Raw genomic sequence first — 144,179 nt, 5'->3', positions numbered from 1 at the left:
TGGACTTTATTTTTGTGTATGGTGTTAGGAGGTGTTCTAATTTCATTCTTTTACCTGTAGCTGTCCAGTTTTCCCAGCACCACTTATTGAAGAGGCTGTCTTATTTCCATTGTATATCCTTGCCTCCTTTGTCATAGATTAGTTGACCGTAGTTTATCTCTGGGCTTTCTGTCCTGTTCCGTTGATCTATATTTCTGTTTTTGTGCCAGTACCATACTGCCTTGATCACTGTAGCCTTGTAGTATAACCTGAAGTCAGGAAGCCTTATTCCACCAACTCCATCTTTCTTTCTCAGGATTGCTTTGGCTATTCAGGGTCTTTTGCGTTTCCATACAAATCGTAAAATTTCTTGTTCTAGTTCTGTGAAAAATGTCATTGGTAATTTGATTGGGATTGCATTGAATCTGTAAATTGCTTTCGGTAATATAGTCATTTTCACAATGTTGAATCTTCCAATCCAAGAACATGGTATGTCCCTCCATCTGTTTATGTCGTCTTTGATTTCTTTCATTAGTGTCTTATAGTTTTCTGAGTACAGGTCTTTTAGCTTCTTGGTTAGGTTTATTCCTAGGTATTTTATTCTTTTTGTTGCGATGGTGAATGGGATTGTTTCCTTCATTTCTCTTTCTGATCTTTCATTGTTAGTGTATAGAAATGCAAGAGATTTCTGGGTGTTAATTTTGTATCCTGCAACTTTACCAAATTCATTGATTAGCTCAAGTAGTTTTCTGGTGGCATCTTTAGGATTTTCTGTGTATACTATCATGTCATCTGCGAACAGTGACAGTTTTACTTCTTTTCCAATTTGGATTCCTTTGATTTCTTTTCCTTCTCTGATTGCTGTGGCAAGGACTTCCAAAACTGTGTTGAATAATAGTGGCGAGAGTGGACATCCTTGTCTTGTTCCTGATCTTAGAGGGAATGCTTGCAGGTTTTCACCATTGAGAATGATGTTTGCTGTGGGTTTGTCATATATGGCCTTTATTATGTTGAGGTGGTTTCCCTCTATGCCCACCTTCTGGAGAGTTTTTGTCATAAATGGGTGTTGAATTTTGTCAAAATCTTTTTCTGCATCTATTGAGATGATCGTGCGGTTTTTATCCTTCAATTTGTTAATATGGTGTATCACATTGATTGATTTGTGTATATTGAAGAATCCTGGCCTTCCAGGGATAAACCCCACTTGATCATGGTGTATGATCCTTTTAATGTGTTGTTGGATTCTGTTGGCTAGTATTTTGTTGAGGATTTTTGTATCTAAATTCATCAGTGATATTGGTCTGTAGTTTTCTTTTTTTGAAGTATCTTTGTCTGATTTTGGTATCAGGGTGATGGTGGCTTCATAAAATGAGTTTGGGAGTGTTCCTTCCTCTGCAATTGTTTGGAAGAGTTTGAGAAGAATGGGTGTTAGGTCTACTCTAAATGTTGATAAAATTCACCTGTGAATCCATCTGGTCCTGGACTTTTGTTTGTTGGGAAATTTTTAATCACAGTTTCAATTTCATTACTTGTGATTGGTCTGTTCATATTTTCTGTCTTCCTGATTCAGTCTTGGAAGATTATACCTTTCTAAGAATCCATCCATTTCATCCAGGTTGTCCAACTTATTAGCATATAGTTGCTTGTAGTAATCTCTTATGGTGCTTTTTATTTCTGTGGTGTCTGTTGTAACTTCTCCTGTTTCATTTCTAATTTTTATGATTTGAGTCCTCTCCCTCTTTTTCTTGATGAGTCTTGCTAGAGGTTTATCAATTTTTTTTATTCTTCTCAAAGAACCAGTTTTTAGTTTTATTGACTTTTGCTATTGTTTTATTTGTCTCTATTCCATTTATTTCTGCTCTGATCTTTATGATTTCACTCAGTCTACTAACTTTGGGTTTTGTTTGCTCTTCTTTCTCTGGTTTCTTTAGGAGTAAGGTTAGATTGTTTATTTGGGATTTTTCTTGTTTCTTAAGGAAGGATTGTATTGCTATAAACTTCCCTCTTAGAACCATCTTTGTTGCATCCCATAGGTTTTGGATCGTTCTGTTTTCATTGTCATTTGTCTCTAGGTATTTTTTGATTTCCTCTTTGATTTCTTCAGTAATCTGTTGGTTATTTAGTAGCGTATTGTTTAGCTGCCATGTGTTTGTATTTTTTACAGTTTTTTTTCCCTGTAATTGATTTCTAATCTCATAGCATTGTGGTCAGAAAAGATGCTTGATATGAATTCAATTTTCTTGAATTTACGAAGGCTTGATTTATAACCCAAAATATGATCCATCCTGGAGAATGTTCCATGTGCACTTGAGAAGAATGTGTAATCTGCTGTTTTTGGATGTAATGTCCTATAGATATCAGTTAAATCAAGCTGACTTATTGTGTCATTTAAAGCTTGTGTTTCCTTATTAATTTTCTGTATGGAGGATTTGTTTATTGTTGTAAGTGGGGTGTTAAAATCCCCCACTATGATTATGTTGCTGTCGATTTCCTTTTTCATAGTTGTTAGCATTTGCCTTATGTATTGAGGTGCTCCTATATTGGGTGCATATATATTTATTATTATTATCTCTTCTTCTTGGATTGATCCCTCGATCTTCATGTAGTGTCCTTTCTTGCCTCTTGTAACATTTTTTATTTTAAAGTCTATTTTATCTGATATGAGTATCACTACTCCAGCTTTCTTTTGATTTTCATTTGCATCAGATATCTTTTTCCACCCCCTCACTTTCCATCTGTATGTGTGCCTAGGTCTGAAGTGTGTCTCCTTTAGACAGCATATATATGGGTCTTGTTTTTGTATCCATTCAGCCAGTCTGTGTCTTTTGTTGGTGCATTTGGTCCATTTACATTCAAGGTAATTACTGATATGTATGTTCCTATTAACATTTTCTTAATTGTTTTGTTGTTGTTTCTGTAGGTGCTTTTCTTTTCTTATATTTCCCTCTTAGAGATATTCCTTTAGCGTTTGTCATAGGGCTGGTCTGGTGGTGCTGAATTCTCTTAGTTGTTGCTTGTCTTTAAGGTTTTGATTTCTCCATCGAATCTGAATGAGATCCTTGCTGGGTAGAGGATTCTTGGTTGTAGGTTCTTCCCTATCATCGCTTTAAATATATCGTGCCACTCCCTTCAGGCTTGAAGAGTTTCTGCTGAGAAATCAGCTGTTACCCTGATGGGAGTTCCCATGTCTGTTATTTGTTGTTTTTTCCTTGTTGCTTTTAATAACTTTTCTCTGTCTTTAATTTTTGTCAGTTAGACTACTATATGTCTTAGCATGTTTCTCCTTGGGTTTATCCTGCCTGGGACTCTGCACTTCCTGGACTTGGGTACCTATTTCCTTTCCCATGTTAGGGAAATTTTCAACTATAATCTCTTCCAATATTTTGTTGGGTCCTTTCTCTCTCTCTTCTCCTTCTGGGACCCCTATAATGCGAATATTGGTGTATTTATCATTGTCCCAGAGGTCTCTTAGGCTGTCTTCAGTTCTTTTCATCCTTTTTTCCTTATTCTTTTCCACATCAGTGATTATCACCATTCTGTCTTCCAGGTCACTTATTCGCCCTTCTGCCTCAACTAATCTGCTATTGGTTCCTTCTAGTGTATTTTTCATTTCCATTACTGTGTTTCATATCTCTGTTTGTTTGCTCTTTAATTCTTCTAGGTCTTTGGTAAACTCTTCTTGCAACTTTTCGATCTTTGCATCCAGTCTTTTTTCAAAGTCCTGGATCACCTTCACCATCATTATTCTGAATTCTTTTTCTGGAAGGGTGCCTATCTCCTCTTCATTTAGTTGTTTTTCTGGGTTTTTATCCTGTCCCTTCATCTGGTACAAAGTCTTTTGCCTTTTCATTTTCTCTGTCTTTCTGTGGCTGTGGTTTTCAGTTCCACAAGATGAAATACTGCTGATACTGCTTGATTCTGCTTTCTGCCCTCTTTGACGGAAGCTATCTAGGAGGCTCCTGGGTGCTTCCTGATGGGAGGGACTGATGGTGGGTTGGGCTGAGTGGGCGGAGCTCAGTAAACTTTTATCTGATTTGGTGGTTGGAGCTCAGTGACACATTAATCTGCTTGTCTCCCAATGGGTGGGGCAGTGTTCCCACCCAGTGGTCCTTTGGCCTGAGGCGACCCAGCACTGGAGCTTACAGGCTTTTTGGTAGAGCTAATGATGGACTCTGGGAGGGCTCATGCCAATGAGCACTTTTCAGAACCCCTGTTGCCAGTGCCCCTGTCTCCTCAGTGAACCACAGCTGCCCCCCACCTCTGCAGGCAGCCCTCCAACACCAGCAGTTAGGTCTGGTTCCGTCTCCTATGTGGTCACTGCTCCTACCCCCTGGGTCCTGGTGAGCACATTTTTTGTGTGCCCTCCAAGAGTGGAGTCTCCATTTCCCCCAGTCCTGTGGAGGTCCTGCAATCAAATCCCACTGGCTTTCAAACTCTGATTATCTGAGGACTCCTTCTCCTGTTTCTGGACCCCCAGGTTAGGAAGCCTGACATGGGGCTCAGAACCCTCTGGACTTCTGCGGTATAACTGTTCTCCAGCTTGTGAGTCACCCACCCAGCATTTATGGGATTTGATTTTAACGCGATTTCACCCCTCCTACCATCTCATCGCAGCTTCTCCTTTGTCTCTGGATGTGGGGTGGGTTTTTTTGGTGAGTTTCAGTGTCTTTCTGTTGATGGTTGTTTAGCAGTTATTTGTAATTCCAGTGCTCTTGCAAGAGGGAGTGAGTGCACGTCCTCCTACTCTGCCATCTTGATTCTTCTCTCAGACGTCATTCACATAGCTCCTTAGCCAGTTTCCAGAGGTTATCAGCATAGCAGGCAGCTGCTTCTCAAATTCAGCTCTGCTCCCCTCTTCCTGGATGAGTCTACGGTGTATCAACTCAGCCCGCCAGCACGCACTCCTGACGCTCTTGAGTTATGGCCAAAGCCTCTGAGGAATGAAGCAGGTGGGGCTGCCTTCTCAGGCTACTTGCAGAACTAGTCTGAGATGCTCTCTCTCTTTCTCTTCTCAGCTAAGAACACCTTAGCACTGGAAAGGTGATGGATGGGACGCCTCTGTTGCCTTTAATTTTTTATCTCACTATTAGTTTTACATTTGTCTTACCTGTTCTGTGTTTCTTTATTCCTCCTTTCCTGTGTTCTTTTGGAATAATCAAGTATTTTTAGCCACTTCCTTATATCTTTTCTATTAGCCTTGTTTTAATAAATTTTTTGTGTTATTATTTTGTAATTGAAAATCTAGAATTAAAATCTATGCTTTAACTTATTCAATTATTTCCTAACATTATTTTTGCCATATGCAGAACAGTGCAAGTATCTTACAATTGTTTAAATATTTTTACCTTCTTTGGATCTCTGTGTTAATGTTGTCAGGTGTTTATTTCTACAGCTTATAAATCCAATTGATACAGTTATTATTTTTTGTTTAAACAGCCAATATTCTTTCATCTTTATTCACAAGTTTGCTTTTACCAGTGTTCATTTCCTCCTGAATTTTACTTTAATGTTCAGCTGTTGGACTATGATGTGTCTAAGTATGGTTTTCATCATGTTTCTTCTGTGTGGATTTAACATTGATACATTTGATCATTATTGAAAAATAATCAACCATTAGGTATTTAGTTTTGTTTTTCTTTTGGTCTAGTTCTCAGCCTCCAATTGTACATATGTGAGACCATTTATCCATACCTATCCATTTCTTATACTCTCTTGTATCTTTTATTTTTATTTTATTTCTCCTTTTGGTGAATTCAAATTGTATATTTTCTGTTGATTTGTCTTTCATGTTACTAAATTTGTTTAAAATTGTGTCCAGGATTCTATTCAAGCCACCCAATGATTTCTTAATTTTATATGTTTTATTATTTAGTTCTAGAGTGTTCATTTGGTCCGTTTTTTATAGATTCCAACTTCTCATTAAACTCTATTTTTTATCTATTTTCAATGTTTGTTTCCATATTTTAACAAATTTACATTAACTATTTTAACATCATTGCCTGCTAATTTCTAAGTCAGCTGTGGATTGGCTTCTATTATTTGTGTTTTACTTAGGTATATGTTATGTTTTCCTACATCTTTGCATTTACTGTAATTATTTAGTCTATTGAAACATAAGTGGACCTTATGTTTCAATAGACTGTAGTGAAGAAAATCAATGTTATTTCTTCACAGATATGGTTTTTCTTATTTGTTCATTAGACAGACCAGATGATGGACTGATTAATTCAATAGAGTAGTGCATTTTGTTGTGTCCAGGTTGGATTTCAGTTTTCTTCTTTGAATTTTTTTTTCTTTTTCTTTTTCTCAGAACTTTTATTGCGATACAGTTAACAGACAATAAACAGCATATATTTAGAGTGTACAATTTGGTATCCCAATCTTCCAATTCATCCCCCCCAACCCTCCCTGCTATCCCCACTTGGTGTCCATGTGTTTGTTCTCTACATCTGTGTCTCTATTTCTGCCTTGCATTTCCTCTTTCATAGTTGTTAGCATTTGCCTTATATACTGAGGTGCTCCTATATTGGGTGCATATATATTTATAATTGTTATCTCCTTTTCTTGGATGGATCCCTTGATCTTTATGTAATGTCCTTTCTTGCCGCTTGTAACATTTTTTATTTTAAAGTCTATTTTATCTGATATGAGTATTGCTACTCCAGCTTTCTTTTGATTTTCATTTGCATCAGATATCTTTTTCCATCCCCTCACTTTCCATCTGTATGTGTGCCTAGGTCTGAAGTTTGTCTCCTGTAGAGAGCATATATATGGGTCTTGTTTTTGTATCCATTCAGCCAGTCTGTGTCTTTTGGTTGGGGCACTTAGTCCATTTACATTCAAGGTAATTACTGATATGTATGTTCCTATTACCATTTTCTTAATTGTTTTGTTTTTGTTTTTGTAGGTCCTTTTCTTCTCTTATGTTTCCCACTTAGAGAAGTTCCTTTAGCATTTGTCGTAGGGCTGGTCTGGTGGTGCTGAATTCTCTTAGCTGTTGCTTGTCTGTAAAGCTTTTGATTTCTGTGTCGAATCTGAATGAGATCCTTGCTGGGTAGAGGATTCTTGGTTGTAGGTTCTTCCCTTTCATCACTTGAAATATATCATGCCTCTCCCTTCTGGCTTGCAGGGTTTCTGCTGAGAAATCAGCTGTTACCCTGATGGGAGTTCCCTTGTCTGTTATTTGTCATTTTTTCCTTGTTGCTTTTAATAAACATTTCTCTGTCTTTAATTTTTGTCAGTTTGACTACTATATGTCTTGGCGTGTTTCTCCTTGGGTTTATCCTGCCTGGGACTCTCTGCACTTCCTGGACTTGGGCAGCTATTTCCTTTCCTGTGTTAGGGAAGTTTTCAACTATAATCTCTTCCAATATTTTCTCGGGTCCTTTCTCTCTCTCTCTTAACCTTCTGGGACCCCTATAATGCGAATGTTTGTGTGTTTAACATTGTCCCAGACGTCTCTTAGGCTGTCTTTAGTTCTTTTCATTCTTTTTTCTTTATTCTTTTCCACATCAGTGATTATCACCATTCTGTCTTCCAGGTCACTTATTCGCCCTTCTGCCTCAACTAATCTGCTATTGGTTCCTTCTAGTGTATTTTTCATTTCAGTTATTGTGTTTCATATCCCTGTTTGTTTGTTCTTTAATTCTTCTAGGTCTTTGGTAAACTTTTCGATCTTTGCATCCAGTCTTTTTTCAAAGTCCTGGATCATCTTCGCCATCATTATTCTGAATTCTTTTTCTGGAAGGGCGCCTATCTCCTCTTCATTTAGTTGTTTTTCTGGGTTTTTATCCTGTCCCTTCATCTGGTACAAAGTCTTTTGCCTTTTCATTTTCTCTGTCTTTCTGTGGCTGTGCTTTTCAATTCCACAAGACAAAATACCGCTGATACCGCTTGATACTGCTCTCTGCCCTCTTGTCTGGATTTCAGTTTTAATTAGTTTCAGGCCACGTCTTGTTTCAAATATCTTGACATTGAGTCTCTTTATTGAGACTGTTTTTCCTAAGCACTATGAACCTATAGATGATTTAATCTGCATTTTCAGTCTATTCTGAATGTTCACATTAGTCTCAGCATCCATCAAATATTCCATGAAAAAAAACTGGTGTGCATTTGGGGTTCCTCTAACTTCAGTCCATTATGTCAGTCCACATGGCCTTCAAAACTTTGTCACTCTCTTTAGTGATCATCTGCCTGTGGCAAGCCTGTTCCTGGTTCAAGAGGTTCTCTGAAAAAAAATCAATTTCCAGTGATTCAGTCTACTAAGAAAGAACATTTTTCTACCTAGAATTATAGTATTTCTTGTCCTCTTGGTTATTGAGACCTCACATATCTTTTAAAAATATCTTTTTCAACTATGTTAACTTGTCTAGTTGTTGCAACAACATTGATAACTTGCCTCCACCTATATCATTCTATAATAGCAGGGAAAGTTCTAGTGTCAGTTTATTTTTATGCCAAAATCTCCCTTAAAACATTATGACTCAGAGACTGTCTCTGTCTGTCTTTGTCTCTCTTTCTGCTTGTCTTTGTGTGTGTGCATATTTCAAAGGTTTGTGGTACCAAGTAATAATTATGTTTTTGTTTTCTGTTAAAATAAAAAAAAAATTCTCCACCAATACAAAATATGCAATATTTTCAATGAATTTGGAAACATTTAAACCAGATATTAATTCATTTTTATTTTAAGTGTTAAATACAATTTTCTTAAAATAATCTAACTTTTTGCAATTCAAGGTAGGCAATTTCTGTACAATTTCAATAATTTCCAGAAAAAATATTTTTATAATTTTTTTTCACAGAGATAAACCTTAAGTTAAAAGCATAATTTTATATGATTAGGTATGTAACAATATTCAAATAAGGAAGTAATACAAGTGTGATATTTATTTTATATATTTGGCATCATGTTTAATATTCAACCATAACAAGTACTATGTGTAATAATATAACACAATTCATCCACTAGGTATATGATTTTTATTAGCTGTATCTAAATATTATTTGAAAAGTGAACTATTTGTGCAACAAATTTTTGTGATTTGTGTCCCACAGTTTGAGTGGGAGAGCAGAAGTTTACAGTTGATTAATGATACATAAAGAGGACCCAAAGAAATAATCCTTCTCAATACAAATTTGCTTCTATATGCCACTTTTATTTTTAAAATGCTTTCTTCTGTTTACCATTTACTAAGTAATTACAAAAGCTAGTATATGAATTCCACTTTACTTATCTGAAAATACCATCTGGGCAAGAAAATAAAGGAAGACTCTCTCCAAATATTCTTTATCTCACCCACTGTCAAATCTTCATCTCTCCTTTTCCCTAAGAAGATCCAACATCCTACTATAAGAACCACAGTTAGCATCACCTTCTTTGTCATTGTTCTGGCCGTACAGGTGAGTAAATGAGGTCAGACAACTTCTATGGGCACTAGAGACAGCCTGGGGGTGGATGAGACTACTGACGACATGCCCTTGCTCCGTAATGACTCCTCTGTGAATGACAGTGTGATTCTCAAGGCTGGCCTGGAGCAGAGTGCCAGCAGGGTGATGACCACATTGAATCACTGGCAGCACTGACAGTAGGAGATGTCATTCCATCACTTTGGGGCCTGCTTTGGGCTACACCACTCAGTTTGTCTTTGGTGGTTTCTCCCTTCTGCTCGACAATAATCCTTACCCACTCAAACTCCCCTGCCTTTATTCTATCTGTAAAGTGACTAGTTATCAAATACCTCATTATGAACACAGTGATGTGTGCTCAGACTCAATCTACTCCAAATGACCACTGACCAAGGCATGGAAATACTCTAATCAGAAATCACCTGCATCAGAATGGAATTTAGTATTTATAATCCACTGTAAATTTTTAAAAGTGAATTAAAAAGTAACCATAAGTAACGTATGAAGTAAATTTTATTAGAAAAATTAGAATATTAACATATTACAGTTGGGCAAGAATTTATTAATACTTTCCAGATTATACACATGCTTGAGTTTTAAGCATCTATCAAAGAAACCATCTTCTAATTTTTGTCACTTTTGTCATAAAACGTATGTTATTGTGCATTTTTGATTGGAATGTTTTAGCTATTTATGTCATTTAAATATGGATTTCAAAGTATTTAAACATTATAAAATTATCACACAACAACAATATGGGCCTCCCTGTAAAAATGTTAACTCAACAAATTATACCCCATCTTCCCTTTCTCCCCAAAATTATTTGAATTCTGATTTTACAATGACGATAACATGGAAACAGAATACATGAGTATGTCATAAAAAAAGTAAGAAAAGCTGACTTGAATGGATTGAGAAGTTGAATTATGGTGACAATTAGTAAATTATTGTGTTTCTCCTCTCTTGATATAGTTGGATATAGATTAAAAGGTAAGGTATTCAAATCACTACTTAGAAAGTGTGATTTAACTCTAAGATTTTTAGATATGATTCAAATTTGGGATTTGCACATCCTTGATCCTCTTTGCTGGAGAGTATTCAAAAACTATTTATACTCTGATTCAGTAGGTCAGGATCTCAGAATTTGTCACCTCCATCCTCACAGCAAAAAAGCTGAACAAACTAAAAATCACTAACTCTTTTTAGATCTGTCAGAGAACTGAGGTTACAGGAAAAACTGCTTCCTGCAAGAATGGAGAGACAGACAAAGAAGCACAAACCACTAAAGCAGAAGCCTGGAAGCAGAAAATGCCACAAGAGATGAATACAATGGAAAGAACAGGATGCCTCATGTCTTAGTTAAGAAGTCTCTAGGGAAACCCAAAGATGGCAGGAGAGACACAAACAAGGGAATTTTAGTGCAGTAAGCCCAGTTTAAGTAATAGGTCGGCAAACACAAAACCTTACACTAGAGGTCTACTTACTTCAGTTCCTTTAATCCAATTATCATGCCTAGCTGTCAACAAAAAAATGACAAAGCATATTAAAAGACAAAAACCACAACTAAAGAGACATATCTATCCTCACTAGCAAACCCAGATATGGCAGAGATTTTGAAATTGTCAGACCAGGAATTTTTTTTAATTTTTTAAAAAATAGCGGGGGGTGGGGGGTGTGGTGGGATGAATTGGGAGATTGGGATTGCCATATATACATATTTACTAATTAGAAAAAAATGTCAAATGGTACACTTTAAATATATGCAGTTTATTGTAAAAAAAATTATGATTAACATGCCAAGGGCTCTAATGGAAAATTGAAAAACACACAAGAGGAGTTGGGGAAAGTAAGCAAGAAGATAGAAACTGTAAGAAAGAATTAAAAAGAATTCTAGAAATAAGAAACACTATAATAGAAAATGAAGAATGCCTTTGATGGATTCAGTAATTGAACGGATACGGCCAAGGAAAGAATCAGTGAGCTTGAAAATATATAGATAGAAACTTCCAAAACTGAAATGCAAATAGAAAGTAATTTAAAAGATGGAACAGAATACCCAAGAACTGTGAAATAATTACAAAAGATGTAACATATACATAACGCAAATAAAATAAGAAGAAAGGAGTGGAAGAAATACTTGAAATAAAAATGGCTGAGAATTATCCAAAATTAATGACAGATGCCAAACCACACATCCAAGAAACTCAGAGACCACAAATAGGATAAATAAATTTAAAAATTTACACCCAGCCATATTGTATATAAACTGCAGAAAACCAAATAAAAAGAGAAAATATTGAAAGAATCCAGAGGAAAAAAAATACCTCATATATAAAAGATCAAATGTAAGAATTAAACTTACTTTAATCTACATCCAAGAAAGAGAGTGAAATGAAATATTTAGAGTGGTAAAAGATAAAACTACCAATCTAGAATTATGTATCTAATTAAGTTATTCCTTAAGAAAAACAAAAATTGAAGGAATTTGCTGTTAATAGACCTGCCTTCTAAGAAATATTAAAAGAGTCCTTCGGAGAGAATGAATACAAGGTAGGCTGGGAAATCAGATTTCCTTAAAGGAAAAACATAAAGTCTTTTATTTTTCTATTCTTACATTTATCTAACTGATAACTGTGTGTTCAAAATAATAATAACATCTTTTTTAAAAAATCACAAATGAGTGTTTGGTTTTGTCTAATTTTCTTTGCATCTATTAAGATAATCACATAGTTTTTCTCTTTTATTTTATTAATAGGAAATATTACATTGATTGATTTTCATGTTCAATGTACCTTGCATTACTAAGAAAATACCACCTAGCTGTGGTATTTCCATTTTAAATACTGCTGGATTCAGCAGCATTACTGGTATTATGTTGAAATTTTTTGCGAATCATAAGGTATTTCCATCTGTAGTTTCTTTTCTTGTGATGTGTTTATCTTTGATATGAGGATAATGTTGGCTTCATAAATAAGTTGAGTCCTTTTACATTTTTTGGAAACTTTTTAAAAGATTAATGTTAATTCTTTAATCATTTGGTAAAATTCACCAGTGAAGCCAACTGGTGGTTTATAGCGTCATTCATATCTTCTGATTAAACAGAGATTTCATTACATGCTGGAAATCAGCTCTTGTTGAGGGGCTCTGTGTACCTGCTGGGTCCACCTTGCATTCTCAGGGATGTAGTTTACAATTCTGCTTTCCCTTGCACTTCCTCCTTGCACAGAACCTCAAGGGCAGCCAGAAGTGATAGCTTAGGGCTTGCTTAGACTCAGAATGTGCAAAGCCCACTGAATAAGTGTGGCCTTGTAGATCCCCAGGAATATCTTATAGCTTTTCAATACTCCTGTGGACATCTCATTCTCCACTGTTACCTTTTCAGATTTTTTTCCAGCTCATTGTTTTCCCCAATTGTTATCACTCACACAGGCAGCTGCAATATTAATTAGTCCCTGCTGTTTTCTTCCAACAAACACCCCCGAGAAAGGCTGTCCCCACAGGGTGAGCATTAACAGGTCAAATAAAGATGAAGTTTGTGAGTGTGATTTTCCAGGGAAATACTAGAGTGGTCTAATAATGACAGTTATATGAAAATTGCATTTTTCAGGAGTTGCAGTCACTTTCTGCCACTTCCGGGAGCTACTAGGTTGCTTGTCTTCACTGTGACAGTGGGTGACTGGTTTGTAAGGGTTTCATTGAGGTTAAGAGAGAGAAGTTTATTTTGCTTGGATTTCTTTAAGCTTCTTGGATGTTTATATTAATGTCTTTCATCATATTTGGGAAATTTTCAGCCATCATTTCTTCTAACATTCTCTCTGCCCCTTTCCCTCTCTCTTTTCCTTCTGGGACTCCCACAACGTGTGTGTGTGGATCTGTTTGATGTCCCAAGCCTCCTTAGGCACTGGTCACTTTTCTTTAATCTTTTTCTCTTTCTGTTCTCCAAACTCAATTTCCATTGTCCTATTGTCAAGTTCACTAATTCTTTCTCATTTCTGCTCAAATCTGCTTTGAATCCCTGTAGGGAATTTTTCCTTTCAGTTATTGTACTTCTCAGTTCCAGAATTTATTTTTCAGGTTGTCTGTCTCTATTGATATTTCTACTGTATTCATACATTGTTTTCTTGACTTTCTTCATATTTTCTTTAGTTCTTTGCATCTTTAAGACAGTTGTTTTACAGTCTTTGTCTGGTATGTCTGTCATCAGGTCATTTTCAGAGGTTATTTTCCGTTGATATTTTTGGTCTCCTTTGAATGGTCTCTTTTCATGTTTCTTTGTCTGACTTTGATTTTTTGTTCAAAACTAGACATTTGAATATAACAGTGTAGCAACTGGAAATCAGATTCTTCCTCTTTCCCAGGGGTTGCTGTCTTTTTGTTATTGGTTTTGTTCATTGTTTTTGTTTTTCAAATTTGTTTAGGCTGTCTATATGCCAAGGATCAACCTGCCATGTAAACTTAAGATCTTCTCAGGTTTTTTTCTAAGCTGTGTCTTTCCCTGGATAGACGTGATTACTTTCTAATTTTCCTCATATATGCAATGGCTTTGGAATGTCCTGGTTTTTAATGTCTGGCTCCCAAAAAAGAAAATTTATGGGAGAAAATAAAGGTTACTGGCCCTTTAACTCCCCTGGAAGTCACTTTAGCTAGAGTGGGAGGGGCTTTCAAAAATGCAGGGAGATGTGACAACAAGGGCTGCCCACCTCTTTCTTTGCACTCCCCTGATCAGAGGCAGCAATCAGTGATCAGAGCACACATCCATGCTCTTTGGAGGGAAAGGTCCTAATTTGCCCACCGTGGGTGGGGGATGGGAATGGGTAGGGTGGAGGATGAGTAGCTGCTACTGTGTTAAGAGCTAAAATTGACCAGATTAACCACAATTTTCTGTTTACATCTTCCCCTGGAGTTTGCAAGCCTTCAAAAGACTCCAGAGTTCTAAAGTAGTTACATCATACAGATTCTGCCAGTGTAATCGCTGGCTAGTTGGAAAGTCTGACCCCTGCTGCTTCCTACTCTGCCAGCATCCCTAAATCCTCTGTGATGGGTACTCGTACTGTTGAAAAACTAAAAGACAGGGTTGGGTACCTCAAAATGAAAAGAGAGATTTTAGTAAAGCTCTCTTCTGGTTCTTATCAATATTCTTATAGAAGTTTACCTATGTATGGATTAAATAATCATAATTTTGAAAATACTCTAAAGCTATTTTATTCTTTCGAAAATGCCTATGTATTTAAAGTATTCTGACCCATCTGTTTGGCAAATTTTGTGATATATGTTAGTAATTATTGTGAGTGTTTCAGAATCATTTATTAATAAAATATGGCATTTCCCTGGCAAGAAAAATCCCATTAGTGCTTTGCTATAAAAGCCCCTTAAGTGGAGTTCTAAGTACTTTACCAGCTTCCTATCTTTTTTTTTTTTGAATGACAGCCTGAATCATTAAAAACAGTCAGCACTAAAATGATTTACTTTCATCTAAATAGAGATTACTTAATTTAATTAAATATGCTTTATGCTTTGCAATTGCCACAAAGTGATTCCTGCAAACTTCTAACTCATTATTTAATGTACCCACATCCTCAGTGGAATACTAAGAGGATACAGATTTTAGACCTTTTAGCTCCACTTTGTAAACATCTTTAAAAATTCAAGAACTCTCTGAAAATTTTGTGTTGGCCTGTGAAACTTACATAGTTCCTGATCATTTTTTACTGAAGTTACTATACTTTCTTTTGTCCTTCTGTAATTCTGATTTGCTTTTTTGTGCATGAATTTACATCATGAAGGCTAAGGATTCCTCTCACAGACTTTGAGAATTGCATTTTTGATTTTTCATGGCTTTATTTAACTCATCCTGATTCCTTTTCATCGCTGTACACAGGAAAACTTTCCTGTTTCAAGCTTACATTTTCCAAGTTTGAATTTTAAAATGTATCAGTTTTGCAATTTAAAAGAAAACTTGCTGTTTTCAAACTATGAGTGTACCTCATCTCACTGAATTTCTTATATTACAGAAACACTTTGGCATTCTTGAAAATTTTTTTTCCTTGAGGCTAAACATAAGTTCCTCTCAGTAGCTTCTTGCTGACTTTTAGATTACTGCAATATGAAATCAAGGCAGGCATAAGCATAGCTGATAGAAGCCAAAGGGATACTAGTACTAACCAGTATGTGCAGATTTCAAGAACTCTGAAGTCACCCTGCCTGAGTTTGAAAACCAATTTTACTCTCTTAGTGGAATAGTTAAAGGAAGTCACATGTCCTCTGAGTCTCAATTTCTTCTTCTGTAAAATGGAAATTATAATAGTTCCTGTGCAAGCAGGTTATTGTGAAGAATAAGGGGTAAATATATGTAAATTATTCAGCACAGTATCTGCCAAGTAATAAGCACTCAATAAATGAGAACTTTTATCAGCTACATTTTATCTAGCATCACATTTATCCTGAACTTCTATATTTTATGTACATTATATCCTACTATCAAAATACCCCTGCAGAGGGGTTACTATGTATTCACTTTACACTTGAAGAACCAGGCAGTTAAATGCATTGCTCAAAGCCATAGAAGAGATGCCTGGTAGGACCAGATGTCAACGCAGGTCTAAGTCAGACAATCTCGCCTTTCCCACTCGGATGTCCTCCACCCAGACTAGAGAAACCAGAAAAACAAATCAAAACACGAAAGTTAAAATCTTGCTTTATGCACTCCAAATATGTAGAAAACCTGAAGTGTGACGTCTTTTCTAGGTGGGAAGGGAAAGCTGATTGAAAACCAAAGTGAAGTTGGAAATAGTTCATACTCATCTGAATGAAGAATTTTGGAGGTATTTGTTGATCACCCTCGGCTCAAGCCCTTCTCCACTACTTCTTAAGTCTGCTTGAAGTTCGGATGCAGAGCCACCCAGGGAGACCCAGAGTGGATCACACAATCTGCGAGGACAAGGTCTAGATAGACTCAGTGAGAGTGGGGCCCCGAGGTCGAGCCCTTCACCACCTGCAAAGCTACACCCACAGGCTGGGGAACTGTCCACCTGCTGAGGGCCAGGAGCCTCAGCCTCCACCTCTGGGTCATAGGTTGGGGATGATGCACTTTCTGCCTACCTTAGAGACAAGGTCAGATGGCTGACAATCTCTAAACCTCTCGGTAGACCACTTAGAGCTATAACTGCATAGAGAAAGTCTGCTGGACTTCCTTATTTCCTTTTCCCTCCTCCTCACTCTCAGTTGTTACACGAGTTTCTACTTTCCTCAGCAAACTGAAACCATCAGAAGAGACTTTCCACACACTTTACCCACCACATCTACCCACTTCAATAGAATCTCATTCATGCATGTGCTTCCGAGACTGAGTCCAAGAACAAACACTCCACGCTCCTTAATCTGAAGCCAGTCCCTCAAGTTGTACATAGATATCACTGCTTCAAAGCTTGGCAATGAAAGAGGTCAATGAACTGATTTCATCAGATGATGCTTCCTTAACTGAGAGGAAGACAGATAACCAGACTGGGAGAGAGGGAGAGAGGGCGGGGGAGAGAAAGAGAGAGAGAGAGACAACCAGTAAGGAAAGAGATGGCCTGAGTCCTACTGACTCCCCAGTCCTACCTGCAGGGGATTATGAAGTGTTACATAAACCTCTTGTGGCAATTGTGTCTGGGTAAAAGCAAAAGATAAAGTTTCTAGCCTTCAACCTCTCTATTACCAAATCAGGAATTAAATTCATGTTTCATTTCCTCATAAATATTTCACTTGTAAGGGGGAGAAAACCAGATACGTGTAGCTTTATCATCCGGGGGAACTCTAAAAAGCAGTTTTGTTAAGAAAGTTCCTCTTCTGTTTCATAATTCTAACACAGATTTAATTTTCCTACCAACATTTCTCATCACGTTTTTTTCTAAGGATATTTTTATTTGTCTACCCATCTCTTCAACTGTTTCATCATCCACTTGAGAGCAATATAGCATGGCATGGGCACTCATAAGTGGTTTATAGAGGAATAAAGGTAGGTAGGTAGGTAGATGGAGGATGGATGGATGGATGGATGGATAGGTAGATAGATAAATGATAGATAGATGGATAGTAGATGATAGATAGACAGACAGATAGAGATATACATTTAGATGGAGATGTAGATATATATCTTCTGATAGGAATATGATGGCAGCTGAGTTCTGAATTTTTCCTTGCCCTCTCCTGGAAAATTTTAGAAAAATAAATTGGTCAAAAATGGAGACTTCAGATCTTTGAGAAAACACACAAACTCCAAATTTTATTTGTGTCAACTATGTGAGACCAGCAGAAACTGTGGGAGAGGTTTTCAGTATACGCTGTCGTGGGGAAGTTCAGGGGGACTGTAGCTGTGCCAGATACCAGAAGCCAGGGATAAATGTTCACTCCTAGAAGGGAACCCCACTTAAACAGGAAGTGGTTTCTGAGTGAAACAGAAAAAGAGGGCATAGAAAGTACTCAACAGAAAGCCAAAGGAGACAGATCTCAGGGAACAATACTTTCTAAGAAGAATTCAACAACAGAACTCCAGAAATTCTCTCCTTTTTATTCTAGAGCATCACATCTTTACTGTCTACTGAGCACAGGGTAACTAACAAAGACAGAAGAAAAATATCCAAAGTAACTTCTAGGTGAAAAAAGAGCAACAATCTAAATCTTAAAACTTCTAGGAAACAATAAGGGTGATAAAACTGCATCAAAATAGATGGAGATACAAATAGGAAAATATCTTTTCAAAGAAAAATCCATACCTAAAAAAGGTATATCAATATATAAGAAAGAAGGAAAATATAATACTGAAATAATTAAAACATTAGAAAAGTAAAATCTAGAAAAAGATGGGTAGCACAATAGAAAAACGCACAAGGTTTGGAAATGAAAATTTCATAGTGAAGAAGTTCTTATTATCAATGCCACTCATAATAAGAGATAAGCAAATTTAAAATCGCACTGAGATGCCACTTCCCTCTTGTCAGAATAGCAAAAATTCCAAAACCTTGATAATATAATTTGTTTTTTTTAATCACGTTAACAGAAAATATACACTCATACAGTCCTAATGGGAACACAAATTGCTAACCCCTCAGGAGGTGAGTTGACAGTATATATTAAGACCAACAAAATTGTATTTTATGCTTTGTTCTAGGAATCCAGTGTCTTGGAATTTGTCTTACAGATATATCACTCACTCACACACACACACACACACACACACACACACACAGAGTTAGTTATTCATACCTAAATATCAAATATATATGTTACTATTGTAGCATTATTTTTCATAGGAAAAGATCATAAACAAGGTAGTATGAATCATAAGAGAAAATTTGTTCAATTTAAATGAATTAAAATACAAAACAGTTGCTCTTCAAAATACACTGTTAAGAAATTGAAAAACACTGAAAATTGCCACAGACTAGCAAAAAAATTGTTTTAAAAACATACATCTGAGAAAAGACTTGTATCTAAAATCAATAAAGAACAACTGCAGCAGTTACAACCCAGGAAAAACTTAGGCAAGAGATTTGAGCAGATATTTCACAAAATAAAATGAGCATATAGGAAATATGAAAATAACCATTATGTGCAAACCAACACCACCACCATGGCTACTGCTCCACATCCATGGCAATGGGTAAAGTGAAAAGGGCAAACAACACCAGGTGCTGGAGAGGAAGTAGAGTAACTGGATCTCTCCTAGGCATGCACGATGGTTCAGTCACTTTTTAAAACACCTAAAAGTGGTCACAAAGAATCAGAGGGAATCCTTGATTGATGAAAATATTCTATACATTGCTTATGTTTTACCCTTTAAATTTTTTTAATTGAGGTATGATTGACAGACAAAAGCTGTACAAATTTAATGTAAACATCCTGATGAGTTTGGAGATAATTACATGCCTGTGAAAATGTCACCATATACTATGCTCCAAACTTGACCATCATCTCTAAAAGTTTCCTTCTCCCTCTCTTTTTTTGATGAGAACATTTAACATAAACATCGAATCACTGTGTTGTACACCGGAAGCTAATATATTGTTACATGTCAATTACATCTCCTTTAAAGAAGCCTAAAAACACACACAAAAAAACATAGGAATTTGACTCTATTGAAATAAAATTATTTCTTCTCCTTCAGAACTCTTTAAAAAAAACAAACATTTAACATAAGCTATACCTTCTTACAAAATTTTTAAGTATACAGGTATACAGTATTGTCATCTCTATGCACTATGCTATACAGGTCTTTAGAACTTATTCATCACACATCAGTGAAACTATTCAGCCTTTCTTTGACCAACATCTTCCTGATACCCGCACCCACCATGCCTAGTAAACACCATCCTACATTCTGCTTCTATGAGCTTGACTATTTCAGATTCCTGATATAAGTGGGATCATGTAGTATTTGTTCTTTTGTGTCTGGCTTCTTTCACTTAGCATAACGTCTTCCAAATTCAAACATATTGTAGTAAATGGCAGGATTTTATTAGTTTTTAAGGCTGAATAATTGTCTGCTGTATGTCTATACCACCTTTTCTTTATCCATTCATCTGTTGATGGACATTTAGGTTGTTTCCATGTCTAGGCTACTGTAAATAATGCTGCAATGATATATCTTGAAGATCCTGACTTCAATTTTGGAGGATATAGACCCACGAGTGGGATTGCTGGATCCTCTTGTAGTTTTATTTTTAATTTTTTGAGAAATCTCTATACTATTCTCCATAATGATTGTACCAATTTATATTTCCACCAACAGTGCACAAGGATCCCTTTTCTCCACATCCTCACCAATATTGTTATCTTTTGTTTTTTTGATAATAGCCATTCTAGGTATAAGGTGATGTCTCACTGTGGTTTTGATTTACATTTTCCTGATGATTAGTGATGTTGAGGACTTTTCCATATACCTTTAGTCACTTGTGTGTCTTTTCAGGAGAAATGTCTGTTCAAATGATTTGTCCATTATTTAATCTGGTTGTTTTGGATCTTTGATATTGAATTATAGGAATTCCTCATATATTTTGGATATTCACACTTTTTTAGATATATGATTTGCAAAGATTTTTCTCCATTTCTTAGGCTGCCTTTTAATTTTGTTGATTGTTTCCTTTACTGTGCAGAAGCTTGTTCATTTGAAGTAATCCCATTTGTCTGTATTTGCTTTTGTTGTCTAATAATTCATTGCCAGGTTGTGACAGACCTTTGCATCACAACCTTTTCCTCTTTTACCTGGACCTTTTCTGTTTTGGAATATGCTGTGCTCTTCCTGCAGACAAAGAAGAGAAAAAGGCATTGGCCTTAGAAGCCACATACCAAAGGTGGCAGAGCTTCCACGCATCTGAATTTCACAATGCCTGTTTGGAACAGCTCTTCTCCTGCTCTTTTTCTTCTCCCAGCCCTGGGCTTGGTACTACTCCACAGCATTATCTGAGCAAGAAATAAGCTTATGCTCTGCTGCGTGATATATTTGGGAGCCAGTTTTGTTTTTTGTTTGTTTTCAGGGTGGTAACTCTCATGAGTAGTGTATTTTCTATCCATGATGCACTGTATATACGAGTCTTTTGATATTAACTCTCACTTAGTACATCATAATATGCACCCACATTTATATACCCCTCCTCAGTTCTGAAAACCCAGATTGCCTGGTATTTCTTCCCATCATAAACAATGCTGCCGGACATACCCACATGTCTACTTCCAAACCTATGAGAACACTTTGGGGTGGGAGGGGGAGGACCCATACAAATTGCTTTTGCTGGACCACATACCTCTAACTCAGAGAAGTGTATCCTGCTCTCGGGAGCAGCTTCCGAAGCCAAAATAATGTAAATCTCAGCAACAAACCGACCAACTTTTCAAATACAGGATGGATTTGTTAGCAGATAAAAAGCAGCTACCTGCCTCTCCTTGGAACAGGAATAGACATAATTCAGAATTTTTAAAAATAGGCAAAGTTAAACAAAACATACTGTTATAGGCAGTGAGGGTGGCTAAAAATGGATTTCTGAAAAAAGTGAAAGGCCATGCTTCTACTGTTTATGTACACAAGTCATGTCTTTATCAGCTGTTGTGGGCTCTCCTCATTGTTCTCTACTTAAACACTGGGGGGTTTCAGGGCTCAGTCTTCAGACTTCCTCTCTCTCTGTGCTCACCCCCAAGATGCTACCATTCACTCTCATGGTTTTAAATACCACGTATGTGCTGAAAACCCAAAGGTACACTCCAGCCCAGAACCTTCTGCTGAGTTTCCTGTGTCCAGCTCTCTACTCAATATCTCCTCTTGGTTTACAATAGGAATCTCAATATTAACGTATCCAGCGCTAAACGTTTCACATAATTCAGGCTTGAGTTCATTTCTAAAAGAAAGAAAAATTAAAACAACAGTACCTAAAACGAAATAAAAGTTTTTCTGCCTCATGAAAACACAGGCAATTGGCCTGGCACAACTGCTGCACACTGAATGTCCACTTTGTTGCCCTTCGAAGCTCCAACGGTGACCAATGCCTCATGGGCCAAGCAGTTTAATCAACTCCAGCTGCTCAACATACGTTCTAGATGTTGGAAGAAAGAAGAGATGGAGAAATGTGCAAATTCCCCTTCTGGCCTATAGGGACACTTGCCAGAAGTTTCTCATGCTTTGGAGGTCTCAGAGAAGATCCTGATGTATTATTCCATGCCAAGGTTTGGAATAACTTGAGAAAAGAATTGAAGGAGATGCAAAGTGAAGCTCAAATATAACTTTGGTGGCATAGGAAAACCTGGTTGGTCAGGTGGTCACGGACAGCAGTGGACCTCCACCCCACACCAGAGGCAGAGCCCCACAGAGGAGCCGTGCTCATTATTGCTGTGAGCATCTTATTCCAAACAGGAAGGATGGTGGGGTTGAGGCAAGCATGCACGGTTATTCCACCCAAACTTCCTGTCCCCGTCGCCCCAGGGAGACAGAGAGAGGCCAGGAGTGAGCTCTGGATAAATCTCTTCTCATAAAAGCCAGAGGGGTCTAAACGTTCATCTTTAACACACAATACTGTCCTCATCTTATGAGCCAGAATAAGGGCACGGGGTCACATTTCATTGCAAGAAACCCTAGGGAATGTGGTATTTATTCAAGGGGGGTCTTGTGCCCAGCTAAAATTCTGAGCTTCTATTCCTAAGGAAGAAGAAATCATAGTTTCTCCTGGCAGCAAGTCCAGTTTCGCTGCAGCCTGCCTTCTTCTCGGCCACCTGGACATTCTTGTGTCTCTCTCTTGTACACAGCATCTCCCCAAAAGACAGAACCCCAAGGTGCCAACCAATGACTTTGCACATTATTCAGGTTTCAGGATGTCTGAGAGACACACAATCCTCTTCATCAGGTCTGGGTGTGAGTCCCTGTGATACAGTGTCTATACAATAAGAAGCATGTAAACTGCCACCCAGACCCCATATAAAAGGGAAATAGGAAAAGGGTAACTTCAGCAAAATCTGCACTCAGAAGGCAGATGGTGGACCCCTTGTCAGTCCTAGGCTGCAGCAGCTTCAGGCCCTGCAGGCCAGGGATTATGCAAACCCCCGCCTTACAGGGGGTTCAGGTCTTTGAGCTTCAGTTTGTTCCCACTCTGCTCTCAGAGCACCATTCCTCCTCGTCTTTCTTAGCTCCTGACCGCCTTCTTTGGAAAGTTTCCCTTATCCATCATTCTCCACGGCCACTTCTGCAATGAGCTTTGGGGAGTTCACTCTTTGGGGAGACTGCGCAGACTGTATTTTACCTTTAAGGTTGTTTATCTTCTGTGGGAATGAGAGCTCCAGGAAAGCTGAAGCTGTGCCTTGTTTAGTGCTGTAACCCCAGGATGGGGAACAGTGGTGCTGCTCCTGCCGTGTGCTCAGGGAATGTTGGTAAAACAACGCGCAGCCTTGTTGCGTCCTCAATCCGTCGGAGGGAGCAAAATAGACCACTCTCGTTTATCCCCGTTGTTCTATTAATGTATGGTTTCATCATACAGCAGTCAACAGGTTCAAGGAATCTCTCTCGTTTGCTTCTGAAATGCCAGGACTCCTTTTCTTTCACCAGACAATACACGCGGTACTGCCAGTTCACCTGTGCTATCTCTTTGCTGTAAAGGTGTCAGTGTATGAAAAGATACGAGACCCTGTTTTTAGTGGCACACCAGCACCTACTACTTTAAAAGCCCTTCCTTTCTTCTTTTGCAAAGTATGCATTGAGCTCCTGCCATGTGTTAATTACCATTAAGGGCACTGAGAAGATGAAGGCAGGAAAAACACAGTCCTTTTCTTTAAGACCAGTAGAATGCAGGAAAGCTAGATATGAAAGTAGGAAAAAAAACACTTAGGACAACGTAATATCCTAAGTGCTGGGCTGAGGGATGGGCTGAGGAGTAGATTGGAGGGAAAGATAACTCTTCCAGGGAGAGTGAGGATAGGAGCAAACTTCCACAGGAAAATAATTATAAAGTAGGCAATGCTATTCTTCAGGAGCCATGCCCCCCCACCCCGACTGCAGACCCCCAGTGCTCTTTTGACCCCCAGGCTCTCAGCTGAGTGACCAAACCATTCCAGCGTCCCAGACTGTAGAACACGTGCTCTGCTGTAACTGCCCCACCCCCATTTCATCTCTTCTATCAACATGCAATGAATGTCCACTCATTTTCCTAAATTCGACTTCACACACGTAGAGCTGCCATTTCCCAAGAAATCTTACACACTAATTGTACTCAGTGTAAACAGTCATCATTAGGTCAGCAGTGACTTTTCCCAAGGGCATTCCTATTTGAGCGCATCAGCAAAGGACTGTTGACGTGGGAAAATAATTTGATGCTGGGAATGAATTGCTAAAGGGAGCCAGGAGGAATTCCTGTGGTCAGAGGGAGTTTCTCCGCACTCCTACGTTTGTTCTGAGAAGCAGCTGCTTTCTCTGCTGTCGGTGAGGTGAGGTCTGCTTCCTCACAGGGCTTGTGGGATGCCTGAGGGATGGGGACTCCTCATGGGAGGAGGCCAGGTGACGGCGTCCACTTCCGAGGAGTCTGGTAGAGATCACAGATGACCCCTTAGCCACACAGCCCCTGTGCGTGCTTGGTTTATTTTAGGATAGAGGTTTCCACGTGGAGAATGAGGATCTGAGCAAAACCAATTTCTCCCTGCTCTCCAATTGATGACACGTGGCCTCCATTATAGACACTCCTGAGTGCGTTTTCTAAATTCACACGTATTTCTGCACAGAAACTAATGGTGCATTGAGTCAGGGGTTCCGCATGTGACAGTAGCTGGTGCCAGATGTTCCAGAGGAAAGCTGAAAGCCCTCATGATGGAGCTAACCATCAAAAACTCGAGCACAGGGAGAAGTCCTAGTGACCCAAGGTGCAGATCAATCACAGGTCTTGAGCCGAAATGATCATTACTGTTGGCAAAATTTCATCACGGCAAGTGCTGTCACACATCGTTTTTCCATACAAATTAAGCTCAATGCATTATGAACAGTTGGTAACTATTAACAGTGACTACACTTCTCAACAGTCTCTAACAATTTTCTTCAACTCTTACATGTTAATAGACATGTTAATCACTGCACTAAACAAGGCATCTAATGAGATCAGTTAATGTGCCTCTCTATACGGAGAAAGGGGAACACAAAATACAATGACAAAATTACACACATTTCAAAAGGATGTGTTTTCCTAGATATCACAATAATGACAATTCTAGGATGTTCACAGAAAATGTCCAATAATCTATTTAGAATATAAAATATATATGCAAAAGTATATCTATGTTCCTTACAGTGCGACTTATAAAGTTAGATCGGAAAAGGGGTGAATCAAATAAAATAGATTCTATTCACAGGATTCACTTCTCTGTAGCTATTGAAATTAATTTTATGAAATATATTTATGAAAAAGTGCTCACAAAACTTTGTGCAGTATGATTCAGTCTGGTATCAGGATACCACTCTCTCTACACAAGCATGTGCACTCAGACTTACATGCACGTGATCCTGGAAGAATATATATCACAATATGCATGAAGGCTCTTCAGAAATGGAAGGATTATATATATTACCTTTATCTTACTTTTCTGCCTGCAAAAACATGTATTACATTTCCGTATGGAAATGTGAGTTATTTTACACACATAAAAAAAAAAAATAACCAGAACTACAGTTGTTTAAAAAAACAAAACCTCCTTCCTAAATATAGGCAGACACCCTCTTTAACAGTCCCCTTTAGAATATTTGAGACAGGTTAGAATTTTCCAAAAAGATTTTTACTAACTCTGAGAGAGAGAATAAAGGGGAAAAAGCAAAGAAAAGACAGGGAACATAAAAACAGTCAAGCTTTTAAAGTACAGGTTTCGTTTCCCACAATAACTACTTTCCAAGCTCTCAGACCATGTTTCAGTTGTCATCCTGTCTTGTTCTAGCCCCAAAGGTTTAGTACAACTCTTCAGGCAACATGCTGTTATTCTTGCACTCTCTGCTCTGGATGAAGAGCTCATCTGATTTTCAAATACACACAAAAAAGTGGTCTTCAGGTCATCCCAAACTCTCCCCTGCATCCAGTAAATACAGACCCGTTTCAGGTAATGGACAGTTTTTTCTACTTCTCCCTTTTGTACTGAGGGATGTCAGTTATCAAAAGCCCATAGAAAAGCCATTTGTAACTCACAAATGAACCTGTCACTCAAATATAACTGTGTTTTCCTATCCTCAGCCTCCCCATTACCACCAGCACCACAGGTTATGGAATGATCTACCCAAGTCCAAGTTATCTCTATATCTCTGTGGGATTCTTTGAAGGATGTTTGAGTCTGAGGTCCTAATTTTGAATCTCAAGTCTCCCATGTCTTAGCTCTGTGTTTTTGAGCAAATTGTTTAATCTTTCTAATTCTCAATTTCTTCTCAGATAACAGTCCCACTTTTACAGACATTTGCTGAAGATCAAAAGAGGTAGCAGCTGTCAATTGTTTATACTGTGTCTGGCACAGAGTAAACTCTGAGTGAAAGGAACCTGTCACAAGGCTTACAGCAGTAGTTCACAGGGCCTCTGCTCTGAAACTTTTCCAAAGACTTTTAAATTACACGTAGTGACTTGTACGCTTATTTATTAGCATGTTTAGGACTGTAGTTGAGCCATGAAATGTGTCCTTAGCCACTCTTGAGTCTGGGGAGTGGAGAGGACCATGCATTTTTTACTTTGAGCAAACAATCTAAGATGCAGAAATGCATGGCATTGGGAGACCCTCCCATCACTCACGTTCACTCCCTGTCAGTGCAGCAGACGGATTAGATCTCTGGCTACACACACAGCCAGTGGTGGGAACACATGAGAGAGCAGATCCAAGAAAACACACAGACCAGAGACCTAATCCTCTATGAGAAACTAGAAAACCTCTCCTCACCACAGACACTGTGTGGTTAAAGGGAGGAACAGCACTTTGCTGCTGTCATAGCCAGCCTAATAAGGCTTATTATCTTTTCTTTCTTTCTTTTCTTCTTGTAGGCACTTTGGAAAGCTTCCCAGGTGATGATCTATTTGTCCTTCCAAATAGCACCTCGGAGGCTGAAGAAATAAGAGGGGTGTGAGGGACAACCAAACGTTAATAGGGTGTAAATTTCTCCTTCTGTTGGATTCCTCGGTGTCTATTCAGAGGATAAAGAAAAGATCCAGCCCGTTATTCAGCTTCAGCAAACACACAAATCAAACATGTTTCTGTCTGGAGCCTGAGGGGCAGATCTGTGAGTTTGCTGCCGTGAATTCCTCTGTCTGGGAGCTTCACGTTCGCGCTTGACTAAGAGGGGGATTCATTACAGGAACAGGGATTCCTTGGCCCAGAGTTAAAGCATCATTTTTTCTCTTCCCATCGCTGCGTTCATTTTAACTCCTCTCCAGATGTTTTCTCTGTACCCTGGTGGGGGAAGGTGATGGATTTAGAGAAGCTAGAAGAGGAGAGAAAGAAATGAATTGACTGGTCCAGGAGACAGAAGATACATAATATGTAGGTCCTTGTGAGGTTCTATTTCTAGACCATGAGGAGGAGGAGGTCTGAATGGAGAAACGGTGCCAAGAGTAGAGATGCAGTGCTTCTTCCTGGTGGTGGAGGAGGTGGGGAGATGCAACTAGCTGCAAAAACATCTTTAGCTTTTTCTCAAGTACAGAGAAGAAGCGGATACTGCAGGTGGGAGAAGTATTTGAATTCCCAAGTTAAATATGCAGAGAGTTGGAAGCATTCAAGTGAAGAAGGGAGGAGAGGGAAGGAATCCCAAGATGCTGATTTATCTGTGAGCGAAGGGAAATTGGGAGACGAGGAACACATTTAATACGCGCTCAAAGCAGTATATGTTTCTTCACCAGGTTAGACACTTTCATAGATTCTATTGTTCCCCCCAGTGGTATGCTGAAGTCCTGATCCCTAGTACCAGGGAAGGTGACCTTATGGGGAGAAAGGGTCTTTGCAGATGTAGCTGAGTTAAGATGAGGTCATGGTGGAGGAGGGCGGGCCCTGGTACAATGTGATGGATGGGTGTCTGTATAAGAAGAGACACAGAAAGACACACAGGAAGAGCATCATGTGACCACAGTGGAAGAGATTAGGGTGATGCAGCACCAAGCAAACACCGAGGACCACAGGCACCAGTGGCTGGGAAGAGGCAAGAGAGCATCCCACCCAGAGCCTTAGAGGGAGCCTGGCCCTGCGGACCACTTGAGCTGGGACTTTTGGCCTCCAGAGCGGTGCTGCGATACATTTCTGTTGTTTTAAACCCTCCAGATTGAGGCATGTTGTTTCAGCAGCCCTTGGAAACTAAGACATGCACTGAAGGAAATATGAGGGAAAATAGGACAGCGTTTTTACTGTTAAAGGATCCACAACATAACTAGGAAGGTTACCTTGTAGGTGCTGGAAAAAACCCTCTACCGCTGCTGAGAGAAGAAAGAGATCGATGGTACCACACTGAGGCTGCTGGTGACTGTTTGTGCTACACTTTCTGAAAAAGGCCTTATGCTATACATATATAGTTATAATTTCAGAACCATATTATTTTGAAGTTGTAATGGACTAAAGAGAATAACCAAACTCTTGCGATATATGCCCAAATTAGAGTTAAGGTCCCGAAGAGTCACTTCATGACTGCCCCAGCCCTGCCACTTCTGCCTCTTTAATGTGCAGGTTCACAGTGATGTGTCCCAAAAGCACTTCATCGGGTCATTATAATGCTGCCATTTAATGTAAAGGCTTAAGAGCTTGCCTTTCCCCAGCCAATAAGAACAGGGATTTCCAAAGCCTGCATGGACTCACCAGTCCTCACGTTTGTTTGCTTGTGTCTCGAACCATGTTCCTAAGTCTCTACCACTAACATCCTAGTAACCACTATTTTCTTTAAGAAGCACAACCTGACACGGATGAATTTTAGTGGAAAATGATTTTTTCAGGATAGTGCCCAGTTTACAGAATGCTAAGAAAGATTTAAGACCTGGATTGTATTACAAGCAGGACCAGGCAACAAAAATCCTGTCACACAGGCCATCCAAGGAGGAGAGCGGGCCACACCCTGCAGACACCCGAGTCGCCTGGCCATCCCCCTCATCCCCTGCTCTCCTGCGGCCGCTGCCCTGGTCCTGGGGACCGTGCTCCCCGCCTCTGTCTGCCGCCCTCCCTCCTGGCCCTGAGTCTGTGACAAGGCAGCTGGTGTCTGAGCCCCGGCCTCATCTTAGTCCATGTAATTGGTTATACAAGCAGTATGTATTGTGTAAGTGAACAGCAACTTCTTAGTATCTCCAGATACTTAGATTCGCAACTTCATAAGGGTAAGAAACTGTCATGAAATAAGAACATGACTAATAGTTACTCCTTGCCAAGAGCTACTGTAAATGATCCAGCATCATCCAACGTCCTGCTTTGTAAGAGCAAGTTGGAAATGAAAACAAAGTAAAAGTTACACAATCTTTTTAATTTTGAGGTTCCTCCAATAAGATGATAAACTGCCAGAGGTAGAGAATGTTTTCCAGCTTTTCTTTATCTCTCCGTGGACACCTGAGCCTGTGCCTCTGTGCCGTCGGTGCTGGTTAAGTGTCAGTCTTCTCCTGGGAACATCCTGACTGACAGGTCGCTGTGGGAGCCGGCAGTCAGAGGGGGAGGTCGCCACCAGTGGCCCAGCAGCCTGACCGTCTCTTGTGGGTGACTCCAGCCCAATGTGTCAGTTTGTTTCATTTCTATTGTCAGGATACGGACACGTAGCCAGAAGAAAGGAGCTTTGAATTGAGGTGTACTTCTGCCTTGTCTGTCTTCCTAGATATTGAACTTCTTCAAGCACAGAGCCGTATTTTCTACTGATAAAAGTTCCGAGTGCCTCTGCTCCCTGCTGTTCGCTCAAGGGGCGGACTCTTTATATTTAAAGGGAAGAAAAATAGTCCGGTATAAATAGCTTGCAACAGGATTTAGGGATACCTTTTAATACAATGCCTTCTGTCCCCAAGCAACACATGCCAGGAACCAATTAAATGCAATGTGCAGCACTTCCTGGGTGACTGGAATTTATTCAGAAAATCATCACTGCTTATGTTATTATTCAGACCTTCCGAGTGCAGATCAATTCTGGGGTGAATTCTGTGAGGCGCCCTGCAGAGGAGGCCCCCTCTGATCCTGGTGTGTCATCGCACAGGGGACATGCCAACAGACAGCCGCCGAGAGTACTGAGAGGGGCTTACAAGCTGAAAAAATATTGGTGTGCTACGGGCATGTTTGCGGGTTGTGTCTGAGTGCAAAATGTCAAACAGAAAGCTTGACATTTAAGGAAGAGCTGAGGCCAGTCATACCCAGGACCACCTGCAAAGAGCCTTTCCCTAGTTTCTTTGGTCTTAGCAAGTGACCCCCCAAGGCCCTAGGCTCAGACTCCTGGACCTGATGGCTAGAGATGTGCCTGCCCACTTGTCAGGGGGCATTGCACCAACACATTACAGAATGAGAAATTAAAGGAAATATAGGCAAACAGTGTTTTTGTAAGGCAAACTTGTTTGTCTTTAAATTGACACATCTTTTTTTCAATTTTTTTTACACGAAACGATTACGTAATTGTGGAACAACCTGATAGATAAGCCAATAAAATGCAAAAATGTTATCAAATTTATTAATCACGGTTAACACTTAGTTCATTTCCTTCCATTATATATTAGTTATTTACATTTATATAATTATTTATTGTTAATAAATATCTATCATATCTAACTTTACATATTTGCATTATATAATATAAACACTATTTTATTATTTATTGTATACGTACATTTAATTTTATATTTTTTACACATTTGTATGTGGACATGATTATCGTGTTCTTTTTAATGTTTCAGTTTCATATGTAACTAAATAGTCTAAAAATATGACAGAATATTCATAATATTTCATAATTTGATAATTCTGCTATGAAGTGAACATTTGATAATTCGACAATTTGACAGTCCATGGGTATTCTACTTTGTTTCTAAACGTATAGTATTACATCTATAATTTTGGATGACTATCCTTATTCAAAATCTTTGCCTACATCAAGTTTAACTGAGGTTTCTTCCTAAGATGAACATTTTAAGAAAGAGAGAGAGAGGGAATCCCCTAAATCGTTCACCCCCAAATGTCTGATTTTCAAAACACAGAGAGAGCTCGTTTTATTTCCAACATTTTTGAAGTTGGATATTACCTTAAAAATTTTTATTAATCTCTCAAGCAAGAAAGTTATATTTTTGTTTTAATTTTGCTTTCATTATTAAACTGAACAATTTAAACAATTTTATTAATCATCTGTAATTCCTCTTCTCTAATGGTCGTGATATAATTATCTTTGTACTAAATTTTAGTATTTTTCTTGTCTACTGATGTGGACTCTCTCTACAACAATTTATTGTCCCTCCTCGGTTATATTTGTTGTAATTATATTTCTTATTTGCACTTTTAAAATTAGGTTTGTGATTATTTTAACATCTTCAAATTCAAATTCATAATTTTCATGTTCTTCTTTTATATTTCCTGTGGATTCAGATTTGGAAAGTGCCTTTGATTTCAAGATCAAATATATGTTCTCCTATAGTTTTATATTCATTCTCTGGTTTTTATTTTTTAATTATAAATATTTAATGTATTAGAAGTTCAGTGTTTCTTCTCAAGTGAAATCCTAATGGTCATTTTTTCATTTCTATAATATCAAATTTAACAAGGAAAATGACTCCACATTATGATTTCTGTGTAACTGTACTCAAAATTTCCATGTAATTGTATTTAAAATCCTCAAGTGACTTCCTTTAAGCCCAGCTCTACTCTTACTATCTTTTAAGTGGGATGATATTTTAAATAATGGCATCATTTTGAAATGTAAGAAAAACAGATGAAAAATATAAAATTCCTTTCCAGAAACGAGATTAAAGGTAAAGTGAGATTTAACAGGGCTGGTAAGCATCCCATATCTGTATCAGACGAGCGATGAGATCAGAGAATAAATCTGGTCGAATTGATCTGAAAGTACTACCCTATCTGGTGAGGATGTGATTTTTTAAAACCTACAAGATTAGAATAGTAAACTAGCATGAGTAATGCAACAGCTGCAAAGATTAATGCTGCTGCTGTCTCTTCAGCTAGGCTGTCTCAACTGCCGATGGCATTTACGTAGGACTGGGCTGCTTTGACGAAGAGTTTGCAATAATAACAGGTGGACCAAGTTAATCAAAATGGCCACATTTGTGATAGAAATAATCCCCTAGGGCCATTTAATTGTTTGCATTTCTGAATGTTCTGATATTGAATTTTTTTTTTCTTTGGCCATCTTAGACGATAAAACTCAATGTGAGGAAACTGGAGACAGATGCAGAAAATAGGCTGAGAACCACATGGGTCTCTGAAACCAGGACAGCTGTCTTCATCGACAACGCCTCTAACAGAACCTGAAGGTGAATCACAAGACAATGAAAGCTTATTGTCTCTTATTTGGTGTCCCATGGCTGAAATGTGCAGTGTTTGTGATGCGTATATTCGTGGAGCTTTGGGGGATAAAGAGAACCACGTATTTTCTGACATAAATATGATCTCGCATCGACACACTGGGACCTTTTTATGTATACACGTAGCTCACGCCCAGGCCCCTGGAGGGCACATACACCGTGGATTTTATTGCTGGGCCCTCTGTGCTCTTGAGGATTTACATTAGTGAGACAAATGGCTAATTGACTCCAGCCAAATGCTGTACATTTCATGATTAAAGACAAGCCTCCCAGGACTGGGCTCCATTTATTTCTCCTACAGTGAAATATGTTTGGATTTATATTTTTTCATTACTACATAAATATAAGCAGTTTATAAAACACCGGAAGAATTATCAAAGTTAAGTCTCCCATTCCAAGACTATGAAAGGAATTTTCCTGTTGTTTTTCTCTTCATAAAAGCACAAGCCACCATGCAATGATTTAATGGAAAAAATCTATTTAATTACATTACTTAAAAAGTGAAATGAACAGAATTCAGCACATCTACTCATTCATTCAGCTAGAGTGAAACCCTTGGTTTCTGAAAAGTAAAGGCTACTGGAGAAACTTGTACCACTAATTGCCCCAAGTTACTGATTATTAGTAGAGGTGGCATTGGATCATCATATCAAGGTCATTGGTTTAGTGCATTTAATTATACTATAAATGTTCCAGGTTATCAAACTATTCATTTGTCTGTTCACCCATCCCAGGAATACTCCAGCGGCCCCCTTGTGCTTGCTGCCATTTAGGGATGGGGAACTCAGTAACATGAGACACAGTATTAGACCCCTGGAGCTGACCGTGAAAGGCAGCCGCTAAAAATGGCCCCAATGACACCTGCCTAGTAGTACTCATGCTCTTACGCAATCGCCTCCTTCTTTAGTGTCGAACGGACCTCCTGACTGTCTTCTAACAGATAGAAATTGGTGAAAGTGATGGCAGTCCCAAGATTAGATTCCGAGGAGACTGTGGCTTCCACCTCTGCTTCCCTTTCCAACTCTTTCTCTCACTTGCTCTAGGAGAAAACACCTACTTTGTGGGCTGCCAGAGAAGAGTCCACATGGGAAGAAACGGAGGTTTCCAGCACAGGGTCCTTAAGGACAACAGCGCGTGAGCAGGCATGGCGGCAGGACTGCCCCGGATGAGCAAGAGGTGTCTGGGCCATGACGTCACTGCAGCCAGACGCTTTGGTGAGGCTGCTACCTGATCCCTGACTCACCGTAACTGTGACAGAACAAATGTTGCCATCCAGGTTTGCAGGCTTGGGGGTAGCTCCCTGCAGAGGGATAGATAACTTACCCTCTTACTGGCAGTGGCAGAGTCAGGTAATAAACAAACACATGAATGTATACTCGGACTTCAAGATGATCTGTCTGTATTCGGGCAACTTGACTATGATGTTCGTTGCTGGTTTTTCCTTTATATTTCTTGTGTGTAGGCATTTTTAGCCTCTTGGAAGTATGGGTATACAGTTTACATCAAATCTGGAAAAAGTTTACCCAAAATATTAAATTTGAAAAACTTGAATTTGAAAATTTAAATATGAAAATATTTAATCAAATATTTTTTCTTACCCCCCCCCCTTACTTCTTTGGGAATTTTACCCATTTATTGGGCTGCTCAAAGTTTTCCCACAGCTCATACCTGTTTTATTTTTCAGAATTTATTTTTATCTCTGTATTTCATTTTGAATAGTTTCTAAGTCTTCCCATTCACTAATCTCTCTTTGGCCAAGTCTCATCCACTTTAATTCTATTCAGGAAATTTTATATCTCATACATTGTAATTTTCACCGCCAAACATTTGATTGGGATCTTTTTCATACGTGCCATGTTGTCACTTAACTTCTTGAACATATAGAAATACAGAAATAATGACTGTTTTAATGTAACTTTCTGCCCATTCTCACATGTCCAAGAGAGCTTGGTCAGTTTTGATTGATTGATCACTTGACTGACTGAGCTTCTCGCTGTGAGTCATTTTCCTGTTTTTTTGTGTGATAGTTTTTTAATGAGTACCAGAGTTTGTGGATTTTAACTTTCATGGGCTTGATATATTTTTTATTCCTATAAATTCTTAAACTTTATTCCTGAATGCACTTCAGTTGCTTGGAAATAGTTTGCTTCTTTTGTGTCTTTAGGATGTTTTCAGGCACGACATCAGCAGTGTTCAGTCTAGCACTACTCACTCCCCGCTACTGTGCCAGCCCTTCTGTGATCTCTACAGGGATGCCCATGACATTGAGGTTTTGCAGTCGGCTTGTGGAGAGAGGCACAATTCTCAGTACTGTTACTGCTGATCCTCCTGGGTGGTTCTTTCCTTGGCCTCAGGTGGTTTCCTTGAGTGCAGGTGATGACAGGGATTCAGCTGAATACTCTGTGAAGCATACTGCAGCTTTCTCTTGTCTTGGATTCCAACCTGTCAACTCAAATGACAACATCTCCTGAGACTCTTACCTCTCTCTTTACAACTAAAGGACTCCGCAGGGCTCCTCCTGGGTACTCCTCCTTGCCCCGGGGCTTGTAAACCCTCTCAAGGCAATGGAACGAGCAACCAGAGGGCTCACTTTCCTTACTCCCCTCCTCTCAGGGATCACCATCATCTCCTGTCTGATACTCACTGTCTTCCATCCATTGTTTGGTATGTTTTTTCTGCTAGAGGTGGGAGGTAAGTCTGGTTCCTGTGACTCCATCCCTTTCAGAAGTACAAGCACAACGTGTTTATCTATTGTAATTATTCTTTTTGTTTAGATATAATTATAGATTTACACTGAGTTGTAAGAAATAATGCACAGAGGTCCTAGCACCCTTTACCTAGTTTCTCCCTATGTAGACCAATATTACAACCAGAACATAGACATCGATAAAGTCAAGGCACAGAACATTTCCATTACCTTGGGGATCCTTCATGTTGCCCCCTTGCAGCTACATCCACTTTCTTCCCACCCTTCCATCTCCTCTTTAACCCTTGACACGAATATTCTTTGTATAATTCTGTCATTTGAGGAATGTTATATAAACAGAATCACAAAGTATATAGACTTTGGGAATTTGCTTTCTCGCACAGCACGGAGATTCACCCATGTTGTTGTGTATATCAATAGTTTTTTTTTTCTTTTTATTGCTGCATAGTATTCCACAATATGGGTCATGTATCATAGCTTGTTTAATTGTTTACCTATTCAAGGATGTCTCAGTTGTTTCCATTTTGGGGATACAATGAATAAAGGTGCTGTAACATTCATGTGCAGGCTTTTGTGTGAACTGTGTTGTTAGGGCTAATGCCAGGAGCTTTGTTGTGGGGAAGTATTATAAAGAGATGTGCACAGAGTGATGGTATCATTTTACTTTCTCATCACCAATCTCTGCGTAATCCACTTCCTCACATCCATGCCAATATTTGGGGTCATCATTTTTTATTGTAGTCATTCTTATAGACGTGGAACAACATCTCACCATGGTTTTAATTTGCACTCTGTTAATGGCTAATGATATTGCTCATTTACCTTCTGTATATCCTCCTAGGTAAAGTCTCCGGTTATGTCTTTTGTCTATTTTATAATTACATTGTTACATAGAAGTTCATAGTGTATTTTTGAACTAACATTTTGTATGAGGTGCAAGATTTAGGTTGAGGCTCTCTTTGTTTGTTTGCTTGTTTTTTGTGCCCGTAGATATCCAACATCATTTATTGGAAGTGTATATTTCATCCATTGAAATACTTTTGTACTTTATAAAAAGTCAGCAGGGCATATTTATGTGGTTCTATTTCCACACTCTATTCTGTTCCATTGGTCTATGCATTTATCCCTTCATCCATACCACACAATATGATTTTAGCAGCTCTATAATAAGCCTTGAATTTAGGTGGAGTAATTCCTCCTCTTTATTCTTCTTTTTAATACTTTTAGCTTAGATTAATTTAAGGCTTTTCTTCTTTCCTAATATATGCATTTAATATCATAAATTTCCCCCTCAGCATTGTTTTAGCTGTGTCCCACAGATATTTGAGTTTCTTCAATTTTCTATATAAATTTTAAAACAATCTTGTCTATAACTACACAACATTTTGCTAGTATTTTGAAAGAAATGTGTTAAACCTGTATTTCAATTTCAGGAAAATTGTCACCTTCACCATCTGAGTTTTCCAGTCAATGAGCACAATGTGTCCCTTCAGTTATTTAGATATTTGATTTCTTTAATTAGTGTTGGATAGTATTTAGCATACAATGTCCTATGTTTTCATTAGATTTACACTTAATTGTTTCATTTCACAAACAATCATCAGTGGTATTATGTTTTAAATTTAATTCTACATGCTCATTGCTAGTGTATAAAAATGCAATTGAATTTTGAATACTTATGTACTACAATCTTGCTAAAGTCTATATTAGTTCTACTAATATTTTTATAGACTTATTGGGTTTACTCAACAAAGGTAATCATGTAATCTGAAAATAAGAAGTTTTATTTCCTCCTTTAAGATCTGTGTGCCTTTTACTTATTTTTTTCACTGATTTGCCCTGGCTAGACCTTCTGGCTAAAACAGTAGTATTTTGAATGATGGTAGTAGTAGCAGACATCTGTGTCTTCTTCCAGATCTTAAGAGAGATGAATTGAAGGTTTTATAATTAAGTATAATATAAACTATAGCTGTTGTGCAAATATGTTTATTAAATTGAAGAATTTTCCTTTTTTCTTATTTTTCTAAGGGCTTTTATCATGAATGGGTGTTTAATTATGGATATGTCTTTTTCAATACAATCAATTTTTGCTTTACATATTTTTCAGCTCTATTGTCTGGTGCATACATGTTTAGGATTACTATGCATTCTTGGTTGATTGACCTTTTCATCAATATATAACATATATCCCCATATTTTTGGTTTGATGTATTCTTTTTCCATCCTGATGTTCTAAGCATTTTTTAAAATTATTTATTTATATTTAGGAACTACTTTTAGCTATCCTTTTATGTCAGGTTTTCTGACCAAAAAAAAATATTCTCTTTATGTTCTTTCATCTGAGAATGTCTTCATTTCCCCTTCATTCATTAAGGACATTTTTACTGAATGTAGAGTTCTGGATTAATAGTTCATTTCTCCCAGTATTTGAAAAATATTATGCTGCTTTCTTTTGGTATGTATGGTTTCTAGTGAGAAATCCACTGTCATTTGATTCACTTCACCTGTAGATAAAGTGTTGTTTCTTGTTCACTGATTTCAAGATTCTTTTCTTTGTCTTTAGCTTCACACATTTGACTATAATAAACCTCAGTGTGGATTTCTTTGAGTTTGTCCTGTTTGGGTTTCACTGAGCTTCTTGAATCTATAGTTTTATGTCTTTCACTATATTTGAGAAGTTTTCTGCCATTATTTTTTAAAGTAGGTTTCAGCCCCTCCCACTTTCTCTTTTCCTGGAATTTTGATGATGTGAATGTGTGCTTTGTTATAGTCCCAGGGGTCCTCGATGTGGTGTTCTTTTTTTAGCTCATCTTCTCTCTCTTGCCCAGACTGGTTAATTTCCAATGTTCTAGCTTCAAGCTCCTCAGTTCTTTCCTATTTCCCCTTCTTCTAGACTAAATGTGTGCACCCCCTCAAAATTCTCAGGTTGAAGCCCTAACTTGTGGTTGTACTTGGAGATGGGTCTTTAAAGAAGTAATTAAAGTTACATGAGGTCATAAGGATGGGGTCCTGATCCAAAGGAATTGGTGTCCTTTTAAGAAATGACAACAGAGATCACTCTCTGCCCCCTTCTCTCTCTCCCTCTTTCTTCTCCCCATCCATGTGCTTATGCACAGAGGACAGGCCATGTGAGAACTTGGTGAGAAGACAGCTTTCTGCAAGCTAAGGTGAGAGGCCTCACCAGAAAGGAAATTAGCCAAAATCTCGATCTTGGACTTCCAACCTCCAGAACTATGAGAAATAAATTTCTGTTGTTTAAGCCCCCCAGTCTATGGTATTTTGTTTTGGCAGCCTGAGAAGACTAAGACACCCCTCATTCTGCTGTTGAAACTTCTGTTGAGTGTTTTATTTCAGTTAGTGGTACTGGACATGGCTATTGATGAAGAATAAGCGCTCACTGACAATTCACAAGTAAGGCAAACTCATCATGTAAGCATCAGCTATTACGCAGGCCTTATCTAAGACAAAAAAATCCTGGGGCCTAAGACTTGAGTTTTGAGGTCTTTGGAAATTATCTAAAATTTTTCAGTTAAAGGCATGACATAAATATGATTGATTAGACAATCATTTGAGGGACCATAATTGTTATTCAGTATTCTGTCTTAGATACCTATTATTTTAATAAGTTTCTAAACTAACTGTATGTATTAAATAGATAAGTATTTAGGGCACCTTATTTCCCTGAAACCATGGTGAGTATGGAAATTGGAGGAAAAGACTATAACACTCTTAATAGTCTTTCAGACGTTGTTACCTTTGTAGTCTTATAATAATGATTTCTGAACTATGCCCAGAAAAGGAAAAGTCTTTCATATTTAGCATGGCCCTGTGCCCAATTTTGTTTAATATCTGTCTTCTCTACTTTTAGTAGGAGCTGTTTCTTGCTCTCGTTTATGACTCTGAAGGAAACAAAGAGCATTAAATGCATTCAGTGTAAGGCTTTTCTTTGTATAGAATTTATCCTGAAAAATAACAGAGACTCAGAGGGCTTCATGATCCCCATGGGTGGTCTCAGGCTTCAGTGTGGCAGCTGGTAAGCCCAGCCCACTGCTGTGGGGCAGCAGGGGAACCACTAGAAAGAGCCAGTTACAGGGATTTATTTTCTGTCTGATTTTTACCCTAAATCAACTGGAAAAAGAAAAACTGTATAATACTTAGTCTGATAAACAGAAAAAGGAAAATGCAGGATTTAAATTATTGGTTCATAAAATAAGGCACCAGACAATTCAGTTCATTATTCAGCATGGACTGGTCATAGCCTGCTAGCAGGCAGAAGTGCTATGCATACAGATACTGAAATAACAGGACAAAACAGCTGACTGGGAAACCAGTTCCCCTGCCCCAATTATTTTCATAATAATTCTCTATCTACTGCGTTCATAGATAACCCACAAGCGGGGTGCACCGCCAACTCCAGATTTTCATTGCATTTGTTTCTATTTTTGTGGTAGATAAAGTTTTCAACCATGCTGAGATAAAAGTTTAAAGTATTATGCTGTCTCTGCATTTATAGGTTTTGTCACAATGATAATAATATTCGGTAATTAGGTATGTTGGCCATCTAATATCCAAATGAAATGCATTATACTTTGGTAAAGGACTGAACCAAGGAGTGGTAAAGATACTCTGAAATTCCTGAATCTCAAAAGCTTTTTAAATTTTGAATATATATACATATGCATTATAATATAAATATGGGAAAAATAGCACCCAAAAGAGGCCAGTTCTCAAAATCCAGAGTCTTCATGAGACACAGACTCAGAATCAGACTTCAGATTTTCAGGGCCCCATCCATCCAAAGATGTAGCCAGTACTGTGGCTTCATTTATTGATTCATTTAAAAAATATTTATTGATGCCTTACAACAAGCCAGGGACTGTTTTTGTGTTAAGGGTCAATGAATTTCAGGGCTAAATCTGCAGGAATAGCTTGCCCCTAAGGAGAACTACCAGCGATCGTCAGGCACAGGCCTCTTGGCCCTGCCGACACACTGCCCTCCCTCTTCTAGACTTTCAAATACCATTCAAGATAGGATTGCTTTTCCCTAAAGCTTTTGTCACAGAACCCATCTAAGACCCAGTTTCTTCATTAGAGAGGTCAAGAAGAGGGCTTGAAAACGTCCATCAATGGTGGTGTTGTGGGTGGTTCACCAGGAACTGAGAAGTATAAAGTGCCCAGGAAAAGCATGAATAGGGAGAAGACTAGCTGAGGAATCAACATATACATGTGAAAGCAGACAGCCATGCTGGTCTGTTACCTACTGCTAAATGATAAACCACCCCCAAAACCTATTGGCTCAAACAAGGAAGGCTTTTCCACTGGTCTTGTCTGGCTCACTTATAGGGCTCTATCAGCTGGTAGCTCAGCTGAGGATGGCATTCGACGACCACTTGTGCCTGCTGTTGGAAGTGGCTGTTGCCTGGATCTCTCTTTGTCTCTCTCTCTGCTGTTATTCAGTAGTGAAGCCAGGCTTCTCCACGTGGCAGCAGGAGCATTCCAAGAGATTAAAGACGGAGGCTGCAAGGGCTCTTGAGTCCCAGGCTCTGAAACTTCCAAAACTTAACTTCTGCCACATCCTGTTCATCAAAGAAAATCACAAGGCCTGGTCAGATCTAATGGGCAGTGACAGACCCTACTTCTTAAAGGGAGTGGTGCAGAAAAGCGTGGCCTTATTTGATCTACAATATCAGTTGAGGACTAGGTGCCCTATTATAATATATCATAATATATTTTGTGTATATTTATATATATGCAGCTTTCAAAATAAGTCCCATTGCATAAAAGGTCCCTGGAAATGCATCATTTTAAAATAGTTAAAGGAAGAAAAGTAAAGAAGGAGGGTGAAGAAAAGGATTTTTATTGTGTTGAAATAATTTAAAACTGATAGAAAATTTGCAAGGATGGTTTAAAGAGCTTCCATATGCCGTTTATTTAAATTCTCCAATTGCAAATTTTTTCTATATTTTCTTCATCACTGGGATAGCAATATATAAATTCAGGAATGTGATTAGTTGTTGCCTAGCCTGTGAGGGGAGAGAGAGAACGGGGAGTGACTGCTAATCAGTTAGGGCTTACTCCTGGGGGCACAAAAATGTGCTAGAACCAAAATATTGTTGTGGTTGCACAGCTCTGTGAGTACACGAAAAAACACGGAGTTCTACACTCAGTGAGTGAATTTTATATGTGAATTATGTCTCAATAAAGTTGTTAAAAAATACGATCTAAAAGCATTAAGTGAATGGGTTTTATTTTGAATGGTATTGCATCAAAGGTTGTGGGCCTTTCTTTGTGCCAGGGCATCGTTGAAAACGTCTCTAAAATTAAGTAATCAGAGAATCTAAACAGTTGAAATAAACGGGAGTCATCTGTGAATTCTCTGATGTGATTTGGGAATTGACAGCTTAGCCAGTGAGCCTGAGGCATCAGGTGGAGGCAATTATTCCACAGGCCCCACATACTGTTCAGGACTCGGTGGCCTTAGAGAAATTGGACAACCCACCTGCGTGCACTGGCAGTGCTGGGTAGGAAGGCACACGGGCTGGACCCCAGCCCACCTCACCCGTAGAGTTAATATCAGTGGCCAGAGGTCTGATAAGACAGTTCTGATTGGTGAATTACACAATACACCTATGGTATAATTACAAATTTATAAATACATATATAGAAAAATACAAATACTGAATATCGTCCAAAGAAGAAGAAAACTGAAACTAAATCCTGTCATAAGCAGCTGTTCCAGATTTGGTTCATCAGACCATTCATTGTACAGGAATTTTCAGAAGCATCTCGTTTTCTTTCATTTAAACTTTGCTCCCATTTTTTGGTGTGTGTGGTTGGTATTAAATTTTATATTTTAACTCATGTTTATGTGTCCTCAAGTTCAGAAAATTACTAATAAGCAATTACCTTAGCAATTAAATAATAACTGATGCCTTTTGGAATGCTTTAAATAATTTTTGAATAACTTCTCGATTGCCACTATAGCCAAAATTGGGTTTTCTGAAAAACACACATTATATTATTGTCATTGTAAGATACTGAGATAAGTTACAGTTAATTTCGATTTTTTAGTACCATGTCTATGGTTATATAAACAACGTGCATTACTGTAGAACATGTTACCATGGTTATTTCAGGTAATTCCAGGTTATTAATGCTTTTAAAATGAAAATACATTTTTTGGCAGTGGTTGAATAAAATTGTTCAAGTTGAGTAGAAAGAAATACCCTTTCTTGTTAACACAGAGTATTTCTCTTAGGGCCGCTGAAGGGAGGTGGGAGGCGGGCACGGCAGGGGGACCATTCTCTCCTTAGTCCTCTCCCACCTTTACTAAAATCGTAAGAATTGGGTAAATCTCACACATCTACAGATAAGCTGCTGTACACGAGACAGAAGCAGCAACAGATGGAAGATAAGCTCTGAAGCTTAGCATTCCCTCGGATTCTGGATATAAAAAGAGTGACAGAAAAATTAATGACTGCAAAGCTGAGAAACAGGAAGGGCTGACCAGATGCTTGTTTGTTCCGGGTTGCCGCCGTGGTTACTATTTATTTGTTTATTTTTCTCACTTTCTCCACTGATGGACACCCAGCCTGACATAAACTTGAAGAGCAGATGAGTGTTTAGGAATGGATATCCGAAATGATATTTTAAGAGTTGATTCTGGGCTGGAAAGATGTCTTTAGTGCACTCTGGATGTCCAAAGCCTGCCAGGGATAGGAGGAGGCGTGGACACGCAAAGCGCTGGCTGGACTCTGATCATTTCTGAACGCGATGGGCTTTCTCCTGACCACACGTGAGCTTTTAGCCAACGGGCGCAATGTCTCAGGCATCTGATCTTCATATTACTTGGTGACAGTTTGTAAACATCTGAAACCAGATTTCTGCCCCTCGGCCCCTCACCAAAAGCCTGGAGCAGAGAGTGTGGGTGTAAGAAGAGGAAAGACATGGACCTTGAACAGCTTTTATGTTCTGTGACTTTTTCTTTTCTTTTTTTAAATGTGTATTGTATATTGGACTATAGTTGATTCACAATGTTGTGTTAGCTTCAGGTGTACAGCAAAGTGATTCTGTTACACACATACATAGATCTATTCTTTTTCAAAATCTCTCCCCGTTTAGGTTATTACAGAATATTGAGCAGAGTTCCCTGTGCTGTACAGAAGATCCTTGTTGGTTGTCTACTAGTCTTCTTCCGCCCATGATTCTTTAGTCCTGCTTTCTTGCTCTCCTCACCATCTAATTTAAATTTCATAACACTGTATTGGGTCATATGTATTTACGTGAGCAGGAGTAGACGCCTTATGAAGCAGGTTGTGGTAGGGATTCATAAAAATAATAGAAATCAGGAAATATTACTGTCGTGACAGCACAAAAGTGAAATAAATACCACATGTACCACACAAATACACAAATGGGCACAACTGCACTACACTACCTTAGTTATCTACCTGCATCTGTAAGTGTTTATCTATAGAGAAGGTGCATGTCATTTGAGGATGTGTAAATTAATAAAAAGAATATATATATGCATAACTCAATCACTTTTCTGTACAGCAGAGATTAACACAACATTGTAAATCAACTATACTCCAATGAAACATTTTTTTAAAAAAAGGAGAAAAAATAAATTAATTCTAAAAGCTTAAAACTATCATATCCACAAATATTTACATGCATAAATTTTACTCAATTTATATAAGTACCAGGGTTTTCCAGGAAAACTTCACAATCTAACACAATAACTTGTTGAAGAACCCTAAAACTACTTCTACCTTTGTCATAATGCGGACATTGATAGAGCGTATATTTGAGCAGATATGAATAATGTGACTGCCACCCTGTAACACGTATATCTTACTGAATGTCCAGGCAAGCCTATGGGTGGATAGAGCCTTGTTTCCTTTATTTTTTTCTCCCTGTGGAGACAGGGAGGAATCCTAATGAGAAAGAAAGAAAAAATACTGGGAGAAAAAAAGACCTGGTTCAATTCAGCATGTGGACAAATTAGGGCAATTTAACTGAATTTTCTGCCTGTTTCCTCACGTGCAAATAGCTCCTGTCCAAAGACCCTCCCAGGGCTGCTGTGAAGTTCAAGGCAAGAAAAGAGCTTGTCATAACCTGTGAGCATTCCAGGAGGTAAACCGCCAAACTAAAAATAGAAAAGACAATTCAGAGTTCACCACTTTCCTTACCAAATAGACTAAAAACACTCGCACAAAACCAAATTCCATTTCACAGAAGTATTTGGACAGAATGTTTGAATTATTTATCGGAAAACCCTCTTCACAACGTACTCTCTCTCCTTCTCTTTCTTCTTTTTCTTTTTCTTGTTTTTTTTTTTTTTTTTTTTGGTTTACCTTGAACTCTTTTCTGTTTCAGACCTGTCACTTTTACAGGATACTGGACAAATTCCATCTTTGAACACGCTATTGAGTCAGCCTCTTTCAAAGAATGTTCCACGTAGTATATCAACGCAAACACAATCCCAGCTCAATTTTAACAACATGGTGCTTTCTTATAATTATAAAATATGTTCGGTGGCAGTTTCAAAATTAAATGAAAAATTGAACAAGACATCTTAGCAGCCATTGGATAATTGAAAAGGAATGTTGGCTGAATGAAAGCTAAGATGTCAAAAGAGTTTTGGTAAAAAAAAAATCTATCTTCATTTCAGGAAAAAAAAACAGAAGACTCGTAGATCTAGAAAACTAGGAAAGTTAAAGAATTACCTGGCATGGCCCTCCAGTGTAGAAGAATTTTTTTAAAAAGAGGAGCCTTTTAAAAAGGCTTCAGATTTTTAGACACTGTAACCAAAATGAAAATTAGATGCTTGATTAATTTCCTACTTGACACTGAAAAGGATACTCTTGCATTTAGTCAGAATATTGAGTAACCTTCTCTTCAAATCAAGGGAAAAACATGATATTCAGTTACATAATTGTTGCTTTATGGCTCAAGGTATTTAAATGTATTCATTACACAGCATTTTATATGAGTCCTTTTGTCCTCCGTAATATCTGCAGCGTTTTGAATGTAATACTTATATTAGTAACATGGTATTAGAGGTTGAATGTAGTCACTTGACCAGGAGTTTTGGTGAAAGAAAAACAACACTGGATTTCCATATTACCAGTAGAGTAAACCTACTGAGACTTCCTTCGATGGATACCAAAATGCTCTGATTAAGGCAATCAATTCAAATTGAAATAAAATGGCATATTCTTAGTGATCAACTTAAGATTAGAAATCAAGAGTTTAACCTCTCTCTATCTTTCCCTCTCTCTCTCTGTATTTTCATGATTCTTATTTTAACAAATATTATTTCATATATATAAAGTAAAATGAATTTTAAATATTTTCTAATCTTAAAACAATTATTATTATTAGTGACACAAAAGGATATGATATGCCAAGGTCAAATATGTTTCTATATCCCATCATCATGATAAACCAGCAAGACAGATATGATTACTTTTCACACATAAAAGGTAAGAAAACAGTCACAGAGAAGTTAACTTTCCCTGCTCACAACTTTGAAAGTGGCAAAGCCCGGGCAGTTTACAGTTTGTGTCTTTACTCAATTTCTTATGTTGTTCTACCTGTGTCATTAGTTCTCAATAATTCTAACATCTGGAACAATGTTATTAAAATGTGTTACATCCACTAAAATCTCCCATTTATGTAACAAAAATTAATTCACTTTATCATTTCAGAATTTAAAACTGAAAAAAAATTCAATATATATTCAGGGGTTTAAAAATAACAACAGTAGTTCCATTATAAGTTAACAAAAATAGTATGTTTTCTGACACCTAATTGTTTCCCCAAACAAAATATTACTGAGAAAGGGGCATTGATTTAGATTTTTCCAGATTTCTTTAATTTCTGTCTTGAAGGAATAAAACTGCGTTCTCATAGCTGTTTCTAAATTCAGTTATTGTAATATACTGCTTGGGTTAACATATATATTAAATAAAATCTTGCCCCACACAGATATGTTTTAGGAAAAAGGAGCAGTATTTTAGTTTCTTCTCCAAATAACAGTAATATGTATATATAAATAACCTAAAGTCAATAGTAGTTTCAATAAAATTTGTATACTGTACACTAACAAGAAAATGAGAGAGAAAAAAAGAATATGTTATTATTATTATGAAAATAATTTGCACATCTTTCTATCAGATTGTTCACATTACCCTAATTTGTCTGTAGCAATTCTTTATGTATGCTAGTAATGAGTCCCTTGTGGCTGGTGTATACTGAAAATATTCTCTCCCCTGTATTGGTTGCCTTTTCAATATCTTAATCTCTTTTGATAATTTTTCAGTATATCTCAGTTTATTTCTCTTCTCTTTTACAGTTAGTGCTCTTCACGTTTCTTTAAGAACTCTGCCCCAACTCCAAGGACATGATGGTGTTCTCTTACGTTTTCTGCTAAAATATTTTTTAATTTTAAATATCACATTTAAATTTGAGTTAAATTGTGTATTGTTTGAGATAGGATTCCAAACATGTTTTTTTTTTCCCATAAAAGAATACTGTTAAAAAGCAATACTCATTACCCACTGCATGAAATTAATCATAAAACTTTATGATAGGTCTTGATTTTTGGAGTTTATGTTTTCCAGATTTATTCTTCAAGATCATCCTTGCTAATATATTGCTTTTCCATCTTTGTAGTAATTTCAGTAGTATCATGTCAATTTCTTAAAAAAAATTTGCTTAAATTTTGGTTGAGACTAAAAGGAATTTATAGTTCAATTTCAGTGATATACCACTCCTGGGTATATATATCCAAGAAAACCAAAAATACTAATTCGAAAAGATACACGTACCCCAATGTTCATAGCAGCACTATTTACAATAGCCAAGACATGGAAGCAACTCAAGTGCCCATCAACAGATAAATGGATAAAGAAGATGTGGTATATATATATATATATATAGAGAGAGAGAGAGAGAGAGAGAGAGAGAGAGAGAGTATAGAGAGTATTATGCTTAGTGAAATAAGGCAGACAGAGAAAGACAAATATTGTATGATATCATTTATATGTGGAATTAAAATAATGCAAATGAATACATACAGCAAAAATGGAAACAGACATAGAAAACAAACTAGTGGTTACCAATGGGGGGGGGGAGGGGCATGTTAGGAGTATAAGATTAAGAGATACAAACTATGTATTAAATAGATAAGAAACAAGGCTATATTGTATAGCACCAGGAATCACAGCCATTATCTTCTTACAACTTTTAATGGAGTATAAACCACAAGGCTGAGTCAAAAATTATCTGCACTCCAGCTGCAGAATTTATAGAAGTTTTGATATAACTGGAGTGCGGATAATTTTGACTCACCCTCGTATAAAAATACTGAACCACTGTGAAGTACACCTAAAACTAACAAAATATTGTGAATCAACTATACTTCAATTTAAAAAATGCTTGAATTATTCTTGAGATTAAGATGAATTTTATAGATCAATTTGGGGATGTTTGACGTATTCCCAATATTGAATATTCTAATACACGAACATGCAATTGGGAAATAGTACACATCTTTCTCTAGACTCAGTCTTAGTGTTTGATATTGTTGATGCAATGCTAATGGTATCTTTTAGAAATAGGTATTTTCTAATTGTCTGTTGCTAATATATATAACATAATTGACATTTTTAGTGACCTTGTGTCCACCAGCCTTGTTAATTCTTCATATTAACTTAAAATAGTCTGTAGATTCTTTTTGATATTCTGGATAAGTAATTATGTTACTTGTAAATAATGACAGGTTTGTTTCCCTTTTCAAATTCATATAGATTTAAAAAAATTTTTTGTCTCATAACAGAAGCAAGGTACTTCAGTAAGTATCTTGTTGAATAAGAAGAAAAACAAGCACCTATTTACTTTCCTGATAACAAGAGTGGGAGAGACCACTGTTATCCAATGAGACTAATGGTTTTTTAGTGCTTATTCTTTTCCACATAACAAGCATTCTCAAATTCCTGGTTAAATAATATTTTTAAATCAAGAAATAGTATTAAATTTTTAAAAATATTTCTCTATATTTATCTAGATGAGAATATGATTTTTTTCCTGTTTTTATGTTTAATGTGGTAAAAGAAATACTAATCAATGTTATCCAATTTTAAAGACTTTTAGAATAAACCCTGAATAGTTGTGATGAATTATCTTTTATATGTATAATGGGATTTGACTTTCCAATACTTGTTAATTTTTGAGAGAAGTTGGTTTGGAGTTTTGTTTTCTTATGCAGTGCTTGTCATACTTTAGAATAAATGTTATGCAAGAGTCATAAAAAAGATATGAAAATATCATCACTCTTTTGTAGTAGTTTAGAGTAAATAAAAATTAGATCTAATTGCTCAATAATGTTATTTGGTTTTTTGAATCCATACTGAATTTTTGTAGTCATAAACCAAAAATATAGTCTTTAACAAATAAAGGCAATTAAATATAAAAATAAAATGGAAGACAATATAGTCAGTACAACAGATCTTATGTTACGTAGTGTACTTTGAGTCCAAATAATATAGAGGAAAACTTATGTATCAGGTGATCAAGTAATGTAGACTATAGGGTTGGCCATGAAAAGCAAAACAAAACGAAACACCTCAATAATAAAATAAACTCTAACTCCAAGTAAATGAAGCTAAAAGTAATAAATGCAAAATATACACTTCTATCTAAAAAATTTATTACATAAGTTAAGCCAATTTTTGGTTTATGGGGAATATGGACAAATCTTCAGAATGTATTAAAAAAAGCAGATTTAAAACAACGTATCTGAATGTTTAGGATACAATTAAACCAGCTACCACAGGAAAGTTTATGGCTTTAAATACTTCTGTCAATAAAAACATATAACTAAATAGACATGGTATAATAAAAATTAAATTGTCTGTATCCCTGGTTTCTGCACCTAGCTTCTAAAGCCAGTGGCATCTCTGGAGTGAGAAGAGTGTCTTTTATGTGTTAATGAGGTGACTGGTGGCTGGGGACCCTGCCAGCTGCAGGGCAGGAGCTGATTCGAGGGTTTGACCTTTCAGCCCCACCTCTAACCTCCAGGCAGGGGAAGGGGGCCGGAGGTTGCATTCAATCACCAATGGCCAATAATGTAATCAATAGCACCTATGTCATTAAATCTCCATAAAAGCCGCTAAACAACTGGGTTTGGAGAGCTTCTGGGCTGGTGAACATATCAAGGTCCTGCCCTATCCTGCCCTACACATCTCTTGCATTTGACTATTCCTGGATTACATTCTTTATAATGAACAGAGAACAGCAAATAATGTGCCTTCCAGAGTTCTGTGAATTTTTCTAGCAAATTATCCAGCCTGAGGAGGGGGGTTACGGGAACCTCTAGCTTTGCAGGCACCTTGGACAGAAGTGTGCATAACCTGGGAACTCATTCTTGAGACTGGCTTCTTGTGGGACTGAGCCCCAAACCTGTGCAGTCTCTCAGAAGTTAGTGTCAGATTGAATCGACTTGTAGGACACCCAGTGGGTATCCACAGAATTGGAGAATTGGTTGGTGTCAGGAAGAAAAAATGACTCTCAAAATCTAATTCTAAAACCTTCAAAAGAACACAGCAGAAATAAAAATAATGAATACAAATACAAACCAGTTAATCAGAAAACAAAGGGTACAAAATTCCAAAAGTTATTTGTTGATAATTTTTAGCTCAACAGAACGCATAAACTTTAACTCAACTAATAAAAACTTGTGGAAGCATAAATATCAAATACAAGAAATAACAAAAGGCAAATAACTACCAAATGAAGACAATTTTTGAATATCATAAGAGACTTCTTTATATAGCAATGTGCGAATAAATTGTTTAAAAACCTACATGAAGTGAATGGTTTCCTATGCAAATGTTAATTTATCCATATTGGTAAGAGAAATGGAAAGAGAAATCCAAACTGAACGATTACAAAAGAAACAGTAAAAGTAATTAAAGACAGTCACTGGGACTTAAAACAACAGCCACCACAGCAGTTCTATCACTTTTTCTATCACTCTGCTGCTAGGTGCGTGTACATGTAGCATTGTTGTATATGTTTTTGACATGTTTATTATCATTTGATGTCTTTACCCCTGGCACTATTTTTTTTATTACAAATCTACTTTGTCTAATACTAATATAGTAATCTAGGTTTCTTTGATTGGCATTTGTATGGAATATCTTTCTCCATTCTTTAATTCTTAATCTATAATTAAATGGGTATTTATTTACTTATTCATTTAAGGCAGATTTCTTACAAAAAACATATAGCTGTGTCTTGCTTTATAGAAAATCTTATTTCTTTTAATTAGTATGTTTAAATGATTTATATTTAATGTGAGTATTGGCATGTTTGGATTAAAATCTATCATGTTGCTAGGTAATATTTTCTACTAGTTCTTTTCTTCTTCCTTTCTTCTTTTATACCTCCTTTTGAATTATATAATTTTAAAAATAATTCCATTTTATCTTCACTGTGGCTTATTTCTTATACTGTTCTTAAAAAATTTTAGTGACTATATTAAGGTTCATAGTACAAATCTATAAGTAATCATGATTTGACTTCAAGTAATACTGTACTGCTTCATATATAGTGTATGAAAATTAGAATATAATTCCAGTTTCATAAACATCATGCTATTGTTTCTATACATTTTATTTTGTATAAAACCAACATGTTAGTACTATTTTTGTTGTAGAGTCATTTATTATTTAGATTGATTAAAAACAATAGAAAGTGAGTTTTATAATTACCATTGACCCTTGAACATGAGGGTTAGGGGCTCCAACCCTCCATGGAGTCAAAAACCCGCGTACAACTTTACACTTGGCCTTCCATATTCACGATTTCACATTCACGGTTGCAATCAGTTCAACCAATCACAGATTGTATAGTACTGTAGTATGTATTTATTGAAGAAAATTCCACCTGTAAGTGGACCCATGCAGTTCAATTCCATGTTGCTCAAGGGTTAACTAAAATTGTATTTTTCACCTCATTTTTATTGCAATTAATTTTGTATGCAAGATGTTAGTGTGATACAGTCCTTTGACCTGAAGAACTTCCTTTAACAATTCTTCCAGTAAAAATCCACCAGTATTAACTCTCTCTGATTTTAATGTTTTGAAGTTTTCAATTCTCCCTTCATTTCTAAAACATATCTTTGCTGGATATGGAATTCTGGTTTGAGGGATTTTTCTTTCAGCATTTAAAAATAAAATACTACATTGTTCCCTGGCTTATATAGTTTCTAATGAGAAGTCTGCTGTAATTCCTATCATTTAACTCTATATGTAATGTGTCTTTTCACTAGCTGCCTTTAAGATTCTACACATGTGTATATTGTATTTTATTTTCCTGCTTGTGTTATATGAGATTCCTGGGTGTGTGGTTTGGTGTCTTTCATTTTGATAAAGAAAGTTTCTCAGAAATTATTTCTTCAGATGTTTCTTTTGTTGCATTCTATTTTCCCCTTCTAGGATTTCTGTTTTGCATCATTCCACACATCTTCTATGCTCTTCTCTATTTTTAATTTTTAGCTTATTTTTTCTTTGTCTTTTAAATTACACAATTTCAATCACTTTACCTCTTAGTTACTAATTATTTGCTAAGCTTATCAAGTTTAATACTAAGCAAATCAATGCTTTTTTTTAATGTGTGTTGCTGTGTTCTATTAAGTCATTTATTATAGTTTGCATCTCTGTTTTTGTTGCAAATTAGTATCTGTTCATGTTTTCCTTCTTTTCCACTAGAGTAGGGGCTGGCAAACCACAGCCTGTCTTCATAAATAAAGCTTTATCAGAACACAGCCGTGTTCACTTATGTACATACTGTTTATGGCTGCTTTTGAGCTACAATGGCAAAGCTGAATAATTTCCATATGCTGTATGGTCCTCAAAACATAAAATATTTACTGCCCCTTGGAGATAAATGTTGCCAACCCTTGCACTAGATAAAATTGCCACACACCTGAGTAAGACCATTTTGGACCAATTAGCCCCTAGCCGAGCTGCCTTCTGTAACTTCCGGCCTACAATTGCCATGCAGCATTATTACTTAAATAAAGTTACATTGATTCAGTTATGTAGCAAAATCTGACTGATATACCTGTGAGTAATTTAAGATCATCAAAAGCAGGAAAGTCAAACATTTGTAATGCAATACGAAGTAAAAAAATTATGAAATATAAAAAATTTAAACCGATTATAATCAAGGCTGTAGCTCTAATTACCAGTTTCTGCAAATATAAAAGAGAAAAAAAGTAAAAGCTTTGGCTTGTTTAATAAGTAAAGTCCTGTTAGAAAAATAAAGAGATAATTAACTCATATGGATAAAAGCAACCTAAGAGAAATATCATCCAAACTCAATGAGTAAACTTACTTGGATCCTGATTCAAATGAAACAACTATAAAATTACATTTTGAGACAATTGGATAGTTTTATTTGGTAGATTCTGATAAAAGACAATTTAAATTTGGTAGCTATGATAACAATTTTGAGTTTTTAAACAATCTTACCTATTAGAGATATATGCTATGGTACTCAAAAATGCAATTACATAATTTATAAATTTCTTTACAGTATTCTAGGAAAAAGGAATTTAGAGAGTAATTTAAAAAAAGAAAAGCAAAATATTGATAAATTTGAATTTCAGTATTGGATACATATAAATTAATTACATAGCCTCTTTATTTTTATATATGATTAACAATTTCCAAAAAATTTAAAAAATTTACATATATATATGTACACACATGCATAATTCTTACATATACATATACATGAAACAATGGGAAAAAATGAAAAAACATATGAAAGAAAACTTTTCCTTTGTAACATTTAATTTAGTATCCATCTGCATAATACTACACACTGCACAATAGAAATCTACTACATGAGTAAGCACTTCCTGAGGGAACGGTAACAGCACATGTCTTTTCAGAAAATTATCTAAATGCATAATTAGATCATCAGTGATGAGCTAAGTTAGAAAGGTCTCCCAAACGGATCACGCTCAAGAAAAACAAATGTTAGTGGTCCTGGTCATGTGTGATAAAAAGGACATTACTGAAATGACCAGTAAACAGGACAACATGTCATGAAGGCACATAAAACTAATATTTTAAGGCTGTAATGCAGCATTTGGCAAATGCAGATGATGTACTGAGATATGAGTAGTATACTGCAGGTAGTATACTGTAAGACATGCTTCATTATTTCACACGAATAAATTCTAAAAGAAGTGGTTTCCTTTCTAAATTACATCATGTTTTGTTCACTTATATTTGCTTCTTGAAGTTGAGTGTGGTTTATCTGTTTCATAAGATTAAGCATGAGTGAGTCACCAAAATTTTCTCAACCCAGTAATGTTCAATGGAATTGTATAAGGATAGAAATATCTCTCTCCCTGCCTTCTTAGAAACTATGACTATGTTTATTTGTTTACTCCATAGTTCTTGTTTGAACGTGGGTTATCACGTATTTAAATAATCAAGAAAGGCTAGATTGTTTGCATTTCAAGGCCCTGAATCAGCCTTAAGTCTAATGGCAGTCACGCAGACCTTGGCTAAGGCAAAAAGGAGAGCATGGGTTTGCCTGGGCTGAGTGGACTGCAGGTTTTTCTGAGGATGAAAGTCTTGAACAGCTTTTATCAGAATTCAGAGAGATACAGGTGAAGAAAGATAATTTTTAGGTCATTTCGTTGTAAGTCATGAATTGCAATTTTGTTTTGTCCCTCCTTTGTAGAGCAGCAATAAACATTTAAGTTGCTGTTTAATTCTTTTATTGTGTATACAACTGTTGTGTGTCTACTGATTTTCTTTTGAATGTGCTACTGTTTTGTTGCAGGTTACAAGGTATCTCAGCTTTATTCAGGTTACAAGAAGTCCCTCCTAGATTCTGAGGACAGGTTATGGTTGGTCTATGTTCGCAGCGTTCTTCTGAGTTCCCATTTGGTTTTGCATCTTCATCCACCTTTTAATGAGAACTGAGGAGAGGCTATTTTAGGGGTTGCTGCTTTCCAAACACCATTTTTAAGTGTATTAACTTGTTCTTCTCTAACCTAAATTTTTCTTACTATTTAAACCATAATCACAAAAATCACAGCTCAGAGTCCTTTGGCAAACATTGTTTATTAATTTTCTAGTTACAGAACAAAAATATTAAAGCTACATTAAACAGAGTTTGATCATTTTCTCAAAGCAACTAAAATAAATCTCATGGAGGTCTGGCTGACTGTATTTTGGAGATATCCCCTTTATAAATCACTGAGATTTGTAATACTTACTCAAACCCATCACTTGACCTTTCTGCTATGTATAACATGACAACAAAAATGATTCTCCAAAGAGAAGAATTTTCTCACTAAATGCTGCTTCCTATAACAGTATTTGATTTTTTCAAATCAGTGAACTCTCACTTCAGCAAGTGATTAATGCTTGAAAATAGTAAAAATGACCTTTTCAGCCCTCCATTAATTTCCATGCAAAGGACAAAAGTGTTTTATCGTAAACCAATCCCAGAATATAACCACTATTAAAAAATACTAACAAATAGACAATAATTCAGAGGTTTTGATTTTAAGTACCCTGTGTGGAACAGATTAAGAGAATATTGTCTATGTATTCCAGAAGAAAACCAATGAAGCCGACCGTACAATGAGCAATGATGTTCTCTCACATCTGCCAGCAAAACCAATCCACTTAAGCTATTGTAGACTGGTGTGCTTCCATTCACTATTCTATATGGGTGCCTTAAAACAACAAATCGTGTGTACATTGCATACACCTGGTGATATATTTGTGAAGTGACAGTTCTCAGAACCAAAGTCCTTTCTAAATCACCATGTCAATTCCCAACACTTTAGATCTTGGGTCAAGCAGAAAGAAGAACATTTTTAACACTCTGCATGCTGTATTTTCTGTGTATCTATACTCACTTTACATTCCCCAAATTATGTTTCAGTCAATCTGAGCAAATGTTATAACTTTAGAACATCTAAATTGAGCCTTGTTGATATTCTTGAATTCTTTATTTTTCAAATGTTAAGATTTTTTTTTCTGAAAATTAAGAATGAAAGCATCAATGGTTTGTCAACTGCTTTTCATATAATTCGACTACTGATAATATATATACAATCTTGGCCTTATTTTCACTTAAATATTTGAAATTATTTATGGGAGAAATTGCCATCACTGAGTGATATTTTTGTAACTTTGGAGGGAGGTATGAGAATTGTATTTATAACCCAAATCATGATTCACGAGGAAGAGTCATTATTCTATCTTTGGGAACCAAAAATACATAAATCAGGGACATTTATAATTACTGTTTTAGTTCCCCAGGGCCAGATGGGAAGATGAGAAATGAAGTATATAGTATTCAGCCTTAAAGAGTTTTATTCGGTAGTACTTTCGTTCCTTAGGACTCCCTAGTATCTAAAGCAAATAAATAGTTTTCCAGCAACCCCAATAAGGCAAATAAGGGCAAATTAAAACTAGCAAAATGTTTTGTTTATAATTTCAACAAATATTTCTTGAGTGCTTCTCTATTCTCAGCACAATTCTCAAATAATAGACTAATGTGTAATGTAATTAATAGGTTTCTGTAGCAACTCTTTCGCTTGCTGTATGATTTTGGTTCAGTCCCTTAACCTAAGCCTCAGTTTACCAGACAAACGTAATACAGTTTTCACAAGAAGTGTGTTTGTGTGCGTGTGTGTGTGTGTGTGTGTGAAGAGAGAGCCCAAAATATAACAGGTGTATAAATCTATGCTAAAGATATAAGTGTATCTTGGTCCCAATCCTATTACAAACTTTATGTTAGCGTTTTCTAATCACCTGATGTGTTGTATCAAATTGGATTTAACAGCATTGTTCTCATATTTACCTACTGCACATTCTGACATGATGGAACTATTACTTTTAAAGATATTACTATTAATTCATTATTTATTAGTATTATATTCATATCTAAGCATATTTATATCTATTAATCTTTTTATATATCCTGTCTCTTACATATGTATCACATGTCTAATTTCACCAATCCAAACATTAATTAGCATTTCATTTACTAAAATAGTTACTAGTATTTATATTTTGGACTTGTTAACTATATCTGCCCATTCTGTTAATATTCAAATATATAAAACATAACACACACCCTCCATTAGGACAACACTTCTTCCTGTCACAGTAATTCTATGCAACATAAAGAAAGCATTAAGTAAGTTCAAATGTATGAAATAATCATTGCTGTGGGATTTTTTTCAGTGAATTGGGGAGAGTCCCAATAGTTGCCAATCAAATAAAAGCTGAGAGCATTAAAAGTAGGTAACATTTTGAATAGCTACTTGGATTAAGAAAACTTTGTAACTAAGAAAAATATCCAACACTAAATAAATACCCAAGACTTCTCCTGGAAGATAATCTCATTCTTTTTCAAAAACACTTGAACAAAATAAACTAAATTTATAAGAAAAAATGTTGACCAAACCGCTATTTTGAATATGATCATTACTATTCTTAGGAGCTACATGTCATTACCTAAATTATGATAGGAAGTCACTTCATATGCGATACCTAATTAATTCATTAGTGAAAATGGTATGTTGAGGACATGCCAGATTTTCATAGAGTTCTAAAATCAATGGACTATTAAATAACTTTCTATTTTTATAAATAATAAAAGCTGATGACAGAGAGCTTGGAAACATTGTTTTCACGTAAGTGTACATTATTAATGTTTCCATACCTGATTCTTCTACAACACTTTCAGTAGCTTCCTAATGTTTCAAAATATCATGATTGAATGCTGAGGTTGTTTTCATTTCAAATAATGCTGCAGTAAGCATCCCTAGTACAGGCATCTTTGCACGTCATGTATGTTTTTCTGAGGACATATATTTAAAAGAATAATTGCAGGGCCAGGTTCATTTGGTGCATCACCACACGATATCTGCTGCTTTACACATCACTGTTTCAAGCATCTTTCCATGCTCACATACTAATAATCTCATTGTTCATAGATGACACATCCTCGGTTACCCCTGTGATGGAGATTCTTTCTACATTTGTTGGCTATCTATATTTCTTTTACTATGAACTACCTGTTTAAGCTTTCTTATGGTTTTATTTATTAATTAACTTGCAAGCAACCTTTATAAATGAATATTACCAATAATTTATCATATATAGTACATACGTTCTCCAATAAATAATACTGTGTGACCACTTGTTACATTTTCAAAATAAAAAGCGAGTCATATTTAAGTTAGCTTGCCTATATTTAAGATGCAATTTAACTACAATTTTCCTAAAACATCACCTAACTTTTGAGAATTAAGAACAATTCTATGTTACATATTTTGGTTAATATCTATTATAGCTATGTTCTTGCCTAATTTACATCATTTTAATATGCTGTGTATATATATATATATATATTCAACACTGAAATCTGTTATAATATTAACATAACTCATATTTGTATAACATAACTTAGGGAGAGTATCTTAGACTATAGGGAATGTTTGTATATGACAGTTGTATCAGTCCTATTGCATGTTTCATTGTTGCCATGTCCTTAGCAATATAACTAATGAACAAAGTTCTATTACATAATTCTCATGGGCAGGAAAATTGGTTGGCAACAGTCTAATTATGATCATTTTTGGTCTCGCCCTTCTGAGCTTGGGGACTGTCTATAGTGTGATGCTTGGTCACTGCAGGAGCAGCAGCATCGGTGGTGAATAGAATGAAAACAGCACTGCAGACAACATTTCTTCATGAGGAGGGAGGAAGTAAAGAAAAAAGACAAGGAGGAAAAGAGGCAGAGGAAGGGAAACTGACCAGAGGGGAAGAAAATCTAAGGAAGACAGGAGATGAAATGGCTGTAAAGAGGAACGGTCAGCTGTGGCATATGTGAAAGAGAGAACAGATGAAGTGGAGACTAAAGAAAATGCTTGGGATTGGTAATAAGGAGGTTCCTAAGCCATGTGGGGGGATTCAGTGATGGGAAGAAGCTAAAGAGACGTGAGAGGTTGTGCTTCCTGGAGCAGCATCCCAAAGAAGAGGAGGTGATATGGGACCAAGGAGATATTGGGAGAGGGTGGGTGATACCTAGACCATGGGCATGGAGAGAGGGTAGTCGTGGGTGGATGTGGCTTGAGGTATGTTTCTTGGGCCCTGGGAAGGTGACGGTGTTCACCTGGAGTGGCCCTGACTTTCTCAATGAGGGAGTTTAGTGGTACCTAGCAGGTGTCTCCTGTCCATCAGTCATCAGGTGGCTTTATCGTACATGTCCTTAGTGTTTTCCTCAGTGTCTTTGTGTTTTCCCCATGTTCTCAAGTGTCTATTTGCATAATATATTCAAGAACTTTAACATAAGGACAGCAACAGAAAAGTTCAAAAATATTACATCAATGTCTTAGTCCATTTGGGCTGCTATAACAAAACACCATAGACTGGATAGTGTATAAGCCACAGAAATTTATTTTTCAAAGTTCTGGGGGCTGAAAGTCTAAGGTCAGGGCACCTGCAGACCCACTGTCTGGTGAGGACCTGCTCCCACTTCATAGGTGGCCATTTTCTCTCTGTGGCCTCACGTAGCCAAAGGGGTGAGGAAGCTGTGCAGGGTCTCTTTTATAATCCCATTCATGAGGGTCCCCCCCTCTGACCTAAGCTCTTCCCGAATGTCCCACCTCCAAATATCATCCCATTGGGGGTTATATCTTAATATATGAATCTGGAGGGAACAAAAACATTCATCCACAATAGTCAAGGACATTGAAAGAAAAACAACTTAAATGAAGTTCCAAATCCCACGGGTGAAAGTGTGGATGGTACATGAAATCTTGACCAACTTCATTCTAAACCCATAAGGTTTTTTTTCTGTGTAATAGTCGGTCTTCCTAGCCAATCTTGGTCAAATTATCAAAATATTGGGTACATTGAATCTGGATGCAGAAACCAAAACCTGGGTCCTAAGAATCTCACCATAAAATACAGGTAAAATGCATCCAGTACCAGCAGGACCATTTCGTCACGCCTGTCCCCCCGTGACTGGCCATCAAATGGAAGTTAATGTTTCAGTACAATTGTCACTATTCAAAGGAAACACAGAGAAATTTCAAATTGCTACATTCTTAAGCCATTAGCCCACCTGTTAAAAGTACATCAGGCCGCTTTTCCTTCCAGCTCCTCAGTCACTGCTTTGACAGAAACGCGGTGTCATTTTCCTTTAATGTGAACTCTGCATGAAAGCTGAAAATGCACTAGAGCCTGGAAATGGTATTTTGTTAAGATCCATACACCGGAGAGCACTCAGGCCGTGTCTGATTGAACTGGGAACGCACCCTCTCGCTGCGGGAAACAGCAGCGTCTGCAGCAGCCGATGGTGCCCCCATCACTCTTCCCATCCAATCGCCTCTGAGGCTTATTCCATTTGATGGAGACAGCCCTATACTTCTTAGAGCTAAAAAACTAAACTTTCCTCATACAACATCCTCTCTTGCTTAGATGCTGAATGTAAACTGTCAGTGCGAGGAAATGCGGTAACAGGAAATAATCAAGAACCTCACACCAGATGCCTCTGTACTTCTCTGAATAGTCTTCTTCTTTTATTCGTTTTTCTCTCTCCCATTCTTTGCTTTTAACTGGAATTCTTCTTCTAAACTATTTTCTGTCAGACCTACTTAACTTTCACTTTGTTTTACTGAAATGTGGACTGGTGAGTAGGGTCTTTTCAATCTGTTCTGTGTGTCTCTTCCTCTTTGCCAACATTAGAATTTGACAGAAATTTGGGAGCTGGCTTGATGGAGGCAAGAAAGAGCAAGACACACCATGTTTCTTTTTTATTTGTGCTTAATATATTGTTGGCAGCCTCGTCTGTTTTAGCATCTTGGCAGTATTGGTCTCTCTTCTCTTGGCACTATTCCCTCATTTTTGAACACTCAGGGAAATTTATGTAGAGGGCTTTTAAATAGTCCATTTTTAGACCAACGGATGTAAAAATCACCAGTTGACCCTCTCCTGTCAAGCAGCCAAGAAGTGCAGTCTTTATTGCAATCAACGGGCACTGAAGTGGCTATGCAAATAGATATTGAATCTGAGCAACCCAATACGTATTAGCAATTTTCATAACATATTAGTAAAAACCATCAGAAGACACTTCTGTGAGTGTGCAGAATCTCACCGTGAAGGAGTTGGCTCCGATGAGGCAAAATGCTTTTATGAAAATGTGAAATGCATTGAAACGAAGATCTCAGCAACAGGCAGCCATGACAGTGAACTCTACTGTTTGTTTAATTCAGTCTTAGCTCATGAAAAAGAAACTAGACAAGGCTGCTCCCTTACCATCTAAGCGTGATCGTAACTGGGTGACCAGCTGCTTTGTTGGGAAGCCTTCCTGTTGACAGCATATTCCGGTTCACACAGGGCTCAAGCTATGACATCTTGCACTGGGTGAATTTCATTTAACCAATACCGTCATGCTTCATAAAAAGAGATTTCACTCTGAACACTGGTGTCTGCTCATTAGTTTGTCTGACCCACATCTTATTTGATTAACAGAAATCTAGAGAAAAAAAATTAAAAGGTGAAAACTTCATTAAAATGTGAAGAAAATCCCTGGTACCTTACAGAGCAGGCCCCCCTTGCTGGATCTAAATTGCAGTTCCTTCTAGACTGTACTTAGACCATTCTTCCACAGTTATAAACATCAAATCCCCCAGTATGTGGATCGTGCACTGTCAAAAGAGTCTGTATTAGCATTTAAAATATGCATGAGAAAGCTTTGAAAGAAATATAATACATTGTTAAGAATATTTATCTATGAGTTATGAATTTGTTTCCTTTTTATTCCTCTGTTTGCAATCCTTTTATATTTGAAAAACAGTATGTAATTTTAAGAAAGTAGAGAAAGGTTTATGTCATTTTTCTGAGTGTAAGTGGAGTGAACAATCATAAAAATTAGAATTGATTACATGTGCAAGCATTTTCCTAACATTAGAGCCATTTTTTAACCTAAAATCCTAAAATTTCATGCCTGAAGTTACACTTTGCAAGTCTCTTGGTGCTCACGTTCCTAAAACTGCTGCACTGTGTCAACGCACAGTCTCCACACCAGAGGCTGGAGAACTATGGCCTGTGGGCCTATTTTGGCTGGCCACCTCATTTTTTAGGACTCAAGAGTGAAACATGCCTTTTGCATTTTCAAATGTTTATATTTTAAATGTTAAATAAGCACTTACACCATAGTCTCATTTTTTTTTCCCAGCAAAACCTAAAACATTTATTTTCTGGTCCTTTTAGGAAAACATACATGGGTCCCCGATCTAAAAAAAAAAAGAAAATGGTCAAGATTCAAATATGTAGAAACATGTAGGTTAAAATTGAAAAGATTTGTTTCATGCAACCTCGACACTTTAATGCCCTGTTAGCGTTACAACTGTAAGAAAATTGTAACTTTATATTTAGCCCCTCCAAACTATTTCACCATGAAAAAATGATTTTCTGGCGTAAGATTTGATACATTCCAGTTTTGGCGGCACAGAAAACTGCTTGGTATGAAGTGCGGTGCATATGTTATTCAACTAGAAGTTTTCTCTGTATCCAGCGGGACTCCATGAAGATTATTTCCGATGTTCAAGGCCTGCATGCATGTATTTGTAGAAAATTAGGTCGTGCAAAATGTTTCTGCCTGCTAGTTGTTTAAAATAATTTCGAAGAATGAGTGTTGTTGTTTGGGTAAGTGAAGAACGACCTTCTCTCAAAGTTCTAGCAAACGGTAAAAGAGGTCAAGAACTACACGTGGATTTATTATCTTTCACTAGCACTCAGTCTGTGGGATGGGGACAGAAAGGTGGAGGAGAAGCTATGCCCATCCTTACAGGGCGAGGAAACAGGCATCTTGTTTATAAGAATGGCTTGTGTTCATCTGCAGAAAAAGGGGATGGACGTTTTCATGTGTCGACCATGTTGCTAACAATTGTAAAATTCATTTTGTACCGTTTGCGTGTCAGGCTTTAGAAGGGATGGAGGATGAAGAAAAGTTGAAGAGGAAGAGACAGGGAGAGAGAGTGCTGCAGGTGGTACTGAGCCCAGCGGGCCACCCGGGATGCTCCGGGTGCCGTGAATGGGCAGGTGTGCAGACCTGTAGGCCACAGGTGGGCTCAGCCAACGAGGAGCTCACAGGAGTGTAGCGGGGCTGGCTGGCCGACCCTACACCCACATCCTGGCCCAGGAAGAAGGCTCTCCTCCAACAGGTGGAGGAGTCGTGCTTGGCCTGTTCTTTAGAACTCCTTAGATCAACTCTGTTCATGACACACATGGAATCAGTAGTCTGCACACGCCTGAGAATGGAAGGGAACCCTAGGACAGCCCAAACCTAGGACCATCTACAGGCTTCAAAGCTCTGAACTCTGTGAGGCAGGTTTTATTATTCCCATTTACCAGAAATAAAAGCAATATTTTTTTTAAAAAAATGTTGCCTTAACCTAGAACATAAGCAAATCTTCTGACTCTAGATAGTCAATGTTTAGCTTTCCTTAAGCTTTATGTCCCTCCAAGGGCAGCTGAGTCCTGGCCAGAGGCAGCCCACAGATTCCTGGGCTGCCCTGTTCAGGAATCCAAAAAGGCTTGGTTTTCACCTTAGATATTCCCCAAGCAGAGAAATAATCCCATTTCCTAAGCATTAATAATATAAATCAGGTTATACAATTGGTTAGACACTTGGATAACGGAACGTGTCAGATGGCCAAATTAGACTCAAGAACTGGAAATCTTAAGCTGTGTCAGTTGTCCTTATAAATCAAAGGATGGAAAAGCCTTGAGACACAATGAAGTAACATCTCTCAGCAGCCCCCAGCTCAGGCCATGCTGCATCCGGGTGTTCCTGGCCTAGACTGAACACATGAGATCTCTAAATGATGCTAGAGGAGATGTCACGTACACGAAGGTGCTCGTTTGGGCATAAAACATCGCCATTTTCTGCCCTCATAAATAGATACTGGCATTGATATTTTAGGTAGGCCATGTCTCATAAACTCATAAATTCCAGAATCCGTAAAACTGATTTACTGTGGGAAATGTAGGTGGGCGCAACACAACTGCTGAGAGCATTCTGTAGATGAGGACTCTTCGTCATCTGTCACTAGTGAGTACTATCAGGATTTCAGATTAGCATGCGTAAAGGGAGATCTCCTGGTCACTCCCTTTTGCCCTCTCACCCTGTTCGTTTCCTGATAGAAAGGATGGGTTTCAGACCGGCTTCTGACGCTTCCCTTCCCACTCATCACTTTCAAATATCATTTCATAAGCACCCTATTATGGTAGGTCTTGACATTAAAAGACTGAGTCAGGAATTGGCAAATGGAAGCAAATGCCAGTGTGAGACAGTAGCATGGAAATAAGCTTCAGGATCAAAATAAGAAGTGAGTTGGACTCCTGACTGTCTGCATCGTGTGATCTGAAGGCTTCACTCTCTGTATAATGGGGATTGTCTCACGGCAGTACACTGGCTCACAGATTTATTTGAGGGCTAAGGGAGATAATGTATCTGGAGTGGTTAGCACAGTGTCAGAATCTTAGTGAAACCAGATGATTTGTTATGGTGTCGAAGGTGATGGGTCCGGGTTGCTGGTGAACTTCAGAGACGGAACGATTCAGAAGAGAAGAAAAGAAAGTAAGAGACTACTGTTTACCTACATCGAGTCTCCCCATCCCCTGGGTGGATGGATGCTTAGGTGCACCTGACTTTCCCTGCAGCTGAGAAATGTCCTGCGTCCCTCCCAGCCAGGTATTCCTACTAACCACTCTTTCCTCTCCAGGGCGGTTCTTCCCATGGGGCGGTGATCGCAGAAGCACTTACTGCCTTGGGAGGAGCCCATCAGTAAGTCCTAACTGAAGCAGCCTCGAATATCAATCTAACACATGTTACCAACTGTCCTGCAGATTTACACAGACCTACAGCAAACTATCTCTGGGAGAGAAACCCCTCTTTCTGTGGTTAATTCACTGAGATTGTCTATTTCAAAGTAACACAGACTCATCAAACTTGTATCTAGATAAAATTCAGCACCTCATTATAATTAAGGTAAAATTGTTTGAATTTGTGGGCGGGCATTTTACTGCCATTTACATTTCTTGCTTCCTAAAGTACAACACGGCATTTAACGTATTGAAGAAAACGGGTATACATGCATTCAGTAAAAAGTACAACTCCTTCCTGCATTTTGCGTTTTCTATGCAAAGGTACAAATGCCGCATGGTACTTAGTGCCTCGAGGGGTTTGTTTTGCAGCTAATTCTCAGCCACAGGGTACTGCCTGCACTGAGCACACTGCTCAGATTGCATATTGACAAATGCCTGATTCTTTCCAGTCCTGATGAATAGAGCAGGTTGTCATAACAAATTGCTATCTTCCAGAACAGATTTTTGAGAGAAAAAAAGCCAATAGCCAGAATGTCAATGATTCTTGGGCTTTTCAGTTTACCATAAGTGGAGATCAATATCATTTATTTGAATGGCCAGGTATTACACCTGCTATAATTCTTTCTACATTCATGTCAACTTGGCACTTGCCTAGAAATTTTTCTACAAGAAGAGACAACAATGTGGGCTGTGTGTGTGTGTGTGTGTGTGTTTGTGTGTGTGTGTGTCCTATGAATCTTTATGCAAGGTGTTTCTATAGAAAGACTTCAACAGCCAGTGATACAAATAAAAATTTGAATAAAGAGAAAGTACTTTCTTGTTAATGAATTACATTCTGTTATATTCTGGATGAGGAACCTGATTAGAATACTTATTATAATAGGTAAATTATCTGAGGTCATTTCAATATCTTACATGGAAAATATATATTTTTCTTTAGTTCAATAGAATTGTATAATTACCTGGCAAAGTTTGTAGGAAATGCTAGCTGATTTCATTTATTATATAAATATATTTCCTCAATTCCAAAACCAAAAATATATACTAATTTTTCTTTCAATATCTTCATAATTTATGGTTCTTATTAAACTTACAATTTAGTGTCTGTGGCTCTGTAACCAGTACATTTCAAAGTTGTCCTGGTACTTTTCTTAAAAAACTGCAACTACATTTCTGAGTGCAATTCCCTGCCCAGCCTCATGTAATGAATGCTGCCGTTTCCCCATGTTTCATGGTTTACTGTCCTGTGAAGTTGTGTTTTGTTGACTCTAAAGAGCTCTTCCATTTTTCTCTCATTCATTATTTTCTCACTTCTGATCAAGAAAAACAAAAGGTTTATCTTTTCCATGAGTACTTTGAAGAGCCACACGATTCTAAAGGATTTCCTATAGCCTTTGTGCAGAGGTGGGGATCATCTCTCACGGTTCTGAATTTTCCACAAATCTATTATAACCTCAGTTTCAAGACGACATAGTATCCAAAAGGGCTATGCGGAAAGCGGTGTCAGTCACCTGGCTGTGGAGCATGTCACTTACAGGACTGGCTTCGTGGGAACATGAGTCTGGAGAAGGTCCTTCCTGAACAGAGAGCTGCCTTGCAGCAGGATGGAAATGAGCAGAGGGTAATTCGGGGTTCCTTGTGGCGAGAACAAGTATGTGCTCCAGGCTTTCATTCCCTTGGATAAGCCTGGAAAATAAACAAACAAACAAACACGGCCCAGGAAAGGTCTCAGAAGCAGCTTAAAGACACACCAAAGTCACCTCTCCATCATGTAACAATGAATGTGGCATCGACTCCCCAAAAGCCCACAGAGAGCTGGCGAGGGGGTTAAGTCTTCTGTTCCTCAGAGATTGGGGCCAGAGAGCAAAACAGTTTCTCTGAATCCTCAGCAGGCAACTGGCCTTCTCTCAGCTCTATGCCATAGTTACAGAGAGGATGGAAGAGGTGGTGTAATCTTCCAGCTCCCCGCACAACAAACAGATAACCCACACGAGCATCTTGGGTAGGCTGAGTGGCCACATAGCTAGAGGGATGGAGACCTGGCAGAAAACAGGATACTGGCCTGGAAGAGGACGTGAATGAGACTCACAAAAGTGAGAGAGAGAGACAGAGAGAATGTTAGGGGTTTGAAATGTACCCCTTGCACATGCCAGTCTTCCTGGGGGAAAAGAGAAGGCACAAGGTTCCCTAGTTTAAAATGTATTAGGTGCTCAGAAGAAAAACATAGTCACTATTGAGATCCTGGTCTACAAAAGCAAGTACCGGAGCTTTCAAAGCCTAGTGCAAGCACAGAAGAAAATGGACACTCTGAGGGAAACATAGCAACACTGGAGGGTAGATTAGGATGAGTAAAACGTTCATAATAGAAGCTTCAGAGGAAGAATATAGACAAAGTATCCTCAGTGATAATTAGTTGATTCTCGATAACAGTCAATTAGACAAGCGAAGATGAAAAGGGAAGGTGCTACAGGAAGGATGAGTGGAGCCTGTAGTTTATAAGAGAGCATAGAACTCCAGGGAAGATTGAGAAACGGAGCTACAGATCAAACCAAGGAGGAGTAAAAATGCCTTAATTTTGAGGATACAGGGAAAATCTTAAAAGTTTTTAACTGAAAGTCTAGTTTCTTGCAAGATAAAAAAAAGTCAAACTTTTCCTTTGCCTCTGGAAGTAAAGAGAACAAAAGAAAAGACATGCACAAATGATCACAACTGTCAGAATAAAAAGAAAAATAAAATGTCTAACTTAAAGGTATGCAAAAACGTAGAGGATATTTCTCACAGAAAATTGCTTGAAAGAAGACACTAGCCAAAGAAACAAAAACAAAAATAAAAACAATACAATGAAACAGAAAAGACAATGGTTTGTGAACCCAGAAGAGGAAACATCGAGAGGAATGGCAGTAGCATGTACACACACTGATAAGGTCTAACTATGACATACAAAATAATGCATTTTGCTATTGTGGACTGAGCGGTTACAGAAACATCAATTTGCATAAGGTGGCCCTTCAGATCTACTATATTCCAAATTGTTTCTCTTTAATTATCCAATAAGTTACAAAGAAACGTGCTTTAATATCTCTAACTTTATTTGTTAATATCTCCAACCATGCCTGTGGACTTGCCTATTTCTCCCTTAAATTCTTTGTTTTTTCTATAATAATTATACACACACCTGTTGATCATTCATTATCATTTTGTGCTCTCTCTTTCTTTCTCTTTCTATTTTTCTAGTAACACTGCTGTCTTGAAGTTCATTTTGGCTTTTACTGTTATAGCCTCTCCTCCTTTCTCACATTGTTTGTTTTCTCTGTATATTTTACAAACATTATATTTTAAAGCTATTTATGTTTGTGTGTTTTAAGTGTTTCTCTTGTGGAATAGATCTGGCTTCTTTTCCAAACCCAGCCTGATAATCTCTGTCTTGACTGGATTATTGTCTCCTTGTATTTAACACTGTAATTGCTATGGTTGTATATATGCCATTTCACTAATTGTTTACTATTTTCCTCTTCTGTTTCATTATTTTCCCTCCTTTCCTTCATTCTTTTTTTGTCAAATAAATGTTTTTTATAATTCAATTTTATTCCCTCTATTGGCTTTTAGCTATATTCCTTTGAATTACTTTTTTAGTAGTTTCTCTAGGGATTACAATATACATCTTTAATTTATCACAGTAAATTTAGAATTATTATTCAATTACTTAAGGTAATATATAGAATAAGAAACTTCTGTCCAGTGTATTTTTATGTAACCGTCCCAGCCTTAGTGCTTATTGTCTGTCATATTTGCTGTATCTATATACATTACAAATTGAACAAAAAAGTTACCATTTTTGCTTTACATATCTTTTAATGAGATAGATAAAATACTAATGGCATCAGTTACATAGTGTTCGACTTTGTTTACTGAATAAGACTCAGAGGACCCCAGATCACAAAGGCCCCGAATCAGGTTTACTTCAGGAAAAGGACACACTATAGCACTTGCACTAAAGTAAGGATATTGATAGATTGCCTCACTGACTACAGAGAACAGTGTAGGCCCCAACAGTCCTCTCTCTGCAGGGCCTCACAACTAGATGTGGTTTTTTTTTCAAATCAAGAATCACTAGCAGGTGCATGGAATACCTCAAAACAGATCTGCAACTTGGGTGTCTGCTACCCTGCTCATCACATGGGCACAGTCTTGCTATATAACCAGTCCCATGACAGAGCCCTCTGGGCATCTTACCTGGACCAGTGCCAATCACAAATGCTACTGCACAAACCACGCCAAAGCTCCCCCCGTACCCACAAAGCAACACTCAATTAATGAGCACATTGGATGCTTCACTAGAGGTCAGCGCTGTGCAGATAATCACTTATGTCAATAAGTCAGCTCAGGCTACATGCAGGGCCACTGCTGTGATGAACACTCACAGTGTGTGTAGATGTGCACGAGTTTGTGTATGTGCACATGTGCGTGTGTACCCTTGTGCATGTGTGCATATGTGATACTCTTTCACGTTTGCTCACGTAGTCACCGTTCCCATTACTTTTCTTCCTTCTTATAGATCAGGTTTGGCATCTTGGGTCATTTCCCTTATAGTTTGAAGGAGCTTTTTAGCATTTCTTATAATGTGAGTCTGCTGGTGACAAACACTTTACATTTTTGTTTGTCTGATACCAAAACTATGTTTTCCCCTTCATTTTTTCATGATACTTAAGTTGCAGATAGAATTCTTAGTTGAGACTTTTGTTGTTTTCTTCTTTCAACAGTTTGAACACTTTGTTCCAATGTTCTCTGGCTCCCATTTTTTTCTAAAGAGAGCTCAGGATGGATTCTATTTTTGCTTCTCTTTATGTAATGCTTTTCTCTTTTTCTCTGGATTTCACAGTTTCTCTTGATTTTTAACTTTCCAAGTTTCAGTTGTGATGTGTCCAGGTGAAGTTTTCTTCTGACTTATCCTGCTTGGAGTGTTTTTGAGATTCATGGGTCTGTATGTTAACAATTTCAGTAAATGTGAGAAATTTTTAACCACTGTTTCTTCAGATATGTCTTCTTCTGCTGTCTCTCCTTTCTTTCTGAAACTCCAATTACATTCAGACTGAAACACTGACATGTTGCCGCAGGTCTCTGAGACTGTTCATTTCTCTTTTGCTTCTGCTTTGTTCTTCAGATGGGGTAATGTCTATTGACCTGTCTTCAAGTTCACTGAGTATTTCTTCTGTCATCTCCAATCTCCCAGTGAGTCCCTCTAGTGAGTTTTGTATTTCAATCATCATACTTTGTGGAATTTTCATTTTCCATACTTTCTATTTCTGTATTGAAATGATCTCTTCCCTCGCTGAGACCATGTTCTTTCTTTGAACGTATTTATAATAGCTACTTTGATGTACTTTTCTGCTAAATCAATATCTGGATCCTCTCTGAGTCAGTGTCTGTTGACTGCTTTATTTTCTTCTTCTTTCCTGAGAAGGGGTCACAGCACCCAGCTTCTTTGAATACATAACAATCTTCATCTGAAAAATGAATGTGTAAACACTCTGTTGGAGGATTCCTGAGTTTTGTTGTGCTCTTCTGGGGATTTTTCTTCACTGCTGCTGTCATTCTACCATGCTGTTACCTGTCCTGATGAAAACTGAAGAGTATGCTGGTGTCCATGGGATATCCCTGCTTCTCCGCTTGGTTTGCACAGCTTCTGGAGGCTGCCTGTTCCATCTGGGACCTCTGGGGGTCTCCCCTGAACATGTGTAGCTATATCGTCTGACAAGTATATGGGAAGAGTTTGTACTCAGATAAGTCTGCTGTTTTTCTGTTTCTAGGATTTGCTCCTTAAATTTTTAGCCATCTTCCAGCCTCAAACTCTGTCTTGCATCACTTCAAATTAGTAAGAATTGAAATTTTTACCTCATGACAGTTTGAGAGTGCCTTCAGACAAGAAAGGTTAAAATTTTGTAATTTTCAAAAGTAAACTCTTCTCTAGCTTCTTAAAGTTTCTCAGTACATTCAGATAGTGTGTGTGTGTGTGTGTGTGTGTGTGTGTGTACGTGTCCATATATAGTTTTCTAATTGTTACCTGTGGGATGATTTGCTGAACTGCTTCACTTAACATGACCACAAGGCCTCACCCTTCAGGGTTTTTTTACTTTATTGAAGTATAGTTGCTGTACAATCTTATATATGTTATACACCTACAATACAGTGATTCACAGTTTTTAAAGGTTTTACTCCACTTATAGTTATTATAAAATACTGGCTATATTCCCTGTGCTGCACAATATATCCTAATAATTTGTACCTCCCACTCCTCTATCGTATATAGCCCCTCCCCCCTGCCCTCTCCCCACTGGGAACCACAAATTTGTTCTCTATAACTGTGAGTCTGCTGCTTTTTTGTTGTATTCTCCAATTTGTTGTACTTTTCAGATTCCACATACAAGTGATATCATACCGTATTTGTCTTTCTCTGTTTCTCTTATTTCACTCAGCATAAAGCCCTCTAGGTGCATCCATGTTGCTGCAAATGGCAAACGTCTGTTCTTTTTTATGGCTGAGTACTATTCCATTGTGTGTTTGTGTGTGTGTGTATGTGTGTGTGTGGATTATTGAACATATATAATATAGCAACCATTTTACTCTGGTTAAAGAATATAGATTAAATACTTTATATTTATGAACAAAGTAAAAATTAATAAGGTAAAATTAGTAAATAAAGTAAAAATCTGGAACTTATGACTTATGAGACTTGCAAAGGAACAAAATAGCACTCCTACAAATGAAAAATGCCAAAAAATGACATTAACATGGAAGGAATATGCTTTAAAAATAGACATAGCAGAAGAAGACATTAGTAGATAGGATAATACATCAAAATAAGTTATACAGACGCAGCATAGAAGGCAAAGAGTTAGAAATATGAAATAATAAATAAAATACATGGATGATAATATGGAAGATCAAATATAATATATTTGACTTTCTAGAAGGAGAGTTAAGATGGATAATATAGTGTGTTCAACAGGAGAGATAAGAACTGAGGATCTTTTTAAGTGAAGAAAGACACCAACCCACAGTATCACAGACACCAATGAAATCAGTCCAGTGTTTTTACATAACGTCAGATATTGTAGTTGTTCACAATTACTCCACGAATCTTCTTCTCTTTTCCCACCAATCTTGAAGAAACATGGCCATGTGACTTGCTTTGGACAACGGAATATTAACATAATATTAGGTTCAAATTAGTGTCATTTCCAGGCAGAAACACATGCTTGGTCATATCTCTCTTCTCTTTTCTGTAAAATAGTGGAAGGGTGTGTGAGAGTGGAGGCTGCTTCACCACGGATCTTGGAATAACTGCATTGGACATGCAGAATAAACAAAAAACATTGACATTTGGGGGATTTTGTAGCTCGCCATAAGCTATCTGATCATTACTGAAACATGAAATTAGAAAAATAAATCACTGGAACAAAAGTGGATATCAGAACCTAGAAAGAGGTGTTAGCATAATCCAATAAAAAATCAACGGGTTATTTAGTAGACGGTATTGCCACAGTTGACCGTCTATCTAGAAGACAAAAAAGAGCGACTCTACACTCACACCTATCTTGGACCACAAAGCAAAATAAACTTTACATGGCTAAATGATAATGCCAACAGGAAGCCTAGTAGACTACAAATAAAATCCATATATTTTTAAATTAAAAAATAGCATACGGGATTATAGATAAGTTTAAACTTTGTATAGCAAAAGTTACCACAAAAAAATGCCAGTAGACAAACATGTGATTAGAAAATTTTTATTATGAAAATGTCCATGCATGACTAATTATAATATTAAATGAAATACTAAATATTTGCAGGAGGGAACAAATAAAGAAAATTAAACACAATAATTAACAGAGGTGAAAATTTAAAGGCTATGAAACATATGAAAAGATCAGGTTCACTAGTAGACAAATGTAAATAAAAGTAACAATAATGTCACTTTAGAGTAGACTAAAATCATGTAAAATATAAAGCCTATTTCCAATAAGTATGTGTGGTAAAGGATACTCTACAACATTTTTGATGAAAATGGAAAATGATGCTACCTGTTTTTTAAGATAATATGGCAACATCTATTAAAATCTTAAAGAAAAATATTTGCATATCTTTAGAAAAAGAAGTTTCACTTCTCAATTTAGCCCCTAGAAATCAAGTACTAGAACATACAGAGGTTCCTTCTGGATTTATTTGAAATGGGAAAAGGATAACCAAACAAACAAAATTATACACACACCACATATATACACACACACGTGTATCTGAGCATGCGTACATGCATGCTGAGGCAGGGAGGGAGGGAAAGGGTAAACACGAGAGAGAGAGAGGGACTTTCACATGCAATAACATTCTAGGAGGAATTTTCATAAAAAATAATAAATGAGAGAATCATGGTGCCAAAATTTTCTATACCATACCTCATGTTTATAAAACGAACAACAACAGAACTCCACGTACGTACATTGGGCAGCTTCAGAGCCTGGGACAAGGACTTGGGTGAACTTAGTTTTGAGGGAGTTGCTGCCCAAGTTGGAGTGAGAACGCAGAGAACACGAGGAGCGCCTGGGCAGGGCTGCAATATCAAGAATCCGTTTCTGCTGTGGGTAACCACACATTCCTGCTGGGACTGCTGGGAATCACAGATCAGGTCTCCCAGAATTGCCAGTCTGAAGAATTCCTCCAGCCTCTCCCGTCCCCGGGTGTCTGAGGGTCGCCCTGCACTTCCTCACGGTGCTTGCTTATCTGTGCAGCATTGGAGGATGGTGGGGTTGAGGGAAAGGGAAAGAGACTGATGCATTCTTGTTCATCTGTGCACACCGTGTGCTAGTAAAGAGGAAGACAGAAGATGCCTGCATAATAAAGCAGAAAAGAACCGTAAGAAAGAAAAGACTTTACTAAGAAAGGAACACACACAGGTGCACACAGTCACAGTTATGAATTGCTGCAAAACTGCTTATGTGAGTGGGTATAAAAATGTGTGTAGTGAGTCCATAGTGTCCTGATAAATATTTCCTAAATTGGATAAAAGAGAACCGGGACACAGCCTATCCAAACATGGTTTAGATCACTTTTAACTATAAAACATGAGTTTTAATTTATAATTGATATATGAAACTGTAATAGTTATAGAACATTAAAATGATGTAAATAAGGAATAGATGAAATGATTTAAAATATTTCTACTGCTCAGATTAAATTTTAATTTAAAAAGTCTTATAAAGAAAATGATATATATACTTTTAAGTTATAGGATATATATTTAATTTAAAATTATAGGAAACAAAAAATTAAAAGTAAAGAATCTACTATATTTGTGTAAAATTTTTATATGTATATAGTTATCCTTTAAAGTGGGACCATGCTGTATATACCGTTTCCTAATCTGTTTTACTCTATTCCATTAACCCGCTTTACTTTTATCAAAGCATTTATTACCCGAAATTATCCTGAACTCACTAGAAGGTAAACTCTGTGAGATTAGGGACTTGACCTGTCTGTTCATTGCTTTGCTATGGGTACCTAGAAAAGACCCTGACACAAAGCAGATATTGAATGAATATAAGCTGTGAAAGAATAGCATTTTTTAATTTAACTTGACACGTGGTTTCGTGGATAAAGGATACACCATTATAAGGAAGAATAAACTTACTCAACTACTGAGCTGATGTTTTACATTTAATTCCATTTCCAGAGTTGTCACTATTAGTAGCAACGCTGTTCATTCTTGTAGCTAATCTTGGCACACAGCTTTTGTTATTGCCTTGATTTAAGTTTCTAGACAAGAGATTGGTGGATCAAAGGGTATGCATAATTTAAGTGTTTTCATATACTTTGCCAAGTTCAGATGCATAACCTTTTTTCCTCTTCTGTCAGCTCTGCCTGAGATTACCTTGAACCCTTGCCAACACTATGCATTACCATCTACCAGTGCCAGTTTGAAAGATGGAAAATGACTTCCCATATTGTTTCTGTTTGCATTTCTTAGATAATTAAACAAGTTTGGGCTTCATCATAGTAATTTATGTATTACTTGTTCATATCTTTTGCCAGTTTTAATGGAGCCACTGTTGTTTTCTTACTGATTTCTTGGGCATTTCCAAATAATAAAATTATTAATCATTTGCTTGTCTTATAAATATTCTTCACATTTTGTAATTTGCCTTTTATCCATGCCGATAATTTTCTAAAGCTATTCAAATTTAGTTTTTCCGTTTCTAGCACCTCCGTCAGTTTATGCCAAGAAATCGCAAATAATATTTTTGTAAAGTCTTCCTTTATTACCTAAATTTTGGTTGTGTTTCTTGTATGTGCTTTTGAATTGACTTTCTTTTGAAAATGCCTTAAATATCTGTGGATTTATACCAGCATTTGAAAAAAAAATCCCTCATGGTACATAATTGTGAACTAAGAGATGTTGATGGAATAATGTAGTTAGCTGGCACTGCAGTTTAAATCGTACCTGGGCAGCGTTGGTTTATACATCAGGCCAACTCAGAAGCAGGTACCTACTGACCTACCAGGTGGACTTTGTCCCTGGTCATGCCATTTCCTTCAGCCCCAGTGAAACCGCATGTTCTTTTTTACCTCCAGCCCCCTCAGCAAGGAGCATGTCCTGCAAAACAGCACGAAGAGGGAAGTCAGGGAAAGCAGAGGAGACGTGCCCGCGGGTGTCTGGCTCCTAGCTGGGACGTGGGAAGGGGCACAGGGGTGGGTGCCCCCGTGCCCTGAGTGTGTGGAGAGTCCCTGCCTGTAATGGGGCCACACATCTGTCAGGGCTTCCTGTTCACGAGGTGCGAGCCACGTGAAGAGAACTTCCCTTCCATTAACCTTAGAGCTTGCCCAGGTGAGATGCTGGGGATGGAAAGATGATCCCAGTCAATGGTGGACCAGAGAAGGCTGAAGAAAACAGTCAGAGACACAAGTTGTCTGAGTGAAGCACACTGCAGGTGGGAGCTTCATAGCCTGGGGAGGACATCTGAAAAACTCACAAATGTGTTATAAGAGTTTAGTAGTTGCTCATGTGTCAAATGTAGACAGAGGCACCTCTGAATCATACACAAGTCCCTGGAGTTCTCAGGACGGTACCAGCAAAAGTAAAAACATCTTCTGCCCATTTACCGAGACGAATCAGGAAACAGTCGTAAATTGGGTGGGCAAGGCAGGCCGTGTCACTCCCCTCTTAACAGCAGGATTCCTACCGTCAAGGAAGCCTGAACCAATAGATTCAATTTCCAATGAATCTGGAATGTTTTCTTTTTCCTCCTAAAATTAGATATTTTAAATATGGAAAATTATGGAACTGAGACCATGTGTGGAAGGGTGAAAATGGTTGGAAAACTTTCTATCACTAAAAACATGAATTGAAAGTTAGTTTTCCTGGCCTAAAGCTCATTCATGTGCAGGAGAAAAACTTCTCCCTCAGAGTGGGTTTGAATTCTCAGTGGGGAGAAAACAACAATTGTTTTCTGATCCACTGGAGATCCTATTTCTGAGACATGATGAATAGAACAATAACTGTGGACTCAAATCAAAAGAGTACATTTCAGAAAGAAAATTCTTCAGGCTGGCCGAAACTGCAGAAAGTGGATCATCACGGTTCACGGGTGTGTCCATTTACGGGTGTGTCCATTTACGGGTAATTAATGAGCTGTATACTTATGTGTGTACCTTTCTGTTTATCCGATATAATTAAAAAAAAAAACACTTACTAAAAAAAGGTCTGGTTTGACAAGTTTATCTGAAAATGATTTTATGAAATTCCCCTTGGAAAGAGCAGCAAGATCTGGACTGACCACAAGGCTATGTGCCTGGTGAAAGCTGGCAGCTCCAGGCTCCCTGCAGACCAGACGGTCACTGCAATCAAGGGACAGCTAAGAGCCTGGCTCTCAGACGGTCATTCCTAATGCCTGGAAATGTCCACAAGCCTCACAATAGGTTTTTTTTTAAATAAATAAATTTATTTATGTATTTATTAGCTGCATCGGGCCTTCATTGCACCGGCTTTCTCTAGCTGCGGCGAGCAGGAGCTACTCTTCGTTGTGGTGCACAGGCTTCTCATTGCAGTGGCTTCTCTTGTTGTGGAGCACAGGCTCTAGGCGCACAAGCTTCAGTAGTTGTGGCATGTGGGCTCAGTAGTCGTGGCTCACGGGCTCTAGGCTGCAGGCTCAGGAGTTGCAGCGCTCGGGCTTAGTCGCTCCGCGGCATGTGGGATCTTCCCGGACCAGGGGTCGAACCCGTGTCCCCTGCACTGGCAGGTGGATTCTTAACCACTGTGCCCCCAGGGAAGTCCCTCACAATAGATTTATACATTGAAAATGGGTTTCTGTTGCAAACAGAGTAAAATTTATTATAAAGTCTCTATTGTGACTTTTATATGCATCCTTTCCCAAATCCCACCTGCTTAATCAGCACTAAAATGCCAGGAGAATCTGTGGCGGGGTTAAGGTAGCTTCTCTCTCCTCTGGGCTGCTTCTCTTGCTCTTTCTCCTTCCCCCAGTGGGCAAATCAGCCCTCATTAATCAAAGCAGCTGTCCCGCCTGCTGGAGGGTGGCCTATGGCCAACAGGCAATGCCCCAGAGATACGGAAGGAAGAAGAGACGGGGACAGGAGCCTGAGAGGAAATCTGCTGGGAGTGGTCTCAGGCTGTGCCCGCTGCTTACGCTGAGCTGCTGGCTTCAGGCCCAGGAAGGTGACGTGTATGAGGGGATTGAGATTGCACGTAAAGATGGGCCAGGACTAATGGAAGAGACCCTTCCCGAAGTAAAGCGACAACTTCAAACTAGCTTTGGGTGGGTGCGGGCACCACCAACGAGGGCTCGCCTTACCACACACTGTGAATTTACAAAGAGGCCCAAGTCTGCATTTTTGCATTCAATGAAGTTTAAATATTGCCACCTAATTTAAAGGACTGTGTGGTCTAACGCATGTGGGCCGCTCGAAACACACCCTCAGGCCTACACTGACTCCAGATGACAGGTGTGTGGTCTCAGAATGCTAAGACTTCATTCTGTGGATCCAAGAAAGCCTGAATTCACCTTGTGAAATGTGTTTGTGGTGTTGAAACATACGTCAGCTGTGTAAACAGCACAGGTTCCAGCTGAAGTCTAGCAAACTATTTCTTAAACCAGGAACTCTCAAAGTGCAGCCTATGGGCCCCTGAGAGTCCCTGAGGATTTTCATGGTGTATTCATTTCTGTTTCTGAGTTTACAGTCATGTGGAAAAAATGACCACAAACTTGCAGGCTTAAAACAGCGCCCTTTCACTGTCTCCCAATTTCCCTGGGTCAGGAGTCCAGGCATGTGACTGGGCTCTCTTCGGGCCTCCCAAGGCCACCAGCAGGGTGTCAGCAGGGTGATGTTCCTTCCAGGAGGTTCTGGGGAAATCCGCTTTCGGCCTGCTTAGGCAGTTATCAGAATTGAGCTTCATGCGGTTTTAGGACTGAAGTCTCCTTCCCTTGCGGGCATGGTTCTCAGCTTCTAATTACTTCTAGCAGCTCCCAGTCGCTGCCTATATTCTGGGGCACGTGGCTGCTCCCTTCTTCAAAGCTGGCAACAGTGGGTCAAGTCCTTCTCATACTTCTAAGCTCTCTAACGTCCACTATCCTCTTCTGCCACAGAAAATTCTATGCTTTTAAAAGCCCCTGTGATCAGACTAGCTACACCCAGATAATCTACCTTTCTTAAGGTCAACACGACACAGTCTGGGGACTAGCTCTTCACCTTCCTGCACAGATCCTGTGGAATTTTGGGAGCCGTGCACAGGGGCCCATGAGTTAAAGCTACTTTTAAAATACTACTAAGATGTTACAAAAGCAATCATAGGTAAATCTGGTGGCCCCTTAGAATCAAGACTGTGGCACCAAACTGGAACTGAATAAGACAGTAGATTCTCCAGGGCCAAACACCCACAGGGAGGGGGTGAAAAAAGTCTCAATAATATTCTGGATAAAAAGGTAAAAATGTATGAGTTCACATCTTTTTAATGTAGTTTAATGAAATGGGAAGTATGTATAAATTATTTCTGATGGCTATCTCAAGGTAAAACATAGAATAGTTTGAGCTGCAAACTGAACTAGCTGCTTTTTCATGAAATGCCATTTTACGTAAAAGAATGACTCACAGACTAATTGTGGATAGTCAGACGTGGGTATTTGATTGGAAATTTCTTTTTTTTTACATCACTTTAGAAAACTTTTACTTTATATTGGAGTATAGTTGATTAACAATGATGTGTTCGTTACAGGTATACAGCAAAGTGATTCAGTTATACTCATAAATGTATCTATTCTTTTTCAAATTCTTTTCCCATTGAGGTTATTACAGAATATTGAGCTGAGTTCCCTGTGCTGTACGGTAGGTCCTTGTTACTTAACCATTTTAAATATAGCAGTGTGTACATGTCAATTCCAAAACTCCCAACCCATTCCTCACCCCCACCCCACACTTTTCCCCAGTAACTGTAAGTTTATTCTCTAAGTCTGTGAGTATTTCTGTTTTGTAAATGTCATTTGCATCATTTTTTTTTAGATCCCATGTGTAAGTGATATCATTTGATATTTGATTGACAATTGCTTGAAATTAGCTTCAGAGCTCTTGCTTAAAGGAAAATAACTGCCAGTAGTTATTGCTGACAATAAAATTTGAGAATGACATTAGCAAGATGTCAAGATGGGAGATGCTACTGCTTGTCCCCTTACCGACACATCAATTTAAACGACTATCTACCCAGGAAAATACCTTCTCAAGAGCTAAGGATTCCAGGTGAGAAACTACAGCACCTGGGTGGGCACAGAAATAAGAAAAGACACAGTGGAGAGGGTAGGCAGGTCAGCTTCCCATTACTCCTGCCACCCTGCAAGGAAGGAGATACCCTCCCTGTCAGGGAAGAAGAGTGAAGTGAGCACCCAGCTTCCCTGCTGCTAACGCAAGAGATAATGTTGGTTAGAAGTACCATACTGACTACTGGAAATATGCTAAGACAAGTGTTTGGATGCGCTCATCAAAAAAAAGTCAGGAAATTTTAAAATATAAAATATTTTATGCATTATATATTTTAGAGCATAAAATAATCTTTGAGTTTCAAGTGAAATTTAGAGTTGTGGAAAACAAGTATCCAGCAACCCGAACTTAAAAACGTCCAGGTATTTATAGAGTTTCCTGATAAGATTTGTGGTGATATTAACAAATGTGATTTTTTAAAAAATATTGTAGAATAAGATGAGCCAATATTTGAAAGATAGGCATAACTGAATAACATAGTGTTTTCTAGATGACCAAAATCACATTTGGTAAAAGATCCATTGACAGTGCAAGATTGACTAGTATAATATAGAATAATAAATCAAAAGGTTATTGTTTGAGAGTCTACGTTGCAACTAAACTTTGAGAAACTACAGTCTGTTAAATTGGGGTATAATATCAAAGAAGAATACCCACTATTATCTAGAAATGCTACTAAAATATCCCTTTCTTTTTGAGCAATGTATCTGTATAAGATGAAATTTTACTTATAAATTTCAACTAAAACTATATCTTGCAATGGATTGAGTACAGAAGCAGATGTAAATCCATCTGTGTTCTATTATGCCAGATATTAATAAATTTCAATAGTAAAACAATGCCACTCCTCTGAATGCTTTTTTTTTGTTTTGAAAAATGTAGTAATTTGTATAAAATATGTTGTTTATGTTAACAGACAATGAATTAATTATGCTTATTTTAAATTGATTAATAAATAGATTTCAAATTTTCTGTTTTAATTTCTAATACAGTAAATATTGACAAATTCAACTCACATAAACAGAACTTCTTGATGTTCTCTTATAAAAGTGTAAAGCAGTACTAAGACTAAAATATTTGGAAAGAATAATACTATCACACTTCTCAAGCTAGCTGAAAACTTTATAAGTTAGTCTCCCTTCCAGGACTTTTTCTTAACCAATTCTCCTCAGTTTCTTTTTCCAAATGGCCAACAATTTTGTGTTAGTCAAGGCTCAGCGTTTACATCTTCTCTTGCAGAAAGTCTCCTAAGACTTATCTTCTCCCAAACAGTAAAAGGCATTTCTCTTATCTGGTTCTGTATCACATTATTTATACATTAAATAATAGTACTTATATTTTAATTATTGCTCTTCTTGACCATCTACTCCACAGGATGGAAAGATGCCACTGCCTCATTTTTCTTAGGGACAGGCTTTTAGACAGTTTCTATCATTACATCATCAGTATCTAGCTCAGTCCTTGCATATGACCTATGCTTAGAAATATTTCATTAAAAGATGAATCTGATTTTGGTTGAATTTTCCAGTAGTTTAAAAATGTCGATGGGTATGTTTTTTTGGTTTTTTGTTTTTTTTGTTTGTTTGTTTGATTGTTTGTTTGTTTATTGGCTGTGTTGGGTCTTTGTTGCTGCACTCAGGCTTTCTTTAGTTGAGGTGAGCGGGGGTTACTCTTCATGTGGCGCTCGGGCTCATTGCCGTGGCTTCTCTTGTTGCGGATAACAGGCTCCAGGGGTGTGGGCTTCAGTAGTGGCGGCACATGGGCTCAATAGTTGTGTCTTACAGGCTCTAAAGCGCAGGCTCAATGGTTGTAGCACATGGGCTTAGTTGCTCTGCGGCATGAGGGATCTTCCTGGAGCAGGGATGGAACCTGTGTCCCCTGCATTGGCAGGTGGATTCTTAACCACTGCGCCACCTAGGAAGCCCCTGTTGATGGGTATGTTATACTCAAAATGTTTTCCTCCCATCAAAGTCTTATTCCCAGAGCATTTTGGTTGTGTCATGTTATATTTCTAATGTCATCTATAGTAATAAAGATGTGTCAAAGAGGCCTTGAATTTGAAACCTTGTATCCACTGAAATGTTAAGAATTTTCTATAATATTGTGTAATAAGCAAACTCTTATTTTGTCACATCTCCATGGTACTACTGGTCAACCTTATTTCTGAAGGCCTATTCTGATAGTGCCCATAGAACTTGGTCTTTTGACCTTTGCTTATACTCATCTACAGTTTCATTTTCTTTTCCTTAATTTTTTACCTTACCACAGAGCATCAGGAGCTACGATACTGGAAGGGCAATTTAAATTCCTTAATAAACAAATTATTCTTCTCAAATTTGTTGCAGTGACATTAGGTGTCCATTGTATTGACAACTACCCAGAAGCTGCCGTCTCAAAGAATTTGTCCTTCACTGAATGCTTTAAAAAATGTCACTGCAGACAGCATGCACAGCAGCTGTCTAATAGAGCAGACATATATTCTTGGGAGCACAGCGGTAGCCCCAGCTGTGAGACCTGTCATCTTTTAGGGCTCTGCCTCTTCAATGGGCATCTTTCTTGCCCAGAATGAATCAGTCCATCTCACGCTGCTGCCTGGCACACCAAAGCATGCCTGCTGCCACAACTCTCTCTGAAGACTTGGTTCCCTGTGTCACTGTGCCAGCTCTCAGCTCAGGCTTCCTGAGGCGACCCTGCTTCATCTGAGATCCTCAGGAGTTGTTCAGATGTCATGCTGTCACTCATCTTGTAGACATGCCTGTATCAGGATGCTTGGCTTCAGGGCTTCAAGACCTCCTCATTATTGATCTCCTGTTGCCATTGCTATTTTTTTTTAATTTTATTTATTTATTTATGCTTTTTTGGGGGGTACACCAAGTTCAATCATCTGTTTTTAGCCATTTGCTATTAAGCTTCAAGTATAAGTGACTCTGACAGAACTTCTTAAGAAACTGAAGGTCACATCCAGACATATTCAAGTCTTGTAGTTAAAAAAAGTTAAAGGGGGCACTTATCTTGAAACTTGAGCTTGATAGCCCCTCTAAGCCTGGTGTCTCAAGAATGTTAGATGTTGGAGTTTCCTCGATATACATTTTTCATTTCTTAGGTCATTTGTTAAATGTCTGAAAGAAAAAAAAGCATAACTTTGTAGCTCCTTTAAAACCATGGTATCAAAAAGCTTTAGTACTTGGAAAATTATGTCATTGACTCCAAGTTCCCATTCACACTAAGAAAGAGAGAGCAAGAGGGAGAGAGGAAGTGTAGCATGGAAAATATGAACATAATAGCATCAAGGCTTTCCATGAGAAAATTTGATTTCTGATTTGCAATCTCAATGAAAAATTTACAGTCTTTACATTGTTCAGAAAATATAATTCTGATATATTTCCAAATTTGCTTCATAAATTTCATGAGTTTTATGAGGATATTTATAGTGTTTCTTCCCATGACACTTTCACATTTCCTCTTGGATATTTGGAGACTATATTGAGATAACTTTCCCTTGTTTAATTCAGTGTGTATTGGATATGTGGTTGTATGTATATGTGATAAATAGCATAGTTGAAAATCTGAAGCTTGATTGCATTCTGTTCTATTTAACAGGTAGTTTATTAGTTTAACCAGTCTCAGTGTTTACACATGTAAAGTTGAGCTACTCATACCATAACCTCTCTCTTCTGAAACCTTGGCATTGTCTTTTAAAAAATATTAACCTATACATTACTTTATATATTTCTATAAAATCATCCATAATAATGGATATAACAAATTTAAGAAATTAATACTAGCTCCAAATTTATGTCACAACATTTACCACTTGGCTCAAAAATCACTTAGACGATGTGGTATAAATACTGAGATTTTATATGTTTTAATGCTGTTTCTAACAAATTCTATTGTGTTATCAGAGAGACTCGGGTGTAAGTCCTAAATATACTCATGTATTTATATGAAAATAACTAACAGGGCATTAAATTGCATTTCTATAACTCTAGGAATGATGATTCTGCCAATTTGTAAACCAGTGGACTGATATAAACATGAAAGCCCAAGAGATACGTATAGTATGTTTTCTGGATATATGCAAATCTAACAAGTATCAATTTCAAGTTCCTAATAAAATTCATAAACTGCAGAAATGTTCTCCAATAAAATGTGTGCAAAAATCACATTTTAGGGGCCATATATATGTGCTGGCTTTTAGTTAAAATTTCAAAATTTACTTTGTTAAACAGTCTGAAACACCTCTAATTAGCTGTCATCATAAAAGCTCATTAGTGCCCACAGTATGTTACTACCAAAAATGCAATTTAAATAACTTTGTTCCATGAATATTTAAACAAAGATTTCTTCAGCTCCCAGTTATTAGTGGGAAAACTGCGCACATATTTGGTCATGACTTTTTCCATAAAAACCAACGGCCTCCAGATTTTTCGTTTCTGGTGAGGCGTGTGTAATGAACACCCTACCTGCATGCCCACTCCAATCTTTGACCCTTTTAGCCTCTCTTATGCCTTGAGAAGGTCAGAAAGCAAACAGATGAACAAAAACAAATTAAACAGACATGCAACACACTACAGATGTGAATTCTGGAAGTAATAAGAATAGTTTGTTGTCAGCCTGGTTCTAATTATTTTGGAGTCTCTTGGCTCTTTAGACTCAGGCAAATACTTAAATTTAGCTCTTTGATTCTGGGCCTTGGAAGAATTTTGGTCTTAGCCAGAGCTAAAGTGAGTAAAGGGACTAAGCCTGGAAATGCCGAGTAGGGAGCGGACGAAGGGAGACAGAGGGATGATGAAGGTGGCAGGGCTTTTCTGAGTCCAGGGACAAAGTAAGGAATCCTTTTCCATGTTCCATTTCCCAAAGCCTTGCTATCAAGGCTCATTTTCTAAGTCACTTGAATGAGCTACTGTCACTAACTGTTGGGAGAAAGCAGTCACCTCCTCGGACATCAACACCAGCCTATTATTTCCAAGTTTGACAGCACCTAGATTGAGGGGGCATTTACATGTAACACTAGGGCAGTGTTGAGGCATGTCTTTGGAATCTGGATCCAAGCAATACAATATTGTTTGTTTTACCTAGGGGATATTTTACCCCAGTCCAACCATCATTCGCTTGTAGTTCAAATCCATCAGGTCAAATGTCACCTGATTTGCTCCTCCGCCCTCTCATTTACTCAGTCATTCATTCATCCTGAAAGTAAGTGACTTCATTCAGCATCATAGGACTGGCCACAGCCTGAAGCAGTTGCTAGGAATCCAAACAAGAAAGAAAGAGAGCCCTGTCCTCAAGGACTAGCAAATGATTAGAACAGTGTAATATGACATTGACTGCAAGAATCGGGTATTCACAGACGCAAGGAGGGCACACTGGCAAGATGATCACACTGTGAAATGTTGCTGATTTTCCTCTCCCCGTTATGCTCCAAGCCCAGCTCCTATTTCCCTGAGATCCTACTCATGCCTCAGGGGAGGCATTTGCCAGGCTGTGTTTTAATCATCCATCACTTCACTGGACAATTAACTTCTGGAGAACACAAACTAAGTTTGGGCATCTTTTTGTCATCTCCACACTCAGCACAGCTCCTAAAATGTTTGGTAAATGTATGAAGAAAGCACGGGTCATTAGGGACCTCAGCTGTCTTTAGTTCACCTCATATGCCTCTTGAAAGCATTATTCTTCCGATCTTCTCTTCTCAAAATGGCTCTCCCTTTGACAAATGAGTAGTAATGTGTGATGCAAAACCCTTCTTCCTGTGGCCAAAATTAATTTGCCTGGACATCATTTGTAATTTCCTCTCCAGAGCACTGGAATTGTTCCCAAAGAGTAACGTCTTTGATAATATCCCCTATTGCCTCTAAGTTGGGGGAGCTCAAATTATGATAGAATTCAACACATGAGGCAAACACCTGCAGCCATGAAATCTCTTTCTCTCTCACCACTAGGTCACTGCTGCTAAATTTATCAATCTGCTGCTCTGAGTCTGCCATCATGCAAAAAATAAAAGGCATCAGCAGCTATGTTACCCTCTGTGAGTCTCTTGTTGCTGCTGTAAAAAAAAAAAAAAAAAAAAAAAAAAAAAAAAAAGTTATTCTTAGTTACTGGTAAAAACACAATGTTATTATATAGTTCTAAGGGTCGGAGTTCTGAAATGGCTCTCACTGAGCTAAAACCAAGGTCTCAGCTGGGCCCTATGCCTTTCTGGATGCTCTAGGACTAGATCCACTTTCTAGCCTTTTCCAGCTTCTAGAGGCTGTCAGCATCCCATGGCTGGTGGCCCCTTCCACCTTCAGAGCCTCCAGTGGCTGGTTGAGTCTCCCAGTGCACCATCCTGACACCCTTCTGCCTCCTGCCTTCACGTATAAGGACCTGTGATTACATCGGGTCTCTCCAGGTAGTCCAGGGTAATCTCCCCATTTCAAAGTTAACTTATTAGCAAATTCAATGCCATCTGCAACCTTAACTCGCTTTGCCATAGAACGTGGCAAATTCACAGGTTCCAGGGACTCAGATGTGGTCATTTTTGAGGGGCCATTATCTTACCTATCACACACCCCCTTACTGAACCTGCTTTAGTGCTCCCTCCTCTGAAAGCCCGTCAGGGTTTCCCTAACGTATACATTCTCACCTGCAGCATCATCATGCTGGCAAGAAGCAGAGGACAAGTAGTTCTTGTCTTATGTCTGAAAGAAAGTGGGTCTCTAATCAAAGAATTTGACACACGCAGTCTTTTTATATCAGAGTTGTCTATTCCAAAAGGGACGGCTGAGTTTACAAATGCTTGCGTATGCTTCCCCAGGAAGACCTCGCATCCCCTACACTCTCCTTGGGAGAGAGATGGAGAAAGTTGCTTTGTGCTTTGGCTGGTATCTCAGGCGTCACAACTGGGTTGCTTGCATGAGAGTTTTTTGGTCTTTCTCAGTTCCCATAGAGACATCCCTCCTGTCCTTCTGGGACTCGGGGCCATCAGCTGCCTTCTGTCCTCACCACCCCACTGCAGCTCTGTTAGATTTCTTCCCAGAGCTGCTATCAGAACAAATGTGTCAGCACTTTGTAACAGATGGTTGCCTTCAGCAGTGAACACAGTCTCTTAATATATCACACAGGCTTCAAGAAATGCTGGGTACATATCTCAGAGACAGGCCGTGAAGCACCGGCTGGGGAAAACAATTGCTACCCTGGGAAACACGGGGCAGAAGCCATGGAAGGTGGTGGCGAAGACCCAGAGAAAACTGCTTTGCTTTTCCTTGCTGAATTCAGCCAAGAACATGGCATATGTCCTAATGTGATAGAGATCCACTCCATCCCAAGAGCTTAGATGGTTAAACTTCCAGCTGAATAGAGACCCATACTTCTACTCGCTGGCTGTTTGATTTGGAACAAATCTCTAAAACCTTTTAAGTTAAATTTATCTGAAAGTAAACATGACTACCTTTTACAGGTTTTTGTTTGTTTGTTTATTGGCTGTGTTGGGTCTTCGTTGCTGTGCGCAAGCTTTCTCTAGTTGTGGCAAGCAGGGGCTACTCTTCGTTGTGGTGCACAGGCTTCTCATTGCAGTGGCTTCTCTTGTTGTGGAGCATGGGCTCTGGGCGCATGGGCTTCAGTAGTTGTGGCACATAGGCTCAGTAGTTGTAGTGCACAAGCTCAGTTACTCCGTGGCATGTGGGATCTCCCCAGAGCAGGGATCAAATCCGTGTCCCCTGCATTGCAGATTCTTGACCACTGTGCCACCATGGAAGCCCCCTTTTACAGTTTTTGAGAAGAGTTAGGAAGTTCTTTGAAAGTGGAAGAGCAAACAAACATAAGGAACTATTATTCTATTATTTCTATTAAATATAATATTGCCAAGCTTAATTAAAATAATCTGAAGTTTGGTATAAATTAGACATCAGTTCTCAACAGGGTCTTCAAAATTTATGTGGAAATGTGTGAGCTGTTTTTGTTGCCACAAAGTGTAGCAATGCACTGAGTTTTAGTGGGTTGGACCCATGTGAGTTAGATAGACTAAAATACACAGCACAGCCCTGTACACTAAAAAGTTGTTCAAAGTCCTTCCTACTTGACAATCAAGTATTCCACTAAGACCGCTTTGGGAGGATGAATGCCTGAGCCTAAAGCTAATACTCTTTTGAAACATGTTTTCTTCTGGGCTTTAGTATGCATGGAGTTATCCAGAAACAATCATCACGTAAGTTGGGGAAGAGTGTGCTGTTTTGTTCAGACATTTACTAAAAAGTTGTTTCAAACTCTAGAAAACATACCATTAGCCACACCTCTTGTGTTACGGCACCTATCCAACACATGTATCAATCTGTATTTGCAACCATAATATGGATAATAACTTTATCACATGAGTATCCTTATGCCTCATTTCAAAATGTCAAAAATACAGAAAAAGGGTAAGCACTAATTAATTGTTGTCCTCTCTCTCTCTTCTTTAAATTTATTTATGTGTGTATGTATGTAAGTATGGATGTTTTTTTGGCTGCATTGGGTCTTCATTGCTACTTGTGGGTTCTCTAATTGTGGCGAGCAGGGGCTACTCTTCATTGCAGTTCACAGGCTTCTCATTGTGGTGGCTTCTCTTGTTGTGGAGTGCAGGCTTCATAGTTGCAGCACACAGGCTCAGTAGTTGTGGTCACAGGCGCTAGAGCACAGGCTCAGTAGTTGTGGTGCATGGGCTTAGTTGCTCCGCAGCATGTGGCATCTTCCCAGACCAGGGCTCAAACCCGTGACCCCTGTATTGGCAGGCAGATTCTTAACCACTGCGCCACCAGGGAAGTCCCTGTCCTCTCTTGAATATAAATTTAAGTGAATGCAAGCATCCAAGTATGTCATGACCTATTGTATTTGCCCTCCAATCATTTGTGTAATAAAATACATATAATTTTATTATAAATTGCATTCTTTTCACTTTTCCACAGATTTGAAGATGGAATACTTAATTTTTGTTTACGCAGGTATGAATGTGCATTATATCATCCATGTATTTTTTTCAAGATGGTAGGCTGACTACTTTATTGCCTAAACAATATCATCTAAGGCAGGGAACCCATTATAACACTGAAGGCAAGGAATTTGGAATTAGGCAGACCTAAGATTAAATCTTTCAAGTATTAGTAACCATCTGACATCAACTGGTATTGACCTACTGATTTTCTTTGCCTTAAAGTTGTTGTGGGAACTGTGGCAATGAGATAAAAATGGTAATGTATGGAAATCCTCGTTTTAATGTATTTGGAAACATCAATATATTTATGGTTTGCATTGGTTAAGGCTTATTTAAGAAAACCCGTCCCACTATAAAGATATTCTCTTATACTGGTTTCAAAAAATATCATCTTTTGGTATTCACATTTAAATTCATGATTTCTATGTAAACCAATTGTTTATTGACCATATGTTATTTGTACTATTTTTAAGAAATTTCTTATTTTGAAAGAATTTTACGTTTATAGAACAATTACAAAAATAGTACAGAAAACTCACTTATTGCCTTTTGCCAGCTTCCTCTAACGTTACTATCTTACATATCCATGGCGTAATTAGGAAAAGCAGGACATTGACGTCAATGCAACCCTAATAACTAAAGTAAGCACTGTATTTAAATTTCACTAGTCACGTGGAATAAATTGTTTATCAATTACGAGAGACATCTGTTTCCTGTTCCCCACACAGATAACTGACTGCTTTCCCTGGACTATGTACTGATGATTTTCCCCATGGATAGGAAATGACAGCTCTGATTTATTTCAGGTTTTCATATACACATGGATCTGTTTCTGGACTTCTTTTTTCTTTTCTGCGGATCTACTCATCAATCCCTAAATCTGTACCGCCCAAAAAATTAATATAACTTTACAACCACTGTATATAGTATACTTAATATACATCATATACTCAATATATAAGATAAATCCTGTCTTGTTCTTCTCAGGAGTGTCTTGCTCTTGATTCTTTCATATAATTTTGGAGTCTGAGATGATGTATGTAGAATGTAAAGAGCATAATAAATACTCAGTAATTTTCTGAATGAGATTTTGTAAATGAACTAAGTACAAGAATATCTTCAATATTTATTTTTCCCAGTGACTACAATCATTACAAAATAGATAGTGGATTTATATTGAAATATTTCTTAAAATACTTTCTATCCTCCAGTATGTATATTAAATTTAATTTGCCTCCAAGCTGTCCACTTACCTAGTTTTACTACATCCTTCTGGAGATTTTCAGAATCTCTTAAATTCTTCACTAGCAAAATATTATGTATCCATTTAACACATTCTTTATTTGTTTGACTGTTTTTTAAACCTTTCTTTCAAGAATACGTATTCAGATCCTTTCTATATATCACCACTTTCAGAGCTACCACCTTCTTCTGAAACATCATCATTTCTGACCTTGAATAATAAAGTAATAGCTTAATATCTTAACTTGTCTTACTTCTACTACAGTCGTGTTTGTTCTTAAGGAACCTCTTGTTTGATGTGTAATATACAGAGGAAAATTTCCACAAATTACAGATTTATAGCTCGTTGTGTATATGTTATATTTGAATATCTTAGTCATCTTACAATTCAAAATATTTTCTCATTTCCTTTGTCACTTCTTTTTTAACTCATGAGTTATTTAAAAACACACTAATTAGTTCTCTACCATTTGGAGACTTTCTACTTGCCACCTTCTTATTGCTTTCTAGATTAACTTCTCCATATCCACACAGCATACTCTGAATGACTGCCACTCTCAGGATGAAAGACAGGCTGTATAGCCCAGCATATAATCAGGTCTATGTCAATGTTATCTATATGCCAACTGGGTCCAATTTATTAATCTTGTTCAGATAGTTCACATCTTTGCTGATTTTGTTTAATCTCTTTGTCCTATCGGATACTAAGAAGGGTACATTAGAGGATTCTAATTTGGCTGTGTTGTTTTTTGTTTGTTTGTTTGTTTCCTTTCCTTTCAGTTCTATCAATCATTACATTACATTTTAAAGCTATACTGTTAGGGCCATCCAAATTCATAATTGCTGTATTTTCTCAGCAAGTTGATACATAGCATTAGAAAATGACCTTCTTTATCTTCTACTAATTCGTACCTTAATGTCTACTTTGATATTGTTAAGCTATATCAGATTTCTTTGAGATGTTTGATTTGTTTATTTTTTCTTACTTCCAAGATTTATGTAACTTGTATATTAAAGACTATCTCTTGTAAGTGATATTAACCAGGGTATTTTTAATAGAGTCTGATAATCTTTGCATTTTAGTCAAAGTACTTAATCCATTTGCTTCTAAATTTACATTATTGACACTTCATTTAAATGTGTATCTTCTGTTTTTATATTCATTTTTCTCCTTCCTTACTTTCTTTTGTATAACAAAAGATTTATTTTTTTATTCATTCTACACTTTAATTAATTTAATTGTTTGCCTTATTAGCATCCATAAGTGAGTAATGTCTAATATGTGTAAATATTGTTTTTCCCACTTTCAGGGCAGGAACTTTAGAAAGTCTTAACTGTTTCATGTTCCATTAATTTTGTCTTTAATTCCATATATCCTAAACACAACCCAAAATTATTATTAATGTTTTATATAGTCAATATTCATTTAGATTTGTTACCACCAAAATGGCATTTACCTCGGTCCCTGTCTCCCAAAAGAAAGAATTCAGTCAAGAAACATAGAGCAGTTTAAAGCAGCAATAGTTTTATTAAGCAACGCAAAAGTATGCTCCTGAGAGAGAGAAGAGGGGTGGGCTGTCTGGAAACCACAATAGGGGTAGGGTTGGTTTTTCAAGGTGGTAGAAAGTCCCTCCCTCTGTCCTGTGTCATTTGACTGACAAGTTGGTTGACAGCTGTAGGTTATATAACTTTTCTTCTAGTGCACAAGCACCCACACCCGTAAGCACCCAAGCAAAACCGACGATGGGGGGGGGGGAGGGGAGGAGATGGCGGCAAACACCTCAATGGTAATTTATTACAAAAAGGGCATAATGAACCCCGGGTTACTTTGAGTCACCTTTTAGGTCTCGGTGACCTTACACCAACCTGTGCGGGTGGATTTTATCTTGTTTGGTCCTGATAAGGCTGAAAACTTAGTGGTCCTTGACCACAAAAAGGGAGGATCTCTGGGAGTGTTCTGATCACCAATGTGGGGAGGCCGAGGGAGGGTTAGAGAGAAAGATGTCCCCATCCAGGATGGGATGGGACCCGCTCATGTCTAACTACCTAACAGATTTACCCCACATATAACCTTTCCTTAGTTATTCCTTTCTGCATTTTCGTGTTACATTTCTTCCTGAAGAATTTTTTTATGATTTCTTTTGGTGCAACTTCTGCTATCAACAAATTCTCTCAGTTTTTATTTACCTAGAAATTTCTAAATTTTGCCTTTAGTTTTTGCTGGGTGTTTCTTGGGTGCTTTATTGTTTTGTGTAAGTGTATATGTATATGGTTACAATGGAATGCCCAGTTAAAATTTAGGGACTTGAGAGTGGGTCTAATGTTTCTCTTCTTAATCTGCAGTTTAGGAAAACTGCCAATAGTTTTCAATTTGAAAAGGTTAATAGGTTTGTTTATATTAAGGATGACTTTTTTTTCCTGGAGATATCACTACAATGTTCCAATGTAGCTAGATATAGAAAAGGTATCTACTTTTCGTTTTTGTAAGATAATATAAAATATATATTTTTCTTTGTTCAAAGGACAAAATTTTTATAACAGAGGGCCAATTAATAAGTGTTTCCAGCTTTCAGGGCCATGTGGTGTCTGTCACAACTACTCAGCTCTGCTGTTACATAGTAAAAGCATCCACAGACAGTATTTAAACCAAAGAATGAGGCTGTGTTCCAGTGAAATTTTCTTTACAAAAACAGGTGGTGGGTGAGATTTGGCCTGCAGATTTGCTTTGCAACCCTTAGTCTAAGACTTGGTGTCTAAGAAGAAACTGGTGAGTGAAGACAAACCTGACTTCTTAATGTGCATCGTTTGGGAAGAAGGGAAGTGAGGTCTTGAAACCTCATCAGTGATGTTTGTACACATTTTCTGGACTTGGGTAGTGTGTAAACTAGTGACTGAGACTAAACCCCAGAGCCTATAAGGCTGAGAAAAGTATTTATGGCAGATACTGAAACTTTTGAAGGTAAAATGACTACGGCATGGTGGAAATGTCCTGGGGAGAATGTCCAATAGATTTCTAGGTTTGCTTGTGGAAAGTGGATGGAATGTCCATGCAGTTATTTTCCTTGTGGGCATATCTTGTGTGCATGCACATGTGTGTATGTGTACATGTGTGTATGTGGGTGTACATGTGAGCGTATTGAGTAGATCATCTTCATTTCCAATGCTCTTTCTTCATTCCTGAATGTTCATCCAAGTTTCCGTCAGTACTAATTCCCCGAAGAACTTCCTTTAGCTTTTCTTGTTGAAAAATCTGCTGGTAATACATTCTATTCATTTCCCTTAATCTGAATTTTTCTCTTAATTTCTGCTGGTTACGAAATACTGGACTGACAATTCCTATTTTTCATTTGTTTGTTTGCTTGGAGGTATTTGCCCCACTGTCTTCTAGTCTCTAAATTTTCTATTGAGAAACCATTGTCCTTCTGTGCGAAATGTATTCTTTCTCTAGCTGCTTTCAAGATATTTTTTCTTTATCCCTGTTTTTCAACAGTTTGATTACGATGTATCTAAACGTGGCTCCCTTGATTTTAACCTATTTGGAGCTTACTTAGTTTCCTAAATCTTTAAATTCATCTTTTTAACAAATTTGGTAAATCTGGTAAATTTCTGGCCATTGAGAATTTTACTTGGTCTACCTACTGTCTCCTCTTTCTGGCACTGCAGATAGACATATCTTGGCATTTTTGATGAATGCCTGGGATTTTGCTCACTCTATTTTTATTCTATTCATTTTCTGCTCTTGAGAAGGGACACCTTTTCTGAAATACCCTGTGTTCACTGACCCTTTTCTCCCAGTCTCTGTTCTGATATGGGGCTCTTTTTCGTAAGGCCCATTTTCATAGTGGTCATTTCTCCGCTGGGATTTTCTTTATTTTTATTCATTTCAGTGTGCTTTCTTTTAACTCATAGAGCATGGCTAAAATAGGTACTCGTATTTGTCAGCTCAGGCTGCCGTAACAAATTACCATAGACTGGGCAGCTTGAACAACAGAAATGTATCGCTCACAGTTCTGAAGGCTAGAAGTCCCACGTCAGTGCTGCTCAGGGTTGGCTCTGGTGAGGGCTCTCTTTCCTTCTGGCATGTGGATGGCTGCGTTTTCACTGTGTGCTTCTGTGGCCTTTTCTTGGTGCACATGCTTAGAGAAAGAGATCTCTGTTTCTCTCCCTTCTTATGGGGCCAGAAATCATATTAGTTTAGGACCCCTCCCTATGACCTGGTTTAACCTTAATGACACCCTAAAAGCCCCATCTCCAAATATAGTCATATTGGGGCTCAGGGCTTCTACATATGATTTTGAGGGGGACATGATTCAGTCCATAGAGGAACTTTAACCTCTTGCTTTGCTAATTCCAATATCTTGATGACTGGAAACTTGGAAAACAGTATCCACATGTCATTATCTTTGAGCAATTGTTTTTGCTAAATACCGCTGATGAATGACATTGAATTCCAACTCAAATTCTTCCTGAAAAAAATAATGTGATGTTGAAAATAATTTTTTAAAATATCCTACAAGAGCCCACTAATATCTTTTATCTGGATCAGCCAGGGCTGGAGGGTAGACAAGGTTCTGAGGATAGTCACATAAAAAGACTTTGTCAGATAAACAGCATTCATAATCAAATATATCAGGAGGCCTTTGGGCACCATATACAAGTTTTGTGGTGGGAGGGTCTTTCATGTGTATCTTTCTTGATGCTGATCTAGAGAAGTTATTTCCTGACATGGAGTGGTGCTGAAGAATGAATCTAATCACATCTTTAATGCAACCAGTGTCCACATTTCTTCTGTATTCAGACTCTGTTGGGGTGAGAACACCAGACACCACTGCCATGGAAGCATTAGAGGCTCATAAGAGAGATCTTGGATACTGTTAAAAATACAACACAGAAACCTAATTTGCACTGAGTGCAGGGCTTCAGCATATCGCTGAAGTGCTGAAACTTAAACTAAGATCCAAAGGATGCAAAAAAGTCATCTAATAGATTGGGAGAGTGTGACCCAGGCAAATGGACCAGAATATCCAGGGTCTTTGTTGGGAAAGGGTTTAGCATAGTTGAAATAGAACTGAAAGTCTGTCAAATTACTCGAGAGGAAAACTAGAATGATAGTACACAATTCTGGAAATGGAGTCAAGGGCTAGGTGATAGATCATCTGGCCATATTTTGGACTTTGTATTTTAAAGAAAGTAACATAAGCAGATCTTGGAATCTTTTAAGGAAAGGACTGCCATCAATCAATAGAGATGCTTAAAAATGACCTGAGTGTTGCATAGAGAATGGAGTGGAGGGGACAGGTGTTAAAGTTGGGACATCAGGTGGAGTGACTCCACACACTGTGAACACATCATGGTGACTTTAACTAGGGTTTTTGCAATGAAGAGGAGTGAGAGGATTTTTTTTGGAAATATCCTTGCAGTTGCATTGACAGGATTTTTAGTGGAGAAGAAAAGGTGAGTATCAGAAGTAATTCCCAGGTTTGGCTTGAGCAATTGATTTAAAGTAGGTGCTATTTCTGAGGTGAGTAGGACTAGGAGTGAAATAATGGGGCAAGATCAAAGCATGTAGGAAGCTGGACCTTGGCATAATGGCCTCCCCAAATGGAGAGGAGATACTTTCCGCAGATACTCCACTGAAATCCAGCTTCCTCACTCTTATCACTTATCTCATCCTCCAACACAAGATCTAGAGGAAAAAATCTAATAGCATCAAGTGAACTGTAAGGCAGTATCCTGACACTGAATTTGAGAAAGTACTAGCACCAGTCACAAGCCTCTCTGCTCAATAATTAGCAAGCATGAAAACCAGTGTGAGTTCTTCGAAATTATTGTTGCAACCAAAAAAAGAATCAACCTGTCACCAGATGAAAAATAAAAATTATAATTTTAAAAATTTTAATTCAAAGTCAATCAATTTTGAACAAAACCTGTTTTAAATTATCTCAGAAATTAATTAAAACAAGATATAAACATGAGAAAAATTTTAATGCCACATTTTAAAAAATAAGTGCAGTAACAAGTCATGCCACAACAGTTTGTAGTGACACTAAGAATTAGTAAAGAGCCAATCTATTAGTGCAGAAAAATGAATCAGAGGTGAAGTTATACGGATGCCTGGAAATCAAAGGAGAAGAGGAAATATAAACACAAACGATGGGTATAAAAGACAAATAATAGAAAAAAAAATAACTGTAACGACTGCAATAGAAAGGAAAAGTGATAAGAATTTCCACACAGTGATAGTCTACCTACAATATTCAGAACAATCGACTGAAAAACTACAGGTAAAAAATGTCCTGTGTAAGATCAACATGTAAATATACACCAACAAACGCCAATTACAAAATATAGGAGTAAAGATGTAAAAAAAAAGATAACAAAGTAAAATATCTAGGAAATAACATTACAAATAAGACATTTATGAGGACGTAAAGGTGATCTGAGTTACTAGGGGGACTGTTTTCATGGCATAGAATCAATAGGGCAAAGACATTCATTCTTCAAAATTAATCTGTAAATACACTGTAATTACAGCAAAGCTTTCACAGGATTTTTCATAGGACCTGACAAATAGTGCTAAAACATACATAACGTAATATGTGCCCAAGAGGAGCTGAGATTATTGTGGGAAATAACAAATATAGAGCTTTTCCCTCAATATTTTACATTTTAAGTTTTTACATTTTACATTTCAAGTTGCGATAGCTGTGTAGGATTTGTATTAAATGAATAGAATGAAAGAGAACTGGAAGTATGAAAATAAAGATATAGATATTCATTCATGAAGTTGAAAGGGGAGCTCTATGGTCTGAATGTGTCCCCCCAAATTCACACATAGACATCTCGATGCCCAATGTGCAGATATTAGGAAGTAGTCAGGTCACAAGGGAGGGTAGAGCCCTTATGATGAGGTGAGAGACCCCAGGAAGCACCCCTGCCCTCCCACCACGTGAGACTGAGAAGCCTGCAACCCAGAAGAGGGCTTCATCACAACCCAATCATGCTGCCACCACAATCTGGGATGTCCAACCTTCAGAACTGTGAGAAATAAATTTCTGTTGTTCTTAAGCCACACAGTCTTGGTAATCTGTGATAGCAGCCTGAACTGACGGAGACAGGGAGGAAAGGGGTCATAAAGAAGACCCCAAACTGAAGCCTAGCAAACACTGATAGATGCTCTTTATCAAAAGGAAGTAATCCTGTATGTACTTAAAGCAAAGTTAAGGGATAAAGACCTACAGAAAATATAACAAAGGAAGAATGTGGTAAAAAAAAAAAATAATTAAAAATTAATTTAAAAAATAACAACTTCCTAAATAATAAAGTTGTCTGAGATGAACACATACACGCTACTATATGTAAAATCGATAATCAACAAGGATCTACTGTATAGCACAGGGAACTCTACTCAATATTCTGTAATAACCTATATGGGAAAAGAATCTGAAAACGAATGGATACAGGTATATGTGTAACTGAATCACTTTGCTGTACACCTGAAACTAACACAACATTGTAAGTCAACTATACTCTAATATAAAATAAAAATTTAAAAACACACATTGTTAAGCTTTTCCTTAAAAAAAGAGTATAACAATAATGAAATAAAATACTTGATCAAGTAGGGGTACCTCGTTTTATTGTGCTTTACCATTTTGTGCTTCATAGATGGTGCGTCTTTTACAAATTAAAGTTTTGTGGCAACCATGTGTTGTCAGATGACAGCATTTTTAGAAATAAAGTATTTTTAGTTAAAGTATGTACATTTTTTAAGACAATGTTATTGCACACTTAATAGAGAACAGTGGAGTGTAAACATAATTTTTATATGCACTGGGAAACCAAAAAAATGGTGTGACTCCCTCTGTTGTGGTATTCACATTATAATTTGGAGCCAAACCTACACTATCTCCAAGGTATGCTGGAACAAAGAAAAGTTATTGAACTTCACTAGTCTTGCAGCATATGCAAAATAAACCAGAGTTAATATTTCCACTGGTGAGACTGGTAAAATTTATAGGTTTATACCACCATTGCCAAGTGTGAGGAAGTGTATATCCCTGTGCACTCATGGCTGACTGTCATTTCATGTAGTCCTTGAAAGGAGGAAAAAAAAAAAAAAAAAAAAAAAAACCCTGTCAATCTAGAATTCCACACTCTGAGGCTTCATTAAGTCAGAGAGGCATACTCAGATGTGTTACAAAAAACAAAAATGAGAACTGAATAATATTAAAGTATTAGCACAAATTATATTTGTTGCAATTTGTTTGAGTTATCTAAATGCAAGTTGAAACTATCCAATTCAAGGTGAAGTCAGTTCTTTTTGGTCTTAAATGTGATGTGGTTGCCATAGAAACTGTTTTTTTCCCAAGAAATTCTTTAAAAGAACACCTGTGTCAATAAGCATACATCTGAAATATGTAATCCCTTACAACTCAATGTGCTTTAATTTCTGCTACATTATTTCCTGTATTTCCCCTAAAGAATAAAGATTAATAATGAGTCTCATAACTGTATCACTGTAGGTCAAAATGTCTCCATTTATGCACAATTACATTTTTCTTGATTTCCTGCGAAAGCAAAACAAAAATTCCCTACAAATACTTTTGAAATGATGGCTTTTTTTTGATCTGAATAGAAGGGAAAGAAAAGGAAAATGACAGCGGATTTTGAGGAAGAAGGGATACTGGAGTGCAACCTTGATTAGTAAAAGTATTTTAAGGAAATTTAAAATCCGCCTGGCACTCAGATATAAAAAGCAAGGAAGATTGAGCTGCAGCACTGACATTTCTTGCCGGATGCAGAGGACTGTAATGACTCACTCTTCATTGCTATGCTGCCCTATCTTCCAGCACAAGGCTTCATTAAGGGGAAAACAAATGTAAAAGCCAAGTGCGAGGCTAGTGTCAGGGTGGTACTGGCAAGTCTCCGTGACCTGTCATGGGGACGTGAAACCCCGATGTACCCGACTGGAAACTCCACAGGCAAATGTGTCTAGTGACAGGGACCTCAGGACGACTCTGTAAAGAAATGAAGTTGGAGTCGCTCTAATGCCACCTGACAGCATGGAGACTGACCTTCACAGGCACTAACGTGACATAGATGACGCCTGAGTCACCAGGCTCAGAGAAGCATAGTTGGCAAAGTTACGGATTTTAATAGCATGTATAAAAATGTGTGTGGGGACAGATAGGGACGGTCTCTTCTATATAATTTTCTAGTAATGGTAATTATATGTGTGTTAAATGAAGGCATGGGTGAGTCCGATTCAGCCTTCATAGAACAGCAGCAATATCAAATACAAAATGATCACAAAATACTATTTGTGTATGCTTTGAAGTAAATTTTCAAGTGTGGAAGTTGTCAGGTTGCAAGTCAAGATTTATCCTAAGGGCTGGAACAGACTGAGTTTCCCTGGAAATATTGATATATTCTTAATCCTTCTATTTGATGATGCTACACTGTTCCCTGCACGAGGTGTGCTGTGCGTGTGCGCGTGTGTGTGCGTTGAGAGGGGAAGGGATGGATGGATGAGGAGTGCAAATCAGGGGTATTGTTACACATTTTCCATATTGGTCATCAGTGGCTCCTAAATTCCTAAGTAAAGGGTTCTTTTGGGGGCATTCTTGGTGATAGAGCTTTTCTTGAAGCTGCATAGCTTGTGTGTGTTTTAGACTGTGTGTTTATTTAGGATGACTTGGAGAGGTAACCGAGATTTCACATTAGCTAAGCCCTCCAAACTTCTCTGCATCCTCTCTCCAGCCAAGGTAACGATATCCCTCAATGCTTAATCCTAATGTACCATCTGTGACCATGAGGTCATGACCACCATGGCAGGACACTGTGATCTGAAGTTGCTCCTCTGGTCTCAACACTCTCCTCTTTCCACTTTAGAATCTCTAAAACTTCCATTTTCCCACCTCAGCTGAAAACAATGTTCATGACCATTGCCCTATACAACTGTGTGCAAAAATGTAACAGTGTCTAGATTATCCAGCATGCAAGCCACTGTCTGTAGGTAGAAATCTTATTTTGCAGGGTTTTGTGAGTTTTGATGTTCTCCCCACAGGTACCTTGCAAATGGCATGAACTATGTCTAGCATCGTTTCGGAACGTATGGCAGAGTCACTGGCTCCACTGCTTGTTGCTTCCGTGACCCTAGACTAGTTACTTAGCATCTTTGTACCTCCATTGCCTGATGTGTAAATCAGAACACTAGTAAGATGTTTCTTATAGGACTGTTGTAAACATTAATTGAGAGTAAAAAGGTGACATATGTAAAAGATTTCCTGGTAAAAAGTGAGCACTCAAAGTGTCAACTATTATTAGTCATATGACAAAATAATAGTTTTAAAAAATCCACCATGGGCTCCCATGGTTGCTCAGTGGTTAAGAATGTGCCTGCCAATGCAGGGGACATGGGTTCGAGCCTTCGTCTGGGAAGATCCCATGTGCCGCGGAGCAGCTAAGCGCATGCGCCACAACTACTGAACCTGCACGCTAGAGCCCGTGTGTCACAACTACTGAAGCCTAGAGCCTGTGCTCTGCAACAAGAGAAGCCACCGCAATGAGAAGCCCTCATACCACAACGAAGAGTAGCCCCTGCTCACCACAACTAGAGAAAGCCCACACACAGCAATGAAGACCCAACACAGCCAAAAAATAAATAAATAAATAAATGAAATCTCCATTATAAAAAATCCACCAAAGCTCTACGTACATAACATAACAAATGGTCACGGTAGTGGGTAAGGCATCCCCTTGGGAGGCTCTAAACTTAGTGAGATGCTGCTACGTACTCCAATGAGATATCATTAAAGCACTTTGAATTCTTCACTTTGAACAGCTTTCAAAACCTACAGATTTTGATTTGGACATTCTGAAATCGTGATTTCTGATTTCATTTTTATTCTTCAAAAAAAATGACAAATGGAGTATACTGAGTGACAGACACAAGGGGAGACACTTTGATGAGTAATGACCTTTCCCAGCCTGCCCTCATGGAGATTATGATTTAGATTCCACACTGATAAAGAAGATGATTAACTAAGTTGCCCCTTTTCTGATAAAAATCAAGGACTCGTATTTTATGGCTTATACTACCTAAAAAACATCTTTACCTAAATCAGTATTGCAAAGATTTGCTACTAGCTTTTTTTCTTCTTCTTCTTCTAAAATTCTCATGCTTTAAGTTTTACATTTAGATTGGTAACCCATTCAGAGTTAATTTTTGTGGACGGTGTAAGGTGGTGGTTATTCTTTTGTAAGGATGCCCAACTGCTTCAGCATTAGTTTTTGTAAAAATCTGGCTACTTGCACGTAATTATCAATATATCTAAAGCTACCATCTTGCTAGCTATTTCTCCCTGTCCCGTTGCTTTATTTCACTTATTTCTCTTTTTCTGATTGATTTTGGTTCAGTTGAAAAGTTTTTGTTTCTGCTTTATCTTCATAATTTCTTTATAAGTTATGCCTCATTTTCTAATATATTTGTGTTGCCATCAGCTTTAAAATATATTTTATTTTATCATGGTTTATATCCATAAAATATTATCCAATTTATATACTCTAGGAAACATAGCAATATACGTATCTTTTCCCATTTACACTATCTTTGTCATATATTTCACCTTTATATATGCTAGTAATTTTTAAATTTATTGTTACTATTTTTTTCTGTAGACAATCATTTATGAGTCAGTTAAAATAAGAAAAATCTTTATCTTTACTTTCATATCTATCATTTCAAGAGATCTTCATTTATTTTTGTATATTCTCCCTTCCTGACTGATGTTATATTTCTCCTGTGATGAATTTCCTTTCACAGTTCTTTTAGTGAATGGGGCTCCTCAGGTTCAGTTTATCCAAAAATGGGCTCCTCAAGTTTAAATTATGTGAAAATGTCTTTCCTTCAAATTTATTTTTGAAAAAACTTTTGTTTAGTTTATGTAAAAAAATTTTATTTAATATTTATTTTTGAAAAAAAAATCATTCTGTATAGAATTAGGGTTTGTTAGGTGCTTTTGTTTTTCCCCTTTTCCTTTTACTTCTTTAATGATACGTCATGTGGTTTGCACAGTTTCTGAAGAGACATGGCAAGGTCTTTATCTGTGCTCTTTTGTGTGTGCAATCTTCCCTTGGGATCCACAGGGAATTGGTTCCAGGACCTCCATGGATACCAAAACCCACACATACTCAAGTTCCTTGTATAAAATGATGTAGTACAGCCAGCCTCCATCTCTATGGGTTCTACATCTCAGTCCACATTTGGTTGAATTTATGGATATGGAACCCACATGTACAAAGGGCTTTCTGTAAAGTTTTAGTCCCTCACTCTGGCTGCCTTCAAGACTTTTTCTTTTTTATTAGTGTTCAGTGGTTTGAAGATTATGCATATATTTTACTGGCATTTATCCTATTTGGATATCAGTGAATTTGTTAAATCTCATCATTACATTTTGTTATCTTTCATTATTTTTGGAAAACTATGGCCATTATCTCTTCAAAAATTTCCTTTGTTTCATTCCCTTTATCTTCTTTCTCTAGGCTTCAAGTTATACATATGTTAGACCATTTGATACTGTGCTGTAGTCCTTGGATATTCTGCGTTGCTTTATTTTTACTTTTATTCCTTTTTTCATGGTGTGTTGCAATGTATGTAATTTCTTTTGATCTATCTTCACATTCGATGAATTTTTACTTAGTTGTGTTGAGTCGACTGATGAATCCATCTAGGATACTCTTCATCTCTTTAACTGTTTTGCTTTTAATTTCTAATTTGGTTTACCTCTTTCTTGTAGTTTCTTTCCATCTGCTTAAATTCCCATCTGTTCTTACATGCTGGCCACCTTTTCTCCTAAACCCATTCACAAATCAATTAGAGTTTATATTAAAATCCATATCTGCTGGTGGTAGAGGGGGTTTAGGGGGATAATCTACTCTCAGGCCTTGACCCAGTGTCACTCCTCAATAGGCCCTTTGTACCTGGGCTTTGTGGGGGGGGGGGTCTTTCTCAGCCTTTTTGACCTTCTTATTCATGGCAGCCAAAAGCTACCTTGTATTTGTGTGTCTCATATGTTCATGAGTTGCTCTTGGTGATATTGGAATCTCAGATGGTGAAATAAGTAATGAAAAACAGGAATAAACTGACTGGTAAAGCTAATGTCACAAAACACCTGTTGGAATTTCATTACGTTATTTTAGACAGAAATTGCACAAAATCTGCTGCACTGTTGAACTCTTTAGGGTACGATCTTGTCATTTGTCTTTAGAGATCCCGCAATGCCTTGCTATACCTATTATGAGGTAGCTAATTAATGTCTGTTTTACTCTGATTCAGAAGATCCTCGCATCTTTATAAAGCAGGAGGGCAAATGTTTTTGGTGTAGAGGCAAGTGAGTAGAGATTCAAGCGTGGGTGTTTTCAGATACAGTGGGGCCAAAGAGATTTTGCTCTCTGATTCCTCCTGGGGTCCTTTTAACAACAACTGCAACTGCCACCACAACAACAATAACAACAACAATAGAACAACATTTTTTTCTGTTGGTTTGAAGAGAGAAATCTTCCCAAAATCTTTGTAAGGACTTCAGGAGAAAGTTTCCATTGTATTGCCCATAACTTCCTATTTTGTATGCTACTAAAATTCATCTGTAGCATTTCTAATAACTGTAGGTAGTCAGACTGGGTTAATCAAAGCCAAATAATATGAGAGATGCAATGAACTAGATTCGCCTTCCTAGTAAGTCCTATTTCCCTCGACAGTCATCTAATAACCTATGTCCTCTGTGAAAATATAGGCAAATGATGGAGGGTAATGAAGCCCACAATAACATGATTGTTCACCTGTTATGCTTAATGAGGCTTATGCTCTATTCCTCCAGATTCTGCAGGGTCTCAAGCTAGCTGATTCATTTAATCAGGACCCTGATACATAACACTGCTATTTTCTCCTGGTAACTGCCAGCCATGGATTTACCTTGATGAACTTCAATGCCTCTAAACAATGAATAAAAGGGACAAGGAACCAGTTAAATGCTACCTTGAGTGTTCTTTATGAGCTAGTTCACAGTCATTACAAGGGTACATCCATGGTGTATAGCAACCATCTGTGATCCTATAGTGTTTTATCTTTCCGGCTGTTCTCTCTACTGTGAGGACAGTTATACAAGTTAAGCTTGCTCTTAATTTAGTGCTCAAACTCAGTTGTATTCAATTCATTAGGGTAAGTCATGACAAGTATCCTGTTTAGATAGGTTTTTTGTTTGTTGGTTTACTGAGATTCAAACAATCAGAAAAATTCCTTAATTCAAGCTTGATGCTTACAACATGGTTTGTACAAAAGTTCTACAACCGCATCACCACACAGATAATCACGAATCTGAGGGAGGATGAGTGCTCATTTGTAAACAGCTTGGAATGACTCTTGTCAATAGGAACTGTTTATTTCTGTTTTACACAAATGTGAAGGAGCCTAAGCCATGTAATTTATCTCCTAGTTCACGCCCTCACACCACCAATAAGACTGGTTCTTTGCACATCATTTGTCTTCTTACACTTTATACACCTTGAATTGAATTAAAATTCACCCTCTGTATCTTCATGCCTTCTTCCAAATTTATCAATGTCAGTTACACAGTAAATAAATACAGTAAAATGAAACCAAAACCATTTCTGCTTTCTCTTCTATCTTCTGGAGATAGCTCTTTCAGTGCTAACTCTTCCCAACCCACCAAAATTGTTAAGGAAATAAAATCTCTTGTAAATAAAACCCATTTGGTGTTGTCTAGTTTAGTATCAATGGAGGGTGATGGTGGGACTGAAGCCAGGATATTGACCAGGATGAACTTCATATTTTTTCATACCCTGTTCCACCAAGGTTCTTGCTGCATTAGGGTCTCAATATAAATTAGACCCTGGAGTTAAACAAAAGAATAATTTATAAGATCTTGGCATCTTTCCTCAACGTTCTCTTTCATGACTTCTTATACTATGCTTTAAAGCTTTTTGCATCAATAAAGTGTGTGTAAAAAGAAGTGTGTGTGCATGTGGTTGTTTGTATGTGCTCTTTTCTCTTGAACATTTGCCACTAAATTAGTGAACGTTATTTTCACTTCGGTCAATGATTATTTGGAATATTCTTTACTTGCAGATATAAATTTCAATTCACCACTTAAGTGGCATAAAATTGAAACGTATTGCCCTTTATGAGTCAAATTACCATATGATATCCAAAAAACTAGGAAAAATATATAATACAGTAAGGCTAATACACAAATATGCACACTAACAATAATCACCTCTTTCATATACAGCTTGGCTTATCAACATATTTTCAAAATTGAATTCAGCTGTCTCACTAAGAGAAATTCTGGCATCAGTTGATATAACTTAATTTGCATGCTGCACTTGGGCAAAGACATCCTGGCTTAGGTGGCAACCTCTTCTGCCATCATATTTACATTTTCCTTCCTTTGTGGCTAAACCCAGACTTCATCTTGACCTCTGGTCCCTTATTCCTTCTACCTTCCCACTGCATACCATCCTTCCCTCCCTAGCTGGCTTGGAATCGCCATCCATCAAGACAACCGACAACCATACTTTCACTTGTATCTCCAACTACTTTGTCCCATTATTCCACCATATGATTCACCTGGGAAAATTCATTTCTAGAACAATCATAGGGTGACCAACCCTCCTGATTTCCCTGGAACGAAGAAAGTGCCAGGCGAATCAAGATGGTTAGTCACCCTAAAATCAATGGTCCAGCCACCCACTTTCTACGATCTTCGTGCATTTTCCTCTGCTGTCCCAGCTTATTCCTAGGATTCTTTCTGCCCTTCCTTCTCCACCGCAAGTGTGATGGTGCCATTGATTATGGCTGCCCTTGGTGCTGCAAAGCCTCCACAGGCCTTCTCTTGATGTAGTTTGCTTTACACTTCTTAACACTGCACTTTATTTTAAAATTAAACAGGCTCCTGATTCACTTGCCTCCAGCCAGCTACACGTGCCAGTAACCACAACATTTCCCCCCCAGCTAGAGATAACTTTCAAGCCTGACTTTTTTTCCCTTGTTCCCAAGACTTTCTCTCTCAATGTAATATCAATTGTCATTAGACTATCTGAACATTAGGTGTAAAGCAGGGGAAGACTCTCAGGGATGAATCTCTATGAATCATTTATAAACCTTAATGAACATTTGTTGTCTGCAAGCTTTTTTCTTTCAGTTTTGTCTCCTCCCACTGGGATAAGGAAGCAGCTGAATTTTCAAACCCTTCAACGTCTGAATATTTTGGATTAACTTTTACTTATTCTCTCAAGCAATTTTTGCCTAAACTCACGTCTTTCTTTTGATGTCTTGCTAAAAGCAGACAGTAAAATTAAATTATACTGTATTTTCACTCTTGCTGATCATTCCCCAGACTACATTTCAATAGGCATGTGTGTTCCTTTTCAAGTTTTTATAGGCGACATTTTATCAAGTGTTTTGCCATAGCACATAAAACATCCCCTCTTTCCAACCCATATCACTTTTCTCACAGTCTTTCTTCTGACCACTCAGATCATTTCTATTATGCAGCATTCAAAGCACACATTTCTGCACTCTTCGGTTTAATTAAAGAGTTAGTTAAGTAGAGTGAAAGAAGATAATTAACTTAAGAGTAATTGAGTTAAGTGGAAGGGAATCTATCATACGTATCACCTGTGTTCCATGGTCACCCCAGACATTTTATCCATCCAATAACAGAAGGAAAAGTGCAGAAGGCATAATTGCTTCTTTATTCCTTAGCCTGGGAATAACTCACACCACTTCTGCTTATCCTCCCCTGCTGAGAACTAGCCATATGGCCATGTCTGAGTGCGTGCAGAGGTGGAAAGTGTTTTCTCCCCGGGGACAGCCACTCCCGAGTGACAACTCGAGCCTCTAGCAGGTGAGGCACAACCAGAGTCCACCAAAGTGACTGAATCAGGAACAAGTGTCATTGTTTACATTTGCTCTGTCATCCGTCAGAGAAGCAATACCCACTTGCACTAACCTTATTTTCTAACTTTCTCTAATTCCTCAACTTCTCCCCATTTCTAGTGCCACTATCCCTGGCTCAGGCCTCTAAGGTTTTGTTTGGGTTACACCACTGAGATTTGGCCATATTCTTCCCTCCATTCATTGAGCTAAGAGTGGTGCTTCTAAGCTAAAGCACCAGTTGTTCAGTCACACACCATTCCCCTTTACAAAATACTCCAAAGGTTCTCCACTGCCTCATTATCCGCAGACTTTCTCTCATCACACACTCTTCCTTCCAACTTTCCTGAATCACTTTCAGATCCTTGAGCTGAAAATGTCGTGCTCTTTTTTCACATCTGAGCCTGAGCATGGCTGTTCCTTCTGTCTGGCACACTCCTCTCTCTGTTTCTTCCAGAACACTTTGCTTGGATGATATTTACAGCTCACGTCTGAGAGGGCTCACTTCAGACATCACCTGGTCCAGCATGCTTCCCCTGCCCCAATCCCAGTTTCCAGTTAAAAACACTTCTTATTTCATCTCGTAGTAGCTTTCCCTCCCTCAGATTAGCACTCATCAAAATGTAGTATAATTGCCTGATTATGTTTTAGTGTGGACTCCCCTATGATACTGAAATTTATCTCTTTCCCCTACATTTGTATCCGTGGCATTTAGGACCCTTTGTGCATATAGTGGATGCTCAGAGAATGTTCCTGCATTGACTTAAATTTAACTCATTTGACATGAAGTCTAAGAACAGTGGCTCAAATTATTTGCCAGTTACGAGTAGAATAAAATTGTTAAACAAGCTCATATTTGTATATGCTTGAATTGGAGTCGGTAGACTGAATTTCATATGAGAAACTTTTCAGTAACATTATCAAAATAAGTCAAACACTTTTATAAGCAAATGCAAACTGAGAAAACCACATAAATAGTTTGTGACAGAAATTTAAAGTTTACCTTTTCATCAGAAAACTAAAATCTCTCTGGTAGAAAATGCTTAGCTAATCACAAAACTACAGAAAAATGTATTTTAGATATAATTGACAGATATGTTTTGAAACCTCATCAATTTAAAAACAAATTTTTTTTTCTGCAATACTCACCATATCTCCCCTCAGGAAATGCAAGTCAATCCAGTGTCACTTATTATAGGAAGAATAGAGAATGAGTAAGTTGTACTAACTAGGATTGCATCTTGGCCATGTATAAAATAAAATATTTTATTAGAAATATTAGTAGCTTAGTTTAAAATATGTTGCGTATTTCTTTTTTTAATAAATAAATTTATTTATTTATTTAGTTAGTTAGTTATTTAGTTATTATTATTTTATTGGCTGTGTTGGGTCTTTTTTTGCTGTGCATGGGCTTTCTTTTTAGTTGCGGTGAGTGGGGGCTACTCTTCGTTGCAGTGTGTGGGCTCCTCATTGCCATGGCTTCTCTTGTTGCAGAGCACGGGCTCTAGGTACTTGGGCTTCAGTAGTTGCAGCACATGGGCTCAATAGTTGTGGCTCACGGGCTCTAAAGCACAGGCTCAGTAGTTGCGGCGCACGGGCTTAGTTGCTCCGCGGCATGTGGGATCTTCCTGGAACAGGAATCGAACCCGTGTCCCCTGTATTGGCAGGTGGATTCTCAACCACTGCACCACTGAGGAAGCCCTGTTGCATATTTCTTTACAGATTACAAGATGACAAAATAATTGAAGAACAGACCAAGAACTTTTCATGTCGATTTTATTCTACTAGAAGTAAGAGACTCTTAGAGTTACACAAAATGAACAAATGGAAAACAACTCATTTTTGAAAAATCCAAACATTTGAAATTAAGAACATATTTTAATTTTAGTGAAACAATTTTTTGCTCCTAAGGTGTGTTTGTAATGGCACTGGAAAATAAAGCCTTTGCCTTCAGAAAGTTGACTGAAAGAAAAATAAAAAATCAAAACCAGTTCACAGACCATTTATATACAATGTGGAGAACATAGACATAAGATATTTAAGGATATTAACTAATTTAATCTTTGACAACCAAGAAACAATTGCTACCTTGTAGAGAAAGGGACTGAACCTCAGAATGGGGGAGGAGCCTATCCAAGGTCACCGGCCTGGTGAGCCCTGCAGCCAGAATTTGGATGGTCCCAGAGTCCATGGTCACATCCTTATACAGGGAGGGCTGGTAGAATGTGCACACTTTCCTAAGATACACGTGGGACGGTAAATACCAATGATTAAACTGGTCATTTATGAATTCTTACACAACTTTTGACTCCCCTACTGGGTTCTCTCTCATACACTCTCCATTTTTCACCTAACTTTTTATTTATTTGGAGGTAACTTTAGATAGCATGAAGTTTAAAGAAATAAGACAGAGAGACCCCACATACACTTTACCTAGATTTCACCAACGGTGGCACCTTGCAAACCCAGAGTGAAATATCACCACCAGGACTTTGATGCTGATTCAGTGCGGAGAGGTTCCCATGGTCGCCAGGGTCATTCTGGGCATCTCTTCCACTGTCCTTGGGCTGAAAGCGCTGACTTTTCCTGGGTTTTATGTGTGTGCCCACCTGTTGTTTCTGCGCTGCTGGCTCCATGTCCGGGATAGGAAGGGAAAGGAAACTCACTGAACTCACCACCATAACATTTCTTGTGTCCTGAGGTCCCTGGCTCATTTTCCTGCTCTCCACCTGCCAGAGTCTCCTTATGTTTGTTTTATATAGAAGACTGGTGTTTATTTGGACTTAGCAGAGAAACAGGGAAAAGTATGTCTACTTCATCTCTCTTCAAGACCAGTATCCCTAATTCTCTCCTTGGTTCTGGTCTATTCCTGATCACGTGCTGATGTGCTCAGCTTGCTATAGGAAATATCACAGACTGGGCGGCTTAAACAACTGAAATGTATCGTCTCGCGGCTCTGGGGGCTGGAGTGCAGGATCTGGGTGCTCTGAGGCTAGAGGTCAGCTCCAGGTTCTCTCTGAGCTTCTGGTGGCCCCTTGTCTTGAGGCAGCAAAATTCCAATTTTCACATGGTGTCTTCCCTGTGTACATGTCTGTGTCCAAATTTCCCCTTTATATAAAAACATCAGCCGTATTGGATTAGGGTCCCCCCTAATTACCTTCTTGTAATGTAATTACTTCTTTAAAGACTCTCTCTCCTTATAAAGTCACGTTCTGAGTTACTGGGGGTTAGAATTTCAATATAGGAATCCCTAAGGGACACAATGCAGGCCAGAACAGGGGCCATGTGCCTAAAAAGCTTTATTTATTTTTATTGCCTTTAAAAATTGGCTGTAAATCTCCCTCTAGATTACAAGCCCGGGAAGGCAGGGGACAAATGTCTCGTGCTAATCACTGTCTCCTTCCATTTCCTTCTTTCCTGTGAATTGCTACGAAAAAAGAATCTTTGGGAACACTAAAGATTTAAGTAAAATTCATTTACGTTTCAGTGGAAAATCTTCCACAAATTATTTTGTTTCTGTCTCTTTCCAGCATTTTCAGTCTTAGCTTTTCAAGGCTTCTTTGAGAGGCAACATCGTACAGTGATTGAAAAGATGGAATCAGGTGCCAGATGGTCTGAGTTAAATTCCAGAATATATTTGTCAGCTATGAGACTGTGGACAAGGTACCAAAAATCTGCCTCAATACTCAACTGCAGGATGGAAAACAATGGTGGCCACTATCAATGGGCAGTTTTCATGAGGACCATGTAATAGCTCCCCAATTTCCAAGCTGCCAACCCTGGAAAACCACATATATATTATTTGAAATACAACATAAAAATACATAATATGAAGATATAATAGAAAAGTAATATAAAAATAATAGGAAAGTAAATATATAATTACACATATATGTTACATATATATATGTAATTATACAATGCACTTGACTTTGTATTTCTTTTGGTATTCATTTGACTGTCTTTCCCAAAGTGAGTAGAAACTTTAGGTTTGTATCTTGGACATTTTACGTCATGAGCTTCTTGGTCCTTTTTATATTCTATGGAGAATATTGACATCTTTGTGGGCTCTAGTTAAAGTGACAGCAATGTTTTCAAAGACTTAGCAATGCTATCCTAGTGTGTGTTCTCCAGTGGTCAGTCTGGGACCTGCCCAGAAGTTCACCTTTTAGCTAGTTCTTGGCATCCTTGATCTGCTAATTAAGCTGAGACCAGAGAGCAGGGTGAGCACAGGAGTTCATAAACCTACTCACAGGACCATTTTCCTGAGCTCCTACTTTCCAATCTTTCCCAAGTGCTTACGTCTTCCCTGGGCGCCTTTTCAAACCTCCGGACATACTCTATCCACTTCCGTGATTGCACCACGCCTGGGGCTGAGCAGCGAGAAAACAAAGGATTTGGCCTCGCCCCTCAGAACCACAGATCCACCCGACAGGAGGTTTTGACTCCTACAGCTCTGTTCCTGGGAGCTCTTGCCCTGCCCTTGCCTCTGCCTGGGATAAACCAGTGGCTGAGGCATGAGCAAAGAGAGACAGTAAATAGAAAAATATCCTGGGAGATTTTTTTCCCATTCTTTCTGAGCTTTAGAAATTTCCTTTTCCACTCCATGAGCAAGAACTAGAGTCTTTCCTGGGTCTCCTTGCCTGCACCACCGGATCCCTTTTGGGTTTGGATTCTGTTTTGTTCAGCCTGGAGGGGACTGCAGAGAAAATAGTCACATCATCACTGTTGAGATGTACTTGGATTCTGGTCATCTCCCCTGACCCACCTGACCATGTATGCTGTTCAGAGTTCTCATGACTGCACACTGCCAGGGTGCTATAGTAGAGATCAGTGGGAGATAAAGGAGGTGTGTGATTACTCCATCTACCTAAAATCACTCCAGATATTTTAATTTTTCCCTTTTATTGTCTTCATGTTATTATTGTTATTGAGACATAAAAGGATTCAATTTACTATTTATATTTTTTGTTTTGCAGATGATATACCCTAGCTTTCACAATTTTTCCAGTTTGGATATCTGCTCTCCCCTTTGGAGACTTTTATTTTTATTTTTTTTAATTTTTATTTTATATTGGAGCATAGTTTATTAACAATGTTGTGTTAGTTTCAGGTGTACAGCATACTGATTCCGTTATACATGTACCTATTCTTTTTCAAATTCTTTTCCCATTTAGGTTATTACAGAATATTTGTGTTAGAAATAACAATGCTTTGTCACATATATTGAACAGAAGGATTACCCCTACTCTTTTTAAAGACCAAGTCCTGCTAACTTTGCTTTCATCCCCTTTCATTGTCACTTTCGTCATGCATTTGCATCTAAAGTTATTATTGTTCCTTCTCTTATCATTGATTTCACATTCTTTCTCAGATCATGTCCTTTGGCCAAAAAGCATGATGTAGTATATTACCATAAGAAATCTGCTTTTATGTTCACATCTCTGGAAAGAAATCTCCCCACGGCTCTACCCCCTTTACAGAAAAGAAAAATGAAAAGAGCCTGTAGTTGTCTACATCTTCCATTCACTCTTGTAATACTGAAATCTTCCTTCCATTCCCACCACTCCACGAAAACTGCTCTTGCCAAGATTAAAAATTGCCTCCATGTTGCAAAATTCAGTGTCACTTTTCATCTCACTCAACCTCTTCTCACACATTTCTTTGGAATTCACTAACAACATTTACTTGAGTTGCTGCTCCTGCTTTTGCAGGATTTTGCAAAGATGCCTCTGTGGCATCGTCTTCTCCCTCCCTCTCAATGTTGGAATAGCTCTCAGCTCCATCTTGGTCATGCTCCTCTACTTTTTTTTTTATATGAATGATTAAAATTCTCAGCAAACTAGGAATAGAAGGGGACTTTCTCAACCTTGTAAGAACAATCTATAAAAATCCTACAGATAACATTATATGTAATGGTGAAAGACTGAATGCTTTACCCCTAAGATGTGAAACAAGCACAGTTGTCCACATATAAATCTTATTTAACAAGTTATTAGAAATGCTAACCAGTGCAATACGGCAAAAAGAAGAAACAAAAGGCACGCTGATTGGAAACAAGGAAATAAAAATGTCTTCATTTCAGACAAAATGATTATTAATTATCGCAAAGAATCACAAAGAAACTGCTAGAATTAAGTGAGTTTAGGATCACACAGATCAGAAGGTAAATTTTCAAAAATCACCGTAGCAGCAAGCAATTTTAAATCAAAATTTTTTAGTTGTCATTTAAAATAGACCAAACATTATGAAATCATTTTGTATACATCTTTCAAAATGTATGAAAGATCCATATACTGAAACCTACAAAACACATGAAATAAATCAAAGAAGATCTAAGTAAGTGGAGAGATAGATCACATTAATTGATTAAAAGACTCAATATCATAAGAACATCAATTCTTCAAAAATATATCTATAGATTTGACTCAATCTGAGACAAATATTTGTAGAAATTTTTTAGAAATTACCAAAAATATTCTAAAATTTATACAGAAGTAAAAAGAAACTAGAATAGCCAATTTTGTAACAGAAGAACAAAGTTTGATAACTTACACCATCTGATTTAAATATTATAAAGCTAAAATATTTAATACACAGTATACTTGAAAAGGTATTTACATGTGGATTCACTGGGACAGAATAGAAAGTCCAGAAATAGAACCATGTAGAGCACCAATTGATTCTACTTATTTTTTATTTTATAAAGGAATAAATACATGAGCAATTTCTTTTTTTAATATTTATTTACTTTTTATTTATTTATTTATTTTGGCTGCCCCAGGTGTTAGTTGTGGCATGTGGGATCTTGTAGTTTCAGCATGCGAACTCTTAGTTGTGGCATGCATGCAGGATCCAGTTCCCCAACTAGGGACCAAACCCAGGCCCCCTGCATGGGACCACCAGGGAACTCCTGCCAATTGATTTTAGACAAAGGTGCAAAGACAATTCAACAGAAAAAGGATAGAGTCTTTAAAAAATGGTGCTAAATTGACTGGATATCTATAAGAAAAAGAAAAAAACCTGGATCCATATCTTGCATTCTACAAAAATTAACTCAAAATGAATCATAGATCTAAATGTCAAACTTTTCTAGAAAAAAGTATAGAAGAAAAGCTTTATGATATTTGGTTAAGCAGAGATTTCTTAGGCATGACACCAAAAATATGACCCACAAAATACAATGTTAATAAATTAAACCTCATCAAAATTAAGAACTTATGTGTTTTAAAGGCACTCTTAGAAAATAAAAGATAGCCCACTGACTTGCAGAAAATGTTTGCAAATCACATATTTGTTAAAGAATTTGAATCACAAATTTATATACATGTGTATATATATATATATATCTCAAAACATAATAATGAGCAAACAACTCAATTTAAAAAGTGCCCTAGATATTTGAATAGACACTTCTACAAAGATGACTAACGATGCAAAATAAATACATTAAAGAGCATCCTACGTCTTCAGTTATTATGGAAATGCAAATTAAAACAATAAGAAACCATTAAATATCTATTAGAATGACAAACAAAAAACTGATAAAACTAAGTACTGATAAGAGCAAATAAAAATCTTATGCAATGCCAACGGGAATAAAAATGGTATACTTAGTAGGTGGAAAACAAAAAATGTGTAAGGTCAGGCGAGGTGATGTGTTTCAAGAAGGAAGGATGAATCAACCAGTTCAAATGCTGCTGAGAAATTGTGTGAGATAGAATGTGAAGCTCTTCCTCTCTCCCCCCCACCACCCCTTATTCTCTTTCTTGTTCTCTCCTCTTCCCCTTTTTATGAGGATTTGGTTCATGGATTATGACGTCTAAGAAGTGCCATGATCTGCTAACAACAGGTAGGAGACTCAACAAAGCTGGTGGTGTCATTCCAGTCTGAGTCAAAATGCCTGAGAACCAAGGGGCCAATGGTGTAAACGCCAGTCCAAGTGCAGAAGACAGATATCCCAGCTCAATAGGCAGGCAGGAAAGTAGGATGGCAGGAAGGGAAGAATCCTCCCTTCCTCTGCTTTTTGTTCAATTTAGGTTCTCCACAGAGTGGATGATTCCTACCTACATTGAGAAGGGTGATCTACTTATTAAATCCACTGATTCAAATGCTAATCTCATCCAGAAACACCCTCACAGACACATCCAGAAGTAATATTTAATCTGGGCACTCCAGTCAACTTAACACATAAATTCACAATAGCTACACTAAAGGCATTGGCAATAACAATTTTCATACTGAAAATGAAAAGATACTCAACTATGATGGATTAATGAGAAATGTAATTACGGGAATGATGGCAGTGAACAGAAATAATACCTTCACTGTGTTTTATCATCTGGAAGAGAAGGAATAGGACTGTGGCTGGAGAATAAAACTTTATCAGAAAGGTTTGTTTGAAAGTGGGGGATACTGGATTATATTTGCCTTTTCATTAAACTGATATGCTAGAGAGGAAGAATTGACGATCATCAGACAGAAGAAATAACTGCAGGAGTGAAACTCTGGACCAACTGACATCATGGAATGGTGAAATGAACATTAATAATCTCTCAAAAAATTCATTTTTCCCTGGCCCATTGTAGAGAAACAATGGAGTCTGGTTGGGGTTGGCCTTACCTCCTGATTCAAGATGGCGCTTTACGGTCTAAGCTGCGCAGAAGAAGCCCATTGTTTCTGGAAGCCCAGGCCTAAACCCATGGCATCTTTCTGATAACATGTGTTGATTCAAGAACCGCATAATCATGCCAGAACTAAAGGGTCAGGTCTGGATGATTATAGGGAAGGCACAAAACTTGAAAGTGAACAAAGAAGTGGGTATCCCATGTTGCTGTAGACAGCCGCCTTGTAGCCATGAAGGAAGGCAACCTGGGATGAGGCAACCGAAGTCATAGTTTAAGAGCGGGGCACTGAGCCAAGGGAATCACAGAGAAATGGAGCAGACGCTCCCATCACACCTTTCACGAAGTTTGTTCTCACTTGCAATGTTGCAGATGTCAGTCAATAATAAATTCTCTTTTAGACTCGAGATGACTTTATTTCTTTGTTTTATTACTTCCCCTTTCCCCTACACACACACACACACACACACACACACACACACACACACACACACACCCTAACAACACATACAGAAGGTCATCCTTTAGAACATGCATTGTCAGTAGGGTCAATCAATATTACCACCAATTGGGAAATTGTTCTGAGGGAACAAAATATCTTATTCTTTTATTCCTAAAACATAGATATTGTGCAGTTTGTAGACAGATATACAGTATGTCTTGTTGTGTTAAAATTAGGAAAACTGGTCTAAAAAGATTACTTGAATAAATGAGAAACACCACTTCACAGGAACATGAAGATGACTCCTGTCACTACGTCGTGACAGGAGTGAAGGCAGAGGATTGAGAGCAGACACACCGGGCTGGTAGCTGTGGGCAAGAGGGAGTCCCAGGATACTTGTCTCTACTTTCCTTGTGAAGAACAAGGTGTGATCACCTTCCAGGCTCTGGAGAAGATGTCAGAGTCCTTGGAGGAGATAGTGCCAGAGTCATTTCATGGACAACTAGGGGACACAGTAAATTACTGGGCACTATTGAGGTGTCAAACGGGGATAAGTGTGTGGCTGTCAAGACTCTGCTCCCTTCCCACCTGTTGACCAAGATCCCTGTTCACATCCACAGGGCACAGGTTATTGGCAGCATTTTCCAGAGCTGCCATTCTTGTAAAAGTGTTTACTGAGTTTGGCCCCCTACTAGGAAATTTACCAAAGTCTGTAGTTCATTTCCTTGTTAAATTTAAGTACCTGAAATCTCATTGACAGGCAGTAATGACTATAATTAAAGGCACCACCATTTAGCAACAGATGCCTTGGTTGACAATGGAGTTGTAAACACAATCCCAGGTAATGATTTCATCTTTACGAGCCAGGATATAGACCTCTATTTATGTATATGTTAATGTGCAGATGCACATGTGAAGTGAAATGTAGTAAAAAATACCAAATGATTTTTTTCTGTCAAGGGTGTACACAATATGCTTAGAAAAGTGTATCATTTTTTGAAGTCCATTGTCTAGGAGTCTGTGCATTGTAGAGTACAAATATACTGCTGAGAAAAACCACACATATTCAAAAAGTTATCTCATTTACCGTCTCTGTTTTCCATGGACAAATGGGATAAAAATCGAATCTGTGCCTTTGCTGTTCATTTTTATTTTTCCTTCCAGGAGAACAGACATTTTGAGGCATTTAAAAAAAAATTTTTTTAAATAAGCCCCCCACAGTAAAGTGTTTAAGATAAATTACCAAAGCCAGGGAGATTTGCAAGATTTGTAGTGGACACATTTTTCCTTATTTTAAAACTAAATTTTAAAGCAAAAATCATGGTAAAATAAATTCAATGCAATATGTAAATTTTCCAGTATTTAGAAACCCACAATAATAAGCATATTATCATCTTTCCTGCAACTAACTAAAGAAATGGCTATTTTCACCCTTCACACAGGGCACTCACTAACTTTGCATCCCAAGGATTCTTTTGTCAATGGCTCCATCTCAGCACATCTGTCCTCACTCCTGCGCCTGTTCAACATGTTCCACTTGGCATAGAATATGGTCCCCGCGTTCATCAGCAAGCAGGTGGCAGGTGTGCAACTAACTTCTGGGGAAGAATATATTTTAGAATAATATGTTCTGCTCCACTCACTTGACTGATACTAGATTATAGTAAAAAGCTTAGACTTAGCCTCAGTCTTCTACAATGTAGCAACTACTCAATGAATTTTCTTTTGCTGCATTGCACAGTAGAAAATAAAAGACCAAGTGGATGCATACAGACAGATAGAAATGAATTTTTATCAATTCCCTCTTAGGACATCACATATTATCTTTTTGGGGTTCACCTGGAAGACAGACTAAACTAGAATCTAGACGCTAAAGACACAGCTCTTTGAATCTTTCCCTTAGTGGGCTAGGGAAGAAAAACGTGAAAGGAGAGAGAACATGAGAATTCAATATGCGTTACAGGGTTCCATGATCTACACCATAACTGCTCCTCCACCTGGGCCGTTTCAATGGATACTTGCAACACCGAGGCAGTACTAGCGTGCTGTTCTTGTAGGTAGCAAAAGTCAGGCTCAGGGAGCTTCTGCTTCGCCTAGGAAGCTTTATAAAGACGCTTCCTACACCAAAAATGCTTATTCTGTGATTTCCCTACGAAAAAAGAATTTGAGGATATAGCACATTCAAAATTCTTATTTTGTAATTTCTCTTTAAAAACAAGTTGAGAATTTATCACATTATCTACTACAGGTAGACAAATGGACATTTCTTCCTCCACTCATTCCCACAGATATGTGCTTTTATACTTGAAAGTGATGCTTCTCTGCTGATTTCCAGAATCAGAACTTCCAAAGGAAAAGAGCTACACATTTACCATTAAATGTTGACTTAGAAAAGATGTATACTGACAAACTCAGAGTTAATCCAAAATAATTAAAATAATTATTTTCTTTTTTCTATTGATTCTATCCTTGCAAATGCCCAGAGATTTAAAGTAAGATTTCTATATTACTTCTATGTTTTAATATAATGACATTTATTTCTCATTATTTACACTATTCAAAATTAATAAACTAAATGTCCAATGATAGTAGAGTAAATATATTGTAGTCCAGTTATACATAGAATATCACACATTGTTCAAAAATTTTATATATATAAGGTTCCTGAGTTCCATGGGAAATATTCAAACTATTAAATTATGATCAAAATTTTACATAGAGAATGAACACTATTCAAGTGTGCATATGGAATGGGCACATACATACACACTCACACACACACACACACAATTCTATGCATGTCTTTAAAGAAGTACAGCGTTTTGCCCATGCTCTGGACAATGGAAAATCACCTAATGTTTTCATGCAAGAATAATCAAGATCAGATGTATTAGCAAAAGTCTGACATGATGATGAAACACTTATTAGAGGGAACACAGCTGGAGAAAGCAGAGTAATTAGGACTTTACTGCGTATACCAGCTTCTACTCTTTTTCTTTCTTTTTTCTGGGGGAAGGGCGTGAGCTAAGGACTAAGGCACCAGAGGGAAGGAGAGAGCAGAAACCGAAGGCGAGTCAAAAGAGAAAGCATCCCCACAGACGGCCAAATGCTCCGTGCCTGTCTATTTTGCACACCTGAAAGCATGTACCACCTTGAGAGGCACAACTCTAGACGACTGTGTGACAGTTTAAAATTTTCCGAAAGGAGCTCCCAGACTCCAGCTCACGGAAAGGACGTGTCTGTGGGCTCCTTGAAGCCAGCACTTTGTTCCTCCAGCCTCCGGCAGGTGCCTGGTCCCTGGTAAATAGTAAATAGTGATCTATGAGGTTGATTATAATCTACTGGGAGAACGCAGGCCAAGTGCTCTGGTCTTGTCCCTGACAAGCGGGTTTTCTTTGAGTTTTCCCCAAAGTCAGCTTCCTCGGGTCTCTTTAATACAGGTTCATGTACGTGTCATTTCTGTGTTTGACTAAATAAGGTTCAATATCTATATTGAACCAAACTCTAAGACACCTCACAGCCACAGCACTTAAATTTGGGACAAATGCTACTGGAGCAAGGGGAGTGAGGCATGTCCCCAAAGAACCTATTAGCTGCCGAGAATCCAATACCGGTCAGGAACGTCAGCTAAATTTTTGCTCGTTCCTTCCTGTGTTTGCTTCACAAAGACCACTTGCCTCCCAAGTAAGGAGAAGATAATCCATATCAGTCTCTTTGCCTGATGAGCGCTGGGTCTCTGAACGTTCACAGCGGTCCAGTTTGACAGAACATTTCACCTTGTCTGACTTAAAAGTTATTGAATTTGATCTGTACCCTGAGACACACTATTACAAATGCTTTAGTTGCTGCGGCACTTGCTAAAAATAAAGAAGAAATCAGATGCCAGAATTAAGAAGTTAGAAGTGCAAGCACAGACCAGGTGAGTGTATGCACCCTTAGTGACCGGCTAGGCCAGTGGTCCGGGAGAACCGAGGGGAAGGCAGAGCCTTGTCGGGTCGACCTGGACTCGGATGAAACCAGGAAGGAGTTTCAGTTTGATAAAATCCAGGGACCTTGGGGCCCTATTTGAATGAGTGACTATATTTCTGTCCTAAAGGAAAACTTGTGTAATGATTCTTTCATTAACTTTAAGCAATAGGTACAAAAACAAATCACACAGGGAGGTGAACACGATGATGGGTGATGACTTAGAGGGGTGGGATAGGGAAGGTGGGAGGGAGTCGTGGGAGGGAGGGGATATGGGGATATGTGTATAAATACAGCTGATTCACTTTGTTGTACAGCAGAAACTGGCACAAGTGTAAAGCAATTATATTCCAATAAAGAGCTTTAAAAAAATTACATCTATTTTTTAGTTTAATGATGGTCTCATTTTAAAAGCAATGAATAATCATTGTAGAAAATTTGGAAATAGAAAAAAGTAAAAGGAGACAATGACAAAAATGTCAAAATGTCACAATCTAATAGCAATCAGTTTAAATTTTATTTGTGTTGAAATAATTTTGTGTGCACATGTATCAAAATTTGTATATGCTGTGTACAATAGGTAGTATTTATATTGTTCATGGTTTCACTGGGCATTTTATTGAAAGCTCTTTGACAAAATTTTAAAAGTTAATTTACATTGGCTCCATAAAATAAAATAATATGGCTCATTATTTATTTAATCAATTATCTCTCTTTGTATGCTTGAATGACTTTTAATATTTTGTTACTTTAAAAAGTGAGACCATGGGGCTCCCCTGGTGGTGCAGTGGTTAAGAATCCGCCTGCCAATGCAGGGGACACAGGTTCTACCCCTGGTCAGGGAATATCTCACATGCCACAGAGCAACTAAGCCTGTGTGCCACAACTACTGAAGCCTACGCACCTAGAGCCCATGCCCTGCAACGAGAGAAGCCCCCCACAATGAGAAGCCTGCACACCACAATGAAGAGTAGTCCCCGCTCTCCGCAACTACAGAAAGCCCGCTCTCCGCAGCTATAGGAAGCCCGTGCGCAGCAACAAACACCCAATGTAGCCAATAAATATAAATAAATAAATAATAAATAAAATTATTTTTTTAAAAAGTGAGACCAAACATGCTTAAAGATAATTACTGGAATACGTCTATAATTTTTTCCATAGTATTAACACCTAGAATTTAAAATTATGGAATATAAAAATTTTTAAGAATAAATATTTGAGTGGCAATGTAATGTAGAGGGCAGGGTATAGTCGTTGGAGCAGACAGACATGATTCCAAATTCTCGTTATGCTACTTACCTGTTGTGTGAAAGTGCAGGTTGCATTTTGTTTTTTCTCATATGTGCATTGGACATAAACATAGTTTGCCTTACAAGATCATTAGGCAAAATAAATAAAACAATACATATTATCATTTGATAAAAAGCCATGCATGGAATAAGCACTCGATAAATATAATTACTGTATTCATTATTAAATAAAGTGATGTCCTTTGAGAAATGTGCTATAATTCCCAAACTTGACCTGGGTTCCCACATTTTTTATTTAACACGAGTTTCCTTTTGAGAGTTTAAAATGCTTCTTATAGAATGCATCTAAGGAGAAATTGATTTAGCTGATCTAATTTGCTGTGTGTTCTGTTTTCTAAATTGGCTGAAAGCCTTAGCTTAGTAGCTAAGAAGGTAAATGTGCCGTATTTGCAATAATACCATTGCTTCGAGGGTACTTGGAAAGAATAAGGAATAGTTGTACTGAATTCTGTAAATACTGAGTTCTTGAGTCCAAACGTTCCAGAAACTAAACAAACGTCTAACATTCACTGCTGCATTGCGTAGAGAAGAAAGGCCATAATCACGGTGGAACAACCTCAAAGGTGTTTTCAAAGCTTGGACCTGGGAATGTTAACACAAGTAGCACGTAGGTCAGTTGCGATTATTTCCAAATATCACCCAAGCCTCCTTGCCTCTGTTCTGCACCACCTCTGTCACTGGGGAGGGGCTTAGAGGTGCAGGTGCATCTCTGTTAGAATCATGCATCAGCCTAGTTCAAGGGTATAAGACAACAGGCAGGGGACAAGGTTATTCTTTCAAATTTTATAAAACCACTCGCACAAATGATAAAAGGAAAAAATAAATGTATCTTCTTTTTGCATATGATTAAATAGAGCTTTATATCACCTCTATTTCCAACAGCAGTATCACTAAGGGAGTCTATTTATTACACATCAACCATGTGCCAGACAATTAAAATGTATTATTTTACTCAGTGATTATTGCCAGTTACACAATGATTAACACACTGGGCGTTATTAAGCTGGACCTGATAATTTGCATTTGAGATTGAGGTTGAGAGTTAAATGTAGAAAAGAAAGAAAAGTCAGTTTAATATTTTGATGTTCTTTGTTAGCAAACGTCACCCTGGGCTTCCCAGCTCAAACTAACAAGGCTGCTTAATGAGACCCAGGGCTCAGGAGACCAAAAGCCACACCCCCACTTCAGGGAAACATCCTGCAAACTGCCTGTTGGGTGCAGTAAACAGACCTCGGCCTCTTGTCTGATGATGTTATCAACTTCATTAAGAGTTTCACCTGAAAGGCCAGGGTTTAAATAACATCTGTTGAAATTTTCAAGGAAGGAACTGGAAATCCCTCTACAAGCCTCAACAACTAGAGCCTTGAATAGCTGCACAACAGTCCAAGTTATTAACATTTAGAAAACAAAAGTGCATGCGTGACGTCTTGCCTTTGCTTCTTCAAAGTCTAGTGGCTTTTCAACCCACTTCAGTGGACGGGCACCCAACAGAAGCTACTCTGGGTAAGGTCACCAGTGACTTCATATGCATGAACCCAGCGGACACTTTTCAGTACGTATCTGACTACCACTTTTTTCTGGAAATTCTCTTTTCTCTTGACACATATGATGCCACGGCACAGGTGTTCCTTACCCCTCTGCAGCTGCTCTTTTTCAGTCTTTAGTGCTAGTTCACTTTCAGTCTGTTTCCAACACCCCTCTTCCTCTGGCTCATTTCTAGATTCTGGAACTGGAGCTCAGTCCTTGTACATCATCTTACGTGGCACGACGCCTTATGCCCTGATAGACCTCAACGTGTCTCTCCACCTCACGTGTCCAAATCTACTCACTTGCTTACGTGTTTCCAGAAATCTGACAGGTATTGCAAAAAGCAACCAGATCCTTATAACTTTCACTCTCAATTGCTGATCTGCTACTTTAATAGTGTTTCTGGCAGCAATCATTACTGCGACCTCTGTCTCCCTCCCAAGGCAAGTCTTTCGTTACTATCTCTAAAATAACTGGAATCTACCCGCTTGGCTTTATAACAGCTAACAAGACAGGATCAGCTCCTCCGTGGACTAATGCAATAGTCATTTAACTGGCCACCTATTCCATCCTTGTTCCTGACTAATCCATTCTCTGCAAAGCAGTCAGAATGATCCCTATAATGTGCAAAACATAATAAGCACAATATAAAATTACTTCTGCCTAAAACCACACTTAGGATATAATCTGAAATCCTACTAACATCTACAAGGCTTTATGTAATCTAAGCCCTTACAGCCTGGTCAACCTCACCTGATGTTTCTCATAGCCCCCGTCTCTCCCTCCCTCCCTCTCTCTCTCCCTCTCTCTCTCCCTCTTAACTTGCTTCTGCAGTACCACCCACCACTTCAGAATTTAATATCTGATGGAGCTGTCCTTTTTCAAAAATTCCTGGAATATGCCAAACGCTTTGCTTATATCTATACATAAAATCTGGCGGCAGACCACAGGTACCCAGGGTTAAAAAATGTCACTGTGTAAATCAGTGTTTTTCTTGTCATCTCTCCATACCAATGAGGAGGCAAGGAACCTAGAACTGGATGCCGGAGCACACTTTCAGACGTCTGAGAAATGCTACCGGTGTAAAGTTCTACCAGCCATGCCAACAATATGGAAGAGACTCACCCAGAAATAGCCATGGTTAGATGATCATCAGAACATATGAGACAACACTCACTAACAATGAGTGGTTATGGTCACTTGAGAGCCATGAGTTCGTGATGATTGTGTGAACGTGCCTGAGACTCCACTCATGGATCAAATGACACTGAAAGATGCCTTAAACCTCTGTATCATGGGCAGCTCCTTGCATAAAGCCAAACCCTTCAAAAATAAAAGATAGAAAATTAGAGATCATTTATCGTGGAGAAGGAGAGAAATCACCAGACCACCCAACTAGACTCCAAACAAAACAAGTTAAAGATTATCCTTTGTGACAGAGCTCTGGACAGACTTGCCAACACACCAGACTTAGTGTGTAAATGATTATTTTGGTAATTGCATATTATGGCTAAGTGATGATTCCAAGGTAAAGCTGAGAAGTGCATCCCGGGTGGGGTCAATATGACTATACTTTGTTCCACACACACACGACCCTGAAAATGGAGCATTTGAGACTCTGTAGTTGGAACATTGCAAAGCCATTGTTCGAATGAAAATTGTGTGCAGTATTAATAGCGGATGAATAATTGTCATTCTTGCATAACAGGGGTACTTTTACTCTACTCCAGGAAGCCGTAACATTCCATATAGGTAAGTACTCCGTATGGGTAGAACAAGGGGAGGTCAAGAATATGCCTTTACCCCCTCACCTTCATCCAGATGTTTCCCCAAGAGTCCAGCTAATTATAAAGTCGCTTTAATGCTCAGCACATTTGTCCAACATTTTTAATAGTGTATACACTAATTTTGAATAAAAGTTTTTTAACACCCTACTCCAAAGTTTAAAGCAATATCACATTAATTTTCAGCATCAGGACATGGAGGTGTCAACACACTAGACTAGGATGCAGGCACACATGTCTCTTTTCTCACTGGTAGTTATATGAAGGCTTTAGGCGAATAAAACCTCTTATCTATCATACTGTGTTAACAGCTAGATAAATAGAGAAGTAGTGGCAGTTGATATAAAGTAGCTACAGGACAAAATCACACATAACAAAGCCCTGAGACTCGGGAAGTCCTCTGGTGCTGAAGACATGTTTTCCACAAAGTATTCTTGCGGGACCTTTCAGCAGCACAACGTGGATCCCAAAAGCCACCTCAGCAGGGCATGAAGCAGGTACCTGATCCCAAGGAGCAAAACCAAAAGGAGTCACTAAATCACAGTCTCAGAAAATGTGACCAAGCATCAAGTCCCGCTTCTCAATTTCACATGCATAGATCCCCTTGTAGGTCTGGTAATGTGGATGCTGATGTAGCAGGTCTGGTGTGAGCCTGGAGGCCTGCATTTCTGCACTCCTAACAACTTCCCAGGTGAAGCTGGGGATGCTAAGCCATGGACCAGACTTTGAGCAGCAAGGCTGTGTAGGGCTAGGAAGCTATCCCAGAACTCAAAGCATTCTGGTTAGCAGATTTCACAGGAAAAGTGCTCTTTTGAAGAAAAGTCTTCAGATGGATCAGTCAATCTAAAGGCAGAGCTGTAAACTGGGATGATGCTACCCAACAATCTGTCCTGTGACAATCCAACAGCCACATGGAAGCCCCTCCATTGAGTTCCTGAGAATCCTGACTTTCGTGACATTATTAGCATCTTTGAAGGCAGAGTCACAGACACAGAAGACATGTCAGGATTATAACAGCTAATTCGAACTCAATTCAACTTCAAGTGTAAGACCACTCGGTGGTATGAGGGTTATGCAGTCAGAAGAGAGCTCTGAGACAATTGCAAGAATATAGTATGTTGGCAAATCAGTTATATACACAGCCACTTAGAGAAACAACCATCTCAGTGATGCTATTCCAAGGAGTGAAAGAGGTATCACCCCAACCTGAAGCTCAGACAAAAAAAGGAATGGGTGTTTAATGAGTAAGAGTGGTTAAAAAGTCACCCAGAGAAAAGATGGAGAGTGGAGTTTTCTCCATAATGGTGCTACGCTTGATGTGAAGTGAATTAAACTAAGAGCCATGTCCTTGAGAAGTTTATACTCTAGGATCAACAAGGGTAGAGCTGTAGCCTTTGCTGTCTAAAGAAATAAAGAGGTTAAATTCTCTGTCACAGTGAACATCTATGACACAGCTTCAGGGAATTTACAAGAAAGCAAAGCAAGATTGAATTTCTGTATAAAGAGATCAGTAAGCATGCTGGTGCTCTTCTCTCCTCTCACTCAGAAACTTATTGCTCCCTTTAATCTCCATCACCGATTCTGACCAGCAAAACGGAAGTACCTTGAAGGCAAATAGTTTTTATCCACTGAAAGAAACTAGTTGTGCTTTTGGAGTCTTGGGTGGTCCTATCAAACACATCTGGATCTCATTCACATTCAACTGCTTTAAATATTGACTTGGGTGAAAACTTCAGGCAACCTATACAACTAACCTATACAACTAACCATGATGCAAATGGTAATAAATTCTGCCATGCACACGTGAAACTCTGCTCCGAACAGCAAAGTGGAGAAGAGGTGGGAGGAGCCATTGACCCCTTCAGCTACAATGTTTGGTGCATCACTTGAAAACAAAAGCTACTTAGGAAAGTAGGCTGAGTCATAATTTAAGCACTGCTAGTAGACCATTTTATGGAGGACAAAATTATTTCCAACCTCCAGTCAGTTTAAACAATATTTAATATGAAACAACTTTACCGTACAAGAGAAAACACATTTTGTTTACCTTCATATGCAGGGTTTACCCACATATACTTCTTTGAAGCGATTTTTACAGACAGAAACATGTGATGGTCACATTTCTTTATAAACCAGTATCCATCCCCCTTGAAACGGGCAGCTATAACAAGTGGGAAATTATTCATTAGAAAAGTAGGAGAAAATCTCTTAAGGAAAATAAACTGGGTAGATCTCATCTGGGTAAGGATGTTTGCCTTATCTCTCCATGCCCAGCCTATACAGGCATTATTACCCAATTAAGTCTCTTAAATTTCTCCCCTGACTCTCATAAAAGACTCCTAGTTTAAATGCAAACATTTTAATTCGCTACGTCTCTCTATATTTATTTCATATATTAAAGGCTTTAGGCCTATAGTGCAAATAATACTTATGCAATATCTTATATCCAAGTGTCTAATACCCTTTCCATGTCAAACGGATACGGCACGGGGTACCATCAGTGTGGAAGACTGGTCTTCCCTCTCCTTAGACTCATGACAATTACCACAATCACTTCTACTGAACCAGGATGGGCATAACTCTGTACTGAATCCCTGGTGTAACTTGACATTTTTAGCTCTCCTTTAAGAAAATGACATGAGACTATGACGAGATGGGATACAGTGTTTTTCACTAATCTCACAATAGTCCGACTCCAGTGATGGTAGAATGACTTCCCTGGACATTAAATTCTCTGCCCTGTGTTGTCTCAGGTGTTTCCAGACTCGTGGATCCTTGACCGTCAACGTAACCCTCAGCTGCTCATTCGTTTCTATCTAACCCATGATTTTGAGGACGGTGTGCTTCCGGACTTTGGCTCCATGGCTTGTGCTGTTGCATTGCCTCTTGGTTGCCGGCCTTGCTTTTGACTCACTGCTCTGCTTTACTTTGGCTTCCATCGCTTTAAAAGCTCAAGGACTCCTAATTGTCTATACCCTGATGTGGCCATCAGCTTCTTCCATTTCTGCCCAATCTGTCTCCAACATTGGCCTCATCCCCCTGTCAAGCACCTTGTCCTTGTAACCCACATTTAGCCTTGGTACTGGCAAGTGGAGAACGTTGGAATATATTTCTCAGCAAAGAAATCACATGACAAAGAGTTTGTAACCAGAAGTAACTGAATGGCATGCGCAGATTGTATTGGAGGCATGAGGGGTGGAAGGAGGACATCTACTGTTCATTTCATTTCTACTTTTAAGAAGTCCAGTATATCTGCTTCTCAAATCTGAACCACCTGTTCTATAAACTCAGAGTGGTGAAGAAAGTTTTCCTTCATACCCAAAAGACAATAATGCTAGAGAGGTTTGTCTCAAACTAGTTCAGAAATTGTGATCATATAAAGTCAAACAGTAGATTTCTGAATGTGAAATTAGCATCAAGAATTCATTAGTATATTTGATGGACTGCATTTAGATAAAGCCTAGTAGATCTATGGACTGTCTCCAATGCAGGAGACATTAGGATTCAGTGATTTTCTTGACGATTTCTCTAAGAGAATACATTACAGCCACGTCAAATTACTCCCCCTTCGCAGAGGATGGACTTCTGCAGGAAGCTTGAAAAGCATCTCTAGTTCTATATTGCACTGAATTTTTATCGTAAAAAAGATCGGGAAATGTTTTATCTTCTTTCAGAAAAGTCTATTACATACTCAATGCTATGATTAGAGAGATGGTGACTCAAATCTCTTGAATATAAAAAGAGAGAAAGACAGCCTTTGGCCATAATCACTGCTTAGCTGCTTTGGTTAAACAGGAAACAGAAAGATTCTTCTCGTTTTATTTCTTGGTATAGGGAAGGAAATCTTTGATCTTATATACTTGCCTCAGATTTCTGGGTATATTATGGTCATTTTCACATCACTATATAAACCAGAGAGGAGGTTTTTGGAGATGCAGAAAGATAACAGGGAATGTTAGAGGGACTTTATATTTCATGCCCAGGAAGGAGTGTGGCTAATAATGTAATTCCTGTGTTTCCATCAATGTCTCATGTAATTTTTCCCTCCTGCACATCACACAGGTGATGTATTATATCTCCTGAGATCTGTTTATGAATAATGTGACCCTTTCTATTCAAAAAAAATATCTTCAGCTTCATTTCTTCAATACTGATTATTTTCATTCTGTAATTTTTGAAAATGAACTCTGGTTCCACCAATTATAGACATGGAAAATGTGAAGATCACTCCAAGCAGTGTGTAAGAGGAAAGAATTAAGGGTAATGTAGGTGTCCTGCAAAGTTTCCTCTTCATTAGGTAGGAAGATCTATAATAGTTTAATTACACATATCATGGATACCCATTCATCAATAGTCTTTTAGAAGATCTGCCTTAAAAAGATGTTACCAAGGTAAGAAACAGTACATTGAATGCAATAATGCAGCTAGTTATTAGGACAATTTTGAGGTTAAACTGTTAAATTAATCATGATTTAAAGTATGGTTTTAATAAGTAGTCAAGACACGTGAAAATGATCTGTGATGATACACAAATACCAAGCGTTCAGAAGGCAGGCATCCAGTTTTATTTATCATAAATGCCCCCAAGTGCCTAATACAACAGAGGAAACTCAGTGATCGTTAGCTATGGATTGAATGAATACGTTAATTAATTAGGAATCTTTTACATTCTGAGTGAAATAAGCAAATTATTTAACCCATAACTGGGGAGAAGTGACTTAGTTATCTGACTTAGAGGGCAATAAGTTATCCAAGTGAAACTGAAGAGAGTTTGAAAAAACTTTTATGTTTCTAGTGCATATGTTTTCAAAATCACAGCTCCAGATGGCTCTCCTGGTATTTCAGTTGGTGAGGGGACCACTATCACAGAAGATATTATAGCCTCAAGCTCTATTCTGTTCCAGTCTTTGTTTGTCTTTACTTGTGATTGTTTTCCCAATACAAAATTAATTCATTTACACCATATAAATGGAAACATACAGAAAGACAATAGTAAGAAGTCAAAACCACCCACAGTTCCATCAAGACTTTCCTTCTGCAATTTATTGTAATATGCCAAGTTCTTTTCCTATCTATTATCATTTGAGTTTTTTTCAGAAAGAGATCCTACAGTGTACAATGTTTTGCAACGTGCCTTTTATTCAGCAAAAGTGGATGTTATGAAATACTACTCTACAACAGTTTAACTCACCACATAATATTCCATGAGTAGTGTGCTGTTATTTTTTTTTAACTTCTCTTGATAGACACTACAGTTATCTCAATTTTCTACTCTAATAAATAAAATTCAAAATCAAAAAATAGCTCTAAATATTTCCTCAGGCTGTCTTTGTATGAATAGAGTTGCCTGATAGAAAATGTTAATAAGTATTACCAAATTATTCTCCGGAGAGTCTGCATCAATTTGCTCTCTTCCTGGAAATTTGAAACATTGGACTTTTCACCTCACTGTCATCAATAATGCATATTATCATTTTTGTTACCATTCTCAATTTGACTAATCATCCATACTGTAGTGAATGTCAACAATGTTTGCGTATGTTCAACAGTTTTTCTATTTCTTCTACAGGGAAATGATTATGCATATCTTTAAGCCATTGTTTCCATCAATGTGTATTGGTTTTTCTCACTGACTTATGAAGCTATTTAAAATTTTAAAGATATTAATATTTTGCTTGTATATACAGAAATTATTTTTACACTTTAAAACATTTTTTTCATCCACAATTTCTTATGGTAGGTCGTAAGTTTGGTAAAGTCTGCCCCAACAAATTTTAGGACATTGTCATAGCTATAAGGCATTGTCAGCCTTGCACCTATAAAACTCATGCTGTTGTTGGCAACATAATTTGAGATAACCAAGGGGCTATTGCAAAATGTGAGGTGGACTCTAGGGGCCATCCAAATAGGTACCTTGGCAGTGAGAGTGACCAACAAATTCCTATTTCCTATATATGTATTTATTCTTTCACTTAACTAAATGCATTGAACCAATACTCTGAGCCAGAGACCACATTAAACACAGAGGGTTTTCAAGTACTATCCCTGCTCTTCTGGAGCTGACATTCTGCCAGGCAAGTCTTTATGATGCGCTTCTAAATTGTACAGGGGCTAATAACCTAGGAAATAATGCGAGTAAAATTACAAAATGAATAGAATTCCATTAATTGGTTTCACCATCTCACTACTGGTGAGATATATATCCCTAATATATGGGGGGAAAATGAGGTGAACCCTATAACCATCACAGCTTAATGCCTTAAAATGTTTGCAGGGCACAACACAGGAAGGGAACCCAAGAAGAATCCAGTGGATTCCGTGATGAAGTGACAGAGCGGAAGCTTTGGGAGACAAGAGCTGGAGTTTAATGCACTAAATATTAGAGACGGGAGACTAAGGGAGACAGAGCAAGTGAGAAAGAGAGAGACCGACAGAGACAGAGGGAGCAGAGCTCTGGAGAGATTGGGGGAGGGACGAAGAGAGAGAAAGACCCCTGGAGATCTGCCGGGGGTTCCCCTCAAATACTGGACTGAGTGCTAATCAGTGCATGTGCACAAAACACTAGCTCACAATGAGGAAAGAATCATCTGAAAGGATTAAAATGAACAGAGAAAATATTAAAGGAGATATTATGTAGAGAGCAACAAAGTTAAGGAGTACAGGCAATTTCTCCCTGGAAACAATGCAAGTGAGAAGAGAATAGGGCCCACCCCGCACCTCTGAAGTAGTAGAAGAGAACTCTGTCACCCCAGAAACCTAGAGAAAGCAAAGTGAGAATCAAGACATTGTCAGACATGTTGTAAACACTGTAGTGATGAGTGAATAAGAAAACAAAGACTTTCAGCCAACACACCAACAAGGAGATGAAGCAGAATCATGAAGACATGCTCAACCCAAGAGGAGAGAGAGAGGAAGAAAATTTTTAAAAAAAGATAGGATAAATTAAAAGCAGAAAAATGATAGGACTAACTGTTACTATACAGTTAATATTCCAATTACAAAGCACAGATTGTCATACTAGATGAAAAATTAAGACCCAACGATCTGTTGCCTACAAAAAATGTATTTTAAGTATAAAAATAAAAACTAGTTAAAAGGAAAAGATGAAGGAAGACATGTCAGACTAACCCATGTCAAAAAGAAATCTGACTGGTTATATTAGTACTAGCCAAGTATTTCAGATCAAAGACTATTACCAGGAAGATGGAAGGTCATTTTATAACAATAAGGGAGTCAATTACTCCAAAAGACATGATAGTCCTAAATCTTTAAGCACCTAATAAGAGAATATATTCTACATGATCTATTCAGGAAAACTAAAGAGGAAGAAACTTTCCCTAAATCATCCTGAGGCCGAAAACCAGATACCTAATACCAAAACCAGTAAAAGACATCAAGACAAGAAAACTGCTGTTATATATCCCTCTGAACATAAACACAAAAATTCTTAACAAATTAATCCAACAGTACGTAACGCAAAAAATACATCTTAACTAAGCATGGTTCCTCACAAGAATTGAGTTGATTTAATATTCAGAAGTCAATCAATGTAATCAACATATTAAAAACTAAAAAGAAAATCATATGATCATTTCAATAGGTACAGTAAAGGTATGATGAAAATACAGCATCCTTTCCTGGTAAGTACTCACAGCAAAATAGGAAGAGAAGGGAACCTCCTCAACCCGATAAAAAGCATCAAGAAAAAGGCTGAGCCAATCACACTCAGTGTTGAAAGGCTGACAAGGCATTTCTCTAGTAACTTCTATTCCATGTTGCCCTGAGATTCTGGCCACTGCAATCAGGCAAGAAAAAAAAATAAAGGGCATCACATTAGAAAAGAAAAACAATCTTTGTTCATAGATGACAAGACCATCCACACAGGCAATCTGATCGAATCTACAAAGAAAGTACTGGATCTAGTAAGTGATTTTACTAAGTTGCAGAGTAGAAAATTAATATAAAAATCAATGTATTTCTATAAACTAGCAATTAGCAAATGGAAATTTAAATAAAATATCATATATAGTATGAACATACAAAATAATAAGCAATAATTTTGACCAAAAAGTATGAAAGACCTGAACACTGGAAACCATAAAACCTGGCTGAGAGAAATCTTTAAAAGACCTAAACAAAATATTCCACATCTGTGGTTTGGAAGACTCCATATTAAGATGTCAGTTCTTCCCAAAATGGTGAATAGAATCAATGAAAACTCAGTCAGAATCCCATAAGGATTTTTTTTTTTTTTTGGTCAAAACTGACAAACAAACAAAAGGACTGTAAAAGAATGTAGAATACAAATGCTGGCGTACTTGCAATCACAAAGAATGCAACTTTAGTGCTTGGTTTATTTTCTCTGTGGAGTTCAGTTGTAAACCGAAAAGAAAACAGACATCTTAGTAACAAAAAGTTGAGTGGTATGTGAGTAATAAATGAGGGGATATTAATGAAGAAAATAATTCTCTAATTTAAGCCAGCATTTGGGGAAAGGTAGGAGAGAGGAAAAAGCGGTGTTTAGAAAGTCAAAAAGAAGAACAAACACAAAATGTCTGTACATGAAGAAGGGAACCTATACGTGAACCCAGTATTACTCTTCATTTTTGGTTTTGATAGAAAGTCTTCTTTTTTCTCCATTCTCTCTGTGTTCTTAATAAAAAATCAGGTGAACTAAATGCAGATATTCATGATATCAACCATGTGCCAGTCATGTTATAAGTCAAAAGAAACCTAAAATAAGGAAAACAGGAGTAGTTCAAGCAGAATGCAAGGGCGAGAAAGGGTTTCCAAAGGACTACTGTCCTCCTTTACACCACTATCTCCTGTTTTTCCAAACCACTGCTCTTTTTGCCTAACTTTGCAGTATTGTGGTCAAAGATCCCATTCATGTCACTGACACTTTTTATAAACACTATCCTTATGCCACCTCTTTTATTCCTATTTTTACTGTTTATTTTAATCTACAGTAGCTGAGATAACCTAGGTACTCAATAAATATTTTCACCATTGGGTTGAATGTCCCAAATAAGTACCAGGGTTGCCAAGTGATTAGATTCTTCAGCTGAAGTTAAATAAGGATATTTTGTGGTGAATTTGAGCAAAATGGTTACATAATCATTTCATCATCCTCCAAATCATGATTGGGAATCGGCTTTATGTTATGAGCATCCTGGAAAATTGAAGGAGTTTACTGAAGTGAGAGATGTCAGCAGAATTGTTTCAAATAGTTTAAGTGGCGCAGACTGTGGTGTTATAACCAAGAAAATAAGGCCTCTAGTGATTTAAAGGCAAAGGTGAGAAGAGGTGTTAGCTACTATCTTTAGGGATGTACTCCTGTGTCTAGAGTGCATATGGGATATACTTAGGGATGTACTCCTGCATCTAGAGTGCATATGGGATATACTTAGGGATGTACTCCATACTATATGCATATAGTATATTCTTCCAGACGTGTTGCGGATCCGGTGTTTCTGTCCTTGTCACAAGCACTGTGTTATGCAGCCTTCTACCTGCTTACTGAGATAGGCAACTGCAGAGTGGTTCTGAACCATCTCAGACAGGTAATAAAATACAAAGTCTAAATATAGATATCAAGTGAGGACTGTGGAATGTCTGTAGGGTGAAAACTATGTCAAATAAGTAGATTCAGGGTAAGGAAATGTCTGTCTTCCTTTTCTCCTCCCCCCCAAAAAGTGTTTTCTTTTCTTTTCCAGTTTTGATCATTAAGTTAATCTACTGGAAAATTAATATGTGTTCCATATTTCAAGTATAGAAAAATGATCTTTTTTAGTTATTCACAGCTGCAACTCTAAGAAAATGAAATTAATATCGCTGCTAAATGTGACCGTGAGCTGGAAAAATGCCAGTGCTTCTATTCCAGGGTACAAATATCCTTTCCTGGAGAAAAGCATGGCAGCTGCTCAATCCATTTCCCAGAAGAACAAGTGATTTTTTTAAATGCCCACACAAAATTTGAGCACCTAGAATTTTCATTGGATCTCTATTACTGTCAATATTTGTGCACCTTGGGGTAGGCAGTCATACACACCTCAGTCGTGTACTCACCATCCTTCCTCAGAGCTGGATTGCGGAGCCAAGGCTCTACCTGACTCAGAGAGACAAAGCACAGCACACCTGGGAACCCAGCCTCTCTTCAGTGACCAAGACCGCCTAGCCAACTGCCACCACTCAAGGAGACTGAGTTTGCTCACTTCATCAAGGAGAGGCAGGTTTAGCCCGAACAATGGAGCACTGACAAAAGGTTTGCATACATACATTTTTCTAGAATGTAAGGTATAGGCCAGGAGTGGAGAAGGTGTCACATATCTCCTCTGCCCCCAGAAAAGAGCCTAGAAGAGCCTGAGTCTCATGAATTCCTTTGTGTTGGGTACATGGTACTTAGTACGTAGATATCCTGATTCCCAAGTGTGTTCTGATTTCATACCAGAATTTGACTCATTTGTATCTCTGAGGAGTGTAACTTTGCATCCTATGTTTCCTTTCCCTTTTTCGCAAAGTATCCTTCTCTGTAGGCCCCACAACAGCCCTGCCCTGACTCTACCACGCTGCTGTCCGAGCCTCTTCTCAAGGCGGCATCAGGAACTTCACCCCCAGGATGGAACAGCCGCCAACAGTTTTGTCACTGTGGGGTCCAGATTATTTTTCAAACTATTTATACGTAAGGTTTAAGTGCAAGTGCAAGGATGTACAGGACTGAGAGTCAGCAGGTATGATTTGATATGATTCCAATGATAAATCATTGTTGCGCTGAGCCCTCACCCCTCTTAGCACCCTGGTCTTCCTCTTCCTGAACCCAGATTGTTCCACAATCCAGAAATCAGAAAGGAAGCTTCTGGCCTTGGGTGTGGTCTCTAGAATCCTGCTCCAGACTCACTGCCTGCATCTATTGGGATTTGTCTGAGCCTGTGTCCTCCTGGTAGTAAAATGTTTGTATATGCCCAGACCTAAGCACTGCCGCCTTGGCTGCACCACCCACTGAATCTTCACTTCTGCCTCCTCACTCCAATAAAACTGCTGTCAGCATCCTCCCAGGTCTACCTCGGGGCCACAGTTCTTTCCTCCTCATCCTCATTGACCGCTGAGTTCATTCCAAACATCCTCTGCTCCCTTCCTCCTGCAGTTCTCTTTCCATTTGGCTTCTGTGACGTTGTCGTTCCAAGTTACTCAGTGGCATTTCTCCACTTTCTTGTTTATGGGAATGATCATTTTTCTCCCTTTCATATTGGTGTTCCCCACAGTTCTCTTCCATGACCCTAGCAGCCTCTCCTTCTCTATGACTTCAGCTTCATACTAATGGCTCAGAAGCATCAATCTTTCATTCAGAATTCCCTTTAAGCCTTGGTTTTGTATGGTTAGCTATGAATATCAACGTTGGATATCTCCAGAATGCCTCAGATTCCACAAATCCCATAATTAAGTGGCTAGTTTTCCTTTTCAACCTTGTTGTCCTTCCTATGGTCCATTCTTGATGTCTGGCAATGCCGTTTCCCCAGTGACCCAAACCAGAAGCCGAGATTTCATCATAATCCCTTCACTTGCCTTTAATCTATGAAGCCAAACATCAGCTGTGTCCCCAAGATTCTTTCTCTTTAAAATTTATCTTAGAAGTTCTCTCACTGCCTTCTTTACTATTATAGATTAAGTTCCCAGAGGTAGACACTAAAAGAAGCATTTAGTGTAGATGCTTTATTTTGGAGATCATCCCAATCAGGTCAGTAAGGGAGTGGAAAAGGGAGGCAGAAAGGAAAGGGAACCAATGAAGCATGTGTTCTCCAACACGTCACCACTGTCAGTAACTGGAGGTTACGCCAAAAAGCCAAGTAAGCCAAAAGCCTTTCCCTGTGGGATAAAGATCAAGTGCCTCGCATGGGTGTGTGAAGGCACCTGGATCTGCCTGCTGCGTCCCGCTGCTGCCGCATGCAATGCCTGGTGTGAGCTCAGATGGAGTGGATGTTTTCCGATTTCCTCACCTACCCTGACTGCTTCTCCAAGCCCGTGTGTCTTTTCAGACAATTGCATCTGCTTTGGCACAACGCAGAGGAGGCTCAGCTCGATAGATGCCTCAGCTGCAATACTTTCCTCATCTTAGGGGTGAACTTTCCACAGATCCTAAAGACGTCTACTTAGGATACTTTTCTAATGGCTGATCTGTCTCTCCCATGAGGCAGTGATTCTTTCAGCAAAGGTCCAGGGTGGATTCATCCCGACTACATCCCGGGCTCTGCCAGCGTCTGCATCACACCTGTGTGTCTGGAAGCCTGGGGAGGTGTGGAGTGAGGAGTGGAGCAGCATTTGATGATATTTGGTTTTACAGCTTCTAGTGGGGGGAGGGGGTGTGTGGATGTACAGAAGGAGGATAATTAAATGTCTGATGCAATTTAGCACCATTCCTTCCCTTTTATTTTTCATGTTGCTATCTGAATTGATGGCATGCATTTGGCCTAAACCCTGTGTTAAGCATTTCTGATGGTTTTGGCAAGTTTCCTGATGAAGTACCAGATGTGCAGGTACCAGAATAGGGACTGCCAGTTTATACCCAGGGAGAAATTAGTGAGCTGAGAAAATTCACACCTTTCAAATGACAAGAATTGATATTTTATTTCTTATCTAAGATTTTCAACGCATGTGTCTACAAAGGGCCAGTGAACAACTGCTTAAAAGCAGGACACATGACGAGTAGTCATTATAAACTGAGATGTAATGTCTTTGACTTGAAAGTGACTCTGGCTACAGACCAGGTTTCACCCATGCCTTTTCTCCCTACATGTGTATATTTTTTATATCCCCTTCATTGCAAACATAGATATCGCTTCCCACCGAGTAGTCAACATAAGGTTTTTGGAAGCACAGACTGTCAATTGCCAAAAGGCTTGGCCACCAAGAGCACAAAGCACCTGGACTCCAACCCCTCTTCCTGCTCCCTCCTCACCAATCCTGGGCCTCTTCTCTCCCTGGATGAATCTCCCATGAATTCTAATTATAGGACAGGGAGGAGAGCCAGCAGGAAGGAGATATTTTATTTTTATATCTGCTGCCAGTAGATTGCTCCTCACATCGCTCTAGGAAAAAAAAAAATGTGTTTACAAATGTATCATTATACCCTGAATCTTAAATTGTACAACTATTAGCTGTTACTATTGACTATTGTCAGAGCAGTGCTACTGCCTGGGAAAGGTCAGCTCTTTTCATTTGTGTTTTTTCATGTGATGAATAACAAATAATGAGGCACAGGCTTTACGGGGCTGTCGAGCTCTCTCTCATATCTGCAGACTGGTTACCGATTTTATGCATTCTTCTCTGACATCAGACAAATCAGTTCACATTTATTTCATTTTTTAATCCCAGAAAGGAGATCTGATTGGGGAAATTACTGCTCAGAAGAGCAACTGCAAGCAAATTATATTACTTGTACAAATCTTCACATGCTATCTCATGCCTTTAGCCAAGAGCAGAAAGACCTGCTGTCTCCTCTCGCAGGAACACAGGTGATCAGTGCATCCTGGAGGTGTCAAATGATGGCCTCTTTCATTTCCACACACATCAGGGGCTCTAGCTGGTCTGGAGCCTGAAAACAGAAATGCTGTACTTTCTCCACTTAGCAGTTCCCTGGCTGAAGAAAGGCGTTAACTGGAGCTGGAGAGGAGAAACAGCGGCCCTAATGCACTGTTTTTGACTCCTCACCTCCCAGGGGAGCATTATGACGCCATGGCAGGTCCAGGGAGAAACATCCTTGGCGGGTAATCACCTACTAGACAGGCAAGTGCATGTGAATTACACCAGCGGCTTCCAGGAGCTGCATGAGGACACTGAGCCCTGCTCTCCAGCTCATAGACAGGCTGTGACTTTGGATGTGGGTAATCAGCTCATAAGAAGGTGCTAACTCTTCATGAGGGCCTGGGCTTCCAGACAAAACAAAACATATGATCCTAAGGTTTCAGCAGAAGAGATTTTTGAAAAAGAAAATACAGGTGAAAATAAAAGATCTGGTTGCAAGAATTAAGTGCATGTGTCATGTGCTAAGTGCTTACTTAACACTTCATATTATTATTACTGTTATCACTGGGAAGAGTAGGAGCTATGCAGAACAGGATTGTTTGTTCAGCCACCACTTCGTTTTACTGTTCACTCTGCTGACATGCCTCTCAGGTCACCACAGATGGAGTGGAAGAGGTGAATGTCATCCACGTATACCTGCCGTGTGACTGGAGCTGTATGAGCCAGTTTCCAAGATGTATCTTGTTTAGGACTCGTAATCACCCTATGAGATACATAGTCACACTCACATTTACCTGATGAAGAAACAAGGCTACAGAGAGCCACACACATTACTAAAACTCATAAGACGACCACGACAGTGACTGGGTCCCACACCATGGCCGGATTCTAAGCACAGCCTTGTGGAACTGCACTGAGCTTCCACAAACTGCCTACGTACAAGGAAAAGAATCAGAAGCAGGTAAAGAGGGTGAATAGAAAACACACAAAAAACAGTAGAGTAAATCCAAATAAGTGACTAATCACAACAAAAAAGGGACTGAGTGACCAGTTTGGAGATACAGATTATGTAATCAAATTTCACAGTTCTAAAATTCTACACTATTTATGAGATCGATCTAAAAGTAAGGAAACAGACAATATGAAAGTAAAAGGATGAAACAGTATGCAAGAACTTTACATAAACTTAATAAAAACATTAAGGAATGACTTTCAGCTCTATGAGAAAGGGTAATTATATAATGATATAAATAGTCAATTTATCAGGAAAAGCAAAAAATTGTAAACATGAATTCACTCCTTAATATACACCAAAATATGAAATGCAGACATGAACAAGGAGAAACTGGTAAGTCCTCTGTTACGTGAAAGACTTTAGCCTCTTATTCTAAAATGGGTAAAGGTGAAAAAATAAGATTAAAACAATGAACAAGCTTGAACTAAGAACAGCAGGAACCATATTTTTAAAAAGCCAAACTGAGAATTCTAGAAAATTAACCATGTAAAGATTTTTGAGCCAAGTGAAAACAGATTTTAAAGGAATAAAATACTAAACCTTCAGTCCTCAACCTGAGTACAATTAAGCTAGATCAAAATCTAAAAAGCTAACTCAAGGAAGAAACAAACCTCTGGCAACTGATAAGCAATTTATATAACTCATAGATGAAAGATATACATTAGGTTAAAATAAATATATACACATATATAGTTAAGGCTATAGATTTACCTCAGATTGCTATTTTACCTGCAGTCATGACTGAAAATTAATCTAAGAAGTCAGAATGGGAAGTAACCAATAAAATAAATTTACAAAAAATACAAAGAAGAAAATAATAAGGATAAAAGGAGAAATTAATAAGAGAAAAATAAGTATTGGGTAGAAATGATCAACAAAGTTATAAATTGGCATTTGAACCAATGTGTCTCTAAGATAGGAAGGAGAGAGAGAGGGGGAGAGAAACAACATTAAGGAATAAAAAGAGGTCAATCCCATAGGTGCTGTAGACATCAAATGCTAATGAAGCCTATCGTTAACAAGTTTATATCAATGAACTTGAAAGCTTAGATGAAAAGACCAAATTCCTGTAATAATACCTTTCCAAAATTATTCAAGAAGATATAGAAATCCAAATAGTCCTATATCCCTAATAAAATTCAATTAATAATTTAAATTCTTCTCACAAAAGAAACACCAAACCCATACCATTTAACAGAATTTACTAAACAGTCAAGACAAAACTGATTACAATGTATATAATCCCATCTAGGGAACAAAAAATGAAAAAAATAATTTCCAATTTGTGAGGTTAGAAAAACTATAATACGAAATCTAGTATGAACAGAAAGTAGAAAATTAAATCATAACCAGAATAATTACCATAAATGCAAAACTTCTAAATATAGTGCTATATAATCTAATTTAGGAATATATGAAAAAAGAACATAGTATGCTCAAATTAGAAAACTCAGAAAGTCAATGTTTCTAACTGGAAGATCAATTAATGTAATTCATAAATGAAGAGCATTGGATAAAATCCAACATTTGTTCATAACAAATTATCTTTGCAAGTTAGAAGTAAATTCATATCCTTTAATATTGAGAAAGGGAACTACAGAAGCACAAACAAACAAGCAAATAACCTCCAGCAAAGACAATGAACAATTGTGAAACATCTAAAAAAAAATTCCTCTGAGACCAGGGAGATGACCATAGTATATGCTAGCACCAATTTTATTCAGCTTTTTACTGAAGCTCTATTTGGCACACAAAAGCAAGAAAAAGAAACAAGAGTTATAGGGGCCATCACATTTCCCTATTTTATAACTTCCACATAGAAGATTAAAAGTATCTACAAGCGTACCATGGCTCTTATCAAGCTGAATCTGAAATTTACATAGAACAAGAAATAGTTCAGAATAGTCAAAAATATTCGGAAGAAGAAAAATGCGAGAGGTTTTGTCCCAACAGGTATCAAGATTCTATAAAGTTACGATTGTGAAAAATTCACACAGAAACAGAATTACAGATTGGTATGCAAATGTGTCAATTAGGATGCTAAGATAATTGGCCATTGTATACTGGGAAAGAGTAAAGTGGATTCGTACATAATGCCCTACACAAAAGAGTAAATACTTAAGAGAAAAAAGAACTTTAAAATATTGGAAGGAACTTTAGAAAATATCTTTATAATTTGGGGAATTATTTGTTAAATATTACACAATAGAGACTGATAAAGTCAGTTTCATAAATACTAAAAAGCTTTTTATCAAAATACATGGTAAGAAAGTGAAAGGATGGCATTTACTTTTGAAGAAGATACTTACAAAGCGTAAAACTGACAAAACACACTAGTTTCTACATTGTAAACAGCAGCATAACAGGTCACTAAAAAGAAGATAAACAGGCAGTTTATAAGAAAGAAAACCGATCCAAATATAAAGTAAACCTACAAAAAAAGTCAATATCAAATTATTTTTAATAAAATAATTCATTTCTCACAAATTAAAATGTTAAGTGTTATCAAGATGGGGAACAACATACAACTTTACACAATTACCTCAATACCTTGGAAATTAATCGGCAATAAGTTGAAGAAACAAATACTATATAGCCCAGAAAATCTTTTCCTTAATCTTAATACTCCAGAGAAATACATATTCACCAATGGACAAGCACAATGAAGGTTCCTTGTCTGTTTCCCACGGGCATGACAAAAATACCCACTATCAAAAGAAGGAGGACATATTTTGTGATATTTTCACACAGCGGAATTCTGCACCACGGTGAAAATGTAAGAACAGCCACATATATCAACATGGACGTATCTAACCTAATAGTATCAATTATGTAATACTTAAAATATACAAGACAATATCACGCACTGTTTAATAACATGATTTTTAAACAAAACTATAAAAGAAAAGTGTAGGTATGATAAACACCAAATTCAAAGTTATTTTCCTCTGGAGCAAGAGATTGGAAAGTATCATTGGAAAGGTATATATAGCTACTTGGGAAAGGGAACTTTGGCCATACTGTCAATATTTAATTTATGAAGGTAAAATTCTATTATTCTGTGCATTGTTTTGTATGTATGTTTTACAATAAAATTTTTTAAATAATGAAAGAAATTTTATCTCAAACCAAACGCAGGTCTCTTGACATCTGATAATATAAATTAATGCAAAGCAATCTGTTAAAATAGGCTGCCCAGGCTTGGAACAAGCATTGCTTCATGGAAGAAAACCAGGTTTCCAGAGGGAAAAAGAGACATTTGTGGCAAATGGCTTCCTTTTCCCTTTTGGTGGAGCTCTCTTACTACATCATAACTAGTGGGTGTTTGCTATTTCTAGGGGGTCCCACCCATCTTTTCCAAAATATTTATATTGTTCTTCCATTAATGTTCCATTGCATGATGAAAAGAAATATAAATTTTTCTTCATTTGGGAAAATATTTTCTGTAGGTTCTCTGATATATAGATACATACATATTCTGCATGTACATTGCAGCTATATAATCTGTTATATGGCATTCTGATCTGTGATGTTCCAAATACCGAACTCTGTGCTTCCTAACTTGAGAGCCAATGACAGTGACACATGCACAGAGGTGAGGACTTGGATTTTCAAAGCAGCCACCCTGGACCTAACTGCTCATGACATTCTTCTCCACCGATGGAACATAAAAGTCTAGCAAAACGCACTTAGTGTTTCCTAAGTACACACGGCACTGCAAGCATTGCTTTTAATCTTCGCCCTGACTTCTCAAGACAGGCTTTGCAATTTTTTTTCCCAGAGAAGAAAAGTGAGGTGCATGTATTAAGGGCTCTAAGGGCTGCTAAGTAGAGGAGCTGAGCTGGATCTTCGGGGCATCTCCATGACAGTTGGCTTCACTCATCATATGTTTTCCTTAATTAAATATGGTTTGGTTCCATTCAATTAAATAAGCACTCGTTGAATGTCTCTTATGAGCAGGGCACTGCTCTGTCTGACAAAGTCGCAGTGGCTGGTCTCAGAGGGCATCCGGCACAAGCAGGACTCATGTGATAGGCATCACAGCAGAGCAACACATGCGGAGGGCGGGTCGTATCACTGTTCTCAGTGGTTTGCTCCCTCCCTGTAAGAGGATCAAGTCTCCCTGTGTTCCCCCATCACTCGACACACCCCCTCTTCCTCAGGTCCGGGAATGCGGGACACTGACTCTGGCCAGTGAGCGGGATGTGAGTGCACAGGACGTGTGCCAATCTGAGCCAGAGCTTCGGGGGCACCACAGCCCGACGTCCAGGCTGGGTCCCAGCACGAGAGACTCGGAGCAGCACCAAGCAGGGCTTCTGTGGTTGTAGCGGATCCACAGTGGCTACGTTTATCACGTGACAGGAGGCAAACACTCTTATCGTGAGAATGCGAGACTTGGGTGCTACAGTTCCTGTAGCACACCCAGCTGCTGTACACGTGTGTGCACACACCCACACACACATGCACGCTACAGTATAAAGTCATGTGCAAATCAGAGGAGGTTTCAGAAAAGACTCAACAGTTGACCTGATGAAGGTTTTGCCCAATAGTCACGCTTCTCCTCTTAAATTCCACGTTTCCCTTGGTCATCTGAGCCAGCACACCCCCTGTATCTGCTTCCATCCTCCTGCCCACAGGATCCCACCCCTCAGCTGCAGCCCACTCCCTGTTGGTGTCCCTGAGTGGCAGGGACCACGCCCTCTGGGCCACACTAGGAATTCCTAAAGCAATCACACACACATGTTCACATTAGGAAACCGGAGAGTCTCATTCTGCTCAGCCAGTGGGACAAACGCTACCTCAGTTAACAATGCTGTGGGGTTTTTTGGTTCTTTTTTTTTGACAAACGAGAGCAAGATATCCTGGATTGGTCACAATCTATTCGCTTCTTCTTGTTTATTGACCCATGGCCAGTCTTTTCTGTTATTACTCAAAAAAGAGCTTGGCGGGTTGCGAGGGTGAGGAGTATGTGGACATGCCCACGTCCTTTATCTCCTGACCAGCCCCATCAGCAAGTTCCTCAGTTTCCAAGTTCACCCAATGACTGCAGGGCAAGGCCTGGAACTGAGGACTCCTGACACGTCTCTGGACTCGACTTCATTTAGATGTGCTGACCTGGGTGGTACAGATGGCTTCAGCCTAAATTATCAGGGGGAGGGTTCCTCCCAAATGTTGTCATCCATAAGCCTGTAGGCAGAGCGAACAATAAACCTGCCATAGAGGGAACAACTGCGACTCAAGCGTTATCCTTGGACGATGAGAGCACTAGTGATTCCTCCTTGAACCTTGGTAAAAGAAGCACACACCAAAGCCAGGATTGCAACCTTGGTTTCAGAAAAATAACGGGCAGGAGGGCACAGGCAACCACAGCTCCGGTCCTGAATACTGCAAAACGTGGTTAACAGGATTTGGAAAACACGTGGGTGTCTGCACGCTATACCTTTTCCCCCAACCATTCATCTGACCCAATCGAATCCGTGAGCACCAGCCCTTCAAACTGCACCAGCCTTTGATTTTGGATTTGGCCACAATTCTCCTGTCCTTCATACCCCAAAATTGGGAGTAATCGATCTGTGAGAAGTAAGTTAAGAAGCCAGGTTGTGCTTGGCTGAGTCAGAAAATGCAGGAGGCAGGTCAGGGCAGACTCCTCTTTGAAGAATGCTCTGAGGGTCTTCAACAGGCCTCTCTCAAAGGACACTGGATATTGTGTCATAGGTTTATGTGACTTTCTCCTCAAGATGTGGCTTTGGGATAACAGTGACTGATGCTAGTAGGCAGTCAATGAGATTTTGATTGATTAATTACTGATAGCAGTGGGGCCGGCAGATGAAGGATGTGGGGTAGAGCTTTTCGGTTGTTGGGTTTTTATATTGTTCTTTTTCATACAACGTAATTAGGCCTTATAACATAGGATTAACAGCACAGGATTTTGCATCAGGTGGGTCTAGATGTTAATTTCTCTCTCTTATTTGTAGCTTTGAGCCCTTGGCAAGTGG

This window comes from Hippopotamus amphibius, chromosome 6 (genome assembly GCF_030028045.1).
Source record: "Hippopotamus amphibius kiboko isolate mHipAmp2 chromosome 6, mHipAmp2.hap2, whole genome shotgun sequence".
In the NCBI taxonomy this organism is placed as follows: domain Eukaryota; kingdom Metazoa; phylum Chordata; class Mammalia; order Artiodactyla; family Hippopotamidae; genus Hippopotamus; species Hippopotamus amphibius.
The sequence above is the reverse complement of the archived record's forward strand: the minus strand, read 5'-3'. Positions refer to the sequence as shown.